The sequence below is a fragment of the Gopherus evgoodei genome, unplaced genomic scaffold, assembly GCF_007399415.2.
Source record: "Gopherus evgoodei ecotype Sinaloan lineage unplaced genomic scaffold, rGopEvg1_v1.p scaffold_37_arrow_ctg1, whole genome shotgun sequence".
NCBI classification, from domain to species: domain Eukaryota; kingdom Metazoa; phylum Chordata; order Testudines; family Testudinidae; genus Gopherus; species Gopherus evgoodei.
The window spans coordinates 4,348,134-4,473,633 of record NW_022060049.1 but is presented as its reverse complement, the minus strand read 5'-3'; the positions used below and the strand labels follow the sequence as shown (position 1 = coordinate 4,473,633).

The 125,500-nt window shown below is 51.4% G+C and overlaps 5 protein-coding genes and 2 long non-coding RNA genes across 7 annotated transcripts; 2 read left to right on the top strand and 5 right to left on the bottom strand.

Annotated features, from left to right (window-relative positions):
* Positions 1 to 8,758: 8,758 nt before the first annotated feature.
* Positions 8,759 to 14,680, top strand: LOC115642037 (adhesion G protein-coupled receptor E3-like). Its single transcript, XM_030545373.1, is given in 10 exon segments — positions 8,759 to 8,819; positions 8,822 to 8,929; positions 9,471 to 9,590; positions 10,096 to 10,220; positions 10,950 to 11,120; positions 11,291 to 11,485; positions 12,117 to 12,379; positions 13,125 to 13,191; positions 13,956 to 14,047; positions 14,299 to 14,680. Coding segments are annotated over 10 exon segments (1,584 nt in total).
* A 23,491-nt stretch (positions 14,681 to 38,171) lies between these two features.
* On the bottom strand, positions 38,172 to 42,950 carry LOC115642111 (cAMP-dependent protein kinase catalytic subunit alpha-like). Its single transcript, XM_030545555.1, has 6 exons — positions 42,728 to 42,950; positions 41,948 to 42,074; positions 41,611 to 41,706; positions 41,370 to 41,492; positions 40,086 to 40,250; positions 38,172 to 39,353 (listed from the first exon to the last, which is right to left on the bottom strand). Exons 1-6 carry the CDS (start codon positions 42,790 to 42,792, stop codon positions 39,228 to 39,230), a joined length of 702 nt encoding a protein of 233 aa, XP_030401415.1. The 5' UTR covers positions 42,793 to 42,950; the 3' UTR covers positions 38,172 to 39,227.
* Positions 42,951 to 45,751: 2,801 nt separating this feature from the next.
* LOC115642116 lies at positions 45,752 to 66,611 on the top strand. The gene is made up of 3 exons (XR_003998157.1): positions 45,752 to 45,764; positions 46,449 to 46,450; positions 66,471 to 66,611. It is a non-coding gene; the product is annotated as an uncharacterized LOC115642116 (long non-coding RNA).
* A 655-nt stretch (positions 66,612 to 67,266) lies between these two features.
* On the bottom strand, positions 67,267 to 68,506 carry LOC115642115. The gene is made up of 3 exons (XR_003998156.1): positions 68,445 to 68,506; positions 67,871 to 67,960; positions 67,267 to 67,423 (listed from the first exon to the last, which is right to left on the bottom strand). It is a non-coding gene; the product is annotated as an uncharacterized LOC115642115 (long non-coding RNA).
* A 1,524-nt stretch (positions 68,507 to 70,030) lies between these two features.
* Positions 70,031 to 73,593, bottom strand: LOC115642036 (syntaxin-binding protein 2-like). The gene is made up of 7 exons (XM_030545372.1): positions 73,473 to 73,593; positions 72,967 to 73,142; positions 72,758 to 72,865; positions 71,801 to 71,921; positions 71,230 to 71,292; positions 70,617 to 70,697; positions 70,031 to 70,290 (listed from the first exon to the last, which is right to left on the bottom strand). The coding sequence occupies exons 1-7, from the start codon at positions 73,554 to 73,556 to the stop codon at positions 70,054 to 70,056; spliced, it is 870 nt and encodes a 289-aa protein (XP_030401232.1). The 5' UTR covers positions 73,557 to 73,593; the 3' UTR covers positions 70,031 to 70,053.
* A 1,862-nt stretch (positions 73,594 to 75,455) lies between these two features.
* Positions 75,456 to 80,731, bottom strand: LOC115642112 (cAMP-dependent protein kinase catalytic subunit alpha-like). The gene is made up of 8 exons (XM_030545556.1): positions 80,692 to 80,731; positions 79,078 to 79,206; positions 78,802 to 78,900; positions 77,685 to 77,767; positions 76,907 to 77,033; positions 76,570 to 76,665; positions 76,329 to 76,451; positions 75,456 to 75,473 (listed from the first exon to the last, which is right to left on the bottom strand). Exons 2-8 carry the CDS (start codon positions 79,138 to 79,140, stop codon positions 75,471 to 75,473), a joined length of 594 nt encoding a protein of 197 aa, XP_030401416.1. The 5' UTR covers positions 79,141 to 79,206; positions 80,692 to 80,731; the 3' UTR covers positions 75,456 to 75,470.
* A 30,826-nt stretch (positions 80,732 to 111,557) lies between these two features.
* LOC115642114 (cAMP-dependent protein kinase catalytic subunit alpha-like) lies at positions 111,558 to 113,841 on the bottom strand. The gene is made up of 4 exons (XM_030545561.1): positions 113,712 to 113,841; positions 113,436 to 113,534; positions 112,339 to 112,421; positions 111,558 to 111,686 (listed from the first exon to the last, which is right to left on the bottom strand). Exons 1-4 carry the CDS (start codon positions 113,799 to 113,801, stop codon positions 111,608 to 111,610), a joined length of 351 nt encoding a protein of 116 aa, XP_030401421.1. The 5' UTR covers positions 113,802 to 113,841; the 3' UTR covers positions 111,558 to 111,607.
* Positions 113,842 to 125,500: the final 11,659 nt, after the last annotated feature.

Genomic DNA, 125,500 nt, shown 5'->3' with positions numbered 1-125,500 from the left:
AACACCGAGCCAGGGGAGATCCTGGCCCCCATGTGCTGGGGCAGCAGTTGAGGGTCACAGCTGATTACAGCCCCAGTGAGTGGATCGGGTGCCTTTGCCGCAGATGGCAGCAGCCTCGGCTGCAGCACCAGGCCTGGAATGAACCCAGGGCTGTGGGGGACTGAGCAGGGAGTAGTGGCAGCAAGGGGAGAGTTCACCCTGGCAGTTGTTCTCACTCACGTGCGGGAATTTGGCTTTCCCAGGCCTGGACTCGTATCCATCGATGCAGCTGCAGGAGTAATTCCCAGTCACATTGGTGCAGTTGATGTTGGGTCCGCAGTTTACTCCACTGAGCCCCAGACACTCGTTAATATCTGCTTCCCAGTCTTTATTCAGGCCATGTACATTGGCCCATCCGGACAGTCTCTACGCAAAAAACTAAATGGACACAAATCTGACATCAGGAATTATAACATTCAAAAACCGATAGGAGAACACTTCAATCTCCCTGGTCACTCAGTAACAGTCCTAAAAGTGGCAGTTTTTCAACAAAAAATCTTCAAAAACAGACTCCAACGTGAAACTGCAAAACTAGAATTAATTTGCAAACTGGACACCATCAAATTAGGCTTGAATAAAGACTGGGAGTGGTTGGGTAATTACAAAACCTAATTTCCCACATACTAATTTGACCCTACTGTTACTTACACCTTCTTGTCAATAGTTTGAAGTGGTCACTCTCATTACCACTACAAAAGTGATTTTTCCTCCCTTGGTATCCTATTGTTAATTGAATTGACTGACCTCCCACTTGGTAAGGCAACTCCCATCTTTTCATATGTTGTGTATTTATACCTGCTATTGTATTTTCCACTCCATGCATCTGATGTAGTGGGTTCTAGCCTACAAAAGCTTATGCTTTTCAAGAAAGATGTGGAGAAATTGGAGAGGATCCAGAGAAGAGCAACAAGAATGATTAAAGGTCTTGAGAACATGACCTATGAAGGAAGGCTGAAAGAATTGGGTTTATTTAGTTTGGAAAAGAGAAGACCGAGAGGGGACATGATAGCAGTTTTCAGGTATCTAAAAGGATGTCATCAGGAGGAGGGAGAAAACTTGTTCACCTTAGCCTCTAATGATAGAACAAGAAGCAATGGGCTTAAACTGCAGCAAGGGAGATTTAGGTTGGACAATAGGAAAAAGTTCCTAACTGTCAGGTAGTTAACACTGGAATAAATTGCCTAGGGAGGTTGTGGAATCTCCATCTCTGGAGATATTTAAGAGTAGGTTAGATAAATGTCTATCAGGGATGGTCTAGACAGTATTTGGTCCGCCATGAGGGCAGGGGACTGGACTCGATGACCTCTCGAGGTCCCTTCCAGTCCTAGAGTCTATGAATCTATGCCCAAATCAATTTGTTAGTCTCTAAGCTGCCACAAGGACTCCTCGTTATTTTTTGCTGATACAGACTAACACAGCTACCACTCTGAAACTTTTCCAGTTCTGAAGATTCTGGGTTTCCTTTCTGTTTGTAAACCCTATGGTCAATTGCTTGACCACACCTTGGTTCGTTATGCAATATGCCCAAGAGACCAAATAACCAATATCGGTCTGGTTTATTGCTAAAAGTCAGTAACAGCATATTACAGGAACAAAGGTTCAATACAACTCCAATTTTCAGGAACCTGTCTCCTGCAGCAGTGCTGAATTCACCTTACAAAGAAGGCTTGCATCCACATACACACCCCTAAAGCTGTCCTTTCTATACTCAACCTGTTTACAAGGAAAGAGGTACTGTATGCACCCTGTGAGGCTATCCTTAACCAATAACCTTTCTACCTTGTTTTTCCTGGTACCACACGGTACCCCTTAGCTCTTTGTCCTGGACTCAGGAATTCCAGGTACCAAGAGTGTGATGCAGCTCCTAGACTTGTCCCGTATATATTGTCCTTATCTTTGGGACATTCCAATGAAAGTAACTCCCTGCCTGCTACTACAGTAGAACACCCATATGTGCTGATCCTGACAGTTTTCCTGGCTAATGCAAGGTGTTATGAGGTACTTAGCATAGTTGAATAAGATTATAGGAAGATACAGGCCACTATTCCAGGCTACCTAACTGCTAGAGGTGTATATACAATGGGATGTTATTTGTGTTGTTAGACGGTTTATTATTTCACTCTCACCCTTCCGTGGTCCTTCTCGCATGACCAGAGAGCAACAATACCCGAAGTCCGAAGGTGCAAACAATTCAATGTTTATCGGGGTGAACTTCCAGCAAGCTTAAATTCAAGTTCGTTTTTCCTTATTTTCGAATCCCAACTTACTTTCTATTTGCCCCTAAATTTATATAGAAATATTCATAGTCATACCTTAACCAATCATTGCCGCTACTAAAATTTACCTAACCAATCCTAACAAATTGTAACATGATTAGCTAACCAATTATATCCCACCACCTTAATTAGTTTACACCCAGCAAAATTAATTATACAGCAGACAGAAACAATCACAGAACCAGACAGAGACCATGCAAATAAACATACAAAACAATACAGAAGTGAGGATTTCACAACTACATTTATACAGACATAAGGGTTTCTCAGCTGTGTCTATTAATAAGTAAGTTCTTACCAGACAGAAAACTATCAAACTAAATTTCCTTTCATATCTTCTAGGCTCTTCCCTTTCTCTGGAGGTGATAGATCGGATCACCTTCCTAACAGCTTCTGATTGCCTTATTTCTATATGACTAAACAGGGACTCAGACTGTCCCAGTGAGAGAAGGCCCTTACATAGATAGACAATGATTTTGATTCTTTCTTTTATACCTCTGTAAGTAGCTAAGGGATAAGAACACACCTAAATTCTTAAAGTATAGGCCTTTGCAGACAGGCTTGAATATCTATATCCTAACATGTGTTAAGCACATACTATCCATATTAATATATGTAATTTGAATCATACCTATTGATCATGTAATACATTAGCCCAGCATATATGGGTGAACACTTCAGAAATAGATTTTAACCAGATCGATCCATAGTTATTCCCTGTGATTCAGTAGCTGTGAAAGGAGTGAAAAGCCATCTGGGACCCCTCCATGCTCTGGTCTCAAAGTGAGCCCATCTCAGCCAGCCCCAGGAATCTGGCCCAGTAAATCTAAGAGTGTTTCAGAGAATCTGCATTGAGTCTCAGCTGGTGCAACGTGAGCACTGGAGTTAGCAGAGGAAATTGCATGTTACACCAATGTAGCGTATGCCTAGGGGTAAACTCTAGCTCGAGGAGACAGACCCAGGCTTGCTCTGCAAAAACTTGAAGTGTGGCCACACATGGGCAAGCAACAGGACAGTCTCCCTGCCCTGACTACAATCCTGTCCAATCCACAGGTACACACTCAGGGTGGCCAGCCTCTCCCACCACCACGGTAACACGTCTATTTCTAGCTAGATGAGAGCTAGTGTGACTATGTCTTCTTGAGCTGGAACACTCACCTTCCAGCCCCGGTGCAGACAGACCCGTAGGCCCCTCTGCACTCTCCTGGCCCCACTCGAATTCAGCCCATGGACTTTGTTCCACTCACCCAATGGATACGCGTCACCTCGGGTTCCCACGGTGGCTCAGATGCTATCAGGGCAGGAGGGCAAATTCTGAGGATTTTAAGCATTGCAGCCTCCTAATCTTCGATAACTTAGACAGGAAGCCAAGCTGACTCATGTCCTGTTACATTATATCGTGTCAACCGACAGCACTGCACACAGGAAAGCACTGTTTTCTCAGCATGCCCTGCTCTTCTTCCTTCTGCCCTACCACTTCTCCCAGTCCGAAAAGCATTTACCTTGCTGAGTACCTGATACCCTAAGGCGGAAAATGACCACAGTGCAGAGGGCCTATCACTTCACAGAATCACAGAAATGTGGAGTTGAAGGGACCTCAGGAGATCAAACAATCACCCCCATGCGCTGAGGCAGGACCAAGTGCATCTAGACCATCTCTGGCAGATGTTTGTCCAATCTGTTCTTAACTCCCCGCAATAACAGGGATTCCACAGCCTTCCTAGATCACTTGTTCCTGTGCTGAACCATCCTTAGAGTTAGAAAGTTTTTCCTAATATCTAACCTAAATCTCCCTTGCTGCTAACTAAGCCAATTCCTTCTTGTCCTACCCTTGATGGACATGGGCACCAATTGATCACAGTCCTCTTTATAACAACCTTTTGTATATTTGCAGATTGTTATCATGTCTCCCATCAGCCATCTTGTCTCTGGACAAAATATGCCCAGTTCTTTCAACCTTTCCCCAGATATCTGCAGCCCCAAGGCCACTTGTATCAACACCATCGGGAGCTACTGGTGTAAGTGCTGGGCCGGCTACGTCCTCTCCACCAGGAACTCAACCGTGTGCGAAGGTGGGTCCTGCCACGAGATGTATGGAGGGGGCAGCTGGTAGAGCTGGGAAGGGCCTGGGTTACACAGGCAGAGGTCTTGGCCGAGGGGGCAGCGAGCTGGGAACTGGTATGGGACAGTGCGCCAGCCCCCTACGCCCCATGGACGGCGTCCCTCTGGGTCTCAGCCTTAGCTGGTGAGGGCTCAGCCTCCAGGCTCCCACCTCCCTCCAGCCCAGCCTGTCCGTCCACTGGGGTGTTTCTGTTTGTCTCAGAGCCACAGCCACCAATGTGCCTGGGTCTGGCTTTGGGAGCGGAGCAGGGGCTGTGCCAGGGCCAGGCCAGGATTACACCAGAGGCAGGACAGAGAGGGGTCAGCAGGGCTGCCAGGAGCCAGGCATCTCTTCCCTGGGGTTGCCAACTGTCTAATCACACAAACCCAAACACCCTTCTCCGAGGCCCCTGCACTGCCTACTCCATCCCTCTCCCTCCGCCGCTCGCTGCCCCCCACCCTCACTCACTTTCCCCAGGCTGGGGCAAGGGGTTGGGGTGTGAAAGGGGGTGCAGGCTCCAGGTCAAGCCTGGGGAATGGGGTTGGCATGCAGGTGGGGATGTGGGGTTCAGGCTCAGGGATGGGGCTCGGAGCTCAGGCAGGGGATTGGGGTGCAGGAGGGGGAGCAGGATACAGGCCCTGGAAGGGAGTTTGGGTGCCAGAGGGGGCTCAGGTGGCGCTTACCTTGGGCAGCTCCTGGTCGGCAGCACAGCAGGGCTAAGGCAAATGTAAAGGTGGGTTCTCCCCAATGGGCAGAGGCGTCTGTACCCAGCAGGTCTCTCTGCAGAGCAGATGGAAACACTTCAGGAAGCCTCAGAGATGGGAGCAGGAGGGACAGGCAAAGCCGAGTGTAAATGGACGAGAGAGAGAGACAGAGTGAGATGGGGAGGAAGGAAGGGATTTTGGAGCAGCCACACATTAAACTGTTGGCAGCGCAGGACTGGCATGTGCACAGAGATCAGCCAATACAGAACTTCCCAGACAAAAACCTTTGCTGTTGGTATTACGGTGACCCCTGTAAACCTCATTCAAGATCAGGAAAATTCTATGTTGGTTTCTTTCATCGCTAGGACTCGATCCTCCTTATCCCTCTAGCAGAGCGGAAGAATTACTTCTTGTGTCTTGCTTACAACACTCCCGCTAGTACAGGGGTTCTGAAACTGGGGTTCAGGACCCCTCAGGAGGGAATGAGGGTATTACATGGGGGGGTCATGAGCTGTCACCCTCCACCCCAAACCCCGCTTTGCCTCCAGCATTTATAATGGTGTTAAATGTCAAAGAAGTGTTTTTAATTTATAAGGGGGGTTGCACTCAGAGGCTTCCTATGTGAAAGGGGTCACCAGTAGGAAAGTTTGAGAACTGCTGTGCAAATACATCCCAGAATGAGGTTTGGATTTTTTTGCAACAGCATTACACTGTTGACTCTTATTTAGCTTGTGATCCTTGGCTTCATGGTCTGGGATACCGCCTTGGGAGGGTTGGGAGGGTACTTCAGTCAGGCTGAGAAAAAGATCCTGGCTGTTGGGGAGAACGGAGAGCTGTGTGCTCTCCTCAAGCTCGTCATCCTCCTCCTCCTCCTCATCTTCTCTGTCCGCAGAATCCTCAGGCATGGCAGAGATTACCCCGTCCTCGGAATCCACAGTCAGGGGTGGGGTAACGGCGGCGGCCCCACCTAGAATTGCATGCAGCTCAGCATAAAAGTGACATGTCTGTGGCTCTGCCCCGGACCTTCCATTTGCTTCATTGGTTTTCTGGTAGGTTTGTCTGAGCTCCTTAACTTTCACATGGCACTATAGTGAGTCCCTATTGTGGCCTCTCTCTATCATGCCCCTTGAGATTTTTTCAAATGTTTTGGCATTTCGTCTTTTGGAACGTAGTTCTGCTAGCACGGAATCCTCTCCCCATACAGTGATCAGATCCAGTACCTCCCGTGCCATCCATGCTGGAGCTCTTTTTCGATTCTCAGACTGCATGGTTAGCTGTGCTGATGAGCTCTCCATGGTCACCTGTGCTGATCACCTCTCCGTACTGGGCAAACAGGAAATGAGATTCAAAAATTTGCAGGGCTTTTCCTGTCTACCTGGTCAGTGCATCTGAGTTCAGACTGCTGTCCAGAGGGGTCACAATGGTGCACTGTGGGATAGCTCCCTGAGGCCAATATCACTGAATTGCAGCCACACTAACCCTAATCCGAAATGGCAATACCGATTTCAACACTACTCTCCTTCTCGAGGAGGAGTACAGATATTGATATTAAGAGCCCTTTATATCGAAATAAAGAGCTTCATTGTGTGGACGGGTTTAGCGTTAATTCCGTTTAATGCTGCTAAATTTGAAATAAACGCGTAGTGTAGACCAGGTCTTATTTAGCTTGTGATCCACTATGACCCCCAGAGCCCCTTCCGCAGTGCCCCTTCCTAGGCAGTCATTTCTCATTCGGTATGTGGGCAACTGATTGTTCTTTCCTAAATGGAGAACTTTGCATTTGTCCTTCTTGAACTTCATCCTATTTACTTCAGACCATTTCTCCAGTGTGTCCAGATCATTTGGAATTTTAGTCCGATCCTCCACAGCACTTACAAGCCCTCCCAGCTTGGGATCGTCCGTAAAACTTTATAAGTGTTCTCTGTGTGCCATGATCTAAATCACTGATGAAAATATTGAACAGAACCGGACCCAGCACTGATCCCTGCGGGACCCCACTTGTTATGCCCTTCCAGCTTGACTGTGCACCACTGATAACTGCTTGCTGGGAACAGTTTTCCAACTAGTTATGCACCTACCTTAGAGTGGCTGCATATAGATTGTATTTCTCTAGTTTGTTTATGTCACGTGAGACAGTGTCAAAAACCTCACTAACGTCAAGATATACCACATCTACCGCTTCCCCCAGCCACAAGGCTTGTTACCCTGCCAAAGGAAGCTGTCAGGTTGATTTCACAGGATTTATTCTTGACAAATCCATGCTGATTGTTATTTATCACCTTATTATCTTCTAGGTGTTTGCAAATCGATATCAAACCTTCTAAAACTTCTGTAGTTTTGCTAGTGGCTGGTCCCCAGACTTACACACCCCTTGTCTTCCTGCAGGAGAGCACTGAATCTACAGACCATATACTCTGATTTCTTCTGCTGATTTTCATGTCGTTTCTTTCCAATATGCACTTCCGTGTCTCTCTGCATCTTCCTTCACTTCCTTTTTCCTCTCCCAACACGAGCACTACAACATCTGTAAAAGACATGTGCCAGGGGACTCCTCTCTGGCTGCTTTCTGTCAATGCATCCAGCACCAATATGAACAAAAAGGGCTTAGTCCCAAGCCTTGATGTATTCCAGCTGTTACTAGAAACTGTTTCCTTTCTCCACACGAACCTTTCGCTGTGGCAACAGAACCATTGCACATGTCCTGGACACATCCGATATAAAAGCTTTATTCACTCAATGTGGGGTGTCAGGATCAGGTCCCTGCATAAGGCAAACACCAATGTCGATCGCCCTTCTGCAGCTGCAGAACTCACTTCTGCCCTGGGTCTCTCTGCAGGGAAAGCGGAGCAGCAGGAGCAGCAGTTTTTGCTCTTTCTTTATTTCAACATTAGACAGTTTCATGTCCACGTCTGGAGATGGGAGTGCGGCGTTATCACTGGAGATGAGAGGCTCCGCCCCTTAAATGTGCCCTGCAGGCTAGTGCCCCTGGGTGTGCCCCAGAGCCCTGCGTGCTGCTGTGCCAGGTTAGGAGTCTCACTGGAGGGGAGGGAGACATATAGATACTCCTCAGAAAAGATCTGTGCCCTCCACTGCTGTGGGGAGGGGGGGTGCACCCACTAGTGGTGTTTGTGTGAGTGCACATTTGTGTTATCCACCCACATGTGCCGTCTAGTGTTCAGAACTGTTGTTGTTCAGAGGTGCTATACTGCTAACAGTTAATGGGGATCCTCCTTCAACTCATCTGTCAGTGACCTGAGTGTTTCAGGCAGCAGGATCTGTGCCCTATCCCTGCCCTGCCAGACATTTCTGAGCAGCTGCCTGATGCAGCATAGCGACAGCGTAGAAAACCATGGGCTTGTGACAATGTTGTTCCCTGACATCTGTAATGGGGGGATGGGGGAGCAGGAGCGAAGAAGGAAGGACAAAGGTTTCTAGCCCCAGTTAGTTTCAAGTCCCAGTAGGGCCCTGAGTCAGCCTCAGTGAACCTGCCTTGTATAGGGCTCCCCCCTCTGAGAGCACTGCAGCCCCTGAACTGGCATTGGCTGTGATGCTCGACACCCCCTGGGAACACGTGGGACGTGGCACCTGAACCCCTGGACTCCTCGCTCCCAGGGCTTTTCCTTTCCTGTCCCCAGAACATGACTCTCCATTTCAATGCCCTCCTGAACAGCACCTCCCTCTGGGACAGCAGAGACACGGACAGGGGTCGGCCGTGACCATCCTGCTGCAGAGCGTGGAACTGGCTGCACTGGCCACTGCTCTCCGATCTCTGGAGAGGACAACACAGAACGTGACGACAGAGTCTCTGGGTGAGGGGGGACGTGTGGCTCTCAGCGCCACCTGCTGGCTGATGTGAGATATGGGGTTACACTCTGTGCCCCAAATCCATTGGAAGTTAGAGCCTATATATCATTGTGATGTGAGCCTGTGTTCAGTACAGACAGAGAACAGCACTGCCCCTGCACCAGGAAATATCACCCAGCCCCGCCAGTGCCCCCAGGAGCAACAGCAATGCCCGAGAAGGGTTTAAATGTGATATTTGGCATTTCACCACTAGGGGCTGCCACGCTGAGCCAGGCGCCTCCCCCCACCCACACTACTCCCCCTGCTGGGGACGCAGCATCCCCAGGGAGACACAGCCAGAATGGGGGGAGGGGATATGGGAGGGGTGATCAGGCAACTCGGGGGGGAGGGCACCAAACTTCCCCCTCCCCTAGTGCAGAAGAGCTCTGAAGCCTCTCCAGCTCCAAGCGGAGTTGGAGGGGGGTGGATCTGACCCAGAATGGAGAGATTCCCAGGGAAGCGGTTTCACAGCTAGGGGCTCTGTAATTCCTGCCCCACCCCCCGCAGCTATCCAGAAGTGGCTCGTCACAGGGAACTGCAGCCAGCACAGCGAAGTCTTCAAGCTGAGAGCTCACGAGGAGATGATGGACGTGCACTGTGATGCAGTCACTGGGGTAGCCACACAAGGTACCATCCTGGGGATGGCGACACCCAGGGCCTAAACCACGGCACAGAGCGGTTCCCTGGCACCGAACCCCAGTCTGGATTCCCCCGTTCCTCCCTCTCTCCCTCCCTATGGATCTCCAGGCCGGCCCCGGCCTCTGTCTCTAGCCCTGGAGTGCTCCTTGCTGGCTGAGCCAGTGGTTCTCAGGCTTTGGGCCATGGAGCTGGCACCTTCGTTCCTGTCTGTCCCACAGCTTGAGCCCCGAGCAGTGAGGATTTGGGGGTGCAGAGGGGAAACGGCTCATTAGAGGGTCTCTGGTATGAAGTGAGCCCAGAGAATGGAAAGGGCAAGAACACCCTAGTCTAGATAGAACCCCAAATGGAGATGTAGGGGACCAGAGTAACGTGGACCCTCAGCTGCCTATTCAGGGCCCTGAATCCTCATTGTGACCCCTGGGCACCTGGCCGGCTCATTCTTTGCCATAGCGACTCCATCTCCCTAACGAGGGATCACCTCATCTCACAGCAGGTTTGGAGATTGCTGCTTTTATTTCCTACTCCATCCTGGACTGCATCATCAGTGCAAGACATCTCAGCGAGGGAAATCAACCAGGTGGTGGGAAGCTGGAGAAGAGTCACCTCAACTCCAGGATGGTGAGTGGGGCTGTCGGAGATGGGAGACCCATTCCCCTCTCCAGATCCGCAGACTTCACCCTGTGCCACAGACAGGTGCGCGGAGGGAGATCCCCTCACTTTGCTCCATAGCTGGGGCTCCAGAGGGGTATAGAGAAGGCACCATCTCCTTCTGGGCGTTTGGACCGTGCTGCCTTTCTGGCTCCTGGTGGTCCTGAGAAGAGGAGGCCTCCTTATTCCTGATGCACTGGGGCTGTGTTACTGGAGGAGGTTACCGAGGGTCACACCACGACACAGGGCTGTGCAAAGTGCTCTAGGGTAAGAGCTCCGCCTAGCTCACCCCTAAGCCGGAATAACTGGAAAGCCGATTTGTGTGGATAGTGGGGTTCAGGGAGTCAGCATGAAACTCTTTGATATGGTAATGAAGTGGTTAGGGTGCGTATGTGTATGTGTGCACGCAGCACTGCCCTCTGCTGGACGCTGTCGGAACTGCTCAGCTCACATTCCTTATGGTGCTATTGGCTGGCAAGGATTTATTACCCTTTTTTCCAATAGCAGGGTCTGGGCTTTTGCAGCAGCAGGATCTGTGTTCTCTCTCCGCTGCCACTGGGATGGCCCTAGTGGGCACTAGGGGCTGCGTGGGGAGAGCCGTGGAGCTGTAGGTGACCTTGAGTTTACTATAGCCATGGAATAATAGAACCGACGTACTGTGGTCCCGTGAGGATGAGGATGATTCTGTGGTGTTTCCAGGCCAAAAAAGAGGAGGAAGAGGCTCTCTGCATCTACTGGAAAGTAGTGGCCGAGAGAGGCAGCTGGTCTCCGGACGGCTGCACCGCCGTGCACACGAACAGCACTCACACCACCTGCAGCTGTGACCATCTCTCCAGCTTCGCCGTCCTAATGGCTCCCATCGCAGTGACAGTATCTCACCGTGAGACTCGGGTCACAGGACAGGACCCTGAGCTCCTCACTCAGCCGTGGGCAAAGCTCTCCCTGGAGTGACTGGAGGCTTTGCTGGGGAAAAGGCTGAATCAGAGCTGAGGGGGCTCGGCTGGGGGTCCACTGGTGATTTCCCCTTTGCTGTGTTACAGGAGAGTTCCCCACTGACCATCATCGCCTACGTGGGACTGACCCTCTCCCTGCTGTGCCTCTTCCTCGCCATCCTCACCTTCCTCCTGTGCCGCTCCATCCGCAACGTCAGCACCTCCCTCCACCTGCAGCTCTGCCTCTGCCTCTTCCTGGCCGACCTTCTCTTCCTCACCCAGGTGACCCGCATCCGCACTCAGGTACTGCCTGATTCTCCCCTGCTCTGTTCCTCCACTCGCAGCAGGGCTGGGGTGTGTGGCTTTGAACCTCTTTGTTCTCCCTAGATTCTGGGCTGTGCAGGACACAGGGAGCGTTCCTGGGGGGATGTTTCCATCCCATTAGGCCCCTTCACACTGGTCTGAGTGGTCTGAGTGTCCTCAATCCCTGGAGTTCAGACAGTTCTATCCCTATGTCACACTCTCCCTGTGCCTCGATTCCTCTCCTACGTGACTTGCCTATGGTCACCCAGGGACTCTGTGGCAGGACTGGGAACAGAATCTGGATCCCCTGAGCCCTGCTCCCCTCCTTTAACCACTAACTGGGATAGGGGTTGTTATAAAATTGGATGGGTGGGGTTCTGTGGCCTGCCTTGTGCAGGAGGTCAGACTAGATGATCAGATTGGTCCCTTCTGACCTATGAGTCTATGAGTAATCTCCGCTCCCTTCCTGCATCAGCAATGTGCACCCACGGGACTCTCCAGTATCCAAGGTACCTTCCATCTCTGGGTCGCGGAGCGCTATACCTGGAGAGCTGTGCTAACAAGAATCCCGGTGTCACTCCCCCCCCCCCGGAAGGTCTCCCTCATACTCAGCATTTCTCTTCCCCACCAGAGTGTCCCGGGGCTCTCTCTCTCCCAGGTGGCATGTGCTGTCATTGCTGGCCTCCTACACAACCTCTTCCTGGCCTGCTTCACCTGGATGTTCCTGAAGGGGCTGCACCTCTTCCTCACCGTCAGGAAGCTGAAGGTCGTGAATTACACCAGCGCCAGCCGGTTCAAGAAGAGATTCATGTACCCGGTCGGCTATGGATTCCCAGCCCTGGTGGTGGCTATTTCTACAGGGGTGAATCCTGAAGGCTACGGAGCTTCCACACAGTACGTTCAGCGCCCATCCCGAAGGGGAGCTGGGATGGGGCTTCCATGTGCTTGTCTGGCTCACCCCAGGTCTGACTTGAACCTAGATTTCCCTGCTCACCCTGCCTGGGAGCTGAATGTCCCCCCGGGACCCTTCCCATCCCCAGGGACACTAAGCTGCCCTGAGCGCTGTAGTTGAGGTGCCCCCTGTCAGACATCTGCACTCCTCACCCCACTGATGATATGGAAGAACAAGCCAGAAAGATCCCACTGGACTCCCAGCTCCCAGGCTGGGTTTGTGGGGCTGGTGGGTAGGAAACAAACGCACCTTCTTACTATGAGCAAATCCCTGAGCATCCCCTCTCTAAAGTGAGAGACTCCACTAAAACGGGGCGTGGTCTGTTCTAGACACCCCAGGCTAGATCCTCAGCTGGTGTAAATCAGGGCAGCTCCACTTCTTTCAGTGCAGCTAGGCCAAGGTCCCTCCGCTGCATGTCTGGCCCTCCATCAATACTGCGCTCATCCACCAGAAAGGGTCATTTGAGGGGGTGGAAGAGGAAGTGGTGGCTGGAAGCAGGACATGCTGAGGTACATGGGGAGGGCTGTTTTCCTGCTGCCCACAAGAGAGTCGGCCATGTCACAGGCAGGCTGAGATCCATCTCGCTTTTGAGAGCCAGCTGCCCTGTGACACCTCCTCTCTGCCCCCGGGGCTGAAAAAAGGCAGTAATCCCATTAAAGTCACTTTCTTCTTCCTCCCTGTCTGTAGCTGCTGGCTCAGCCTGGAGAGAGGCTTTCATTGGAGCTTCCTGGGTCCAGTCTGTGCCATAATCCTGGTGGGTACCTCACAGAACCACATTCTCCTCTCACCTCTGCGACCCCATTGATTTCAGTGAAGCAGGGAGGGGAAGTTGGCCCATAAAACATAAGGAAAGACCCAGTTAGGTCCCACCTGGCTCATCGGCTGTGGTCTATCCCTGAATGAGTCCCTGTGCTGTATCCCCAGGCCTGCAGCCGTTACTCGGGCGCAGCTCCCAGGGACGTCAGCAGGAGATTTGCCAAGTGAAGACAGAAGAGTTTGGTCTAGTTGAGTTAATGACCCAAGGAACAAGGAAGGGAGAGGGCTCCACTCTGCAATGTTTTTTGTAGAGGAGGAAACAAGTGTCCCTACATATTCCTCCCTACTCCTGGGGAAGTTGGGGGGGGGCGTGGAATTTGTTACAGTCTGAAAATGGCAAGGAGTATTCTACAGGCAGGATCTGGGATCTCTGAGCCAGATCCTGCTCTCAGTTACACCAATGTAAGCCCCAAATAACTCCTGACTGCACTGGAGAGGCTCCATATTGAACTCTGAGCAGCATCTGGCCTCTGTGATCCCATTGATCCATCTCAGCCCTGGCTGTGCTGCCAGCTCTATGCAAGGGGACAGACTGAGAGTTTCCAGGGGATATTACGGGGAGGGGATAATTCCCACCGGAAATGAGCAGTCCCCGGTTGTGCAGTGTTTGGCTCGGTCCTCTGGGATCGTTCTCTGCCTCAGCTGAAGTCACCGGCCCCAGATGGGATGTTTTACAGGAAATATTTCCCACTGTTCCCACAGATAAATATAATGTTCTTTGTGCTGACCCTGTGGATCCTGAGAAACAGACTCTTCTCCCTCAATGCAGATGTGTCCACTGTCAGAGACCACAGGTGAGAGGGCAACAAAACAGCCCTGGAGGGTCAGATGTCTTGGCACCGGAAGGGGTGGGGGATTGCAGGAGGGGAACAGCATATCTAGGATCCATAGGAATGAATTCCCAGTGTGTTTGCATTGACAGTAAGCCTGTCCCACATAAGAAAGCTGGGGATAGAAGCTCCACCCCACTCTGCCCGGATCCTCCTGACCCAATTGCTCTCCATAGAGTTATTGTAATGGGATCTCTCCATCTGCCTTTATCCAGGTTACTGACCTTTAAAGCCATCGCCCAACTCTTCCTTCTGGGCTGCACATGGAGTCTTGGTCTCCTCCAAGTCGGCCCAGCAGCCATGGTCATGGCCTATTTATTCACAATCGTCAGCAGCCTGCAGGGAGCCTTCATCTTCCTGGTGCACTGTCTGCTCAATGGCCAGGTAATGCCCACGGCCCATCAGTGCCCACCCAGCGCCTTCACCGGCCTGGCAGGGACTGGAGTCGGCGCTCGCTCTCACCCCAAGAGGCGGGATCGGAGGCGTTCAGATTTCCAGCCAAGGCTGCTGATCTGGTGGATTTGTAGGCAGCCCGCACTGCCTTCCCCACACAGCTCCTGGGAGCAGCCAGGGGCATTAGACACAGCGCAGCATTAAGCACAGGCTGGGAGGCTGGGGCTTGTTTCCCTCTGTCAGCGGGAGCCCTGTGCCAAGGGAGCCTTTGAGGATGTCATGGTATAAATCCCCACTCTGAACCTTAGCGTCCAAAAGATGGGTACTAGCATGAATTCCTCTGAGCTCAACTACCAGCTTAGTACCCGTAGCGCTGCCACGTACCAGGAATTACAGTGCCTGGTACACTCTGGTCCCCCCAAGACCTTGCCTGGGGAACCCCAAGACCCAGTCCCTCTGGATCTTAACACAAGGAAAGTAAACCCTTTCCCTCACCGTTGCCTCTCCCAGGCTTCCCCTCCCTGGGTTACCCTGGAAGATCACTGTGATTCAAACTCCTTGAATCTTAAAACAGAGAGGAAACGGCACCTTCCCCCTCCTTCTCTCTCCCCCTCCCAGACTCTTCCTGAGAGAGACAGTAATTCTAACACAGAGAGAAATTAACCTTTCTCTCACCCCCTTCCCTCCTTTCTCCCCACCAATTCCCTGGTGGATCCAGACCCAGTCCCCTGGGATCTCACACCAGAATAAAAAAACAATCAGGTTCTTAAACAGGAAAAGCTTTTAATTAAAGAAAGAAAAAACAGTAAAAATTATCTTTGTAAATTTAAAGTGGAATATGTTACAGGGTCTTTCAGCTATAGACACTGGGAATACCCTCCCAGCCTAAGTATACAAGTACAAATTAAAATCCTTCCAGCCAAATACACATTTGAACTCCTCCCAGCCAAACACACATTTGAACTCCTCCCAGCCAAATACTCACTATTTTAAATCTATAAGAACCTGTATCAGGGAGATTGGAGAGAAACCTGATTGCACGTCTGGTCACTCTCAGCACCCAGAGAGAACAACAACCAAAAACTAACAGCACACACAAAGACTTCCCTCCCTCAAGATTTGAAAGTATCCTGTCCCCTGATTGGTCTTCTGGTCAGGTGACAGCCAGGCTTACTGAACTTGTTAACCCTTTACAGTCAAAAGAGATATAAAGTACTTCTGTTCTATTAACTCCTATTATCTGTTTATGACAGAGGAGCTCTCAGAGTTTCGCTTTTTCAAATACGGTGAATGTGGCTCACTCCGAACAAGGACGAACTCGGACTTTCATCCGCCTCCAGTGTCAGAGCAGCCGCCCCAGAACAGCTCTGGCTGCCAATGTCTGCTTGAAACATACTGCCGGCTCCCAGGGAGGCTGAGCAAAGAGAAGGACATCTGTCTCTTGTGCCTTCTGGAGACCAGAGCAATGGCTCAGCCCACAAATTAGTGGTAGCGAAGTGAGAACCAGTGCAAAGGGACTCTTTAAACATGCAAGGCCAGGCGCACCAATGCTACCCAGCCCTGTTGTGCTTCGATGGGGCAGAGGAGCCACAATCAGGTGGCAGATCATTCCCGTGGCAGAGCGTATCTCCCTAGCAGAGCCAACTACTGCACCAGCCACACACTCCATCTGCCATAGGGGAAGACACAATGCTACAGGGTCTTTCAGGGATCTTAGACCAGTGGCGTAGGTTGGAGCAGTCCCATGGATGTTCTAGTTTACACTAGGGCCAGCAGAGACCAGAATCCAAGATAAGGGGCCCATAGTCAGCTCCGTTAGGCACACACGCCTGTTCCCCATACACACATGCTGCCTTCCGCCAGGCAATGCTTGGAGAGAATCTAGGCCGTAATAGTATTAACTTGTGGAACTCACTGTCTCAAGGTATTACCGAAGCCAAGAGCTTGGCATGATGCTTAAAAAGGACTGGACATTTATGGCTCCAATTCACCCGGCCACTTGAATAGCCACTCACACTAGTGCAAAGCACTTTTACATGCCCACATTGCACTGGTGGGACGTGGACCTGGGGCCCTCTCTCTGGGCATCACATCCGTGTCCTTGCTGTGTGGAAGCAGCAGCTGCATTATCTGACAGCTCAGCAGCAAAGGGCAGAGGCAAACTCGATGTGAGCCCTGGGGAGTATTTCCCATTCTTAATGCTATGAACCTTATTTAACATGAGCAAAGTCCCTCACAGTTGATACCACAAGTACCACTGCAACCACCCCCAACAGGGCCCCAGCCTTGGAAACACCCCATGGCCAATTGAGACCCATCCCCAAATACCACAGGCTGACAAGTCAAGGGGGATGAATTAAACAAGCAGTTCAGATATACCCAGCCACACCATAACCAAGGGGGAATGGTACCAGGCTACCACCAAGAACCCATGGGTTCTAATCCCATCTCTTCTACCTACTGACCTTAATATTTCTGTGCCCTTCACAGCCATTACTAACCAAGGCCTCAGACCCCAGTCTGAGGGCAGGCCACAATTGTTCACCCATCTTGCAGCAGTTGGGCAAGGTCACTGCAACCAGAGCTGGCGATAGAACACAAGTGCCCAATACTGCGCAGCCAAGTCTTGTCCATTTCCCCACTCTGCCTTTCAGAAGAAATGAGTCAAATTATGTGCCTGTATAACCCACACCAGCACAGGATGAGACTTTCTCCCTTTCTAGTGGCTAGATCACACAGACAGGTTTATGAAGCTGCTACTGCTTCCTTACTAATGTGTGTTCTTTAGCTACAGTGGTAGGTGATCCATGACTTGTTTTATAATGTGTAAACAGAATAAAGTCCAGACCGGCAATTTATATACTTGGTGCTTTAAAAGAGATAATTTCACAAAGCTGAGAACAATTATGAGCCAAATCAGCTAGGAGGAAAAATGTAATCAGAAAAATGAGAATGATCATTGGGAATTGGTTAAGAACACTTTACTAGATGCCCCAAAAGCCTTAGGGCTAGTCTACACCGGCAATGCTAAAGCGCTGCCGTGGCAGTCCTGCTGCAGCAGCACTTTAACTTGCCTTGTGTGGTCGTGGTGCAGCGCTGGGAGAGAGCTCTCCCAGTGCTCTACAAAACCACCTCCACGAAAGACGCTGCTCCCAGCGTTCATAACCTGTCTACACTGGTGCTTTACAGAGCTGAAACTTGCTGAGATCGGGGGGTGTTTTTTCACACCCTTGAGCAAGAAAATTGCAGTGCTGTAAATTGCCAGTGTAGACAAGCCCTTAGACTCACAATTAAGGAAGAAGGATGCACTGGTTAAAAAAAAACACAGTTTAAAGGAGAAGTGAATGCAGCTATAAAAAAAATTAAATAATAGTAATCTATAACAAATGGAAAAAAGGAAGATGACAGCATAAATCAGACATTAGGAATTGTAGAAAATTGATAAGGGAAGCAAAGGTACACAAGGAGCACTCTATGGCCAGCAGAGTTAAGGACAATAAGGAGTTTTTTAAAGTATATTGGGAACAAAAAGAATCCTAATAATGGTATTTGTCCATTACTAGATGAAATGGCAGAATTAGCAATAATAATGAAAAAGGCAGAAGTAGTCAATAAACATTTTCCATTCAACTAGTATCTTAGGAGGATGTTAAACAACAGCTACTGACGTTAGACATTTTTAAATCAGCAGGCCCAGATAACCTGGACCCAGGAGTTTGAAGAGAGCTGGCTGAGTAACTCGTTGGACAATTAATGTTGATTTTCAATAACTGTTGGGATGTTGGCGAAGTTCCAGAAAACTGGAAGAAAGCTAATGTGCCGATATTTAAAAAGAACAAACAGGCTGACCTGTCACTCTGATATCGATCCCAGGCAAGGTAATGGAGCAGCCATTATGGACTCAATTCATAGAGAATTAAAAGAGGGCAATGTAATTAATGCCAATCAAGATGGATTTATAGAAAATAAATCCTGTCGAATTAGTTTGATAACCTTTTTCATGAGATTACGAGTTTGGTTGATAAAAATGTTGATGGACTAGACTTCTGGAAGGTGTCTGAGTGGGTACTGCACATCATTCTGATTAAAAAGCTAGAATAATATAAAATTAACATGGCATATATTAAAAGGATTAAATGCTGGCTAACTGATAGGTCTCCAAATGTAATTGTAAACCATCCAGCAAGTGTGTTTCTAGTGCAGGGCCACCCAGACAGGGGGGCAAGTGGGGCAATTTGCCCCGGGCCCCGCAGGGGCCCCCACAAGAGTATAGTATTCTATAGTATTGCAACTTTTTTTAATGGAAGGAGCCCTTGAAATTGTTTTGCCCTAGGCCCCCTGAATCCTCTGGGCAGCGCTGTTCTACTGGGGTCTTGCAGAGATCAGATCTGGGCCCAACCCTATTTAACATTTTTATCTAAGCCTGGAAATCTAACAATTTTATTAAAGCCCCAAATCATCACTGATCAGGTTTGCTGGTGACAAATAATTGGGGGGTAGTGAATAATAAAGGGGACAGGTCACTTGTACAGTGCGATCCAGATCGCTTGATTAGCTGGGTACAAGCAAACAATGTGTGTTTTTAAATGGTTACATGTAAATGTATATATCTAAGAACAGAGACCGTCGGCCTGATTTACAGGATGGGGGACCATCCTGGGAAGCAGTGACTCTGAAAAAGATTCGGGGGTTGTAGTGGATAATCAGTTGAACATAAGCTCCCACTGCAATGCTGTGAGCAAAAGGGCTAATGCAATGAACAGGGGAATCTAGAGTAGTAGAGAGGTTATTTTATTTGGCACCGGTGCCACCGCTGCTGGAATCCTGTGTCCAGTTCTGGTGCTCACAAGTCAAAAAGGATGGTGATAAAGTGGAGGGTTCAGAAAAGAGCCACAAAAATTATTAGAAGATTAGAAAACCTGCCTTCTCGTGATAGACTCAAGGAGTTCAGTTTATTCAGCTTAATAAAGAGAAGGTTAAGGGGTGACTGGATTGTAGTCTGTACGTACCTACATGAGGAACAAATATTTGCTAATGGGCTCTTCAATCTAGCAGAGAAATGTATGACACCATCCAACGGCTGGAAGTTGAAGCTAGACAATTTCAGACTGGAAATAAGGCATAAAGTTTTTAACAGTGAGGGTAATTATAGGCTATATATTATATTCACTCCAGAATGATATTAGCCTTTTCCACAATTGCATCACATTGTTGATCATAACATGAATATGAGTCAAAATGGGATGTGATTGAGAAAAAGGCCAATATCATTCTGGGATGTATTAATGGGAGTGTCGTATGTAAGACGCAAGAGATAATTGTGAGGCCTCAGCTGGAGTCTTGTATCCAATTCTGGGCCCACACTTCAGAAAAGATGTGGAGAAACTGGAGAGAGTCCAGAGGAAAGCAACAAAAGATATAAAAGGGTTAGAAAACCTGACCTATTAAAGAAATGCTTAAAAAACCTGGGCTTGTTAAGTCTTGAGAAAAGATGCCGGGGCGCGGGGGGGAGGCTGTTAAGTCTTCAGCTAAGGTAAGGGCTATTATAAAGAGGATGGAGAGCAATTGTTCTTCATGTTCACTGAAGGTGGACAAGAAGTCTGCAGGAGGGAGATTTAAGTTAGATATTGGGGAAAACTCTAAGGGGAGTTGCGCTCTGGACTAGGTTCCCAGGGCAGTTGTGGAATCGCACCACTGGAGGTTTTTAAGAACAGGTTGGACAAACACCTGTCAGGATGGTCCATGTTTGCTTGCTCCTCCATCAGTGCAGGGGGCTGGGCTGATGACCTCTCAAGGTCCCTTCCAGTCCCACAGTTCTATGATTAATCACTGGCACAAATTACCAAGGTCATGGCAATTTTTCAATCCAGACAGGGTGTTTTTCAGAAAGCTCAGCTCTAGGAATCATTTGGGGGCAGGTCTCTGGCTTGTGCAGTGCAGGAGGGCAGACCAGATTATCACAGTGCCCCCTTTTGTCCTTGAAGCCCATGAACCTATAAAACCAGCTCCATGAAGGTGGGAACATCAGCACCAACAGGGACTAGCTGCCTCAGGGCATCACTAGTGAGTGACAGAGCCACAGCTATGAGTCACTGGTCTGAACCAGCGCAACTCTGCAGGGGTTATAGACTGCTTCCATCTAAGACCTGTTCAGTGGCTCTAATGATGAGTTGAGGGGGCAGTTTCAGCTCCAGCTCCCCCATCACAAACTCTCTCCCCGCAACTAAGCAGAGAGGCAAAAAGCTGCATGGCTGAAATGACACTGAGACGAGGGTCCCCTGGATTAGGGTCAGCTGTGCTGGCCGGGCAGTGCAGAGAGTAAGCTGACCCTGCTCCTGCCTCAGAGATAAATGGAGGGTTTCGGTCACCAACATCTTGCACCTGCACTAAATCCACCCTGTATCTTTAAACCAGAGTTCATGGCTACATGCAAATTAGTTACAAATATGTAAATCCTTGCATTAAATCTGCATAAAGTGTCATATGGGCTGTGCAGAACAGGGCAGCTCTGCCCACCCCTCCGTCATTGAAATCACTGCTGCTTTTGCTAGCACAGAGGCAGCCCATGCTGAGCCTTAGGGTTGGAGTGGTGGGTGTGAACCCACGGCAGGCTGCAGAATGTATGACTTGGATTGGAGCAGCGCTGAGAGGTCCCTTCCAGGATTGGGGCCGCATTGGGCTGGGTGCCTGGAGCCAGGGTTTACAATCCAACTAGACAAGGCAGACAGGCAGGGCGAGCATCACGCCGAGACATAGAGACTCAGTGACTCACCCAAGGTCACCCAGAGAGTATGCAGCAGAGCAGGGAATTGAAGGCAGATTTCCTGAGTGCCAGTGCCCTCTTCAACCACAAAGCCACCCTCTGAGCCCTGGACAGCCCTGTTCCTGCAACAGCAACCTCCTCCCTCACCTCTGTCTTCTCATGCAGGGGTGCACAAGTCTCTCCACAGGCTGCTGCTGAACTCACTTGCCCTGGTTGCAGTTGTAGGCCAGCTGGAATTGAGTGGGGGTGAGCAGAAGAGACAAAGGCGAACTGAGGGAAGGGGGCCTGAGTGGGCCCAAGGCGAATCGTGGGCAGGGGGCTGCAGTGGGCCCAAGGAGGGCCGTGGGCAGGGGAGTTGAAGGCTGACCATGGGCAGAGAGCTGTGGTGGGCCCAAGGCGGGCTGTGGGCAGGGGCTCCAGTGGGCCCAAGGTGGGCCGTGGGCAGGGGAGTTGAAGGCTGGCAATGGGCAGAGAGCTGTGGTGGGCCCAAGGCGGGCCATGGGCAGGGGCTGAAGGGGGCCCAAGGCAGACTGTGGGTAGGGGAGGTGAAGGCTGGCCGTGAGCAGAGAGCTGTGGTGGGTCCAAGGAGGGCAATGGGCAGCGGCTGCAGGGGGCCCAAGGCAGGCCGTGGGCAGAGGAAGTGAAGGCTGACCATGGGCAGAGAGCTGTGGTGGGCCCAAGGAGGGCCATGGGCTCTCTCAGGATTTGGCCTGGACCCAAACAGAAAGGGATTCAGCGGAGTCTGAAGATGGAGTTGCTGGTTGCACTCCACAGCATTTTCAATGGAGTCTACAAATCCCAACCAGGCTCATCATCGACTCCAGCCCTCACAGCTCCACCACGCACAGGCACACAGGGCTGCTTCTGTCATAGCCAGAACCTCGCGCAGCAGCAGCTCCTGGATTCGTTACAGCAGCCTGTCAAAGGTTGCCAGAGCCCATATCATTCAGCACCAACTGCCCCATATGCACCTTCCCGCCTCCTGACCCAAGCGGCAGATTAGCCACAGCAGAACCAGCACCATGCAGAAACGGGATCTGTCACAGCACCACACAGCACGCTCCTGGGAGCCAGGGGCTGTAACATTAGACAAAAGGGAAAACTGAGCCACAAAACAGTAAAGGCCACAGCAAGTCATCAGCACAATCAGGAACAGAACCCAAGAGTCCGGCCTCCCAGTTGCATGATCTAACTGGTAGATCAATGAATAAGCTAATTAAAATAATGGATGAATTTCTTTCCCTATTAGTTTCCACGTTCTAATAAATCTGTAAATTGGAAGACCTGGCTTCCCCATGGAGCACATGCATGCATCCGACGAAGTGGGGATTCACCCACGAAAGCTCATGCTCCAAAACTTCTGTTAGTCTATAAGGTGCCACAGGACTCTTTGCTGCTTTCACGTGCCAACTGGCTCTCGGAGCCTTTTCATGGAGCTAAAAGGGGTGAATGAGAGTCAAGACCAGCACTGTGGTCTTGATTCACGGACACCACTCACACAACAGACTCAGGGAGGAGTCCTGCCTCAGTAGCTCTTCCAGAGAGGAGTCCAACCTCGGTAGCTCTTGGGTGAGTGGTCTGGCCTCTCCATCAAACACCCTGATTGACAGCTGATGGTTGAAACAATCTTCAAACAGACCCTCCTACTGTATCAAGAAGTCAGCCAATGCAGGGGCATCGGCATCAGAAGCTGACCAATCACGGCCCAAGTGGGAGTCAGAGCCAGGAGTGCTGGTTGGGGTAGCGTGAGCTGGGGGTACTGGGTTTGGATGGAAGCAGCTGTGAAGGGGCAGGACAGTGTCTCTGGAGAGCTGCAATGCCTATGACATCTCAGGAGAAAAGTAGCCTTTAAATGGACTCCCTGAAGCCAGGGAAGCTACAGTAAATTCTCATAGAGACTGAACCTAAGAAGAAAGTGAGCAGCGAAGTGGCAGTGATACTAAGAGGGTAATAGGGGTCTCCCTGAATCCACATGGCCTTAGAGCACAGAGAACAGCACTGCTGCGTCCAGAGAGGTGGCTCAGAAATAGCCCAGGTTAAGTGCCAGCCATGTGACAGCCTCAGCTTCCATCATCTGGTGAAATGAGTCATCCTGCACCTAGGAAACCCGAGTCTGTAACAAATCTGTGGCCAAGCAGGACTTCACAGTTGTCATTTTGCTGCTCACCATGAACAATCAGAACTTTGCAGTGACAGAGCTAAGATCTTCCAGGTTCAAAAGCCCAGCCCCTCACCACTCAGGCTACAGGAGAATCCCCATCAGCTGTCAACAGTACTGGGGTCATGACACATGGCTGAACAGTTCTAATGCCATCCAGAAGAAGGCAGCAGTGTCCCCCACATACACATGCCTGCCCACTGCAATGCTAAACTTCTGTCCCCAAATCCAGCTGCATTGGAGCCATTATAGCTTTGAGAGAAATCAGCCCAAGCATTTATAAACCCTATAGCCTGAAGTCCTTGATAGTAGGGAGCTCGCTACTGACCCCTATTGATGAACAGGGAGAAGAGCAACCTAGAGCAGCTTTGGAATGCAAGATGGATGGACGGAGGTATCATAGGGAAGGGAGCTCTCTGCTGACATCTGTCCAAGGGGCCAGGACTCATTTCCATTTCTGGTATGTGATTGTTCCGGTCATTCTGGGCAAAAGTTCGGTACAGTTTTAAGTTTGGGGCTGATGAAGCTTTATTGGCCCCATGGGGAAAATAAAGGATCAGAGAACTGCATCCAGTGTGCGTGGGGTGGCAGCCTGGCACACTAGGGTGCAGGAGCCCGGTAACAACTCCCGCAGGAAAGGATCTGCTTGGTAGTGAGGGTTGTTTTAGGTTCCTATAGGCCAATGATTTCTTTGTGAAGATTTAGTACAGGGCTGGGGGATCTTTCAAGAGAGTAGATAGCCTACAGGCAGCAGGCCATGCAGAGGCGGACTGGGCTGAAGCTGCAGACAGCAGAGGGATTCCAGTGAGGGTGTCTCTACCCAGCACGTCAGCTCTTACGAGCTACCCAGCCAGCCTTTCGCAGCGGGTTGGAGCTTGCCTTGACAAACTGAATGGAGAGCTGGGAAGGAGCTGATGCTAGAACATATTGCCTCATTAGCCACTCAGGCATGAGGGAAACACTGAGAATCACAGTCACACGACTGCTAAGATACCCGGAGGCAGGGTGTCTGACCTAACGGATGGCATCGGTTCATTAGTCACTCACTCTCCCAAGTTTATTCTACGTTCCCTCCTCCACCCCCGTAGAATCACCCATTTTGTTTTGAGATTTTAAGAGGAACCCCAAGATTTTGAACCTGGCCCTTTGTGCTGCGCACAGCACCTGGCCTGAAGAGTTCCACTTCCCAGTCCCTATCTGGAACCACCCTGCGGTCCCTGAATCTGCTCCTTCCCTAGGCCCCGTCGGGGGCCAGCATTCCCTGCAGCCCCTCACCCCGGCAGCCGGGGACTGAGGCAGAAACATGCAGGGGATTGTACTCCAGGGCCAAGGAGAAGATGAGGCTGTTTGCAAATTTGCCTGAAGCTGTGATTCTCCTCTGGAGGGCTGAGGTTTCCAGGAAATAAGCAGGAACCCTGTACAATAGGGCTTAGGGCTGCCTGCAAGGCTCACACACACCGGATACTGCCCGATCTACAGGAACCGAGCTCTTTCCAGTGCGTTGTCGCTATGTAATATCTTTGCAGCTCAGTAAGATGCTGCTCAGCTCACCCTCCTCCCCCACCCCCATCAGCTCCCCACCCCTCCCCCAAGTGCCACCATTTCTCTTCCCATTTATTTCACGCCTGTTTTAATATCCCTCACTTCTCTTTCCAAGGTTCTGTTTCATTGCTGCTGTTGTGCCAGAGCCCCTCGTCTGCAGGGGTCGGCGCCCTGGGGGATACGGGGAGAGAAGTGGGACATTCTGAGCCAGTCACCATTGAGCCTAACGGGAATATTAAATGAGGGCCAGAAAGCACTGAGAAAATCCCAGTGCCTGGTGAACGAGTTCAGATTAGGGAGAACCAAAAGAAGTGATGAAGGGTCCCCAAGGTGAGAGCAGAGCTCCTTTGCAGGATGGATTACACAGGTGCCCCAGTGTCGTTAATTTCAATGTCTCCTTTCAGTGCTCCACTTCCCCTCCCCAGCCCAGTAGGTAACTCACTGGAGATGGGGCCCTGGCCTCATTCACCTCCCTTCTTGTCCACAGCTCTCACATTACCCTTATGCACATACACTGCCCGGCACTGCAGCAGGCTCGCTGGGTGGAAAACAAAACAAAGATCAAAAGAGGAACTCAGGAGCCACAAACGATAAGGCTCCAGCGGTAACATTAACTCAGCCACACCTGATGCATGCCAGGAACAGCAAGGCATTAGCAGCTACACATTTAAACCAAGCTCCAAATGCTACCTACCTGCAGGATAGCCTGACAAACAGTTCTGTTTGAACCTTTGCTTCTGTTCCCCCGACTCCATCATTTTAACAGTGCAGACTGAAAGTGTCCGTGACAATTTTGGCAACTAACTAACTTCCATGTTTGTTTTTTAATTAAACAGAAATAAGTCACTCATGACAAACAAACATTACTCTGCCTTTGCTGCTACACCAACAAAGCAATAGTTCTGCTCTTGTCCAAGGAGACCAGAACCTCCTTCACCCATGTTGAAGTTCAGGTCTCATTTTTCATGAAAAGCTCGACAGGTGATAAGACACATCAGAAAAAACCCTGGTATTTCAGAGAACAGATTTTATTATTTTATTCTCTTTATAAATCTTTGGATCAGGGTTTGGTTGCGGGTTATTATTATTAATTTAATTCAAATGGCTGAGAAATATTTAGGAGAAAAGAGGTCTTTGTTAAAGATTAAACCCACCCTCCCCTTCCTTTACACAGCTCACAATACACAGCGATGAGACTTCCAATGGATCCTCTAGTAAATCCAGGATCGACCAGCACCTTGTATTTCTAAAGAAAGAAGAACAAGCAGAAAACACCCACATGTCAATGTGTACTTCATATACTTACTTACTGCTTCAGGATGGAGAAACGTGACAGGCAAGTTCTATATTATTATTTATTTGTAGAACTGTAGCTGCTAGAAGCCCCACTCATGGTCCAGGCCCCAGATGGTGCCAGGTGCTGCACAAATGCAGAACACAAGAGTTGCTCCCTGCGCCAGAGAGCTCACACCTATATAAACTGACCTGTCACTTTTCTCCATCATGAAGTAGCCAATCAGGAGCATATGTTCTATTTCCAACCAGCCCCCACTCTCCCCCTTCGCCAGTCCCTTTGCTCAGGGTGGGCATTTTGTTAATACAATCTAAGCAGGTGCCTTGCGATCTGACACAGAGACTTTGCAACCATTCTACTTCCTCCATCGCAGTGACAGTTACTCAGGAGGTGGCAGCTCTGATTCTGTAGCCCCCTGCACCTGCATGGAGCCCCAAGCAGGGCCAGCGCTTCCATTTAGGTGGCCAAGGCGGTCGCCTAGAGCACTAGGATTTGGAGGGGGTGGCATTTTGTCACTCTTGGCGGCAATTCGGTGGCGGGGGGTCCTTCCGCGCTCCAGGTCTTTGGTGGCAATTCTGCGGCGGGTCCTTCACCCACTCTAGGACCCACCGCAGAATTGCCACCAAAGACCTAGAGCGTGGAAGGACCCCCCCGCCACAGAATTGCCGCTGAAGACCCAGAGCGCAGAAGGATCCCTGCCTAGGGAGCCAAAAACCCTGGCGCTGCTTCTGGCCCCAAGGGAATTCTGCAGACAGGTGCACCTCGCTGGACATGTGTCCTAGTCCTGGAGGAGCCTTCAGCGTGCAGGGGAGATCTCCCACGGACTCTGCAGGGGAGTTGGCCTAACAAGGAGGGTGCATTGGTCAGAAGCGTTGCCTTGGCTTATTATTTGTTCCCTCTCCAGCCTGCATGGGAGTTCTCATCCAGGATCTATTGTTGTACACGCATCTCTCTCCAAGCAGGGGGAATCTCCGATGAACAGGCAGGTGGAACATGTCCCCTCAGCCTTTCCCCAGCACTTCACAGGTATTGGGGGGGGAGGGGTGTCAAGAGCCCCATTTTACAGATTGGGAAGGGACCTGCTCAAAACTCCATCCCTGACTCCTCCAGCTCCCTGTGGGCTCCGTGGGAGCCATATCAGGCCCATCACTAAATCGGTGGCAGAGATGAGCATGGAACCCAGGCTGCCTGTGTCGCACTCCAACTCCTCGTGAGGTTATGCACTTATGGGGAAGGGTGGGGCAGGTTTGTCTCCAGTTAGTGCCCTTGCTAGAAACACCAGAGAGATGGTCCTGGATGCTCTGAACATGCAGAAACCTAGGGCTGAACTGCTTGGGAGGGGCATCTGACCTGCCAAGGCTCCACCAAGCCAGAGAATCAGCTGAATACCCATGGGAGCAGCACGATAGGCTCAGTACGATAGGCTCAGCCAGGTTAAAGGCAGCCAGGCAGGTCCAGCGGTCCAAAGGACGGCCTGCTAGTACCATTGCTAAGGAAGGTGATGTGACTAAATGGAAAGAGCACTGGACTGGGACTCAGGAGACCTGCCTTCTAGTCCCAGCTCTGCCACTAGTCTGCTTGGCAAACTTGGGCAAGTCCCTTTGCCTCCCTGTGCCTCAGTTTCTCTATCCATCCCTGGGGGCTAACCATTCCCTCCTTCTTTGTAGAGCCCAAGGATGGAGAGCCGATATTGTCCAGGTAGCAGCTCAGCACCAGCCTAGAACCTGCCACATCCCCACCCATATATTCACTTAGAGTGTCATTTCCAAGGTGCAAGCACCCACTGTTCCCGCTGGCCCTGCTGGAGCTGGGGGCACTTGGCCAATCAAGCCTTGGGGTTCTGATGGATGTAGCTAGGAGGCAGCACACCCAGTGTGACAACTGCAGGCTTTGGAATCCCCAGACCCTTTCTCTGGACCACATCCAGGCCCTATAAGGCCTCTGGCCACAACATGTGTCGCATTCCCAATTCTCCTTTCTCCTTGTTTGTTCCCAATTGCAAGCAGTGATACAAGAGACGAGTGAGACAGGCGGGACGGGGCCGGCGAGGAAATGGAGATGCCGATTTCAAAGCTCCGGGAAGCTTCTGAGTGCGGCTCTGCTCTGCAGACTGCACGACTGTGAAAATGACCCTGGGAGGTGGCTCCGTCTCCTTGTGGGCACACGCGCTTCCCTTGCCAGAGAGAAGGGGGGGTTCCACCTACCAGCCCTGCAAACCCGGCCAGGGAGCTGAGAGGCACTGGGCTCTCTCCCCACCAGGAATAACAGCTCCACAGGCCAAATCCCGCCCTAGACACCAGTTCAGGCCCATCACTTTCAGGGGACGATGCAAAAGGAGGAAAAGACGATGGCTGCCCACCCGCCTCCCGCCCCTGGGCTGGGCTGCTCTGGCTGGGCTAACAGGAGGAAAAAGCCAGGGAAAAGCACCACACATTTGTTTTCATGACCTCAGGAAGCAGCACCACCTCTGACACACTCTGGGCGCCAAGCTGGGCAAGAGGGCTCTGCATAAAGTGAATGGCCTTTCGCAGCACAACTCATGTCAGCCAGAATGTGCCCACCAGCTCTTCCAGTGAATCTTTTCTGTTTGCAATGCATCCAGGTCCTCTCCCTCGTCCCCACCCCAGGTCACCAGCAGTGGCTTCAGCCCAGCCATTTCACCAGCAGCTCTGTCCTGCCAAGACAATGGGAGCGTAGGGGTCCCACTCCACAGGCTCGCTGCTAGAGCTGCATGTGAATTTTGAAGTCAAAAATTTTTAATTTAAAATGGTGATTGGTTGGTTGAAACCAAAACCGTTGGTGAAACATGGTCAGATCTGATTAACCTCCCTCCTCAGAGAGATGGGAAAAGAGTTTTGACGTTGTTAAAATGTTTCAATTTGACATTTTCTAAACAGAAAATCTGAGCTTTCCTGATTCAAAATGACATTTTGTTCTGAAATTTAGGCTTATTAGACAAAAAAGATTGAAATCAAAACAAAACATTTCCATTCACCCAAATGGGAATTCTTTTGGGTGAATGGGAGTTTGGTTTGCAAATATTTTCAAGATTTGTACATTTTGTCCCAGTTTGAGACAGGGAGAAACACTGAACTCTCAAAAATATCCCAGGGTGGAAAGCAGCCCCCGTCGCTGGTGCCGGCCCAGGGGTGGATCTGATATCAGCCGGGGCACAAGGCCACCAAACAGCCAAGCCCACTTGACAGGGGCAAGTTTGCCCCGGGAAGGTAACTTGTGACTGGAAAGCCTGCAGGGATGCAGGAGAGCAGCCCCATGGGCAGGCAGTCCCAGGCAGTGCGGTCTCTAGCACAGATTTCAGTGACCCTCTTGCTGATACCAGGCCAGCCAGCAGGTAGCAGGTGTCAATCCATTCCCAAACCCTCATGTGGGAGAAGTTGGTATCTCAGTGTGGGGCTGGCTATTGTTTTACGTAATCTCTCAGCACTTAGCAAATCGCATAAAACCAGACAGCTTCACACAGACAGACAGACAGACACACATGCCCCTCCCCCCATCATACATGCTGCCATCTGCTGTGGGTCACTCCCTCCTCCAGCCCTCATTTAGATCCAAACTCAGCAAGAGACAGTTTCAAAATGTGCATCTCAGTACATAGCCACACCCCTCTGCCAGCAGTGCCCAGCTCCTCCCCAGAGCAGCCAGCAATGGAGTGACCGGGACAGGGTGCAGGCCAGGAATCACCTGCCCCAGCTCCTCCAGGGAGTGTTTGCTAAGACGGGTCAGTGGACCCCAGAGCTGCCTCCCTAGACATGGGGGTGCACCGGGTGTGGGGGGCTGTGGGCAAGGAAGCACCCCAGATGGCCAGTCCCCCTGGCAGCATGGGCCAGCAGACTGCTGGGCACTCAGTGAGCATGGTTTAAACTGGAGTTCTCATCCCAACAGCCGCACGGAGAAGAGAGAAAGTAGAGACAGAGCAGCGGCACTGGGTCTAGCACTCTGCTGGCCCAGCTGCGCAGAATCCCCTCCATCTCACCCCCAGCTCCTCACCCCGGCAGCCCAGCCAGCCCACCGTGGGAAGACGGCACCGGGAAGGGGTTTCAGAGAAGTTGGGAGCCATGATGCCATCGCCAGGCGAGAGGTGGGGAGGCAGCATGGGTCTGGCAGAGAAGCGACTGCCCAGTGGATCAGCAAAGCAGCCCACAGATGGTCAGGGCGTCTGAGAGCTGAGGGGGTCATGCCACGCTGACGCCCAGAGACAGGCCGGTTGGGATGGAAGATCCCTCACATGTTCCCTCCCCCTCCCATTGCTGGCACCTGAATATTCACAGCACACTCACGTGGAGAACTCCTCCCCCGCCATTCAGAACAATGGAGAACACTTCCTCCCCCATTCGAACAATGGAGAACTCCCCCTCCCCCATCTCCCAGTTCAGAACAATAGGAGCTGAGCACTTTTGAAAGTCTGGTCCAGTCCAGCTTCTTTCCCCCTCTGATCTCAAAGCTCTTCCCAAGGGGGCAATAACAGCCATTCGGAGGACAGGGAGAGAGGTCACATGCACAGCAAAGTGGGGCATGGCCCCAAAGAGAAGGATCCAGGAGACCTTGCGCCAGCCATGCCCTGGCCTGCCTCCAGGAAAAGGGGAAAGGTCCATGGGAACAGAGGTCTCAAGCCTTTAGCTCTTAGGCATGGACCACCCAGGCATACAGCCCCCTATGCAGTCCCCCAGCTGCAGATGCAGAGGAAATATTCGTCACTGTCGGGATTGCTGGGGGAAGTTCTGAGGCCTTCTGCTCGTAATGGGCCCTTCTGGGGGCTGTGATGTGGGGGTGCAAACCCAAATGCCTGGGACTCCTGAGTGGGTGAGGGGCACCACCCTCCCATTGGCGTGTCCCATTCCGGTCTGTGCCTGCAAACTCTGCCCCCAGAGAAGGGAGGCCGGACCCACAGCCCTGATGAAAATTCAGTCCTTGGGGAGGGGCCATTTTAATACAGCTGATGATTCCCGGTCCCAGCACCTCCCACTGCCACACTCCAGAACTCCTGTAGGGATATTAAAGAAGGTTTATATTAGACGTGGTTTATATGAAAAATCATTTATTGTTAGAAATGATTTATTGCTAACTGATACTTTATAACTAAAGGTTTATATTAGAAATAAATGTGGTTCCCGAGATTTAGCTTCTAACCTGCAAGCCAAGCAGCTGTGCCTGTGTGAAGCCTGCTCAAAGAGATACTTTGTATAAAACTTGTTAAACATTAATTGACTCTAAGCCCCTGTTCTCTAAGTGACACTTTATAGTCACTACTTTACTTTGTAACTGCCCCTGTAAGCTGCTAATTGGTTAATTGACTAGGCGCAAGCCGTCAATTGACTCTGTGCCTCAGGCAAAGCGGTGTAATTGCTACTTTGTAATCACTGCGGTAAGCCAAAACAGTAGCTGTTAGAGACCCCTACCCTTTGTAACTTTTCTTCTCACTTTATTTTTAAATAATAAAAGACAGGGAGTCACATAAATTGGTAACACCCCAAAAGGTAAAGAGACAGTAAAATAGATGGAATTAAGATAGAGAATGTATGTGAACGAGTGCCTAGTTTAAATGATGAATGAATGGTTAGGGAGTTGCCAGGCTGAAGAATTCAGTGTCTGCCGAAGAAGGTGTCAAGTGGAATCAACCAGATGACCCCCGGAGGGCAAACTGGAATCCACCCCAGCACCTCAAAGGAAGGAAAAACAAACATCTGACAACATGGAGCCAGCCACCTGCTGATTGATTTAACAGCAGCAGAATGAAGCAACTCTCATGAACTAACATAGGGAAAAATTCCTATAAAACTGGATTCTGAAGAATAAGGACTTTGAGTCTCTGGTTCTGCTACCACCCTCCAGGAGCATCAGGTGCGCACCTGACCCAGACTCGGCTCCACCCTTGTGTACAGGATACCTGGCCAGTATTCTGTCACAAGCACCTTTTAGGCTGGTAACTATAACATCTACACAGAACTTGTATGAGTGATTGTGCGAATGAGTACACACACACACACACACACACACACTGGCCTAGGTCTGTCACTATATATATATATATATATATAGGTGACATAGCTTCATGGTTAAGAGCGCTGCCCTTTCATAGGGGAGACTAGGGTTCAAATCCCAGTTGGTACCCCTAACGTGTCACCTGCCTACCTCAAATATGAGAGCAACATGAACTAGGAGAGTCATACCAGCTTGGACATCGCCCGGATTAACAAGGTCTGTGCCAGATGTTGAGGAACCAGGACAATCTGACAATAAGTGGGCTACTGGAACAAACCATTCATAGACGAGACAAGAGAATCTGGAATGGATGGAATGCTACTATAACAGTAGACCTAATGAGAGGGGATCTATGAAATGTATGAGGGGACTATGGATAGACAAAAGACCTACATCCACACTTACTGAGAAACAGCTAGTTACCCAACGCTTCAACATAGTAAAGAGGAAGCTGCTCTCACAGCTTAAGACAGACCAACTCCACATTACATCCCAGACTCAAGAAGGCCTGGAAGAACAAGTGGATGTGCAACCCACTGCTGAAGCTGAAACTTCACTGCCACCCCCTCCATTGCAGAGCGCAGCAGCTGATATGAGGCATAAGATCATGGAGAAACTAGCTACAGTCAATCCTCAAGACCAATTACCAAGGCTCAGTAGAGAAGTACCACCAGATAGTATGTTAGAAGATGCCAATAGAGCCCTCATAACAATCCCTACTACCACCATAACTCAAACCAATGAACTGGTATACACTACAGCCTCTGTAATCCTGGAGATGCTTGGCTATACGATCAAGAAGAACAACAGTATGTACCCACCCTGGAAAATGAGGTTGGAGGATAAGACCAAGGCGACTCGGAGAGGAGTTAGTCAGCTGGTGGAACTACAGAAGGGTGTAGAGATTAAGGATAAGACACGGCTACTGAAAAAATACAAGGGGCCTGACTCCATTTGAAGCCCTAGAGACTGCTAAACAAAGGCTCACAACACTGGCTACCAGGCTCAGGAGATACACTAGGGAAGCAGAGGCCAAAAAAGTAAATGCCCTGTTCTCTAAAGAACCATCTAAGGTGTTGTACTCCCAGTTACAGTGCAACAGCAGAGCCACCAGCAGCAGAAACTGAACAGTACTGGAAGAACATAGGGGAGAAAGAGAAGACTCATAACACCAGTGCAAAGTGGCTACAGGACCTGAGAACAGAGCACAGCAATCTCCCAGAACAGAAACCAGTTATCATCACAGCAGAAGACATCCAGCAGCGGGACAAGAACATGAAGAGCTAGACAGCACCTGGACCTGGACCAGACATGATTCACACCTACTGGCTAAAGAAACTAACAGCAGTGCCTGAATGCCTAACAGCACAGATGAACCGGCTGCTGGCAGCAGGCTCCCATCCAAACTGGCTAACACAAGGAAGGACAGTGCTGATCATGAAAGACCCCTGCAAGGGAATAGAACCATCCAACTAGCGGCCAATAACCTGTCTCCCCACAACATGGAAAATCCTATCAGGTATCACAGCCGCCAAGCTACAGGACCATATGGGCCTGTACATGAGCACAGCTCAGAAGGGCATTGGGAACAACACCAGAGGCTCAAAACACCAGTTGCTCATAGATAGAGCAGTCACCCAAGACTCAAGGTCTAGACAGACCAATCTGAGCACAGCCTGGATTGACTACAGGAAAGCCTACGACTCAATGCCGCACACGTGGATCTGTGAATGTCTGCCACTATACAAAGTCAATAGGATACTAAGGACCTTCCTCAAGAACTCAATGTGACTATGGAAGACAACACTGGAAATCAACTCAAGGCAGCTTGCACAAGTGGCCATCAAGTGCGGCATATACCAAGGTGATGCACTGTCTCCACTGCTGTTCTGCATAGGCTTAAACCCCCTCAGCCAGATAATTACAAAGACTGGATACGGATATGGGTTTAGGAGTGGAACTACCATCAGCCACCTCCTCTACGTGGATGACATCAAGCTGTATGCTAAGAATGAACGAGATATCGACTCGCTAATCCACCTGACGTGGATTTACAGTGAGGATATCGGGATGTCATTCGGACTGGAGAAGTGTGGCCGGATGATAGTGAAGAGAGGGAAGGTAGTCAAGACTGATGGGGTGGAGCTCCCAGCGGGCCACATAGCAGACATACAGACCAGCTACAAGTACCTTGGCGTCCTACAGTCGCATGGAAACCACGATGAGGAGGCAAGGAAGACAGCAACATCCAAATATCATCAAAGGATAAGACAGGTCCTGAAGAGCCAGCGCAGTGGGAAAAACAAGATCCACGCCATTAACAGATACGCCCTGCTGGTTATCAGATACCCTGCTGGTATAGTGAGCTGGCCAAAGGAGGACGTGGAGGCTGCCGATGTGAAGACCCGGAAGCTCCTCACAATGCACAGAGGTTTCCACCCCAAGTCCAACACCCAGAGACTGTATACCAGCCGGAAAGAAGGTGGGCGGGGCTTGGTGAGCATCAAAGCCACTGTCCTGGATGAAACCTGAAGCATCCAGGAGTACATCAGTAAGAGGCCCCCAAAGACGAGCTGCTGAGAGAATGCCTGAGGCAGCAGCAGACATGGGAGGAAGACCAAGCAGAAGAAGTGCCATGGCAAGACAAGATCCTGCATGGGATGTACCATCGACAGATAGCTGAGGTGGCTGACACTGGGAAATCCTACCAGTGGCCGGAAAGGGTTGGATAAAAGACAGCACTGAGGCACTGATCGTAGCAGCACAGGAACAGGCACTGAGCACCAGATCCATTGAAGCAGGGATCTACCACACTAGAGAGGACCCAAGGTGCAGACTGTGCAGAGAGGCCTCAGAGACAGTCCAACACATAGTGGCAGGATGTAAGATGCAGGCTGGAACAGCATACACTGTGAACGGCACAACCAAAGTGTCTGGCATTGTGTACAGGAACATCTGCACAGCGTATGGGCTAGATCCTCCCAAGACCAGATGGGAGATTCCACAGAAGGTTGTGGAGAATAGCAGGGCTAAGATTCTGTGGGACTTCCAGATCCAAACACACAAGCAGGTACTGGCCAATCAACCAGATATCGTGGTAATAGATAAGGACCAGAAGACAGCGATGGTGATAGATATAGCAGTGCCAAGTGACAGCAACATCAGGAAGAAGGAATATGAGAAAAGTACCAGGGCCTGAAAGAGGAACTAGAGAGGATGTGGAAAGAAGGCCAAAGTGGTCCCAGTGGTGGTAGGAGCACTCGGGGTTGTGACTCCTAAGCTGGGTGAGTGGCTCCAACAGATCCCAGGAACAACATCAGAGCTCTCTGTCCAGAAGAGCGCAGTGCTAGGAACAGCTAAGATACTGCACAGAACCCTCAAACTCCCAGGCCTCTGGTAGAGGACCTGAGTTTGAGGAAGACACATACAGGCTGTGGCGGCAGGAGGCAGAAGGCTGCAGGAGGCAGAGCTGGGCGGGAGTTTTATCACCAGAAAATGGGGATTTATAGACAACAAAACCTCTCAAGGACAGATTGGTTTCAGGGAAGGTTTCTCAGGTCAAAAGGGGACACCCCTGCCCCCCACCCCCAGTAACTCAGTGGTTTGGGCACTCACCTCTGCTGTGGAAGACCCAGGTTCAAGGTCCTGCTCTGATTCCCTCCAATGTAGAATGGGAACAAATTTGAAACCCTCCAATTCTTTCACAAAACACAATCGGTTTCCAGCCTGATCACACTTGGAACCCCCTTGTGCAAGGGGCTGTACAGAAGGGCTCATCACTTACAGTACTCCTTTTCATTCAGAGGGACTTAGCTGGCGTCTCATTACCTGATCCCCTTTGGAAGCAGATTCACACCCATGGAAGGAGTTTCCCTGCAATAAGGAAGGGACGCACATATCCACATTTAGATGGAAGTATTCTGCTTCTGGCAATCCCTCCTGCTGCTAGCGCACTGCATTCCTGCACATCGGGGGTGGCCTGGCTGTTCACCTCTCTGCCCCGGCCTCATAAGTAACTAGATTATCGATTCCGATAGGACCACTGTGAGCACCTCGTCTGACCTGCGTAACACAGGCCACAGGACTTCCCTGAATTAACTCCTGTTGGAATTGGAGCAAATCATTTAGAAAAACCTCCCACCTCAATTTAAACAGCGTCAGTGATGAAGAATCCACCATGATGCTTGGTGAATTGTTCCAATGGCTAATTACACCCCCAGTTAAAAACCTGCCCTTTTTCCCCAGTCTGAATGTATCTAGTTTCAGCTTCCAGCCACTGGCTCTCCTTAGACCCTTGTCTGCTAGCGGGACTAGCTCATTATTCCCCAAGGTACTTCGAGACAGGGATCACGGCACCCCTTAACCTTCGCTTTAAGAAGCTCCTTGCACCTCAACATAAGGCAGGTTCTTCCCCCCCATTGAATCATTCTCACGGCAACTCTCTGCTCCTCTCCAATTTTTCACCTTCCTTCTCAAACTGTGGACACCAGACCTGGCCCTGGCATTCCAGCAGCTGTCACCCCCCGTCCACCAGCCACAGGGATAAAATAACCTCTCCATTGCTGCTCAGGATGCCCGTTTATCCATCGACTACACGCCACCTCCCCATTTCAGCGCCGACACTCGTCCCTTTGGGCTTTCACCTCCAGGCGAGTTCAGGTACCGTTTATGGCAGTCGCCAACCCCCCTAAGCCACATCCCTGAACTCCTTGGGCCTCCGGGGAGAGGAACAGCTCCCAGCTCATCACAGCAACGACAACTGTCCCCTAGAGCTGAACAGCCCACATGCCAGTCTGATTTTTTTTTTAAACAAAACTTTATTGGTAATTGTTTCAAATATGTTTACAACAAAGCACACTGTTAAATAGGAAGTGAGGGTGGTGATGGGGGGGTTGTTTTGTTTTTTCCAGTGAAACAAGTGTTGTCGGAGGACACAGACGTGTTTCCCAGGGCGGGGCGGATGATATCCTCACCCTCTAGATGGGACTCTCAGCTTCGTTGTGGAAAAGGGGGATTTGGGGGGGGAGGCCTAGCCACAGGGCTCCCCCTCTCTGCTCTGGACAGCGCTCATGTATTTATAATATATATAATTTATCTATGAAACCAAAAGAAGCTCACACCTCCGCCCCCGAGAGAAACAAGAAATTCAACCGGCTGGTGAATACACACAGTGGGAAACAGGCTGCGGGTGTTAGAACAGGAGCACCACAGGGATGCACTGCATTGGGGCAGGGAGGATGTGTTAAAAATCAGACAGGAGGAAGAGTAAATGAAAAGAACAAGCCCCCCCCCGCCCCCCTTCAATAAAGCAGGATCATAGCTAGGTATCAGCCCCCCCCAACTGATCTCTCATTGGAGGGGCTAATCATGGCTTAGAACCTCTCCAACCTCACCCCAGATCTAATGGGGTCACTCCCTGGGGGGGGCAGTTAGGAGTGTGAGTAGGGGGGAGATCAGGGCCTAATTCGGATCCTGTGTTCCTACCCATCCTCCCGCTCCCCCACTTTCTGGTTTCTCCTCCTGCCTTGTTATCTTAAAATGTAAATCGAGAGCATAAAATCAGAGGTGCAGAATGGAGCCCCAGGAGGACTGTGGGTAAGGGGAACCCTCCCCCCCCCCCACCAGAAAATCCTTTAAGGCTATTTCTGCAGGGCACCATTTGGCTTACGGGGGGAGGGAGGGAGAATAGTGTATAAGCTTCCACTGATCTAGGGGAAAATAACCAAGTGCCCCAGAACCAGAGGACAGGCCAAAGAAGAGGTGGGGGTGGGGGATTGCTCACATTCACAGTCCAGATTCAAAAGGCAGCATTTTATTTCCAACGGGAGCTAAAAATCCAGAACCCACAGGGCAGATTCCCTCTCCCAGCACCTCCATTCCAGCCTGTAACCGACCCTCAGATCTCCCCCTGCCGGTGTGATACCCCCAAAATAGACACCCCGCAGAGAACCGTGGAGGTGGGGAAATACTGTCAGTTTCTACCTGAAAAAAACAGTTCTTTTTTTCCTTGCTAAAACCTGGACACATTCAAAGCTTGGAGAGTTAAAATTCCTGGCACCGTGGAGGAGGGGAAGGGAGGTGTCACTGGGGATGGCGGGGACTGATGTAGGGCAAGTTAGCTCAGCCCAGCCCCACGCCTGGATCTTTAAAACCTCTTACCACTCCCCCTCCGCGTTCCCTAACAGAAAATAAACTTTATTTTACTTATTTATTTTTAATTTTTAAAAAAGGGAGCCCCACCCCCAAGTTTATAAAATGAGACAAGATTTCCCTCCTTCTTCCTCTTTCCAGAATGGTGGGCAGGGGGCTAGGATTTTGTCTCCCCGGTTGGGGGGTGGGGGGGGAAGGGGAATTCAAAGCTATTCTGGATGCCAGGATATTGATCTGCCATGTCGTTGGATGTTGGGGCATCTTTGCTCCATACCCTGCTCCCAGAAGCCTTTGCAAATAGCCATGAAGATTTGGGGGGAATTTGATGGCAAAATACGCCCCCCGCCCCCTTCTTCAAAAACTAAAAGCCACCAATAAAGCCGGCCAGGATGGTGGAGGTGCAGCATGTGTGGACTGAGAGGCAGTGTGGGGGTAACCGGATCAGTGTGTGTGTGTGTGTGGGGGGGAAGTAACCAGTGGGAGCTGAGTGTGTGTAAGTGTGGGGAAATCTGTTTAAACCCCAGGTGAGGAGGGGGATGAGGAGAGCTGCTGGGGTGGGCTGCAGGCTTGTGACGGCCGTGGGGGAAGCATGTGCAAGTGGGGGGATTAGAGATGCGTATAGGAGAATTTAGACTCCTGCGCTTCTCTACTATTGTTTACTTAGTACAGGTTTAGAATAAGGGGTCTCCTGTTCCCCCCCCTCAAAGCAGATCCAGGCAACTCCCTACCCCCCCGCCACAAAAATAAAACACACAGGCAAGGAACTCTGGTCTTTCTGCTGATCAAATCCAACCCCGCCCCCACCTGCTCTGCACATGCTCTCCCAGCGGGGGGGCCGCTGGCCCTAGAACTCAGCAAACTCCTTGGCGAATTTCTCAGTGATCGAGACCCGGACCTCCTCTTCCTCGTAGTCGTCAAAGTTACTCGTGTTGCCAGGGCCTTTGCACTTTGGTATAAAGGGAGCTTCCACCTGCAAAGGGAGGGGAGGTCAGGGATCAACATTTGTATACCCCCCTCACTCCCGGGTCTGCTAGGGTGCACGATCAGGCCCCAATGCTGTAACAAGGCAGGCAAGGATCAGATCCCCCACCCCGCATCCAGCCAGAAACCCTCACACTTTGCAATTATGGAAGGGGGAGCCCATGACCCTGCTTAGGAGCCCAGAATCAGGGCTCCCAGCACTCTTAAGGGATACAGGATCGGGCCCCTCAGCAACCAGGTGAGGGATGCAGGATCAGTGCCTCCTCAAGCCCCCGTTTATCTACCCAGAACTCCCTCCTCTCACTTTGCAATCAGGGAAGGTCAGGGGGTCATGATCCCCTTGGATCCCCCACTTGCATCACCAGTAGGGTTTTAATCAGGACCTTCAGCACAGCCCTCTCCCACTTGAGCTAGAGGAATAACGCCATCAGCTGGCAGCAGCAGTAGTAGGCTGTTATCCTCAGGGGGTGGGGACAGGACCATGCTTTTGCCACCATGTTACAAACAGGTGACTGGGTGCTCCCTACTTTAAACAAATGCTGGGTGAGCCTATCTCCCCATGGTGGTTGGAGCCAGCCACAATACCCTGCTATAGAGTCCAGTAATCAATGCGCTCCTAGAGGCCTGGGCACTGATGATCCCAGGTTCAATTTCTGCTGACAGAGGCTACACGCATGTGGAAATTACCCAGGCTTTCCTCTGCCTGCCGCCGCCCTCCTACCTTCCTCTGGCGGACGGCGATCCAGTCGGTGGTAGCAAACCACTTGTGGTTCTTAATGTCGTTGACCCCGTTCTTGAGGTTGCCAAAGCGTTTGGTGAGGTCCACCTGCAGCAGGTTCCGGAGCAGGTCCTTCAGGTCTGAGCTGAAGTGAGACGGGAACCGGACCTGGGGTGTGGAGGAGAGACAGAGCTCTGGCTTTTACCTGCCCTGCCCTCGTGGCTAGATTCATAGATACACCTAATACTGTACAGGCCCTAGCACAGAGGCATCCTGGGCTACGCCTGGCTGCTGAGGCACTACTGTAATACATCTAGTAAAGAACAGCCCCTAGCACAGGGGGTCCTAGGCTACACCTGGGGCGCCTAGGCACTACCATAATACATCTACTATGTACATCACCTAGCACAATGGGGTCCTGATCCATGACTGGGGCTTCTGGCACTATCGTAATACACCTAATAACAAATAACAAGCCCTTTAAAAACACTCCAGGACAATGAGTGGATGAGAGTGGGGGTGCTGCTGAGGACTGACACAGGAATTGAAATGGTTAATTAGCAGCTGCCCCCCAGCTCTTATTAAGCATTTTTCCTCCACAGATCTCAAAGCAGGGCTGCCGCATCACTAGCCTCATTTTACATAACGGGAAACTGAGGCACAGGGAGACATGACTTGCCCCAAGTCACTCAGCAGGTAGGAGAGCCGGGAACAGAACCCAGGCCTGTTGAGTTCCCCACTAGGTTTAAAGCTGACCGTGTCCAACATGAGTGCTTGGAGATCCTTGGCGAAAAGGCGTTGGGCTGGGCAGAGGAATATTATGGGCTCTTGGTTACTATGGCGATGAGTGCTCTACCAGTGCCTGGACATGACTGATGTGTTTAAGGAATGTTTAATCTTGTAACGTAGCAGAGTTGTGGAGGGTTTTGCAACTCAACAACAGTGTCTAAGAAAACTGTTCCAGGAGTCCGCATGAGACGGGAAATAGGGTTACGTGGTGAGGGAGGGTCCATGTGTGGGGGACACAATGGGGGCAATGTTCATGCATTGGAGAACAGGGGTACGTGGCAAGGGAGAGTCTATATGTTGGGGTGCAGGGTGAATGGGGTACATGACAGGGAGGATACCCACGTGTTTGGAATTGGGGGAGCATGGGAGGGCATGAGCATGTCAGGGACACAGCATGTAAGCATCACTCTGATGAGTCGCTGAGACTTGGCAACCCCCTTTAGCTGGGGAACCCCCCCAAAACTATCACACAAGCGTCCCCTTCCCCAGCCCATATACCTTGCCAGAAACAATCTTCTCGTAGATCTGAATGGGCTGGTCTGCGAAGAACGGGGGGTAACCAGCCGCCATCTCGTAGATGAGGACACCCAGGGCCCACCAGTCCACAGCCTTGTTATAACCCTGCCCGTGGAAAGCAGGCCCCAAGGTTACACACCAAATATTTGGGGGGTGGGGGGAACCACCTCGTGGCCAGGGATCAGCTAGCGATCAGGCAGCGGACAGGCCCTTCCCAGCTCACCTTGCTGAGGATGATCTCGGGGGCCAGGTATTCTGGGGTCCCACACAGAGTCCAGGTTCGGCCTTTCACCCGCTTGGCAAAACCAATATCTGTTACCTGGAGCCAAAACACAGAGAGGGGAGAAGCTGGATCAGCCTGGAGGCTGTGACAGCAGGAGGGGAAGTGGGGGAGCAGATGGATGTATTCTGGCTGTGTTACATTTCTGGGGGTGTCTTGGCTTTGGGAAGGGGATGGCAGCAGAGAGAGATTTGGGAAGGGAGGAGATCACTGCAGGGAGCCGGGAGCCAGCGCTGGGATGGGGAAGGGAAGGAGTGTGGGGGAGGGGTGGCAGCCTCACCTCTATGTAGCCCTGCTGGTCTATCAAGAGATTCTCTGGCTTCAGGTCTCGGTAGATGAGATCCAGCGAGTGCAGATACTCAAAGGTCAGGACGATCTGAGCAGTGTAGAACCGGGTGTGAGGTTCACTGCAATGAGGTGGGAGGAGAACATGGGCATCCCGGGCCAGATCTGCCCTCTCTCAACCAGCCCAGCACCCTCGGCCCCCTGCCACCCCCACCTTCACCTTCCTTATAGATCCCTGACTCCATCCAGCCTGGCAACCCGGGGCAAGTCCCTTCCAGACCAGCATCTCCCCCTTAGCCCTAACACACACACCCATGGACCCCAAGCTCCAACCAGCCTGGCCCCATCTAGCCCTGGCATCCCTGGCCACTGACTGTGGCTAGTGCTGGCAGAAGAGCTCAGCAACCCTCCCCATGGGGAATCCCTTCCTGACCAGCCCAGCTGGGGATCAGGTCACGCCCTGCAGCATGAGGATCAAAGCCAGCGTCGCTGCAGATGCTGCTAGTGCATAAAAGGTCTAGTTCTCTACTGAACTAAATCACAAGTTTACAGCTGTGAAAACTGTGGCACAGAGTGATTCTCCCCCCTTCCCACATGGAGTGAATGGCAGAGGCAGGAATAGGACGCAGGAGTCTCGACTCTCAGTCCCTCTGCTCTAAAGGCTAGATCCAACTGTCCTGCCTGAGCCAGGGATACATCCCAGGAGTCTAACCATCACCCAGCTCTAACCATTAGGGACACTGGCCCAAAGATTGGCTGCTGTGGCAATGCTCACCTGAACCTCCCGATCCGCCGTAGGTGAGAGAACATCTCCCTGCCTGGGATGTATTCCATCACCATGTACAGATTGGAGTTATCCTAGAAGGAATTGCAGCAGCAACGGAGTGCAAAGGGGCCCCCTGTCAACGCCTGCAACACAAGAATAAAACTGCTCCCCACACCCCTGCTCCGTTATTAGCCCCTCCCTTTCAGGGCATGAACACATCTCCAGGGAGACTGATCCATTGGTCTGGCTTCCACACAGCACACAATGCAGTGCACTCACTATCTGGGAGATAACAGCCTACTACTGCTGCCAGCTGCTGCTGTTACTCCTTTAGCTCACGGGCCAGAGGGGCTGCGCTGTGCTGCCCAAGGTCCCAGGCACACACCTGCAGTGGGAGTTGCTGCACAGACATGCCTGGGGAACGGACTAACTAATGAGAGGGCACAAGCTTTATTTGCTTGGAGTATTTAGTGCTAGAGACCTAGAAGATCCAACACCTCCCCACACCTCTGGTCTAGGGGCAGGGATGGGCAGGCCCAAGAGGGATTTCCCCACCGCGATGTCTATGATCAAAGGGGAAACCCAACCTGCCGCCAGGTCGGACACCCCAAAGGAGCAGAAGCAGGAAGTGAAACTTCTCAAAAGCGGAGTGTGAAATTGACCAGGCTGGCTTCATCCTCTCTTGCGGCTGCAAAGTCAAAGAGCAGCCTCCAAACTGCGTTGAGCCCAACAAAGCCATTGCACTAGGGAGACCCTACCCAGCTCAGTGGTGAGAACATGAGTACTAAGCACCCGCACACTCGCCACTCGAGCCCAGGGTCAATTTCCAGCTAGCCCTGGAGAGAGGGTCCAGGGAGGGCATGGGCTGAGCACCCCATGCTGTATGGTCGGAGGCCTTTTTCTGCAGCCAGATTAGGAGAGCAGGAGCCAAGAAGCAGAACGTCACATCCAAACATTCCATCTAAATGATATCAGAACAGGGTAATACCAGGCTGGTAAGAAGGCTCCTGCCCTAATAGTGCCCAGCATCACCTGGCAAAGAAACAGATCTTAGGATGCTCCAAGGAATCACTTAGCAGCAGTGTGGGTGTGAAATCTCTACTTCTTGATTGTTTTCCTTTGCTGGTCCCCATTTCTCTATTGTTTATCTGTCTGGGTCTTTGATTGTTTCCGTTACATAACTAATTTTGCCAGGTGCACATCAACACAGGTCATGGTGTACGACTGGGTAAAGAATTGTTTCACACTCTGCTCCGATTGGTCGGAGAATTATTTTGTAAGACGTCTGTAAAATGATGGGTTAAGGTAGAGCTAAGCAGGACTCAAGTTTCACTATATAAACTGGGGTTCTGTTATAACCTTATTCCCAGATTTGGACCTTAGCGTCCAAAATATGGGGGTTAGCATGAAAACCTCCAAGCTTAGTTACCAGCTTGGACCTGGTACCTGCTGCCACCACCCAAAAAATTAGAGTGTTTTGGGGCACTCTGGTCCCCCTGAAAAACCTTCCCTGGGGACCCCAAGACCCAAATCCCTTGAGTCTCACAACAAAGGGAAATAATCCTGATTCCCTTCCCCCCTCCAGGTGCTCCTGGAGAGATACACAGACACAAGCTCTGTGAAACTACGCAGAGTGATTCCCCCTCTCCGTTCCCAATCCTGGAACGAAAGCACTTTCCTCTTCACCCAGAGGAAATGCAAAATCAGGCTAGCAATCCAACACACAGCTCTCCCCTTGATTTCTTCCTCCCACCAATTCCCTGGTGAGTACAGACTTAATTTCCCTGAAGTAAAGAAAAACTCCAACAGGTCTTAAAAGAAAGCTTTATATAAAAAAGAAAGAAAAATACATACAAATGTTCTCTCTGTATAAGATGATACAACACAGGGTCAATTGCTTAAAAGAATATTGAATAAACAGCCTTATTCAAAAAGAATACAAATCAAAGCACTCCAGCACTTATATTCATGCAAATACCAAAGAAAAGAAACCATAGAACTTACTATCTGATCTCTTTGTCCTTACACTTAGAAACAGAAGACTAGAAAGTAGAAAGTACTTCTCCAAAGCTCAGAGAAAGCAGGCAGACAGACAAAAGACTCAGACACACAATTCCCTCCACCCAAAGTTGAAAAAATCCAGTTTCCTGATTGGTTCGCTGGTCAGGTGTTTCAGGTGAAAGAGACATTAACCCTTAGCTATCTGTTTATGACACGCCCCCCAAATTGCAGACAGTGGGGAAGCTCACTGGCGGCAATTTCCTTTTAGAACTTGAAAATAAACAGATTAATACAACACATGCACCTTTACATATACTACTAAGTATATAACTAACAGACTTTTACATTTTAAGAACACTTTTTAACTACTGGATTCTGGGAAACTCTCACGGGAGAGTGCATCAGCAACTTTGTTAGAAGCTCCTGTGATGTGTTGAATGTCAAAATCAAAATCTTGGAGAGCTAAACTCCAACCAAGAAGTTTCTTGTTGTTCCCCTTGGCAGTATGAAGCCACTTTAGTGCAGCATGGTCAGTTTGTAGTTTGAACCGCCGTCCCCAAACATATGGGCGTAGCTTTTCCAGGGCGTACACAATGGCATAGCATTCCTTTTCACTGACTGACCAGTGACTTTCCCTCTCAGACAGTTTTTTGCTGAGAAACACGACAAGATGGAAGTTGTGATCCAGTCCTTCCTGCATGAGAACTGCTCCTATACCACGCTCAGATGCATCTGTGGTTACCAGGAATGGTTTGTCAAAGTCCGGGGACGTTAGCACAGGGTCAGACATGAGCGTCGCCTTAAGTTGGGTAAAGGCCTTTTGACACTCATCAGTCCACTGAACTGCATTCGGCTGGGTCTTTTTGGTCAGGTCGGTCAGTGGGGCAGCGATTTGGCTGTAGTGTGGTACAAATCGCCTGTAATACCCGCCCAAGCCTAAGAACGATTGGACATGTTTCTTTGGCTTTGGGACAGGCCACTTTTGGATAGCATCCACCTTGGTCTGTAGGGGGTTTATGGTTCCTCGACCCACTTGGTGTCCCAGGTAATTCACACTTTTTGGCCTTAACAGTTAGTCCTGCCTGCCTGATTCGCTCAAAGATCTTTTCCAAGTGTTCTAGGTGTTCGGGCCAGGAGTCGAAAAAATGGCCACATCATCAAGGTAGGCAACTGCATATTCACCCAGTCCTGCTAGTAGACCATCTACCAGCCTCTGGAAGGTGGCGGATGCATTTCGCAGCCCGAAAGGAAGTACATTAAATTCATACACTCCCACATGGGTGATGAATGCTGACCTTTCCTTGGCAGGTTCATCTAGCGGTACTTGCCAGTACCCCTTGGTTAAGTCTATTGTAGATATGAATTGGGCACGTCCCAACTTCTCCAATAGCTCATCGGTCCGTGGCATTGGATAGTTGTCTGGATGAGTTACCGCATTTAGCTTACAGTAGTCCACGCAAAAGCGTATTTCCCCATCTGGTTTGGGTACCAGAACGACTGGAGATGCCCATGCACTGGTAGATGAGCGGATTATACCCATCCATAGCATGTTTTGGATCTCCCATTCTATAGCAGCTTGGGCATGAAGAGACATCTGGTAAGGTGGGTTTCTAATTGGGTGAGCATTACCTGTGTCAATGGAGTGGTATGTCCGTTCAGTCCGTCCTGGGGTGGCTGAGAACAAAGGGGCGAAGCTAGTGCACAGCTCCTTGATTTGTTGCCGCTGGAGATGTTCCAGGGTTGTGGAGAGGTTCATCTCTTCCACGCCACTGTCACTTTTTCCTTCGTAGTAGACACCTTCATGCCACTCAGCGTCATCTCCTCCCTGGGCTGTAAACTGACAAACCTGTCAGACTCTGGAATAAAAGGGCTTGAGAGAATTAACACGGTACACTCTGGGCTTTAGGGAGGAATGGGGAAATGCTATGAGGTAGTTAACGGCTCCTAGGCGCTCCTGGACCGTGAATGGCCCTTCCCATGATGCTTCCATCTTACGGCCCTGTTGCGCCTTCAAGACCATAACCTGGTCTCCTACCTTGAAGGAACACTCCCTGGTATGTTTATCATACCAGGCCTTTTTCTCTTTCTGAGCATCCTTTAGGTTTTCTTTAGCAAGGGCTAAAGAGTGTCGGAGGGTGCTTTGTAGGTTGCTTACAAAGTCCAGAATATTAGTCCCTGGAGAAAGCGTAAACCCCTCCCACTGCTGCTTCACCAACTGTAATGGCCCCTTAACCTCGTGGCCATACACAAGTTCAAATGGTGAAAACTCTAAACTGGGATGTGGTACAGCTCTGTAGGCAAAAAGCAACTGCTGCAACACTAGGTCCCAGTCATTGAAGTGTTCATTGACGAATTTACGTATCATGGCCCCCAACGTTCCATTAAACCTTTCGACCAGGCCATTGGCTTGATGGTCGTAAGAGGTGGCAACCAAGTGATTCACCCCATGAGTTTCCCACAGTTCTTTCATGGTTCCTGCTTTCTTGTGTTGGGGTGCCCTCTGGTGTTTACTGCCTGAACTGCTGCTGATTTGTTGTCTTCGTAGGGTCGCCTAGCAACAGTGCCTTTCTAACTTTTTTCACTAGCCTTTCACGAAAAGTAAAAAGAAATAAAAGACCCTTTGATTTGCAGATGTGTTTTGCTGGAGTCTGTTGCTGACCATTTAAGCCTGCTTTGTTTAACAAAAGACCCTCATTAAACATAATGGCCTTGCCTTAGGCAGTCTCTCTGCACAACCAGAAAGGAGCAAGGAAAAAAAATTTCTGGCTGTAGTTTAAAAAACCCCCTTCTCTCTGCTTACAAGCAGCTAGCAGAGAAAAAGAATATTCCTACTTGCTTTTGGATTCCATCTATCCTAACGCTGCTCACCATGTTATAGTATTCTTCCCCAATCTGAACTTTAGGGTCCAAAGATGGGGTACTAGCATGAATTCCTCTAAACTTAATTACTAGCTTAGCTCTGATATGCTGCCACCAATCAGGACTTTGAGTGCCTGATAAACTCTGGATTCCCCACAACCTTCCCTGGGGACCCCCAAGATCCAGACCCCCTGGATCTTAACACAAGGAAAGTAAACTCTTTCCCTCACCAGTGCCTCTCCTAGGCTTTCCCTCCCTGGGTTACCCTGGAAGATACTGTGATTCAGACTCCTTGAATCATAAAACAGAGGCTTTCCACCTCTACCCCTCCTCTCTTCCCCTCACCCAGAGGCAATACAGATTCAAGCTCCGTGAATCTAAAACAAAGAGGAAATTTACCTTTCCCTTCTTCCCACCAATTCCCTGGTGAGTACAGACTCAATTCCCTTGAGCCTCAACTAGGGGGAAAAAATTAAACAGGTCTTAAAAAGCAAAACTTTTAATAAAAAGAAAGGAAAAAAAGTAAAAGTTGTCTCTTTAATCTAGATGGTAAATATTACAGGGTCTTTCAGCTTATAGACACCAGAGAGAAAAGCCTCCCCCAGCAAAAATACAATTTAAAATACTTCCAGCAAACTACACATTTGCAAATACAGAAAAGGATTAAAAGACTATAACCGCCTTTCTACTTAATACTCACTATTCTGAATATATAAGAGACTGTAGCAGGGAGATTGGCAAGAAACCTGGTTGCACGTCTAGTCCTTTTCAGGACTCAGAGAGAACAAAGCAAAACCCCAAGAGCACAAACAAAGGCTTCTCTCCACTGAGATTTGAAAGTATCTTGTTTCCTGATTGGTCCTCTGGTCAGGTGTTTGGTTTCCTCTTTGTTAACCCTTTACAGGTAAAAGAGACATTAACCCTTAACTATCTGTTTATGACACATGCACACACATTTTAGTGGTGAGCGGCTCTGGAGAGAGAGGAGACCCCAGTGAGTGGTCAGCTGGGTAAAAAGACTAAAGTTGTGAGGAGAAACACTGATGTGTCCAAGGTCACCCAGGCTGTCCATGATGGAGCTAGAAATATATCCCAGTTCTGGTGCCACCGTACTGCTGTTTTGGGTACTAAAGGTCTCTGCCACACTTGTGTTTTAGGCACTGGTGCAAACCCTTAGTATACACAGAATTTACACTAGTGCACTCTGATTGGCGCTGGTGCACCATGTCCCAGTTTGAAGGTTTGAGGTGGAGTGGGAGGGGCAGTGACCTCTCTGGGGCCTGAGGCTGGCTGAACAGTGCAGCTGGTAAGGGAGGGGCAGCAGTGAGTGCTGGAGGTATGAGCCAGGAGCACAGCCCCACAGGACTGGACACTCACTTCTTCTGACTCATGACACATACCCCCAGCTATGTGCAGGGATTGCAGCTGAGCTTACCTGCCAAGACAGCCTGTGCATCCATGGATAAACCACCTCTTCCTGTAGCCTAATACAATGGGGTCTGGGGACCTTTTCAAGTTGTGTGTGACGGGGCTCTGGAGTTACTGGGTCTGTTCGTGGCTCTGTCACTGACCTGCTTGGTGACCTTGGGGAAGGCACAGCCCTTCTCTGTTTTCCTCCTACCCATTGCGTACTTGGATTGTGATCTTTTGGGGGCAAGGACTGTCCCTCTCTCCTGGGCGGGGTGTCCACCCATCAACAACCATTGTCCAGAAAGAGAGCAACAATCAATGACTCACATGCATGAGGCCACACCAGGGAAATTGCTCAACCTTGCCAGGAGACTCAGCAATGCCCCCCAGGCATGCCTGGAATTGTGTTTTCCAAACACATGGACTGAGGGTATAAAACCGAACACAGGGGGCCCATGCTTAGCCTTTCTCCTTCAGCCACCTATGCTGCAAGCAACAAGGACACTCTGAAGACTGCAACTGGGGACTGGCCCAGGTTTGAGGGACAAATCTGTGTATGAAGGACTGCAGTATCCAGTGGGGTGAGAAAACCTGCTTCATCTAGATGTTGCCCAGTCTAATAGCAATGAGAGTTTAGACTCTGTGCTTATGTTTTATTTTGGTAACTAACTCTGACTTTTTGCCTATCACTTCATATCACTTAAAACGTATCTTTTGTAGTCAATACGCTTGTTTTACTGTTTATCTTTACCAGTGTGTTTGTAATAAGTGTGTGGCAAATCTGCTCAGGTTTTGCAAAGGCTGATGTATATCTACTTTCCACTGATGAAGTGGTGAACCAATTAATAAATCTGCATTGCTTGTCTGGAGCAGTGCAAGACAGTATATTCCTGAGGTACAGTGCTGGGAGCTGGGGTGATTTGGCTCTGGTGCCTCTCTCTGTGTGATTCGTGAGTGGCTTTGGGAGTATTCATGCAATCTAGGTAGGTGTGAGGCTCCACATACAGTTGTGCTGAATGATAACAGCACCTGGAGGGGTTTGCTGCTGGTCACTAGCAAGACATTGTGAGAGACAGCCCTGGTTGGAGAGAGTTAAGGGGATACTGTGATCCCTCAGCCCCTGGCTGCACGCTGGGGATCCTGTCACAATTTGATGTTAGCTATTCTCCAGGCATATAGGACTACCCCCAAAAAGATTTATTAAAAGATCTTCGCTCCTGGGCTAGCAATCTTATGCTCCAGTTCTTTCAACATTCTGAGGTAAAAGTTAATCTGGTACCCCCAATTTTGAGCACATTAGGCTCTTTAAGTTTTTTCCACCTCCGCTGTGGTAATTTCCATTCCATCAGCCATACTGCCTACATGCACATGTTTCATAGTATCATTGTTACTGAAAACCAAGGCAAACTATTCATTTAGTTTTAGAGACATATCTACATTAGGTTTAACCTCCTTCCCATCCACACTGTATACTGGCTCAACTTCATCCTTCTGTATTCTTCTTTTGTTTATATAACTAAAAAACCCTCGTTATTAATTCATTTTCATTGACAGGAGCTCATTCAGCTTGATTTTTAATTTTTCTCACTTTATTCCAACATTTTCTAACCTCCACAATGTAGCTGTCTTTGCTGATCAACTCCTAATAACCTTTTTGAGGTGGTTATTCATCCACATGGGTCTTATGCCTTTCCCTGCTTGTTTGTTCCCTTTTCTTAGTATGCAAATTTCAGATCATTTTTGTATAGCTGATCTGAAAAAATTCCAAGCCTCTTCTGCATTGAAGTTCTTGAGCTTGTCAGGACACATGCTTCGCTGCATCAGCTGACCAGTTAACACCTGGTAACTGAGCACCCCTGGAAAGAGTATGTCATAGTGCTAGTGTCAGCTCACCTGGAGCTGATATTACTTAGTGCAACTAGTTTAAGTGAGTGAGAGCAAAGGCTTTCTTGGTTCAAGCTGTGGTTTCAGCAGCTGATAACACTCAGCATCCCAGAGTCAGGTGTGCAGTTCTTGAGAGACCACACAGGGCTGCTGAGGTGATGAAGAGACAAGGGAGAGAGTGAAGATCCAGGTATTCATCTGTGAAGAAAGGAGCTTCCAACCAAGGTGCAGCCTGCGTGATGAGCTTGTGGCTAAAGTGCTCACCCCACCTTGTCTAGCCTGTGAAAGCAGCAAACTCAGCCTTACATTGCTAGTTCTACACCTGCTTGGTTTTGTCTCTGAAGAACAAGACTACTTTTTAGATGAACCGTTCTTTTGTGTACTGAAACTCAGACAACAAAATAGGATGAATACAAAAAGCCAACATCTAAGGATTAGATATGTCTTGCCAAAGGATCCCCAGGAAGACCAGTTGTGCCCAGGAAGGATGTATACATGAAACAGTGAGACACCACAACCACAGCAGCTGGAAAAAACTCTATTGTCCTATCTAACCCATCCCCAGGTGCATGGTTGTTACAGTTTCAGGGTAACTGCACCTGTTTCTGTCTGCTCCCTTTGTGGTACACTCCAGGAATGTTCAGTCAGGTTTCAGCTCTTCTGCAGTCACTTGCCTCTTGGCAGGGACCCGTGTCCAACTTCTTTTTCACCAGGGAATTTAAGGCTACCCTACACTGTGATAGTCCCAGCAAGCCAGTCTGCCTAACGGCCCGTGCTTTGCTTTCTCTCAAGGGCTAGGAACTGTGTACTGCCAGCAGTTACACATTAACACAAAGCTCCTTCTAAACAAGCACATTTATTTTTAAGATAAAAGTGTTACAGAGAAACCATAATAAAAACAACAAACAGATTTAAACACTCGAAACACACCAGAAATCGCCAATTAGTCTTATGGAGCCCTAATAGCCAAAGTCTTTCCAAACTTTCCACAAGAGTTGAGGCCCCTCTTGGGCAGAAGACAGCCCTGAGTCGGTTTAAACCCAGCTTTTTTATATAAAACCCTTTTTCTTTGTCTGTTGATTTCTGGGAAACCCAGTTCAAACCAGTATATACAACCGTCCCTGGGGTGGCACCTCTTTGGAGGTGTTGACAAACTGAGTGATTCACCTTAAATGCCCCCACTATTTTTGGTTCTTGGAGGAGCTGTGATAATCTTTCCCCTTGGAGCTGCATGCAGTTTCTGGCCCAGAGTGATAAATAAGATTAATACAAGGAAAAGTAAAATATCTCTAGGTTTTTCCAGAAGGAAGCACCTGGGCTAAATTGGCCAAACAATGAACTGTCTGAAGGCAAAAAACAAGAGAAGGACTGAATCCATCCCCTGTATCAGCCCAGTGAGATGTGGGATCTCCCCTCAGAGGGTCTCGGTTTGCCTCCCTGAGGTTGTAAATATCACAAAGTGGGAATTTTGGTAATACGTTTATGATTCCTACGCATGCCTCGTTTTCCCTCTTTGCTTGCATTGCTATGCCTGGAACATAAAGGGTTAAAAATCTGCTCTTGAGGCAGGAGGGGACTTGAAGCATTGTGTCACATATCTGTCTGGGATGGTATAGGTAGTTAAGCATTGGCTGAAACAGTGGAGAGAGAAGGATGTGCAATTGGTGTTCCAGGCCCTCAAAAGGCCCATACCATCACATACACACACCAGTCCCCCACCTCTCTCCCCTCACTGGGTTTTGGAACCCATGTCCCTTGTCTAGCAAGTATCATTTAATTTATATTGAGACAGTAGAGCTAATTTTGATTCCATTAGGAGTCCGTCTAGAGACTGCTGAGCTGAATTCATGTTGGACCAATGGTGCACCAGCACCAGGGCTCTCCTACTAAGAGCTGAAATCACCGAAGGAGCTGAACTGAGATCACCGAGTACTGTGTTAACTAGTGGGGGAGCCTGAAGACCTATCGTTAAGCGGCCGGCAGAGCAGAGCAGTTGCAGCGTGTTGGAGCACCCCATGGAACAGTGAGCAGAGTAAAGCGGTTTGCAGGGGTAGCTGGAGGAGCAGCACAACTGGTGTAGTGGAGCTGGTCGTGGTGAAGGCTGCAGCAGAACTTCACGGAGAGGTGGAGCAGTTGGCCCTGGCCCACGTAAGGTGCCCCTTAACACCCTGTGTGGACTTCCCCCCCACCTATTTCCACCCAGGCTGGGGAGGTAACACCCTACAGATAAACTCTTGAATTCTGGGGTGGCACTGACCAGAGACTTTTAGGTTGTTGGACTTTGGGGTGATTGGACTTGTTAGGCCTGAATAAAGATATAGCAGACAAAACCATCGGGCAGCTCCTTCGAAAAACTAATAAGAGTCCTAGTTTCCCAGCCTCCTTGTTTTCACTCCCTGGTTTTGTTCTTTGTTTGTTTTTAACTCCCCTACATTTCTAACTTTAGGCATGCATGTATACTAAAGGTGTCTAGTTTCTAGTTGTTAAAAGAAGGGGGTGAATTGCTCCAGTGAATAATTTATAACGCGACAGAACTGTCTATAGAGGCTTATACTAAGAAGTAAAGAGCAGGCTGGTTCTCTCGGGAGACGAGCTGCTCTCTATTGATGTGTGCACTTGTCAATAAAAAGCTTTTAATCGGACCTTGCTGGTGTTGCCTGTCTCTCTAGCGGTCAAACAACAAACTTTGCCGTCTGGGTTAGAGTCCCTGACAGACTTAAGACCCTAAGGGGAAAAGGACATTGCCAAACGTACTTGGAGGTGGGCTTTTGTTTATGGTTTGTGTTATAACCCTGTTTGTGGTGTTTCTCCAGTGGGATGCCGCATTGATTCCTTCCTTTATTAAAAAGATTTTGCTACACTCAGACTCCGTGCTTGCGAGAGGGGAAGTATTGCCTCCTAGAGGCGCCCAGGGGTGTGTGGTATGTGAGTGTCCCAGGTCACTGGGTGGGGGCTCGAGCCGCTTATGCATTGTGTTACTGAAATGGAACCCCTGGATACTGAACCCGGCCCTTGTTGCTGCCAACTCAGAGGGGCAGAAGGGTTACATCCATAATCCCCTCCAGCCAGCACAAACCCTAGGAGATGGTATCACTGGCCCCAGTAAGAGCTCCCTCCAACCAGGGCTATCACTGGAATGCACGTATTCGGCAGGTAGATCACTTCACTACTTTGCATTTCTATTTATAGCTCTGTGTTCATGCTGGCTAAGCAGGAAAGAGATTAACTGCATACTCAGTCTCCCAGGGAAAAACCTCCAACCACAATGTTTATCAACATGGGTCAGATTTCCCAGACAGGACTGATTCACTTTCTGGACTGTACCAGCTCCTTCCCACTTGACTAGCTGACCTGACACAGCTCACAATTCCTCCTTTGTTGGCTAGTGTCAAAGTTAGAATCAGGACTCACAATTTGTCAGTTGAGTGGGATAGCGAGGACAGGAACACCAGTTTGAGAGTGGGCTGGGATGTGGCTGCAGACCCAGCATTTAGAAATAATAAGGGTCTGAGCTATCCACACTTGCTGCTGGATAAAAGAATTATCATTGTGGACTCCCCAGACCTTAAGACACCAGCAGCCGAAGAACTGGCACCACCAGAGGCGCATGTTGGAGGCAGGGCCCTTCTGGTTCTGACAACCTCAACTGAGGGAAGTGCAGTCACAGTTTTATGTCCACCAGGCAGCAGGCGCTAGGGTCACTACTGCTTCTTCTTGGGCCTTGCTTTATGTAGTCATCTGCTTCTGGCAACCCTTACGAGAGCGTAGATTGTAAGGTATTGCAGGATGTTCCTCTACGTCTTCTTCTGGAGTCAAAAAATTGACTCTGCATGGTCCTGAGGTGATGATTGGTTCACTGGGGTTGGTGCATTCTTACATGTATCCACTCTGAGATGCCAGACAGTTTAACAGCCGTCCCTTGACTCTGGCTGTAACAATGGCCTTTACACCTTATCTTTTCCTGATGCATACATTCCTCATTCACACAAATAGATTGAGAATACAAACAGTAGTATTTTATATAGAACAAAAAAGCATTGCAAATTAAACCTTGCTAGGTTTTACAATTGATAACCAAGACAATTTACATTGAGACCCAGGCCTTCAATGTTTCTCTAATTTACTTAACATAGACACAATAGAGAATCCTGTCTCTTACTACCTAAATCTTAAAACAAAGAGTTAGAGAGGGCCCAATTTGTAATGCATATGGGAAAACAGAATCTTTTAGTCCCAGGGGGTCAGTTCTTTCTGCTATTTAAAAAAGGTGGCTAGCAGGATGAAATCAAATTATACTTCAATTCTTATGGGACATTATAAAATCCTGCTCCTACATATCCCCCTTTTGACACTAAGATTATTAATCGCCAGTGTCACTTCTTATTTAGTCCATGTAATAGAAAATACTGGGAGGTGATTTGGGCCTTTGGCTTTAGCTTTACATACGTTTGTTTTATCCACCAGCACATTTTAAACATTTCAATTAAACACATACAATTTAAAACCAAAAACAATTAGGGGTAGTAACATTAGCATGCCAGTAGTTGTGGGAGACCATCCAGAAAACGTTATACCAATGGTAAGCTGTTATGCTTTTCTGCAGTGGCAATTCTTAACATGTTCCCATTTGCGTGTATAATATGAATAGTCCAGTTTTCCACATTTTTTTTTTTTTTTTAGGAACCATGTTACCTTTTTACCTTTTAACAGATGATTGGTAACTGTTTGCCATTTAATGCCAAGATTGATAGAGAACTCAGCTAAATCAGTGCTTACAGTAAGCTGAGACTCTTTTGGTGGTGGTGTTGTTGTTACTCAGTGCTGGTATAAGTCAAGCCATTTATTTGGGGACCTAGATATGAACTCGACAGCCTAACCTGAGGCAATCCTTTTTTTTTTTTAATCATACTTGGCTTGTAACCATGTGTTACCTATTTCCATGGTGGCATGAGCAAGAGGAACATATGCAACAAAATCCATTGTATAAAAAGTTGCCATAAGAGCCTAAAGCTAATGCTTGTTGCTTCACTGCACTTCGGGAGGAGAGCTGATCAGTGAAACAGAACTCCTGCTTTTCCAGACATAATCCATTGTCCAAAATTCCTCTTCATCCAAATGAATGTCACCTCCTCTTTCTTCTCCAGGTCCATATACATGACCCAGGACATCACAAGACCCATCAAATGGGAAAAAAGTCTCCAGGCTCTGGAAAAGTACATAAAGGTTTTAGCTGACAGTGGATGGAACCAAGCAATCAACTCAACTTCAAACGACCATAATTTGAGCAAAGATAAAAACATGGTCCTCAAACTTTCCATCTCACTTAACTTCTCTTTGTTGCTAATGTTTCAAACCACACCAACATGTGTTAGGTCAACAACTCATAGAGCTGGACTCCCAGATTTTCCAGAGCTCTGCTTCATGTTCTGGATCACACGTAGGTTCAAGTCATCTTTCTACTGACCCAGCCAATCTCTTAAACTGCCTGGGGCCAAGTTCTCACTTTCTGTGTCAGGTAGCTACTCCCATGATGCTGCTGCCCAAGATTGCAAGAGCGCATCATGCTCCAGTCCTACCTCTCATACCTTTGCCATGCCGCCTCCTGGTCCTTACCCTGCCCCAGAATGCCTCCTAGTATTTACAGGGGAACTTCAGCTGCCACTTTAAAGCAATATTTAATTCCCTTTTTGCCCTCTGAGCCAATGCAGTGGCTCAAAGGGGACACACAAGGAATTAAGGATCTGGGCTATCCAGATTTCAACATTCTGAATATTTCTTTCACATCTGTCCTGCACATATGTATTACTAAATATTAAAAACTGTTTCTGTGTGAGTTCCCAGATTTTTTCTTAACAAATTTAAATGGATCCCTATTAAAGTAATCAATTTTATGGAGAGACTGGTATCTTCCTTACATAGATTTACACTATGGCCCTAGTCCTGAAATCTTTTGAGTAGTAATTCCTTTTAAAGCCTGAATTCTGCCCTCTGTTACAACCATGCTATTTCCATTGCATTTAATGAAAGTTTAACGTGTATGTGAGCACAGAATCAGGCCTTATACTCAGTCTCCAATCTATGCTTTCTGCTCAGCTGCACTCTGTGCAGGATGTGACAGGAATGGAGAAAAGTATCTGTATGCCACCTTTATATTCTCCCCATCCCCTGGGCTGCCATAAAGTAGAGCAGCCTTAAGGCAGTTCAGCTTACTGTGGCTTGTAATAGTCACCAGATAGGAAGGATGGGGGCCAGATACTGTACATCAATAGGAGAGGTAGCCTGACTTGATATGAGAAGATAGGCAGCACTAGGGTGACCAGATAGCAAATGTGAAAAATCGGGACAGGGTGTGGGGGGTAATAGGAGCCTATATAAGAAAAAGCCTCAAATATCGGGACTGTCCCTATAAAATCAGGACATCGGGTCACCCTAGGCAGCACTGAAATTCATGTTGTTTACTTTCCTCAAAAGGAAACCTTAGCTCTTCAAAATGTCTTTTGGAAATACTCTTTAAGGAAGCACCACTAAAGAAACCAGGCAGCTTTTAGAAGCAAATGTAATCATGGTATTAGCATTGCCATTGTTTATTGTCACAAAATTTTGTAGTGTGATATCACCCAGACATTTACAGTCATCTCTACTGCTTGGTCCACTTCCTCATGCCTCAGTTTCTTGGTATAATTCACCATCCTACATGCAAGAAAAGTGCAGGACATAAATGTTCATATGCAATGTTGTAATAGCCGAGTTGGTCCCAGGATATTAGAAAGATAAGGTGTGTAAGGTAATATTTTTTTAATTTGACTAACTTTCAAGTTGCTTCCAACTTCCCATTTCCAAGTTGGTCCAATAAAAACTATGATCTCACCCACCTTGTCTCTTTAATAAAATGTTACTAGACAGCTACTCAGAGTTGTGGCTTGTGAGCTCAGACGGCTGTATTGTCTGGCCCATGTCTAAGTAGCACTCAGTGAACTTATTTTATTGTGAACTCATTATTTTAGTGCTGTGTTGTAAATTAGCCATTCTCAACTGCGGGCCCACGGCCCACTGGACCCCAATCCCCCTGCTTTGCGGAGCAAGCCTTGAGCCCCCCACATGCCATGGAGCTCCCAAGGCCCCCACTTCTAGCCCCATAGGGCAGAATCCTGCCCGTGGCTGAAGCCCAGAGGTCCCCCACACACACACATCTGAATTCTGGAGGGCTCTCCCTTGCTGGATCATGGAGTTTTTATAGCATGTGGGGGGGCCTTCAACAGAAAAAGATTGAGAACCCTCATTGTAAACAACACTCTAAAAAGTCCATCTGGGCACCACAAAATAGTTACTAGCCCTTCTGTGATGTGCAGCAGCCAATCTCTATCTGTAACATCAATCAACATCTTGCCCCACAGAGGTTAGATTTGGGATTTAGTTTAATAGCATCTCTGATGAAATATGGCATTCCATGATCACGTCAGTAGGCATTGTCCAGTGCATGCCACCTTCACCACAAGACCAGCCCTCAGAGATGTATTACTGCTGTGACTCGCTCTCCTTTTTCCTCACAAAGCCACGTACTGCAGCCCTCTCTGGGCTCAGGCTGTTTCTGACACAACAAAATGCCAACTGGAGCCAGAGCAAGTTTTGAGGATACCAAGGGACAGACCCTTCAATCCTCATTCAGGTAAATTCCTTCTGACTTCTATTCTGCCTAACTAAGGGCTGCAGACATTAGTGCATAGACTGGGTCCCTCTGCCCTTACTCAGTCTGAGCGGTTATCCTGGAAGTTTTAAACAAGTTCCAGTCAGAACCAGTTTTCCTAAGGGGTTTCCCAGCAGGGGCTGCCTGTCTTTTCTAAGGGGTTTCCCAGCAGGGGCTGCCTGCCTTTTCTAAGGGGTTTCCTGGGCAAGCTTATAAAGACTCCCCTGGACACAGCATCAGCACTGTCCATCTGAGTGGCAGCCAGGGATGGTCGTGGGTCACAGGTCTTAGCTGCAGCCTGATCGCCTGATCTGTAAAGAGAAGAGAGAGAAGAAGAAACAACACTTACTTTTGTCACCATCCATCACGGTTGTGCTGTGTGTTCAGACAGCATGTACTGAGTAGAAAGAACACTCAATGCAGGAGATGAGGGGATTGAGTTAAACTGCAGATGTCAAGTTCTCATACTTCCATTTTCGGTGACTAATCTCTTAAACCAGTGGGAACGGTATTTCTGTAGATCAGTATTGCAGTACTGCCTCATAGTCCAGTCACAGATCAGGATCCCATTGTGCTAGGGCCTGTACAAACATAGAACAAGATGGTCCTTAACTGTCATTAATTAACACATATTAGCAGCACAACAGACAGATAAGAGGATAATAAAGCAAGCAAAAAAGTCCCCTTTGACCAGGTACCACCATATAACTAATATAATGCTGAGAGCCCAGTACTGGAGTGCGGGGCAGCCAAAAATGTTTTTGCTTGGGGTGGCAAAAAACCTAGAGCTGGCCTTGGACTTTATTATTTCACAGAAATGAGAAATATCTTAAAAACATAGAGCTTTCCTTTTGGGTACTATCATAGGGATCCACTCACCTCTTGAGAGCTTCTTAGTGGCTGGGTCTGGTACCACAGTCTTTTTCTCACCCCTGGTGCACCCTGTCAGCTAACTTCAGTGAATCTTCTGTGGCTCAGGCGTCTGGCTAAGACCCAAAGGCCAAATGAACCTCTCCTGGGATAGTCAAGAACACTCCCATTGCCCTCACTAGGGTCTCCAGCCCCAACTCAGGGTCCTTTAATTTGTGCCCTTTGTTCAATTTCTCCATAAGCATTGTTCCCTTCGTGGGGCTTATGCCACTGTAGACGGTAGTGGAACCTGGGCTTGCCTATAACTCTGTCTTCCATACCATGGACCCTATAAACAGTAGCTAGACACTGCTTGATTTCAGTTCATCGTTGCTTCTTCCTACCAGCCACTTTTAGCTTTACCCTCACCTCAGGGTTAAAGTTCTTAGGGACTCTCTTCCTATAAACCCAACTTAAGCAAATGCTGCCAGAATCAAACTGGCTATCTCCCGAATTTCTGTGGCCAGAGAGCAGCATCCTTTCTTGCCCCTCCAGTTCCTGGCAGGATCTGACCTGCTAAGGCCCTGCAGCTCCTTTTAGCTGAGCCTGACTGGCTGCTTTCCTGAGGCCTCTCTAGACAGACCCAGATTTGTGGCTCTTTTCCTGGGGCAGGGTGTAATAGGACCACAGGGCCTCTCGTAAGAAGCCTCAAAGCCCGGGTACAGCCCATCACAGGCACAGATCGATTGCTTTTCTTAGAACCAGATGAACCCCTAAAATAGTTGCTTAGCATAAGTGGGAAATATGATGCAGATGTTAGAGGAAGGCTGTGGAACGGGAGGATGGTGCAGCAGTTATCACACTAGCCTAGAACTTCCTGTGTGACCTTGGGCAAGTCACTTAGCCCTTCTGTGCATCAATTCCCTGCCTGTAAAACAGGAATGATAGTGCTTCCCTACCTCCCAGAAGTGTTGTGGAGATACGTACGTACATACACACATATCTGAGTACTTAAACTCTGTAACTACAGTAATGGGAACCTAAAATAGATGTGAATGTATTTGTATGGTTTTTGTTTTATACCATTAGGACACTAGGTTCATTCAGAAGATCTGCTGAGCGAAACCAAAATCAGGAGCTGTTGGTTAGTATCAGCACTAGGACTTGGCAGAAGAGGTCCAGGAATTCAAACTCTGTCTGTATCTCTCTCAGCCAGCCCCTGTGGTTATGTAGCTAGTATAGGCAATGACAGCAATACAAATATCAGAGAGAGAATGACTCTGAAAGGTAGAATGAAGTTCCTTGTCAGGTTTCCATATAAAGGAGGACCCAGTCTACTATCTAAAATGACAATTACTCCTATGAACTGAACTGTACAACTCCCAAAAGAAAGGCAAACAGACAATGCTCTAATGATGAAACTGCTCTTCAGAGCCCTGTGTCTTACCTGGTCAAAGAAAGCTGTGCGGTGACTCGGTGGTTTTCTGTTGGGGAATTCACCCGGGGAGGAGGCTCTGGATGATCTCAGATGTTACTAGTCCAGATCTTAGCAGAACTCTGGAAGGCAAAAGAAACTGCTTATAGGGTCAATTGCACACTTCAAGAACTCAGCTGCTCTGAGCAGACAGCTCTGATATCTATGAGTGGGAGCTGTGTGTTTCCACCCAGGGCACCCCCCATAAAGCTATAAACTGGAGGTTCCCACTCAGCCACTCTATTTGCTCCTGATTCCCAAGGATAAAATGATGCCTTCTAGATCTCTTACCTCACCAGCAGACACACTTCCTCAAGGTGATTCTGGGGTTTTCAAGGGGATTCCATGTTCTCTGCTTCCTGAGCACTCTCACCAGTCTCTTATTCCCACCCTTGAAAGGCACAGACTCTAATGCTTCAATAGAAAGCCTGGGGCTGCAGCAATCAGTCCGGTTGAGAACTTTTGATGTAGAAGAGCCTATCGACCTTCCAACAATCCCACCATGCAGAAAAAACAGCCCTTGCTTGCCTGATAGGTTTAACAGCAAAAGAGCCTTCAAGAATTGATATGGGAGCAAGCCCAGGTCTGGCAGCAACTCCCCCCAAAGTCTGGCAAGTCCTGTGACAGGAAATGGAAACCAGGCACAGGAGATCAGACTCTGTAAAATGGGACCTGCGAACAACCCTGATGTGGTTTTGGTTATTCTTAAAGACGCAGCAGTGAGATCTCATAGGGACATAACAATGTGGGCCTTTCAACTGACACTCTATTTAACCTGGGAAGCACATATATGGCTCTTAGTGATTAGCGGGCAAGAGATTATGACATGATTAAGGCAGCCATGCTGGATGAGGTGAGGCCTCTCCACAGAAAAGTACTGCCAGAAATGTGGAGTTGAGATGGATTGAGGGATTAGGTCTGTGTGCATTTGAACAGAAATTAAAAGATTGGGCCGCTCATTGGTAAAGCCAGATACTCAAACTGTGGGGGAAATCATGGACTGCATGATTCTGGAAGTTTTTTCAGAGTCTCCCTGAGCATACCCGAGTATGGGTTACGTGGCACTAGCCAGTTAATCTGGACCCCACAGTTAAAGTTATAGAGGAATTTGCAGAGGCAGACATTCCCAGAGTGAGTCAGTGGTTTAAGGGACTAGATTTGAGAAGGGTCAGAGTGTCTATAGCTGGGAAGGACAGCAAGAAGAGGGAGGAGCCTCAAGGAACTGTAGTGGGAGCTTGGTCAACAGTGTGCTTCCGACATGGATGTGAAGGACAGCTAAAAAGAGACTGTCCTAAAATGGGCTGTGGGTTTGCAAAATTTTGTGGCTGGGACAAGACTCTCAGGCAGGGGAAAAAAAGAAAGTAGCTACCATATTGGTATGCATAGAGAGGAGCCACCAAAGGGACTAATGGATATAGCTTCATCCTGTTTGCTAGTCAGGCAGGAGTTAGTGAAACCCCACTGGATACTTCCCAGACGTAGGATCAAAACTGAATATGGGGACAATAAATCCTGCCCAGTGGCAGAGGTGACTCTGGAAATCAAGGGGAAGTCTAGGCCGAAACATGTAGGGGTAGTGGGTGGAGTGCAGAAAAGCTATCAGAGAGGAACGGGCTAAGAGAGGAACGGGCTGCAAGGCAATAAATCACATCCTCACTGACAACAGAACTCTTATTCTTACCATACCTTACAAAGGAAGTTACAAGGAAACCACTGTGTAACTCAGAATCTCTTCCCCTTACCTAGCAGAACTATACAATAGACCAGCTCTGTGTGATTTTCCATGCTGAGTGACTTAGGAAGGGATACTCTGTTCTCAAGCTCTCACTGTGGAGGCGTTCGGGCCCAGAGGTGGGTGGCCAGAAGGTAGGCCCCCACGGAGGCTTCCGCGACCAGGGAGTCCTCCATAAGCGAGACGGCCGCAGCCAATGTCGCCGGCCAGTGGCGGAGCACCCAGGCCCTTCCCCGAGCAGGCAGAGTCTGGACGAACTGCTCCAAGACGACCTGCTTGGTTACCTCCTCGGCCGTCCTGGCCTCCAGCTGCAGTCATTGGCGACACGCCTCCTTCAAGGTCTGGGCCACCAGCTGTGGGTGGGCGCCCGCAGGGTAGGCCTGCTCTGGAACTGCCGCCTAAAGGTGTCGGGGCTGACGTCCAAGGCGTCCAGGACCGCAGCTTTCACGCGGTCATAGTCCCTGGCCTCCTCCGCCACCAGTCTGCGGTAGGCCGTCCGAGCCCGTCCCGGTCAAATACGGTGCCAGAAGAGTGGCCTATTGTTCTCAGGCCCACCCCGCGACAAGGGCCACGCATTCAAAGGTGACCAAGAAGGCCTTGGGTCACTGGGTCACGAGGTTTGGCTGACCCCCCTTGAAATCAAGATACCCTGGTCACCGGGTTTCCCCTCGCAGGAGTCTTGGGGTGGCTGGAGTCAGCTTAAGTCTCAGACCTGGTCAGCGGCACTCATTCACCTTTCACACAAGAACCTTAGTTAGTTACAATTTCAGTTCTGAATACATCATTAAAAGGAAAAACAAGATTACCCCCCCTAGGAACAAGAGCAATCCCTGAGGTTGCTCCAAGTCCCAATAATTATCAAGGATGGCCCATGAACTAGTGGAGTTAGTGACGTTACTCATTGGCCGTTACTTACTTATTCCTTAACCAGTAACACAACAAAGAGACATTTACAAAACCACAATAATGTTAATATACCCTCCTGTATATGGGGCTGCCTAGAGGGTTTCCACCATCCAACCCACAATTCGGGGGCGTTATTCCTCAAACCCAGGAGGTAAACGCACTTTCCGCCCGAAGTCGTCGCGTCCAGCAGTCGAACTTCCCCTTCTTCTGGAGCCGTCTCGCTTCCATGTCCTTTGGAGTTCTCTTTAGAGAGGACGCAGCCGCCCCGGCCGATTGTGACAATCCGGAGCCCGAGCTATTCAGGAATCGCTCTCGGCAGCCGGTCAGCGCCTCTCTACAGGGAAAGAAGTCCCATCTGGGGTGCCATTGTTAGCCAAATGGGCTTGTTTCCCCCTGGAGCTTGCTCAATTACCCCAAGGAGGCACGGAAGACCAAAAGACGGTTACCAAGTTCTTTATTTATCAGTCAGCTGAGCGGGTGCTCCCCTCGACTCATGCCAGAGGGAGAAGCACACCTTACAAGCGCAGAGCAAACCTTTTACACCCTGTAACAAACAACTTGGCGTGCGTAAATTCTACTAGCCCATGCATTTTTGAAGTCCCCTTTGGGGATATCTATAGGGGTAAACAGGACACATCTGTTCAACTTCCTTTACAGAGTAGCCTGAGTACGTGCGCAGACAGCAGCTACGTGTGGGAAGGGAGCAGCTTAGATGATAAGCAAATATTCAAATAGTTGATCTTTTGCTCTAAGAGGATGATCTAGTTGGGGATTGGTCCTGCTTTGAGCAGGGGGTTGGACTAGATGATATTCTATGATTCTGTCATTTTTCTCCCTCTGCCTCTCTCCCAGCCAGAGCAGCCGCCTGCCCTCCCCTCCCCTGCCCTCCTCCCGTGAACCAGCCAGGGGCACTGGGTTTGAAGGGGTGCTAGCCAAACATGGCCTAGGCCAGGCTCAGATGATCACAAACAAGACGCGCCCAGCCAGCCCATCCCTGCGCCAAACCTGGCCCAGCCCAGGGCCCAACCCATGGCTGCATGGCCAAGTCAGTGCCCCCCAGCCCTGCCCTCCCCAGCTACCTGCAATAGCAATGCTGCCCTCCCTGGCCTGGCACAGGGAATAAAAGCCACTCAGTGACTCTGTGCATCACCAAAATCTCCCAGGACCGGGGTAAGGCGGGTTTGGTCCTTGGCACAGCACAGCTCACAGGCCTTGAGCCTCCCACCCACGTCGAGGGGTGAGCAACAATGTGTGGCTTGCTGAGTGCCCCCTGGGCACTAAGGGCACTGGAAATGGGCTGGGAGAGGGCAGGAGGGGCCATGGCCCATGAGCAGTTGGAGAGAAGTTAGACAACCCCCAACCCTAATGAGTGCTGGGTCTGATCCCTTGCTGCGGTCACCCCTGGTCTGAGCCCTGATCCCCCATATTCCTCTGGGACCTGGGGCAGGTCCTTGACCTGGCACTGGTCTCTCACTGTCTCCAGCTGGTGGGGGTGGGGCGGGGTTGCTGATGGCACTAACCCCCATGCTCAGTGAGTACAGAGGCAGGGTGAGTCTCCGAGCTGAGCTGGAGGACCAGGGTGCGGGAAGGATAGGAGAATGGGTCTCTCTCTCAGCCCCTCCTTGTCTCCTTTCACCCTCCAACGGGGGTGTGTGTGTTTGTGTGTGGTGGGGGGACACAGCCACTGCACCCCCAGCTGCTGGCACAGGCTAGAGGGTCTCAGAGAGGAGGCCTGGCCTGGCTAGTGGGACGAGCCTACAGCAGCTGCTCACACAATGCAGGTGCCAGCGCAGGAACAGGGCCCCAAGGGCTGGGGGCCAGCAGCAGCTGGGGTGGCGGGACCCTGGAGCAGCTCTAGGCACAGGAGGATGGAGGAGGTGGGGGTTGGGGCAAAGGCCGGGCCCTAGAGGGGGAGCAAGGAGGCAGGTGTTCTGTCCCAGATCTGAGCGGGAAGCGGGGGCTAGTGGTTAGAGCAGGGGCTGCGACGCAGGGGGCTGGGTTCCAGCGCTGATTCCAGGAGGGGCAGAGGCTGGGTGGGTATGGTTCCCTGTGGGGACCAGCCCAGGGGCTGGGACGCAGGGGGCTGGGTTCCAGCACTGATTCCAGGAGGGGCAGGGGCTGGGTGGGTATGGTTCCCTGTGGGGGCCAGCTCAGGGGCTGGGACGCAGGGGGCTGGGTTCCAGCACTGATTCCAGGAGGGGCAGGGGCTGGGTGGGTATGGTTCAGTGTCTCCGCCAACCGCACACTTGATGTGGACCCTATAACTGGCTTGTGGGGACTCCTGGGGCTCCCTGCTGGTCCCTCTGGCACACGGATCAGAGAGGCAGAACAAGGGCGTTGGGGCAGCGAGACACGGGGAACTGTGGGGGCACGGCTGGCTGAGCCAGCACTGCACCAGCAGGGGGCATCCACAGGCCAGAGCAGAGCTGCCCCCAGGCCCTGGTCCAACAGTGAAAGGAGCAGCCACTGCCCCACCCTGCTCCCGGGTGCGCGGGAGGCAGCGCTGGCCGCGTGACTTAGAGCCAGGACGCCTGGGACCTGCAGCGGGGCCGGAGGGGGAGCTGGGGGGATCCCGCTCCCTGGGCCCTCAGCCACACACCCCTCCCTGTCCCTCCCTTCTCCTGCCTGTGAACAGCAGCAGAGACCTCGGCCAGCCTTTGGGTCACAGCTCATTGGCCCAGGCACACGCCCACAGGGCCAGCAGTGACTGAGTGATAATGGGTGGGGGGAGGCCTCAGAGCAGCAAACACACAAACTCTCCCCCCCCAAGAGGTCACTCCCAGTAAAGGAGGTCACTGCCTTTACCTGGGGTCACTCCTGCCAGTGCTTGCCCCAGCACAGCACAGCCGGCGGGCAAGAGGGAGGGGACCACTAGGGCCCGTGGGATGCAGGGGGTGAGGCTTGGCTCAGGGCTTGATCAGACCCAAGGGGGCTGGAGCTGGCTGCCTCATAGGGAGCTGGGGCTCCAGGGGCCCAGGGGGTGGCTCTGATACCTAGGGAAAGGCACTGAGGAGGTGTCTGCCACTGGGCAGGGGCGTGTGATCCAGGTCCGTTGGGGCAACGAGCCCAGCCTGAGTCCTGCGGGGCCCTAGGTGCAGCCCGGCTCTGCCCTGCTGCGGACCAACCCTGGACGCGCCTCCTATGCAGTCCTGGCTCCACCCCCACTTACTTAGGCACTTTGACTGCAACCCCTCCTAGGACCCCTCCCCGCTTCCGGAGCCGAGGTCCCCACCGGGAGACGGGGCCGAGAGGCCAGGGTGCCAGGCTGTGGTGGGAGGGGTGCAGGGAGCCAGGCCTGGGCCAGCTCCCCAAGGTGGTGAAGGGGAATGATATGGGGGCAGAAGGTGGGGGGGTTCTCTTTAACCCTTTGCAGACTGGACAGACACAGCCTGGGGCTCAGTGGCTGGATCAGATCCCCCCTCAAAGTCAGACGCTGGTAGCAACCTCTGTGCGCCCTCCATGGCTGACAGAGGGGTGACAGGAGAGGGAGGGGGAAGGGCTGTATTTTGGGTCCCAGGCAGGGGAGATTGGAATGGCCGAAGCTGGTAGATAACAGCGCCTGACTGTCCCCTTACCCCATCGGGGGCAGGGTGGCCATGGGGCACAGAGGGCCACAACTCTAGATGCTGTGCCAGAGGGAGGAAGCCTGGCCTGCCCCCTGCCCGAACAGCCAAGCACCCTGGGGGTCCCAGCCCCTCTCCCGTCCCTCCCCCCAAAACTGACACCGCAGCCAGGTGTAGGGGGGGAGATGCCTTGTTGAGAAAATCAGGTGTAGCTGGAGCAGCGAGCTGTGGGGGGCAAAGTCTCTGGGAGGAGGGGGCTGCTTCTAGGCCTCCTTGGGGGGCAGCTGGTGGAAGGTTTGGACGTCATCCAGGAAGAACTTGGGGATCAGGATGTTACTGGAACCTGGGGGGGAGAGAGGTGGTTGGCAGTGGTTAGCACAGTGGGGGAGGCATGAAAAAGTCCTGAATATTGTGACTGTCCCTGTAAAATCGGGACATCTGGTCACCCTTGGCGCCAGGGCCCCGCCTGCTCCAATCCCAAATCCTGCTGCCCAGGAGCTGGTGGGGATGCTAGTGCTGCTCGACCTGCAGGACAGGAAGCAGTGCAGTGGGGCAAATGGGTGCCGGACAGCCACTGGCTGCTGGCTGGCGGCCCCGAACGTGCTGCGCCCCCCGGGCTGCACGAACCAGACACCGCGGGCCAGGCACTGCTGGGGAGTAGAGACTGACCTGGTTGTATCTGCAGCCAATGCACTATCTGCAGAAATGGTGCATGGATATGCAGGGCTCTACACATGGCTGACCCCAAACCAACCCCCACCCCAAGGCCAGGAAGCAGATGGCCGGGTACCTCCATGATGTCCTTGAGCCTGGGGGTCCAGCAGGAGAGCTGGTAGGTGGACTCCAGCCGTACCTTCCTCTCAGGTTGCAGCTGCTTGCTCTGGGGGAGGAAGGGAGAGGGGGTGAGAGGCAGCAGGGAGGGGGTGTGGGATGGGAATGGAGGGAGAGCGCGGCCTACCTGAGTCGCTCCAGGGGAGAGGCAGAGAAAAGAACAGAATGGATCACTGAGCAAGAGAGAGAGGAGGGGAGAGAGACTGATGGGAGGACAGAGCCGCTTCCCCCAATTCACCGCATGGCCACCCCATGCAGTGGTCACCAGCTCCAGCTCCCTGGCGATCTGAGGTCCTGACCCCCAGGGTCCTCTGCAGGGGCAGAAGAGGTCACCTCAGATGGGGAGTAACTCAGGGGTCCTCCTCGTATGGGGAGGGCATCACCCCACTGTACAGGGACAGAGGCCACCTCTGTGCTGGGAGTAGGTCACTGCTATAGAGTGGCACCCCCAGGATGGCCTGGGCTCCCCTGTGCAGCACAGATCTCCCCCCTGGCATGGGTACAGCTACCGGCCCCTGGCCCCAGTCCCTTACCCCAAACATGAGGGAGGTGCCCAGGAGCGCCATGTTGCAGATGATGTTTGCGCTGGCTGCTGATGCTGGCTCCTGGATCAGCTTGGCGGAAGGTCTCCTTGCTACACAACCTGCAGGGGGAAGACAGGTCAGTGCTAGCACCCCTGCGATGCACCCCAGCCCAGGCTCATTCAGTCCCATGGCTGATCAATCGATATCCTGCTCTTCCCACCCCTCTCAGAGCTGGGGTAGAACCCAGGAGTCCTGGCTTCCCAAGCCCCCCCTATCCCCCTGGACCCAACTCCCCCGCTCAGAGCTGGGGGGTAGAAAACCCGGATCCTGGCTCCCAGAACCCCTACCACTGGCCCCCCACTCCTGCTCATACTGGGGGTAGACCCTGAGTCCTTGGCTCCAGCCCCCCTCTAGCCCACTGGCCCCAAAAAACCCCCCCCCCTTCCCCCGCTCAAGCTGGGGGGAAGAACCCAGGAGTCCTGGCTCCCCAAGGCCCCCCTCTAGCACACCTAGACCCCACTCCCCTCTCACAGCTGGGGGTAGAACCCAGGGGTCCTGGCTCCCAGCACCACTCGCTCTAACCCACTGGACCCCATGCAGTTAATGTTTGAATTCAGGTTCTTGCTGCTTCTGCCTCCACAGGTTCTCTCGGGCGCTGGGGGCAGGGGTCTCTCTAGCTCCCCCCGGCAGTGCAGTGGGAGCCCCCCCTGATCTGGGCTCCCCCTCCTGCGGCCAGCCAGGTGCAGTGCCAGAGCTGAGGCCTGGCTCTTTAAGGCTGTGAGGACTTGAGCTGGAGGGAAGGCAACTCCCCCCAAACCATTTACTGCTGCTTAGTGCAGAGGGGGAGGCCTGGCAACTCCACACGCCCCCTGGCCAGGAAACTGGGCAGCCAGAGGAGCCACATGAGGGTACCTGGCCTGAGCAACGGGCGCAGGAGCGGTGCCTGAGCAGGGTTACAGGAAGGGCCTTGGAGCAGGGCCCTGCCCCACCGAGCCAGCATGGGGCAGGAACCGATGGGGGAAGAGGGACTGTGCCAATGTCAGGGTCAGGGAGGTTCCCCAGGCCCTGGTGAGCTGGGGGAAGGGGCTGGATGCAGCAAGAAGCAGGGAGCTGGTCCAGGGAGGATACAAGGGGTGGGCAGGGAACTGGTCTCAGGGGGCTCAGAGGCAGAACATGGCATCTGAACATCCTGCAGAAAGGGAGGGATGTTCCCCCTCCCTGCAGAGAATGGGCTGGGGAGCCGCTCCGGGTGTGTGTCTCCATTTCCCCTCCCTGCAGAGAATGGGCCGGGGGCCACTCCAGGTGTGTGTCTCCATTTCCCCTCCCTGCAGAGAACAGGCCAGGGGGGCTGCTCTGGGTGTGTGTCTCCATTTCCTCTCCCTGCAGAGAACGGGCCGGGGGGCCGCTCCAGGTGTGTGTCTCCATTTCCCCTCCCTGCAGAGAACGGGCTGGGGGGAGTGTGGAGGGCAGACACTGCTGGGAAGGCAGCAGCAGGGAGCAAAGGCTGCACCGTCCAGCTCGCAGGCACCGAGAGGTGGGCAGAGGAGAGACAGGGCCCAGGAAGCGGTTGGCCGGGAGGTGCCCTGCATGGCTGGGGGGCGTGCCAGTCTAAGCAGTGCTATTCCCCCACAGCCCCACAGGCCTGGGCACCGCCTCCAGGGGCGCCCCCTGCAGCAGCAGGCCCCCCCAGTGCTGCCCCCTGCAGGCCTGTGGCGTTACCGTTCTTCAAGATGTAGAGCAGGATGATGCGGATCTTGTCATAGGCCTGCACGCTGGGGTCCAGCAGGATGGGTATGATGATCTTCATGGGGTCCTTGATCTTCTCCCCGTCCACGTCCGTCCCCATGGCCAGGTCCTGGGGGATGAAAGGGGCAAACACACATGGTCCAGGTCAGGCCACTCCGCTTCCTCCTGCCCCCGCAGCAGGATGGGAGACGTGACAGCCCCATGACCCACAGCTCGCCTACCCCCTGTGCCCCCTCCCTGGGGTCAGCTCCACCTGGGGTGAGCAATGGGCCTCCAGGGAGTAACCCGAGTCCCATGTCCCCCTTCTACACCCCTGGTGCTGCATGTGGGGGCTGGCCCTGGCTCCAGTGAGCCTGTGGGTCTGAGACCCCTCTCTCCAGGCTGAGTCCATGAGCCAAATTCTGCCCCCCAGCCAGGCTCTGCCCACAGACCCACCTGCTCCACGCTGCATAGCTTCTCCACCGATCCTTTGAAGTGCCGCATGCAGTGCTCAGCCAGGTTCAGGTGTGTGGAGTACTGCGGGGAGAGACCAGGGCATGGGGGAGTTTATCGCATCACTGGCTGGTCCAGAGCACCTGCACCCCCCAACCCCCAAGGAAGGCCCCTCGGCCAGAGGGGCAGCCACAACTGACTGTATAAGACTAGTACATAAGGACTGTTTTGTCCAGCACTGATGTGCAGCCACCTCTGGGGTGGAGCGGGGCAGCTGGAGGGGAGGATCAGGAGGAGGGAGCTGCATCCTCCCGAGAGCTGCAGCAGCAAGGCACAGGCATTACCCAAGGGCTGCCATTGCTGGGGCTAACATGGCAGCTCTGGGCACTGACGGGCAGGCTGCTGCCCATGGTGCCACACAGCACCTAGGGGGGAAATGGCTCTGCCCGACGGAACAGGTCAGCAGCTCTCAGCAGGCAGTAAAGCGGAGTGCCCCAGAGTGCCCTGCCCCCCAGAGAGTCCCTACTGTCCCTCACCAGCCCCACAGACACCCTGCCCCCCCATCACCCCACTGAATGCCCTGCCCCCCGCCCACTAACAGCCCCAGCCCCGTTACCTTGTTCAGCTCTTTCAGGTACTGGGGAAAGTTCATCATCTGGGACAGGTCCTCGATGTTGGCCTGGAGGGAGGAGGTGGTGAGATCCCGGCCCCTCCCAACGCATGGAACCCCCTGCAGGGCAGAAGCCTTCCCTGCGCCAGGGTGGGTCACTCAGGCCACACATGGCTGTGGCTTGGGTTAGACCTGCTCTTCCCAGGCCAGCTGGAACGAGACAGGAGCCTCACAACCCTAGCGCCTCCTGAGGTGTAAAGCGGCAGCAGGCTGGGGAGATGCCAGCGTTGGCTCCCAGCAGCTCTCCCTGCGTGGCCCCGATCCTGCCATCTGACCCCGCCCCATGGGCCTCTGCCCTCCCGCATAGTCGGGAGTTTCACAGCTCTGGCTGGGGGGCAGGGGGCTCCACATACACTTCTTAGCCCTTTACAGGCAAACTCTGGGAGCAATGGGATACCCCCCCCCCCGCCAAAGCCTCCTGGGGCAGCAGAGCAGCCTCCCCTCCCCATCAGTGGCAGAGGGATGGATCCCCCCATCCCAGACTCCTCAATCGCTCCCCCCGCAGCCCCTGCCGCACCTTGTCCGTGGTCAGCTTCTTGCTCTCAGAGAAGGTGTGCAGCAGCTCCGTCACCTTCCTGCAGCAGAGAGAGGGGTCACACTGGAGCCAGGCACTGCCTTCAAGATAGGGGCACCCTGTCCTATGCCCTCACCCCATGGGCACCAGGGTTTTTTGCCTCGAGAGCCTCAGATGGGGCCGAGGGAGTGTGTGGGGCTCTTCCCAAGTTACCCCAAGGCAGAGAGTTCAGTGCACCTCTGGGGGCTCCTGCCGCCTTGCTGAGTGGGTCTGGGGGCAGAAGCAGACCCAGCAGGAGGTCGGTGAAGGACTCCCTCAAGGGGGCTTTGAGGTGCATGGGGAGATCCTGGGATCGGGGGAAGACAGTGTCCAGCGGGATCCCCGAGAGGAGATGAAGACAGTGGCTCTGGAAGGGAGCGCTCAGGGGTCCTTTGGGGAGAAGGGCTGGGTCCAGGAGGTCTCAGCACTCAAAAAGGAGCAGGTCTGAGGGACGGGCCCCAGCACTGGGTGGGAGTGGGAGGGGGAGTCCTGGCAGTGAACAGGAGAAGGGTGTATTGCGTGTGGGGGGGTGTCCCTGCACTGGGTGGGAGAGGAGTGTATCCAAGCAGGAGTGGGGTTCCAACACTTGATGGGAAGGGGAGGGGAGGGGTGTGTCTGAAGGGGCAGATGGGGGAAGTCCCAGCACTGGAAAATCGGGGAGGGGTGTGTCAAGGGGGTGGGCTGTCCTGGCACTGGGTGGGAGAGGTGTGTCCAAGGGGAGAGGTCCTGGCTGTGGGTGGGGAGGGGAGGGGTGTGCTGAAGTAGGGGGGTGGGTAGCAGGTCCCGGCACTAGGCATTGGGTGGGACACGGAGTGGTGTGTCCGGGGGGGTCCCGGCCCTGGGTGGGGCACAGAGGGGCATGTCCGGGGGATGGACGGAGGCACGGAGGGACGTGTCAGGGGCGAGGCTGAGCACGCTCACATGGAGACATCAGCGAAGTGCATGTGGCGTAGCTGCACCCAGAGTTCGTCGTCTTCATCCAGCAGTGCCTCCTTCTCCCGCGAGTCACTGGTCCCCGTCGTCTCGTACCTACGGGGGAGGGGAGACGGGGTCAGGCTGCAGCACCCTTCCCCCAAAAGTGGGGGCTGCAGAGCGGTGCAGGTGCCTGGGTCACATCCCCCCAAGCCTGCCTGAGGAGGAGTGCGGGGTGCCCCTTGCTGGCAGCCAGGTCCTTCTTGTAGGCGTCGTTCTCGATGCTGAGCAGATCATAGGCCATGGCCTGGTAAGTGAGCTCGTGCAGCAGTGGGGACACCAGGTCGAAGCTCCGGTCCACGATCAGCAGCTGAGAGCGGGCGTTGTCGGGTCCCTGGAGCAAAAGAGAGAGAGACCCGTCACCCACTGCTCCGGCGGAGGGGTCCTGGCCTGGCTCACAAGGCACAATCCAATGGGCCCTGGTGGCCTGACTTCACCACTGGCCCTCTCTGCAGCCCAGCCCCCAACCTCAGGGGGAAGCCAAGAAACACTGCCCAAGCTAGCTGGGATGTGTCTTGGGTCCCGCCCTGACTGGCAGGGAGAGCTCCCCACCCAGCTGTGCTGCAATGCACCCTGCAGGGACAGGCCACCTGCCTCTTGTGCAAATAGCAATGCCAGAGCACCTCATCGGTAGCCTCTGACAACACCTCTGACAACAACTCACAGTTTGGGAACACACGGCAGAGGGAGAATTATTCGGATGATGGTTTGGAATCCCGATTGGCTTTCCGTGCTCTAGCTCAATCATCAGATATGGGCCGGGGAGGCAGGACTAGCTGGGCCGATTCTCTGATGTGTAGTGGGGTCAGCCTGGAAGGCCTGAAAATCTATTCTAGGAATCAATGAAGTTGCAAACAGAAAGAGAAGGGAAATTCCTCCAGGACATTATTTGTTGCAAATTTTTGGCCCCGTTCTAGCAAGGACACTCTTACCTCCTTCCCCCCAACCGCCCCATTTCTGTGAGCAGGGTATCAGCTTTACAATGCATATAGAAGGCAGCACTGCTATTCCATGTTAGGGCATTGGGGTCAGCGCTGAGGGGGGAGAGGGCCCCCTGCTGAGCCCACACCCTGCTCCCTGCAGCACAGCGCCCCCTAGTGCTGCACTGGGGCATTGGGGTCAGTGCTAACGGAGAGAGCACCCCCTGCTGACCCCTCACCTCACAGCATAGCAGCCCCCCAATTCTTTTCCCTCTCTATGCATCCCCTGTGAAATGGCCAATCACGTGGTGCCAGTGGCTTGGTTTGTTTGGTTCCCCTCCTCCCTGCTCACTCTGTCTCATTTTCCCTCTATTTATTCTTCTTTTTTCCCCCTTGAGAGAAAAAACGTTGCTCTCAGCACGAGAAAAAATAAATAGCAGTGAGCAGCATCTGAGATGGATGCAGGGAGCGGGGTGGCTGCAGAACATCCAGTGGAAGAGCTTAATGATCTGATGCTTCCTCACTAATGAATCTTCTCTTTGTGTTCACACGCAGCCTGCTGTTCTAGCTCCCCCTCCAGCCCGCCCCCCAGCAAACAGCCAGCCCTGCCAAGGGGCTGAGCTAGGCCCCATCACCCCACTTCCCGCATGGGGGAGCTGGGCCCATCTCCCCGCTTGCAGCTGGCTTTGTTGGCGCTGTAGAGCAACAGTGGTGGAGGCTTGGTTGCCCCTTTAAGGGATGGGGGAGATCATTGGCTGCTTCCATCCCCCACACCCAACAACCCGGGGCTCAGGGTCTGGGCGGAGTAAATCTGGGTCCATCCAGAGGGGGCGCTGCTAAGCAAGGCTGGCTCAGAGGTGTGGGGAAAAGAGCACAGGGCCTTTCTGCTCTAGGGGGCGCCCGTCTGGCAGGGGGCTGCAATGGGACAAAGGAGCCTTTCTCCGCTAGGGGGTGCTGCTGGTAGCAATTGAACTCTTACCCGCTGCCCCCCATTCTGCTGCCTCAGGGGCCCCCTTGCTGCAGTTCATTCCGGCTCACAGCAGATGGGCCACCATAGCCTCGGATGCAAGCAAGTCACATTAGCCCTCTTGGCTGCGGCCTGGTTAGTCACACACAGGCTCAAATGAGCCAGGGAACCTGAACTCCTAAGTGGCGGTGTGGTGCACCCTTCTGGTGAGACACAGGACCACAGGGCCCAAGTCCCAGACAGCTGCCAGGGCCCAGGACTGTGGCAGCAAAAGCCTGAAAGCCCTTGCAGGGCCCTTGCTGCTTGCCTGCTCCCCTGGTGGCAGGATTTGCAGCACAGCTGGCACACTGGCATCACCTGCTTTGCCTCTCTGCACAGCTGGTTGGCGCCAGCTGAAAACGCCACTGAGCCGTTCACCCTGAGTGTGCAGCCCCATGGCTCTTGGGTTGGATTTGCAGATCTGTAGCTACCTGGCGGTCAGACCTGGCTCTCAGATAGCCCTGGCCCAGATTCCCAATTGACATCATGCCATTGGCATCACCTGGTATCAAACGGCACCACTCCCTTAGAGTCAACAGAGATGAAAGACTGATGCCAGCTGAGGATCTAGTTTCTTATCTGGCTACCAGCATCAATCAACAGCCCCTGGCCTGAGGGATGGTGCCAGGCACAGCTCCATGTAGGTCATCTTGGGGTATGAGGCTCCAGCCAGGCATGATGAAGAAAGTGGGGGTCAATGGGGGGGCTGGGGTGAGAACAGCAGCCTTGGTTATCATCACTTTATAGATGGGAAAATGAGGGAGAGAGAAGGGCTCAGGTCACACAGTTGGTGGCACAGAACCCAGGAGTCCTGACTTCTAAGCCCCATCTGACCCTGACTCCCAGAGCCCACTCCCCTCCCAGAGCCAGGACTTGAACCTAGAAGTCCTGACTCCCAGCTCCAATTGCCCTGGCCTTACTCAGTAGATCCCATCCCAGAGCTGGGAATAGAACCCAGGAGTCCCAGCACACAACCCCACCCCCACACTCATGCACCCACTTTAACCACTAGAACATGGTCCCTTAGCACTGCTGGAAATAGTAGCCATTCACATGATCAGTCCTATGCCCTCTGACATGTCCAACATGAGTGCTTGGAGAACCTTGGCGAAAAAGCATTGGGGTGGGCAGAGGAATATTATGGGCTCTTGGTTACTATGGCGATGAGTGCTCTACCAGTGCCTGGAGATGACTGGTGTGTTTAAGGAATGTTTAATCTTGCAACGTAGCAGGGTTGTGGAGAGTTTTGCAACTCACAACAGTGTCTAAGAAAACTGTTCCAGGAGTCCGCATGAGACGGGAAATAGGGTTACGTAGTGAGGGAGGGTCCATGTGTGGGGGACACAATGGGGGCAATGTTCATGCATTGGAGAACAGGGGAACGTGGCAAGGGAGGGTCTATGTTGGGGTGCAGGGGGAATGGGGTACATGACAGGGAGGATGCCCACGTGTTCAGAATTGGGGGAGCATGAGCATGTCAGGGACACAGCATGCAAGCATCACTCTGATGAGTTGCTGAGACTTGGCACCCCCCTTTAGCTGGGAAACCCCTCAAAAACTATCACACAAGCGTCCCCTCCCCCAGCCCATATACCTTGCCAGAAACAATCTTCTTGTAGATCTGAATGGGCTGGTCTGCGAAGAACGGGGGGTAACCAGCCGCCATCTCGTAGATGAGGACGCCCAGGGCCCACCAGTCCACAGCCTTGTTATAACCCTGCCCGTGGAAAGCAGGCCCCAAGGTTACGCACCAAATATTTGGGGGGTGGGGGGAACCACCTGGTGGCCAGGGATCAGCTAGAGATCATGCAGCGGACAGGCCCTTCCCAGCTCACCTTGCTGAGGATGATCTCGGGGGCCAGGTATTCCGGGGTCCCACACAGAGTCCAGGTTCGGCCTTTCACCCGTTTGGCAAAACCAAAATCTGTTACTTGGAGCCAAAACACAGAGAGGGGAGAAGCTGGATCAGCCTGGAGGCTGTGACAGCAGGAGGGGAAGTGGGGGAGCAGATGGATGTATTCTGGCTGTGTTACATTTCTGGGGGTGTCTTGGCTTTGGGAAGGGGATGGCAGCAGAGAGAGATTTGGGAAGGGAGGAGATCACTGCAGGGAGCCAGGAGCCAGCGCTGGGATGGGGAAAGGAAGGAGTGTGGGGGAGGGGCAGCAGCCTCACCTCTATGTAGCCCTGCTGGTCTATCAAGAGATTCTCTGGCTTCAGGTCTGGGTAGATGAGATCCAGCGAGTGCAGATACTCAAAGGTCAGGACGATCTGAGCAACGTAGAGCCGGGCGTGAGGTTCACTGCAATGAGGTGGGAGGAGAACATGGGCATCCCGGGCCAGATCTGCCCTCTCTCAACCAGCCCAGCACCCTCGGCCCCCTGCCACCCCCACCTTCACCTTCCTTATAGATCCCTGACTCCATCCAGCCTGGCAACCCGGGGCAAGTCCCTTCCAGACCAGCATCTCCCCCTTAGCCCTAACACACACCACATGGACCCCAGCTCCAACCAGCCTGGCCCCATCTAGCCCTGGCATCCCTGGCCACTGACTGTGGCTAGTGCTGGCAGAAGAGCTCAGCAACCCTCCCCATGGGGAATCCCTTCCTGACCAGCCCAGCTGGGGATCAGGTCACGCCCTGCAGCATGAGGATCAAAGCCAGCGTCACTGCAGATGCTGCTAGTGCATAAAAGGTCTAGTTCTCTACTGAACTAAATCACAAGTTTACAGCTGTGAAAACTGTGGCACAGAGTGATTCTCCCCCCTTCCCACATGGAGTGAATGGCAGAGGCAGGAATAGGACGCAGGAGTCCCGACTCTCTGTCCCTCTGCTCTAAGGGCTAGATCCAACTGTCCTGCCTGAGCCAGGGATACATCCCAGGAGTCTAACCATCACCCAGCTCTAACCATTAGGGACACTGGCCCCAACATTGGCTCCTGTGGCTATGCTCACCTGAACCTCCCGATCCGCCGTAGGTGAGAGAACATCTCCCCGCCCGGGATGTATTCCATCACCATGTACAGATTGGAGTTATCCTAGAAGGAAATGCAGCAACAACGGAGTGTAAGGGGGCTCCCTGTCAGAGCCTGCAACACAAGAATGAAACTGCTCCCCACACCCCTGCTCTGTTATTATCCCCTCCCTTTCAGGGCATGAACACATCTCCAGGGAGCCTGATCCACTGGTCTGGCTTCCACACAGCACACAATGCAGTGCACTCGCTATCTGGGAGATAACAGCCTACTACTGCTGCCAGCTGCTGCTGTTACTCCTTTAGCTCAAGGGCCAGAGGGGCTGCCCTGTGCTGCCCAAGGTCCCAGGCACACACCTGCAGTGGGAGTTGCTGCACAGACATGCCTGGGGAACGGACTAATTAATGAGAGTGCACGAGCTTTATTTGCTTGGAGTATTTAGTGCTAGAGACCTAGAAGATCCAACACCTCCCCACACCTCTGGTCTAGGGGCAGGGATGGGCAGGCCCAAGAGGGATTTCCCAGCTGCGATGGCTACGATCAAAGGTGCCCTCTACACACAGGGTGTAGCTCACAGGCCACAAAATCCGGGTTCAGAGAAGAGGGTCCAAGCCCCATTCCTGGGTCTGATTTATAGCTTTCGCAGAAACTCCGATCAGGAGAAAATGATCCCACGTGGTGGTTTCAAAGTCTCCACAAAGTCAATTGTGTGTGAAGTTAGGACTTCCTCTGAGACTTCCCTGCAAGCCAGGCCTCATGCCCTAGGGTCAGCGCAAGGGAGCTGAAAACTGAAACTGACTAGGAACGAAAGCAAAACTGCCCGGGGGGGGGAGAACCACTGTTCAAAACCTGGAGTCAAAAGCAGAACAGAAGAGACTGAAAAGGGGGAATGATCCAAACAGATTTTTCTTAGCTCCAAGCCTGATCCCAGATGTCACACCAGGAATGTTTGCTCTCAGCATATAAGAGACACAGACTGTGCCCTTCCGCCCCTTCAGCACAGCTTTAGTTTTAAATAGGAAAGAAAACTGAGGGGATTGTGGGAGTCAGGGGGGAGACACAGCCCAGGGCCGAGCTGGCAAGCGAAGGACACCTACCTTGAAAGAATACTCTAGTTTGATGAGTAATGGAAAGTTGACGGCCTGGAGGATCCGTTTCTCGTTGAGGGTGTGCTCAATTTGTTTGAGCTTCACTACCTGGGAGAGAAAAGGAAAAGCAACATCAGATCTTCCTCTGCTGTGCAGCACCCCCTGTGCCTCCCACACACTCCCCTCTCCTGCATCCCCACGCAGGATTCAGCTCCAAATCCCTCCCCCGCATTGGGGATTCCACGGCCCCAGGCCAGATCTCCATGGCAGCCCCCGGCATCTCACCTTCTGTTTCTCCAGGATCTTCATGGCATAGGGATTCCCGGTCTCCTTGTGCTTCACCAGCATCACTCTCCCAAATGAGCCTGTGCCCAGGGTCTTGATTCGCTCAAACTGATCCAAACTGGCCGTGTTCTGGAAGGGGGAAAACAAATCTGATGGAAGGGCAGACTGGTCCTGGGGGTATCAGGAAGGAACCTGTCCGGACAGTAGGATTTGCACTGCACGACTGGAGGAGTCTTTAATGACCATGAAGGGGTCAGAGCTTCAGTTTTTATAGCTCACCAGAAAGGCAGCCCCTCCAGGGTCAACACTGACTGTGATGGGAGAGCGCCCCCTACTGAGCCCCCCACTCCCTGCAGCGCAGCACAGCACCCCCTAGCACCGCACTGGAGTTCTTCTTGAGAAAATTGATATGACAAATTGGCCCTGTCAACACTGGTTCTCCACTTCGGAGGTACTCCCTTCTCTTCATGTGTCATTGTAGAATGCCTGCATCTGTAACTTTTACTCCATGCGTCTGAAGAAGTGAGTTTTTTTTTTTTAACCCACAAAGCTTATGCCCAAATAAATCTGTTAGTCTTTAAGGTGCCACCGGACTCCTTGTGTTTATGGATACCGACTAACACGGCTACCCCTCCCCCCCCGATAATTGATAGGAAGAAGTATTTCACATTTCACCACCAGAGGGCACCAAAGGACCATTACCTTTAGAATGAGACACAGACAAGGGATTCCCTGCTCCTTGGGCAGAACCAAACTCCAGTTCGACAGGTGACCCGCCCAGCTCCATTCAGTGGGGGCTGGTGGGTTAGAGGCAGGGCAGGGGCTAGGCATCAGGACTGCTGGGTTCTAGCCCTTGGTCAGTGAGGAGAGGGAGTGAAGTGTAGTGGTCAGAGGCCAGGAGACTAGGAGTCAAAAGATCGCTTCCTAGTTCCACCACCAACTTCCTATACCCTTGCCCAAGTCCCTTTCCCTTCTGGGCCTCAGTTTCCCCATCTGTGTCATGGCGTTAATGGCACAGGGTGTGCGGGAGGCCTAGCAAAGTGACAGTGCTGCAGAGGGACCAGCAGCTCTGCCTCAGGAATTACCCAGAACCACCCCAGAGGGGATTTCCAGTGGGGACAGACCCAGGGCTGACCCCAAAAGCTTTTCTGGCACCTCCAAACTGAGGCACTGCACCCAAGCACAGGGCAGCAAATGGAGGCCCTTTGATCACGGTCCCTGTTAGCTCAATCCCCCCCGGGAGCCAATCTGAGGCTGGGCTGGACGACCAAGCTGGAGCCTTGGGAGAAGGATGCGGGAGGAGGAGACAGGCTGGCTCAGCAGGAGTCGCACATGGTTAGTGCCCCCCTCCCCCAGCAAAGAGAAGTTGAACCTCCAGTGTTCTTGGCCCTCCAGTTATCAGAGGGCAGATGGCAGGGGGGAGAAGAGTACTCAGTCCCCGTCCCCCCCCCCGGAGCAAAAATAACTCCACATCTCAGTGGAGGCTGTTGGGAAGAGGGCTCAGTGATGGGAAAGAGATCCAGGGGGTGGTTGTAGAGTAATCAGCCTGGGGCTGCAGAGGCCTTGATTGTGGGGTGGAGGTGCGGGGGGAGATCTAGGATGGGGACACAGTACCTGGGAGGGGTTCTCCCATTTCTTCAGGAAGTCTTCTTTGGCTTTGGCTTTGGCTAGTGTTGACAGGGCCAATTTGTCCTTCACTGTAAGGGGAACAGAAAGGGAGCAGCATGAGGAGCCAGGCGGGGTGGGGCACCCAGGCTGGTGGACAGAGCTCCGCTTTCAGCCCCTCCCCAGTGAAGAGGCATGCAGTCACACAAGGGGGCAGGGATTTTAAGCGTATCAACAGGTTGCCGGTGAATGATTGGCCACAAACGGTGGCTCAGCTGGGGATTGGTTAGAGAGAGGTCCACGCGGCAGCGCTCCTGCCACACACGCACCCCCGGGCCTGCCCCTGGACTCACTGAACAGCCCCTTCAGGGAGGACTGATGCAGCTCCCAGTGCCTACCAAAGGGGGGGCACTTGTGCCTCTACCCTCCCGCTGAACATGCCACTCAGGGGTGCCTGTTCCACGACCTTCGACACACAACCTGCACCCCACAAGGAGACACTCATACAACCCTCCAGTCAAATGACGTTAAGAGACATGGATCACGTTGCCCTAATGGGAGGATACTGGATCTACTGCTGCCAGCAAAGCGGGTGAAGGGGGAGGAGATTCCCCTTAGCTCAAAGGGCAGAGGCCTGTGTGTAGCCTTCTCTCAACCATGCAGGCAGCACGCACCAATGACACCAACAGCCCACAAGGGGGTGCTACACACACACACGAGAGAGAGAGAGAGAGAGCTGCAGAAAGCTGCAAACCCCAGTTGGGCTTTGCCCAAAAAGGGGTTAAAACAACCAGCCGCAGCCTCCACAACAGCAGCCTGGAAACAGCAAGTGCCCTGCTCTCTGGCACCCAACTAGGTGATCCTTCCTTCGCCAGCCGGGCTCCCGCTCCTTGCTGCCAGATCCCAGAATCATGGGGGGGGGACGGGGACTGGAGCAATCTGCAGCATCTGGAGGGATATTTGGTACCGAGAGCCCCTTGTATCTTTGCTGCCTCCCGCTGCTCCCAACAAGGACAAGTCCTGCAGCTCTTAATAGCGCAAGAGATGCCCACAGGATTTGAATGGCTGCAGCAGCGAGGCCAAGCACAGAGCAGCAGCAGGGGGTGGCTTTGAACTCAGAGCTCACCCCACCTTCACCATCACAGGCAAGTCTCCCCCCACACAGAGGGTGTATAAAGTTAATTGCCTCCCCGGGGATCACTGGTGCTCATATGCCAGGAAGGGGACAAGCTAAAAGCCTAGATCCAGATCTGGGTGCTGCAGTTCTTGGGGTCACGGATGCACAACCCAGGGATCAGCTTCCCTGCCACCCCCACTCTCACCACTACAACCCAGTCCCCTTCCCAGGAGCCCTAGCTCCCAGCCCCCCACTTGAATCCTAAAATAGCAACATTTCTGTGGAAACCCAGCACCACAACGCTCCAGTTCCTGTCCCTGCCCGAAGGAAAGGGCTGAGAAATATGCCAGGCGAGGGCCCGAAATGCAACCAGCGAAGCAGCACAACATCCTACAGGATGGGACTGATTCACTGCTGGAGGGAAGGAGACCAAGATTATGGGATTCCCTGATCCCATAGGATAGGGCAGGGCAGCCCTGAAACAGTTCCAGGGACCAGCTATTTGCTGGCTAACTACTCCGGCCGATACCGCCTTCACCCTCTCGTCCCACACCCCATTTCCTGTGGAGCCCCACAGAAGGGGGCTGAATTCACATCTGCTTCCCCCAAGTCGTGCGCAGGAGCCGCGGCTCAGTCTGTCTGACCTACTTTCACTTTGTCTCCCCTTCTCTCTGGATTATTTATAGAAACAGGCTTGGCTCACCAGCCACTGTCTCCCGCCATCGATCTCAGCCCCGGGTGGGGTGAAGCGGGATCCTTGCATGGACACAGGACAGATAAGACAATTTCCTGCACTGTCGTGGCCAGACCTTACAGAACTAAGTTTAAGTAGCTTAGGAGTTCATTGCATTACAAAGGCAGGCGGTTATGTTTTATTGTGGGACTGTATGTGATGATTACAACGGAAACCCAGGGAAGGGTTATGGGCTTTGAGGGACCATCTGAAACTACGGGGCCTTTTAATATTAAGTACGTTTCCTAGAAAATCTCTAGGGGAAGGGGTGTGCAAATGTAACGCCTCTGGTTACGCAAAACCACAGCTGCTGGAAGCTGCTCCCTGAGGAGAAACCCTCTGACTGTGAGTTACGTGACTGGAAGCGGGATAATCTTTGGAAAGCTTATTAGCAGGTGCGTTGGTTCTTTGCTGGGTTTTAAGAGGGTTTCCCTGCGATGCTTTTACCTTAAGACTCCATGTGCTTCCTAACAGCTGTGTGGCACTGTCGACGGATTCCGCCGGGGCTCGACTCTCCCTGAGGGGGAGGGGAGCCACACCAGCCTCGATGTCTTCTCTGCAATTACAGTCTGCTATGGCCCTTTCGGCAGGTCAGAGCAGTGACAAAGTCAAAGGGGGCCCAGCCCTTGGTTCGGGCGGAGCACCAAACACAGTTCTAAACAGCTCTGGCCCTTTGGAGCAGGGCAGAGCAGTGGCAAAGTCAGCGGGGGCCCAGCCTTGGTTCGAGCGGGGCACCAAACACAATTTAAACAGTTACAGGCCTCTCCGACTGGGAAGAGGGGGAATCTGCCACCCGGTTATGGGTGGCAGGGGGAACACAGGCCCACTCACTCCTCTGCGTTCCAGCCCAGGGCCCTGGTAGCGGTTGTCACCGCTACTGGTGGTCATTGGGGTCCTGACTGCAACACACTGACATGGGCAACGGTGGCTCTGCAGCCTGACTGGAGTCAGTTGCCCCCGGGCTACTTCCTAACTCCCCCTCTATTCCTACCTTGTCCGGGGCCTTTGTTCCGGAGATGTCCAGGACCATCGGTTCCTCCCAATCCGGGCTGGGCGGCAGGTCCAGTAGGGTTTTGGGGAATTCGGGCCACGCCTGGTCTGGGGGCTCCTCGGGGCCATAGTAGGGGCGAGGCAGCTCTGGTGGCTCCTCATCGTAGTAGGGACGAGGCAGTTCTGGCGGCCCCTCGTCGTAGTTGGGGCGAGGCAGCTCTGGCGGCCCCTGGTCGTAGTAGGGGCGAGGCAGCTCTAGCGGCCCCTGGTCGTAGTAGGGGCGAGGCAGCTCTGGCGGCCCCTCGTCGTAGTAGGGGTGAGGCAGCTCTGGCAGCTCCTGGTCTCGACCTCTGGCTTGGGCAGCCTCCCAGTCACGAGCGGCAGCGGGCACGTCTGCTCCTGCCGGTGGCCGAGCCGCAACTGAAGGCTGGGGCCTGGCTTTTATTCTTCCAGGTCGCCGCCTGACCCTTTAAGGGGCAGGACTTCTGCCCAGCGCCCCCCCCATGGATGACTGACGGGGCTCGACCCTCCCTGAGGGGGAGGGGAGCCACACTGCCTCGCTACACCCCACCCCCTCAAGTCCGGCCCCCGCCTGTCGGGGCTGGGCTGTCCCATCTCCTCGAGGCGGGACAGAAAATCCACGTTGGCATGGTCCTTGCCTGCCCTATGCTGGATGGTGAACGCATAGGGCTGCAAGGCCAAATACCAGCGCATGATGCAGGCATTGTTGTCCTTCATTCTCATAAGCCATTGAAGGGGGGCGTGGTCCGTAACGAGGGTGAACGGCCCACCCAAGAGGAAGAAGCGGAGGGCTTCGCAGGCCCACTTGACTGCGAGGGCCTCCTTCTCAATTGTCGGGGAAATTGACCACCAGTCAGTTGAGTTGATCAGACAGCCTGAGGCTCCTTTATTGATTAATCATAGATTACAAGCATATATGCAGGGAGAGACGACAGGACCTCTAGCAAGAGGGAAGTCGCTCTACCTTACAGCAATAATACCTGGGGTTATAAAGCTTAAAACCGCAAATTACCATATGAGCTTATACATCCGAGGATACCATATTTGGTTAATACAATTACATTTTTAACCATCTGCAAAACTTTTACCATTACTATACTGGTTATGAGCTAATCTGCAAGCCTGCTTTTTGCAACTTCCCCTTTATACGGGTTTTTTGTTAGTGTCAGGACTTTGACACCTGGTTTTCGCCTACTTGCAGTGTCAGCAGCTATGTTTCTTAAGCAAATTTGAGGAACTTGGGCCCAAACTGCATGTTCAGCCAAGTTTATTAGAGGTTAATTTTCTGTGTGCCTAAGCTGCCTGATAAACTATAGTAGCCTAGCAGTTGTTAGTTTATTGGGCAGTGATGGATGGGGTTTTTAAGGGACTTTATGTCAGTTTAAACCCCTTATAGCAGCATTCTGTGATTTAGCAGCATTAAGTAACATATTAGTAGTGTATGATATAGTTAAATCAGAAAGTGAGCCTCAGGAGGTTAGTATGAAATCAATGTTTTTACTTTGCTATGTATGTTAGTGTGATTGAGGCCTAAGGCCTTGATATGATTATTAACTTGATTAAGACCGGTCTTTGGGCCTGGGGTCGGCTTTCTTTATCAATCCCCTCCTTTGTTTGCTGCTACTGGGCTCTTCTCAGCAGCAAACACTTCATCGAAATTTGAAATATTCATAAGTTCCTGCGCAATGTTTTTAATAATTGTTGATTTACTGTTTCTGGCCTGGATTACCTTCCTGGGGAGCACTGGAGGGGGTTTCAATGTACCAACAGCAAATACATACAAAGGTAACGGTACCAATGGCAAAAGAAGCCCTACATACCAAGGGTGTTTTTGGGGCGACTGAAAACTTTTTGTGCACTGACACAGAACATCACCTTTAACATAAAGGGTGGAGACCAAATGAACCGTTTGAAGAGCATTTAAAGCTTTTTGGTAAACAGTTGCTAAGTAGTGAATTTGGGTTTGCAAATGTGAAATAGATTGAATGTCCGGTAGGAGGGATAACAATGAATGGAATCGGTCAGGAACAACAGAGGTCCAATCAAAAGGAACCTGAAATTCCAAATAAACCTGATAATCCTTTTCTGCGGGCCAGTAAATGTTGTGAGTGCCTGAGCTGGTGTGGAGGTTAAAAGCCACATCGTGTATGATTGAGGAATTAACATGAACGCAACTGCTGTTAGCAGATAATAGATCATGGGAGGTTAGGTCTTGTAAAGTACCAAGACCTTCCCAACATACTCGGTGATGAACCGTCACTACCTCCCCTGGGTGTAATTTTCTAAAACATTGCAGTTGTGGGGGTTGTAAAGGCCAATAGGTCCAAAGATTACCTAGACCTATCCAAAGGTCAGGGTTATGCTGGGGCACCGATTAAGAAGCGGTTAGGACCGCCAGGGGGTTTAATTTCCCAAACATCTCGATGAATTACCCAGTCCCATAAGCAACCACCCCAAGGGCCTGGAAGGATACGGTAAGTGGGGGCCCAAAATCCTTTCACGGGTCCATAAGCCCGGAAGGAACACTGTGAGCGCCAACACCTCCATTTAGAGAATTTCCACGTAAGTCTCCAAGGCCACAAATCGAGGGGTATACCCGATGTATTAGTAAGGGCAGTGGGCCAGCGTTGCTGTTCAAGGTCCTTACGTAAGGAAAAAAGGATAGTGTTAAGATAATCCTGTACTTCTGAACACGCTTGGTCCCATTGCAATGCCTTTCCTGATGTGGCGACCTGGTGAACCATTTGCTTAAGTAGGTCCTGGGTAACAATACTTAGTGCCGAAATAGTATGGAGTGCGCCTATACCGGCCTTCTCCTCAGTTATCTGAGCCCCGGAAATAAACCCCTGAGCTTGGTCTAGTTGTCCCAGATGACTGTCATGTTCCTGCGTTTTATATAGAGTCCAGGCTGACGCTGCAGTGTTGGCACCATGCAGTAGAGTGTCAACAATATTTCTCCTTTTTCTTGTTTCTGCAAGTCTAGCCTGTTGCTCTAGTAGGCGTATAGCCGCACCCTTAGAGCAATTAGAATAAGTACTAGTAATTTGGAAGTGAGTGAGAGGTATGGAAAAATGGACAGTTCCCAAGGTAGCATTTAGTATTGTCCATCTGAACCCTGATAAATGGGGGTTTTCAGTGGGCTCATACCACAATTGTTGGCTTTGTACCTGAATGCCCTCTTTGGCCAGTGTGATGTTGATTGAGTGTGAAGGGGTGTATTGAAGTAATGTGCAAGTCAGGTTTTCAGTGATGGGAATGTCCTGAGCACAAACAAACCCTACAGCAGCTAAACATATTTTGTTAACAGTAACATTAGTTCTTGTGGCATGAGTGGCTACAAAACATTCGGGACCCTCGTCCGTGAGGGGCCAACATGTGCCTGGGATTAGCATAAGGTCTATATCATGGTCAGTGTCCCATGTGTCTATAAAATTTTTGGCTTGGTTAGATTTTCCTGTGTATGTTAAATATGAGGTTATATTACGATAACTAAGGTATACCATACCAAACGCATTCCATTTAACATACCGTTGGTATACTTGACCCTGCAAGGAGAAAATTAACTTAGTTAGACAGTAGGAAAACAAATTAGTGGAAGAGGGCCTAGGCCATTGCCTGATGGTTGAGGTTTTGGGTAAGTATGGATTTGCATGGGGCTCAAGGTGGGTACTAATAGATGGGGTTATTATGGGAGGATTACTTAGAGGAGGGACCGTGGGGGGAACAGTGGAAGTGTGGTCTAGTAATTCTGGAATGACGTAGCATGGCCAGGGGACCTGTGGTGGGTTGCAATCAGCTGTACCGGGGAGAAATCCCAAATACCAATGTACCCCACATGACCAAGCCTGTCGGCCACAAGAGCCTCCCTGATACCACATCACGTAACGTCTTTTATACCATGGCCAATTTTTAACGTCCTTTATAGTAAGAGTTTTGGGTTTAGCAGTGGAGGCTTCTCGAGACCTTCTTACTTTCTTCCTTTGTTCGGCAGCAAGGTTTTGTTCGTCACACGGAGTGGAACGGGGAGTGACTTTTCCCTTTTCTTTAACTGCTATTCCGCACATTGGGTAGGGTGGAGTGGTTGTTTTGGCTTTTGGTTTTTCTGTTGACAGGAGACGTAGCGAAGTAGTCTTTCGGGCAGCAACTGAGAGTAGGTAAGAGTCATAAATGTTCAAAAGAAACATAAAAAACATCAGAATGGTAATAATCCAGATAGAGGGCATTAGCCACTTTCGCACTCGAGCAGTTTGTTTGATCTTGGTCTGTGGATTGGTCATGATGTCTTATGTAACCTGCCGACCTCGAAGGTGATACTTGGGTTTTTGTTCAGGTTCACCTGCTGACGTTGTCAGCCGAGGTTGTAGAACAGCCGGGGTACTGATGGGATCCAAAGGAGGCGTTACCTTCTTGCAGTGAGATGCGTGTACCCAATTTGGGAGTCCTTGGCACTTACTGCAGTGTGAGTAGTCAGTAAGACCTGGAACGGACCTTTCCACCTGGGCTCCAAGGCAGACTTTCGTTGGAACACCTTACAGTAAACCCAGTCACCAGGCTCCCAGGGATGGCATGCGGTCTCAGCTGGATCTGGTAGGGCACTTTGGACCTGTGAATGAATAAATCTGACATGTCTAGTTAGCGTCTTGCAGTATTCTAGTACATTTTCATCACTGAGTTGCAAATGCTGGGAGTTTGGGGATAGGGGCGGAGACACTGGCATTCTCATTGGTCTAGCCATGAGAATTTCATGGGGAGACAACCCATGTTACGCATGGGAGTGTTCCTCATTTGCATTAGTGCCAGAGGGAGTGCGTCCGGCCATTTAAGGCCTGTCTCTGCACACAGCTTTGCTAGCTTGTTTTTTTTTTTTTTTTTTTTTTTTTTTTAGATCCCCATTTTTGCGTTCCACTGCTCCCGCACTTTGAGGATGGTGAGCACAGTGCAAGCGTTGGTCCACATGAAGGGCCTTACAGATTTGTTGAGTGATTTGACCTGTAAAATGGGTTCCTCTGTCACTGTTAATTGAGACAGGGATACCAAAGCGAGGAATAAATTCCTTGAGCAACTTCTTTGTTACAGTGGTTGAGTCTGCCTTGGCGCATGGGTAAGCTTCCACCCATCCAGAATACATGCACACACACACAAGTACATACTCATGTGAACAACACTTAGGCATGCTTATAAAGTCTATTGGATGTTTACAAACGGTCCCCAGGGCGGTGTGAGTGTGCCTGCCTGGGTGGTTCGAACCGGTCGCCCATTGTGTATGCCAGACAGATAGGGCATGTTTGGCAGTATTGCTGGGCAATGCTTGTAAACTTTGGAGCATGCCAATATTTAGCTACAGAAGCAATCATCCCCTCCTTGCCTACATGGGCTAGCCCGTGTGCTAGCCGGGCAAGGTGTGGGAGCAGAGCCAGGGTGCCACCAGGCGACCGTCTGGAGCATACCACAAGGCATCCTCTGGATGTTTGGAAAATCCAGACTGTCTCCAGCAGTTTTTCTCATCTTTGATGCTGACTCCTGTGTAAGTGCTAAGTCCTGTAACGAGTCAACTAAGAGATGGCTGGGGCATACAAAGAGCAAATATTTCAGTAGGAGCCGGAGACCCGGAAAGGGCCGCTTGCCTGGCGGAGGAGTCCGCCAGTGCATTTCCTCGAGTAACATCGCATTTTTTTTTTTTTTTTTTTTTTTTTTTTTTTTTATGGGCTGCTACATTTGGCTACAGCAATAGCAGACGGTAACTGTAAAGCAGACAAAAGAGCATTGTCATATGGGCCGTGGCTAATAGGTGCTCCGGTAGAAGTAAGAAATCCCCTATATTTCCACAATTGCCCATAATTGTGTACTACTCCAAAAGCATATCTTGAATCAGTATAAATAGTAACAGACGCTTCGGTTGCCAAACAACAGGCTCGAGTAAGAGCAAACAGTCACGCAACCTGAGCTGATTTACTGAAGGGAGAGGAGAGAATGCTTTTATAGTACTGTGTTTGATTGCATACAGCGTAGCCTGCTGCCAGCTGCCCTTCCGCATTTCTTAAACAGGAACCATCTACATAATAAATCAACTCGGATTTTGCAGGGGAATATCCTGTAGATCAGATCTGGGAGCAGATAATTCAGCAGTTATAGATAGACAATCATGGGGTTCCCCATCGGTTACCGTGGGGAGAAGAGAAAACAGGATTTAGTATCGGACATCTAGCCAAAGTAACATTTGCAGCATTTAACAGAAGCATTTCATACTTAGTGAGTCTAGAGTTTGAAAGATGCTGTGTTTTGCTTTTAGTTAAGAGAGCGGTGACAGCATGAGGAACTGCAACAGTAACGGACTGCCGAGAACTAGGGAGGCGGAGGCTTCAACTAATATTGCAGCTGCTGCAACAGACCGGAGGCAGGGGGGTAACCCAGCTGCTACCGGGTCTAATGAAGAACTACAGTAAGCTATGGGTCTGTGTTTTTCTCCGTGAGTCTGAGTAAGAACACCCTGGGCTGAGCCCTCTCTTTCATGACAGAAGAGAGTAAATGGTTTTTTATAATCGGGTAACCCCGAGAGCAGGGGGCTTTGGTTTTAAAGCAGTTTTTATTTGTTGAAACGCTTCCTCTGCTTCCGTGGGCCATGGAATAGGGTCAGAGATCTTATTAAGAGTTAAATCTTGTAAGGGCCGCACAAGAGACGCATAACCCAGAATCCATTGTTACAGTAGCCTGCCATTCCCAAGAATCCCCTGAGCTGCTTTTTGTAATTGGCCTGGGGATCTTTTGGAATGCCTGTACCCGCGAAGAAGACAAAGCGCGTTTTCCTGCAGAAATATCATGGCCCAGATAATGCACTACAGGGAGACAGAGTTGTAACTTTTCCCTTGAAGCCTTATGACCCTTTTGAGCTAAGGCTTGGAGCAAAACCAACGTATCCGCTTTTGAAGCTTCCAGAGAGTCAGAAGCAAGCAACAAATCATCTACATATTGTATTAAGACAGACCCATTTGGAAATGAGATATCATCTAGATCTTTCTTTAAGATTTGAGAAAAGATAGTAGGGGACTCAGTATAACCTTGGGGTAATCTGGTTCAAGTATACTGAGCTCCCTGATAAGTAAATGCAAAAGAAACTGACTATCCACATGAATAGGAATAGAAAGAAAGCAGAGCACAAATCTATCACAGAAAAGTACTGAGCAGTGGGAGGTATACAAGAGAGAATAGTAGCAGGATTTGGAACCACCGGAAAAGTTGGGAGGACAGCAGCATTAATAGCACGTAGATCCTGTACGAATCGCCAGGTGTTTTTCCCGGGTTTTCGGACGGGTAGAATGGGAGTATTACATTCACTTACTGTTGGAACTATGACCCCCTGTTTAAGTAGAGCAGAAAGAACTGGACGAATCCCCTCCTCAGCTTGCTGAGAGAGGGGATACTGCCGGACTCTAGGAAGAGGTTTGCTTGGATTAAGTCGAATTTTAACAGGTTGAGCAGAACAAATGCGTCCTACTTGGTTAGCATGCTCAGCCCACAGTGAAGGGGGTACCCTTGCCAGTAGTTCCTGTTGCAACAAGGAAAGACTGGGATCGGGTTCCCGATCTGGGGCTGGATTAATTTGGAGGAGACCTAAAACCTCATTATGAGCCGGATCTGGGACCTCTAAAAAGACCCCTTCTGGGGAGCAAAAGATAGTGCAATGAAGTTTGCATAATAGATCTTTTCCTAAAAGGTTTACAGGGGAGCATGGACTGAGGAGGAAGGCATGGTCAGCAGAAAGAGCCGATAGATATAGATAGAGGAGATGACACAGGGTGGGGAATAGGAGTATTTTCTACCCCCACAGCAGTTACGACTTCAGAGGAAAGGTACAGTAGGGAAATCTTGTGCTTTTAAGGTAGACCTAGAAGCTCCTGTATCAACCAAGCAAGGGGTAGGGACACCATTATTAGACAAGAAACGGTTGGGCCAGTTTGATCCACATGAACAAGGGGGGCGACGACGATGTTATTAGTCTCCTGGCTTTTCTAGTAGTTAAGAGCTGGGGCTGGTGGAGCAGGAAAGGCAATCCTTCCTGTTTTGGAAACTGTCTAGGGGGTCGTGTGGACAATCCTTAATAAGGTGTCCCTCCTTTTTACAATACCGACACTGGTTTTCCCCTAATTGGGGACAATTGGCTCTCCAATGTCCTACCTGCCCACACGAAAAGCAGGCTGTGGAACTGAGATTAGTCAGGGGGCTACTTCCAGCAAAAGGTTGATTTTTAGTTACAGCCTGTCTTGACCTTTTTCCGGGCCCTTTTCCAACAGAGTTTTGCATACTTTGGATTTGTAAAGCCATAAGTTTAGATTCGGTTTCATCTTTTTTTCTTTCTAACTGGCGGTGGAAGTGCTGTGCAGCTGCCAGAATTTCTTCTAAATTTTTACCTTCCCAATCCACTAAATTAACCCTTAACTGTTCTCCTACCTTTGGCAAGAGTCCTTGCACAAAGGCTGCCACTACTGCTTGTGTGGCCGTTTGTTCTGCATTATTGATCCCTGAATGTCTTTCAAACACTTGCTTTATACGTTCCATATAATCGGCCGGATTTTCTCCCTTACTTTGTTTACAGGCATTTATTTTGGCCCAATCCGTTTTCCTTGGGCATACATTGAGAACTTCAACAATTAGGTTATTTCTTCTTTGGACCAAATCGGCCTCTGACATCTGGCTGGGGTCATCCGGCCAATTTGCCCTCGCATAGAGGCGAGTAAGGGTCTCTTTGGGCACTATAGCCGATAATAGCTGGTGCATATCAGCATGTGAGGGGTTATAGCACTTGATTATCATTTCCAATTGTTCTTGGAATTTAACGGGATCTTCCCTGATTTTTGGAAACTTTTCAATAAGGTTATAAAGATCACCTGGTGACCAGGGAGCATGTACTGTCATTAAACCTCCCTGGCCTCCTGGCAGCTGACGGAGGGGGCAAAGGGCAACAGATTTAGGTGGTTTGGGGATTTTTTCAGCCTTTCGCAGAAACTCCTTACGGCGGGTACGATAAGCCACTGCATCAGGGTCGTCAGAGACCGGGGGGTGGCGGGGATTTAAAAGGGAGTCATATTTTGGTGATGTCACAAATTGCTTCATCTCTGCTATAGTATTGACAGCCGCCGTAGCGGCGAATCTGGAGATAATTTGTCCCAGTTAATTTCTTTGCATTCCCAATCTATATTTTCCTCACCTGATACCTGTTGCCAATCGTCTATACATTTTTCTCCTACTTCTACTATAGCTAGAGCTTCCCTTAAGTCGTCGGACATATCAGACCGGGGCGTAGACCCACCTGAAGGGGTCTTGGGAGGTGTTTGTTTATCAGAACCTGAGGGAGATGAGGGAGATGTGGTGTCTGGATGGTTACCTTGGTTGTCCTCTGCCTCACTTCTATCTCCCGGTCCAGCCCCACCCCCCGCCTGAGCATCTGGGCTATAAGCGGGCGGCCTATTAGAATTATCGGGCCACTGTCTACATTCCAAGAACAGATCAATTAGCTCATCGGAAGGGGGTGAAGGGTAGATTCTTTTTGGGGCAGTCGGTTTCGGGCGTGTTTGAGACGGGCAGAGGGGAACTACGTTTAAGGGAGGGGGACTGAGCAAATTTTGAGCACTATTTAATTTTTCCTGTGCCTCTTTAAGTTGGGTTTTTAGTTTTTCTTGGGTATCTTTTAACCCCCTAACTTGGGATTCCTGACGCCTTTTACCCATTTCATCATGCCATTCAAAATAAGCATCAAACTGTCCCTGTCCTACAGAGTTGGCAACAAGAGCACCCCTGAGGTGCACAATCCTATCAAGATCAAAACTGCCCTCCACAGGAAATTGCAGTTTTGGGTCGTCTCTAGTATACCAATTCCACTTTTGCAAATATCTACATGTCGACGGGCCACGGTGCACATACATATAAGCAGCAGGAGTGCCTTTTGGTGGGATTGGGATCCCTTTAGATTGGGTAGACCCCATTTTCACTTCAGCCCTTTGTTTCACACAAGCCTTTCACACCAGGGAAGCGCTAATCAGGATTACCACGGTTCTAACACCGGTGGTGTCTTTACCTGCCCTGGGCAGGGGAACTAGGTGGAGTAGGCTTTCTCTGACCCGCCAAACAGCAGGTACCTACATGGAAGGAGGTAAAGGATGGGACGGGCTCCTTTCCGGAGAACCCACGGTCCCCGCACGCTTGTCGTCAGCCCAGAGCACCAGCCTTAAGCCAACGATGCTTCTGAAGCTACGGACCCAGCGGTACGGTTTTCCTGGGGGCTTCCCTCCTCTCCGAGAAGGGAAGGGAGCTTATGGCTCCAGTGGGCAAAATAGGGACTCTGCGGTCCTATAAGGACAGTGCTCGAGGAGCGGTCACAGGGTCATAGGTCGTGGAAGGGAAGGGAAGAGGGACGGGGAAACACACAAGCACCCAACAGGCTAGCCACTTACCAAGGCTTGCCAGCTGGGAAGCTTTTCAATCTCTGCACATACAGAAGCTCAGCTGTGGGGCTTGCTTTCGAGACACTCCCGGTCACGAGCTTTTGCTTCGCAGGAGGCTCGGGGCGTCTTCCCACAGCTGCATTCACTCTGGCCGCTTGGCCCTCATTCACACATATATAGGCACTTTCTTGACACAGACGTCAAGGCGAAACCACGGAACACTGGAACATTAAACCCGGATCCCCATCAGACCTGGTAGGAAGGGGACCCCTGATCCACGCCTGGATCAGGACTCTCCGGACCAAAAGGAGCGTGGTCCGTGGGTTGTTAGCGGTACCTTTGAAACCACGGGAGCCTCTGGAAAGGCTAAAACCTTGGAATCTTAGAAACCTTAGAGAAAGGGCATCTGGTCTGTCTGATAGCTAAAAGTTCGAACCCAGCTTGTGACTTACCCAAACCGGAGCCTACAGACTAGTCCTCTGCCAAACCCCATAGAGATTTCAAAAGGTCTCTTACCTTTTAATTGGGCCCGGGGGTTGGAAGGAGACTGCCTGCGGTCCTCCGATCCAGGAGAAGCCCTCTTGTGGGTTCCCGGCCAATGCACCAAATTGTCGGGGAAATTGACCACCAGTCAGTTGAGTTGATCAGACAGCCTGAGGCTCCTTTATTGATTAATCATAGATTACAAGCATATATGCAGGGAGAGACGACAGGACCTCTAGCAAGAGGGAAGTCGCTCTACCTTACAGCAATAATACCTGGGGTTATAAAGCTTAAAACCGCAAATTACCATATGAGCTTATACATCCGAGGATACCATATTTGGTTAATACAATTACATTTTTTAACCATCTGCAAAAACTTTTACCATTACTATACTGGTTATGAGCTAATCTGCAAGCCTGCTTTTTGCAACTTCCCCTTTATACGGGTTTTTTGTTAGTGTCAGGACTTTGACACCTGGTTTTCGCCTACTTGCAGTGTCAGCAGCTATGTTTCTTAAGCAAATTTGAGGAACTTGGGCCCAAACTGCATGTTCAGCCAAGTTTATTAGAGGTTAATTTTCTGTGTGCCTAAGCTGCCTGATAAACTATAGTAGCCTAGCAGTTGTTAGTTTATTGGGCAGTGATGGATGGGGTTTTTAAGGGACTTTATGTCAGTTTAACCCCTTATAGCAGCATTCTGTGATTTAGCAGCATTAAGTAACATATTAGTAGTGTATGATATAGTTAAATCAGAAAGTGAGCCTCAGGAGGGTTAGTATGAAATCAATGTTTTTACTTTGCTATGTATGTTAGTGTGATTGAGGCCTAAGGCCTTGATATGATTATTAACTTGATTAAGACCCGGTCTTTGGGCCTGGGGTCGGCTTTCTTTATCACAATCGTGGCGTAATTCCGCTCTTGGGGAAACAGTTTCCAACTGATATACAGCACGGGGTGATCACCGTCGTCTCCTTCTTGGGACAAGACGGCCTCCAAGCCAACGTCAGATGCATCCATCTGGAGGATGAAGGGCTTGTCGAAGTCGGGACTGTATAGAACTGGTTCTCGACACAAGCAGCTACGGAGCTTCCTGAAGGCTGCCTCACACTCAGGGTTCCATTGTACCATCCGAGGGCTGTTCTTCTTTAGTAGCTCGTTCAGGGGGGCTGCCGTGGACACGAAATGGGGAATAAACCGCCGATGATACCCTATGAGCCCTAGGAAGCGCCGCACCTGCTGCTTTGTTGTCGGAGTGGGGCACTCCGCTAGGGCCTGCACTTTCCCCACGAGGGGCTTCACCTGCCCTGTCCAACGGTATAGTCGAGGTACGTCGTTTCTTCCCAGGCTATCCAGCATTTTGGGGGGGTTGCGGTCAACCCCGCCTGTCGAAGGGTCTGGAGAACCGCCACGACCCGGGTTAGGTGGTCGTCCCAGCAGCGGCTGTAGATCACCACGTCATCCAGGTAGGCAGCGGCATACTCCTGGTGTGGCCGCAAGAGGTGATCCATGAGCCGCTAAAAGATCGCGGGGGCCCCATGGAGACCAAAGGGCATCCTGGTGAACTGGTACAGTCCGGACGGAGTGGCAAAGGCGGTCTTCTCTTTGTATGTCTCTTCCAGCAGGATTTGCCAGTACCCCTTGCTGAGGTCCAGCGTGGTGATGTACCGGGCCTCCCCGAGGTGGCCGAGCAGCTCGTTGACTCGGGGCATTGGGTAGGCATCAAAATGGGATATGGCATTAACTTTCCGGAAATCTATGCAGAAGCGTCAAGAGCCGTCAGGCTTGGGTACCAGGACCACCAAACTGCGCCACTCGCTCCGGGACGGTTCAACGACCCCCAGGGCGACCATGGCTTGAACCTCTTCCTCCACCGCCTGGCGCATTCGGTATGGTATCGGCCGGGCAGTCTCCCGCATGACCTTCCCTGGTTCGGTCTGGATCCTATGACAGGTGACAGTCGTGCAGCCCGGTAGGGCTGTGAAGGTCTATCGGAAGGCCTGTATGAGACATTTGGCCTGTCACTGTTGCTCGACCCTCAGGGCGCTCCCCAGCGTGGGTTCCATCACCTCCTCTGTCTGGGCCACCTCTGGACCTAGTTCCAGCTCTGGCGGGCATGGGTCGATTAACAGGCCCTCTCAGTCACGCCACAATTTCAGCAGATTAACATGGTATATTTGCTTCTCCCTCCGGTGACCGGGTTGGCAGATCTCATAGTTGATGGGCCCCACTTTCCTGAGTACCTCGTAGGGGCCCTGCCACCAGGCCAACAATTTTGATTCGCTGGAGGGCAGGAGCAGTAGGACTTGGTCTCCGGGGCCAAATTCCCGCGCATGCGCGCCTTGATTATAGCTTCGCTCCTGCCTCTCCTGGGCTGCTTTTAGGTTTTCCTGCGCTAGGGACCCCGCTTGAGTTAGGCGTTCCCGTAGCCGGAGGACGTACTGGAGGAGTCCCTGGGTCGAGGAGGCCTACTGCTCCCACGTCTCCTTCATCAGGTCCAGCAGGCCCCGAGGCCTCCGCCCGTATAGGAGCTCAAAGGGGGAGTATTTGGTCGACGCCTGGGGGACCTCTCGGACAGCCAGGAGCAGCGGCGGGAGGAGTTGGTCCCAATGGCGTAGCTCATCTGGCGGGAACCTTCTTATCATGTCCTTGAGGGTCCGGTTGAACCGCTCTACCAATCCATCGGTTATGGGGGGTAGACAGAGGTCCGCAGTTGTTTTACCCCCAGGAGTCGGCAGACTTGGTTTAGCAACTGGGATGTAAAATTAGTGCCCTGGTCCGTCAGGATCTCCTTAGGCAGCCCCACGCGAGCGAAGACCTTCACTAATTCGCCCGCGATGGTCCAGGCCGTGATGCTCCGCAAGGGGATGGCCTCTGGAAACTGGGTGACCCAGGACCAGGACGTATTGAAAGCCGGCTGCGCTCCGGGGAAGCGGGCTGACCAAGTCCATTGCGACGCGCTCAAACGGGGTGTCAATCAATGGCATGGGAACCAAGGGCACTTTGGGTGTTCGGGCTGGTGCAGCCAACTGACACTCCGGGCAGGAGTTGCAGTATTGTTTTACCTCTCCGTCCAGCCCCGGTCGGTAGAACCGAGCCCAAATTCGTACCAGGATCTTTTCATACCCCAGGTGGCCCGCGGCTGGTACATCATGGGCCAAGCTCATGACGGCCCACCGATGGCATCGGGGCACGAGGAGCTGCGTCCGCAGTTCTTGTGTGCGGGGGTCCCGCTCCGCCCGACAAAGCTGGTCCCAGCAAAGCTCAAAGTGGGGCCACTGCGTAGCCCGGCCAGGGTCGATAATGGACCCATCAATTGCGGCCAGCTGTTCGTAGGCCCGTCGGAAAGTGGGGTCAGCCTGCTGGTCCCGGCAGAAGTCCGTGTCAAAATGGGGTGCAGGGGCGCTCTCTCGATTAACTCCTCGGCCTCTGGGGTTTCTAGTCCGGCCCCCTCGGCGTCTGTCTAGGCTTCCACTGGGGTTTCCCGGGACTCGGCCGCTAGGGCTATTATAGACCGAAGGAGCCCGTCAAAGGCGGGCTAGTCACATCCCAGGATGACAGGATAGGCCAGTCGAGGAGCCACGCCGACGATCAGCGATCGAGTGAGGCCATTAACAGTCAGGTGAGCCCGAGCACTGGGATAGGGCCAAACATCCCCGTGGATACATTGTAGGTGAATGGGCCCCAGACTAGGATTGATTGGGGGCCCCAGAGCCTGACGGACCAGCGTTTGACCACAGCCTGAGTCGACCAGGGCCGTGGTGGCTTGGTCCCCCATAAGTACCGGGACTGTGAGTTTCGGGGGCTGAGGCCGCTGGGCCCGGCCCTCTCCTGCAGTTAATGGGGTGAGAGGTGGGCTGAGCCTGCCCACAGGATGAGAGGAAAGGGAACACCAACACATAGAAGTCCGACTTGGAGATCTTGAGGAAGGTGCAGTCACGGCTGGTCGGGGAGTCCCTCATCTTCACCATCAAGGCCCTCTCCTGCAGTTAATGATTCAGGTTCTTGCTGTTCCTGCCTCCACAGGTTCTCTCGGGCGCTGGTTCCTTCCCCAGTTCTGTCTCCAAATCAATGTGAGTCACTCCCACTCTGGGTGCCTGTTATTGAGGTCAGGCTAACAGCATTTTGGGTTCTATAAGTAGGGGCATTGCCAGCACATCCCCTGTATTCGACATCTAGACGATGGTGAGGTCTCATCTGGAGGACTGTGTCCAGTTTTGGGCCCTACACTAGAAGGAGGATGTGGAAAAATTGGAAAGAGTCCAGCGGAGGGCAACAAAAATGATTAGAGGGCAGAGGCACATGACTTATGAGGAGAGGCTGAGGGGACCGGGATTGTTTAGTCTGCAGAAGAGAAGAATGAGAGGGGATTTGATAGCTGCTTTCGACTACCGGAAAGGGGGTTCCAAAGAGGATGGATCTAGACTGTTGTCAGTGGTAGCAGATGACAGAACAAGGAGTAATGGTCTCAAGTTGCAGTGGGGGGGTTTAGGTTGGATATAGGAAAAACTTTTCTCTAGGAGGGTGGTGAAGAACTGGAATGGGTTACCTAGAGAGGTGGTGAAATTCCCTTCCTTAGCGGTTTTTAAGGTCAGGCTTGACAAAGCCCTGGCTGGGATTGTTAGCCAAATGGGCTCGTTTCCCCCTGGAGCTTGCTCAATTACTCCAAGGAGGCACGGAAGATTGAGAGACGGTTACCAAGTTCTTTATTTTGTCAGTCAGCTGAGCGGGTGCTCTTCCTCGACTCATGCCAGAGGGAGAAGCACACCTTACAAGTGCAGAGCAGCCCTTTTATACCCTGTAACAAACAACTTAGCGTGCGTAAATTCTACTAGCCCATGCATTTTTAAGACCCCTTTGGGGATATCTATAGGGGTAAACAGGACACATCTGTTCAACTTCCTTTACAGAGTATCCTGGGATATCTATAGGGGTAAACAGGACACATCACTCACTCACTCATGCCCGTCACCCCAATCCGGGGTATGGGTCACCAACCACAGATCTCCAGAGTCCTCTATCCTGGGCCATTCGCTCTTGCTGGTTCCAGGTATAGCCTATTTTTTTGCTATCAGCCTGAAGGTCGCGTCGCCAGGTGTTTCTTGGATGGCCTCTTTTCCGCTTGCCTTGGGAGTTCCAATGCAGTGCCTGTCTGGTGATGTTAGTTGGGTGCTTACATAGTGTATGTCCTATCCAACCCCACCTTCTCCTTCTGATTTCTTCCTCTGCTGGGAGTTGACAGGTCCTCTCCAAGAGGTGGATGTTACTGATGGTGTCTGGCCAGCGGATTGATGATCCTGGGATCATGTGCCTCCCAACCAATCAGTGCTCTCTGTGCCTGCTTGGACAACATGAAGCCTACTCCCTGTGTGTGGGATGCGTTGCTCTCTTCATGTCCTGAATACAGCAACAGCTCTCCTTCAACAGTCGTCTCTGTCCCGCTTGCGTCCATCTTGTCTCGCTAATGCCTAATAGGGTCAGGTTGTTGCTCCTCATCTCTGCTGCAACCTGCGCCATCTTTCCTGACTCGTACATGGTCCTCACGTTCCATGTGCCTATGGTAATCCTCCTGGTTGCAAGAAGGGTAACCGGCTTAGTGGCTTTCTCACTGCTTTTACCACCCAGATCATGAATCTTCGAGTTGAAGACCGTTCTTTTTCCAGGGTAAAAGTCTCTGTTGTCTCTATTGTTGGCATTTCTGTAGCAGGTTGATTTTTTACAAGGTGGAGTTGCTAGCCCCACGCCCAACCCTCCTCCTTTATCCTGACTTGGGACAGGAGATGGCCCCAAAGGACCTCTCTGGTGGAGTTAGGACACATCTGTTCAACTTCCTTTACAGAGTAGCCTGAGTACGTGCGCAGACAGCAGCTACGTGTGGGAAGGGAGCAGCTTAGATGATAAGCAAATAGTTGACCTTTTGCTCTAACAAGGTTCTCCCCCCTTAAAAGCATTTTGAGAGCCCTATGGCCCCCAATCTTCAGTTTTTATCGGCTGGTATAATGCCATCATTCATTGATATACAACCTGACTAGCCATTCGTCGGATTAATGCAACTAAACAGGGAGCAAAGCAGGTTAGGCTTAATAGGGCTGTAATAAAGAATGCAAAGAATAGGAAACCTTTTTGGAGCCATCCTAATTGTGGTAACCAGGAAGTAAACCAACTCACATTCCACCCTCCCCAGGTCTGGACTGGGACATGGGCTAACTTTCTCATTTCCTTTGTTAGCTGTTTTACTACCTTTCCATTATCATCAATTTGCATACAGCAATTAGACTCATTTAATTTTGCAGACCCCGCCTTCTTCTACCAGCAAATAGTCAAGGACTGTATGGTGCTGATAGATCGCATTCCTCATTTGAGTTGATTGATCAGCTAGAAGGTCAAGAGCCGCGGCTGTTTGATTGGTTATTATTTCCAAGACAGCCTGCAGTCTAATTATCCGATTTAGATTATAGATAGGTTCCCTGGCCCCTGATATTAATTCATTCGGATTCCAGGTGGCCGGTCCATAGTGGTTTATGATTCTTTCGGGAGGCCACTCCTGAGCTCCCCATGTTTGGGAGCTCCCGGCGGCCAATGTGGAGTCCACGAACCGCCTTTCTCTAATCAAATCATCATATACTTTAATTCCTAACTTGTTTCCCTGTGTTTGGGGTAATAGAAAGAACGAGGGCCTAATATATCCAACATAACATATTCCGGACCAGTTTGGAGGCAATATGCGATATGCATGATGTCCACAAATCCAGTAATGGCCCTTCAGGGCCCATACTCCATTAGCAAAGGGACCATCCCAGGTTTCAGAGTCCAACGGTTGTTCATAGTATAAATAATTTCCTGGCCCTAAAGGTCCCCCCACAATGGTCGGTTCACCGTCAGAATTACAGTAGGTACATTTCCATGCCCCGGCTCCCGCTTTCCAAAAACAGTTACAGCCCCATTCCGGCCGATTGGTACCAGACCAAAATTATTTTAAATAGGTCCGGGTTTCATTATAGTGCTGCCATGCCCACCGATGGACTCGTACTATGTGGTCCTCACTAGTGGTATTGTCTCACTGGCAAGTTAAAAACAGGGCATCAAAGAGCCCATCCTGTCCCACCGCCTTGCAACCTTCACCTGTGTGTTGCTGGTAGGAACATTTTACCCAGCTAGTGTTAGTAAGACACACATGGGTGTGGTTCCATCGTCCTCGATATTTGGAACAGTCGTACGAGTGGCAGTTGGGGTCATAACAATCAAATCCTGGGGATATAATCCAGTCACATCTACTTTCTCCTACGTGCATTCCCTCTCGTCTCGTCTGATTAAGGCAGAGAATACCCATTCCAGAGGAATAAAGTCACCAGGGACTACTATCCTCAGTCCAAACCTCAGTTCCATTGTGGACTATGCTTAAATTACTGATCCACCACTTGGGTTGCACTGGCTGGGCTACCCAGGGCCATTCATTTAAATCTCCTGAGCCCCCACACACCCAACAATTACTCAGATTAAAGAAATTTGCTATTGTCTCTCCCAGTTGCAAAAACCTATTTTCCCAACCATAGTAATGATGGAAGTACATAAGCAGAAAGATTAACAATAAGTTCATGATCTTTTCTTAAACAGTCCTTTTAGTCCGTCCAGCTGCTGATATTCCCAGGTGGAGTCTTCACCTGTGCCACCCCGGGCTTCTGGAGCCGGGGCGGGCAGAGGGCTGATGACCTCTTCCGCTGACTTGGTCTCCAAGTTAGGGTTCAGGAACCGTTTCACCCGAGTATGGTGTTCCATTTGTCACTTCCAAGAATTTTAACCGCAGCTTGGCTGATGAGCGAAACAGTGTGGGGACCATCCCACCGTGGTGTGAGGGGGTCACGCTTCCACTTCTTGACAAGGAACCGGTCCCCGATCTGGAACGGATGCACGGGCTGATCCAAGGGAAGAGCCTGGAAAGGCACCGCGTATCAGCCGTAACAAAACAGATTGCAGCCCAGAGACCTGTTTCCATAAAGAGTCATTTCCCATTTCCCAGGTTCACATCCTCCCGGAGCCCCGGGATCAGTATTCGGGGAGGAAACCCAAAGACCAGTTCAAAGGGTGAAAGTTTAAGACCTTTACGCGGGGCCCTTCGAATGCGGGTAAGGGCGAGTGGTAAAGCATCAAGCCACTTCAAACTAGATTCTGTGCATATTTTAGTAAGGGTATCCTTGAGAGTTCTATTCATTCTTTCTACCTGACCCGAACTCTGTGGCCTCCAGGGTGTATGCAATTTCCATTGTATACTGAGGGCCTGGGAAACCTGTTGAACCACTCATGAGGTAAAGTGGCTTCCCTGATCAGACTCAATTACCTCAGGGAGATGAAAATGAGGAAGTATTTCATGTGACAAAGCCTTGGTGACAGCCCGGGCCTGACAATGCTGGGTGGGATAACACTCCACCCATCCAGTAAGCTGATCCACAAATACAAGTAGATATTTATAGCCCCTGCAAGGGGGCATTTCTGAAAAGTCAACTTGCCACCTTTAGAAGGCGAAGGTGGCCCATGGCTGACCTCCCATTGGGGCAGGAGGACCAGACCCCTTTGGTTAGTTCGTTGACAAACAGGACAATTACTAACAATTCTCTGGGCTTCCATGTGCATGCCCAGCCCCTTAAGGGATCGGGCGGCCAAATCAACCAATGCTCCCGACCGCATATGTCCCTCTTTATGTAGGAGTTGGAGAATTTCCTGAAGCACTGGCCAAGGAACAAAAATCTCCCCTCCAGGCAATTTCCACCTCCTAGAGGAAACCTGCCGGGCCCCCACAGCCTGCGCATGGCATACTTCCTCAGCTGTGTATTGGGGAGGAGGGGTTTTAGCTTCTGTATCTTGAACCAAGAGGAGCCATGAGGCCCCTTCTCGTGCAGCCTGCTTTGCGGCCTGATCAGCCAACTGATTATATCTACGCTGTTCGGCCTCAGGGGCCCTTCCATGGGAACGCACATGTATCACGGCAACCCGGAGGGGAAGCATCAGAGCCTCAAGAAGTGCTTTGATGAGGTTCCCGTGTGCAATCTTTTGGCCTGAGGCTGTAATGAATCCTCTTTCCCTCCACAGGGTCCCGTGAGCATGCACCACCATGTAGGCATAACGACTGTCAGTATATAAGTTAAGAGTTTTCCCAGTCCCCAACCGGAGAGCCTCAATAAGGGCCACTAACTCCGCCGCTTGGGCGGACAAATTAGGGCTAAGTTTAAACTTGTATATTCCTTCACCCTTAACTATTACTGCCGCTCCAGTAAACCGCTTGCCATTCACCACATAACTGGACCCGTCAACATAGCCCTCAATATCTGGGTTAGGCCAGGGCAGGTCCGAAAGGTCAGGGTGGGGTTTAGTTTCCTACTGCAAAACTTCAATGCAGTCATGAGTGGGGCCAGTCTCATGGGAAACCCAAGGATCAGGCACTAGAGTAGCCGGGTTGAGGGAGCTAACTGTCTTAAGGTCAAATTGGGGGCTAGCAAGAGCCCCACCTCATGTCTAGTATGTAGGCTGGGATTTAGGTATTTTTTTCCCCGGCTCCTGTCCCCAGTATTTGAGCTACCCCATAGGGGACCACAACCTCGGTGTCCCCATCCAGGGTTAACTTTTCAGCTTCTTGGACGAGGAGAGCGGTTGCTGCAACGGCCCGTAAACAAGCAGGCCACCTTTTGGCGACATGGTCCAGAACCTTTGAATAATATCAAATGGGTCGCCAAGTTGGTCCTGACCTCTGGCACAGGACTCTAGATGCCATCCCTCCCCTTTCATGGACGTATAGAGTGAATGGCTTCCGGGGATCTGGGAGGGCTAAAGCGGGAGGCTGAACCAAGCTTCTTTGAGCTCTCAAAATGCTTTTTTTATTTCTTTGGTCCATGTCCAATGGAGCAAGCCTTCCTTGGTAGGGATTCATATAAAGGTCTGGCTTTTCCCCGTAGTCAGGAATCCAAAGCCGACAAAAGCCATCAGTCCCAGAAAAGCCCTCAATTTTTGAGGGTTCCGGGATTAAGGGCTATCAGTATAACCTGGATTCTTTCTTTACCCAAGCTACGACTCCTTGACAAAGATGATATCCAAGGAAAGTGACCTGCTGCTTAACCAATTGGACCTTTTCCTTTGAGACTTTATACCTCTGTGCCCAAGGTAATTGAGGAGCTCTATAGTTTGCTCTTTACAGGATGTCTCTGTTTCAGTACTCAGGAGTAGATCATCACAATACTGAACTATATTGCATGAGGATGCCTAGCCAAGAATGGGGCAAGTCTCTTTTTAGCTGGCTACCAAAATCTCGGGCGCACAGGTAAGCCCCTGTGGGACAACGTCCAAAGATATTGAGCCTTGTAGCGTGTATCCGGATCCTCCCATTCAAAGGCAAACAGTCTTTGAGATTCCGAATCAAGGGAATGGAAAAGAAGGCATCTTTTAATCTATTACAGACAACCAGCTGTGGTCCTTGCGAATTTGACCCAGGATAGTATGAGCATTCGGGACAACAGGGTCTGGGGCCTCTATTAATTTGTTAATTTGCCTCAGGTCCTGGACCAATCGATGCTGTCCATTAGGCTTAGGCATCCCCATTATCGGAGTATTATATGGGGATGTACCTTCCCTGAGCCACCCGCACTGCAGAAACTTTTGGATCAGGGGTTTTAACCCGATCCGAGTAGTCAGCTTAAGGGAGTATTGTCGAATTCGGACTGGGCTGCTTCCCTCCTTAAGGGTAATATGCACTGGAGAGGCATTCCGGGCCCGAGCGACACCTCCCTCCTCTGCCCAAACCTCAAGGTTAACCCCCCAGTAGCTGGCCTTCTTTACTCCCCTGGCATTCCGGGGGAAGATTTCTAGCGCTCATGAGGGCCATCTGGTAGTTAGAGGTTTGCTGTTTAGGGAGTCTAACCTCCATGGTCCGATTGTCGAACGAGGTTTCCGCCTGCAATTTAGTAAGGAGGTCTCGTCTAAGCAGCGCAGTGGGGCAGGAGGGGCTGCAAACAAACTGGTGTGAGATCTGATGATCCCCTATTTTCACTAGGAGAGGCAGAGTTTTTTTCCAGAGCTGTAGTTTGTCCCTCAATCCCTTGTACTATGGCATGTCCCTGAGCTCTACCTCGGGGAGCTTTGTTAAGGGGGCGCAAACTAAGGGTGGCCCCGGTATCAATAAGGGCTTCAATTGGGCGGCCCTCCACTTTAATTTTTACCGTGGGATCCAGGCTGGCAGCTTGTGCTGCTAGGAGGTGCTGCTGGGTCCCCCGGCCCCCCTATGGGGAAGATCCCTCCCACAAGAGTCCTGTACTGTTGTAGAGAATGGGAAGGAGCGGGGTTCTATCTTTATGTTCCCTTCCCATGGCCTGTCGCTGGGGGCATTCATTCTTCCACTGTCCCTCCTCTCTACAAATAGCTCACTGATTCTGACCCAAGTGGGGGCCCTGTCCCTTCCCCGGTGGCCCTGGCCATCCCTTAACTTTATCCCTCCTTTCTTCATATCCTTCTCTCAGGGCCATAGCTAAAACGCGGGCCCCTTTCTTTCGCTCCTCATCATCCCTTCGATCATAAACCGTCATGGCAATTTTTAAAAGCTCCTCTATGTTCTTGCCCGACGCCCCTTCCAGCTTCTGTAACTTTTTCCTAATATCCTCATAGGATTGCCCAATGAACAGGGGAATTAATACCCGCTTCCCGTTGGTGTCCTCAGGATCAAGGTAGGTGTATCTTTTACAAGTATTACAAAGCCGCTCATAAAAGGTGGCTGGATTTTCATTCTTTTCCTGTCTTATCGCTTGGCCCAATTTGGGGTTTTTCTAATGCAGCGTTTCATCCCCTGTACTATGGCCGTGGCGTACTGGCCATGGGGGGCCCGGCCTTCATCATCATGTGACCAGGTGGGAGGGTTTTCAGGCAGCTGCGCAGCAACCTCGTCTGGGTTTCTTACTGTTTCAGCTAGCCACTCGCAGGCCCTTGAGAGGACTAAACGCCTCTCTTCCACAGTTAATAGAGTGTTAAGAGCGACTCCATGTCCCCCCACGTAGGGTTATGAGCTGTAATTAAGGTCTCAAATACGGCTGTTAGTGGGCCAGGGGCTTCCGAAAACTGGGGATTCTGCTGTTTCCAATTATATAAATCACTGGTGGTAAAGGGGACATACACCATAGTGAGCCCACCGCCGGGGGCTATAGTTTCCCTTAGGGGCATTTGGCGTACCGTGCCACCCTTGCCCGATGGGCTAATAAGGGTAAACTTAGTATCCCCAGGATTATAGTCAGGTGACATGCTCCACCACTGTGTTTCAGAGCTCTGGACTATCGAGGGGCCAGTCTTCTTGCTCCTTAGGTTGTAAGGTGGCCCGTCCTCCCGAGCCGGGAAGGTTGGAGAGACCTGAGGGGGCTCCTGTTCGGAAGAGTCCCGGTCACTTGACTCACCCCTTGTTTCCTTAATTGAGGTGTTATCCTCAGAAAGGGGGGGGGGGTTCATTCGGGGGTGCCAGAACAGGGAGGCCTGTATACAAAGGGGGAGGGGGCATAGGATCAGGGGCAGATGGAATCACAGCTGGCAGACAAGATTTCTTAACAGGGGGACTGGGTTTCCTAACAGGGGAACGGGCCATTAAGGTTTTAATTGTTCGTGATCTACATTTTTGCAACCACGGGGGAGGATGGGCCACAAGGTCCTGCCAGATATCTATATAGGGATACTGGTCCCAATGCCCATCCCGGGTCACAATGCTATGTACAGCCTGTACAATTTCTGGTTTCAGTGTCCCCCCCTCGGGCCACTCTACTCCGAGAGTTGTCCATTCAAGACTACAGAATTTTACAAGTTTGTTTTTATATAATACAATTCCATAATCAGCCTGACACCTAAATGCCTTCCAATTATCTAGTATACATCCCAAGGGTGTCTCAGGGAAGGTACTTTGTCCGGACCCCATTATGCTTTACCTAATTTTTATCAAGACAGAGGTATCGAGACAGAGGAAAGGGTAGGGATCTAGCCCCAACTCAGATATCTACTGGGTCACGAGGTTCGGCTGACCCCCCTTGCAATCAAGATATCCTGGTCACCAGGTTTCCCCTCGCAGGAGTCTTGGGGTGGCTTGAGTCAGCTTAAGTCTCAGACCTGGTCAGCGGCACTCATTCACCTTTCACACAAGAACCTTAGTTAGTTACAATTTCGGTTTCCAATACATCATTAAAAGGAAAAACAAGATTACTCCCCCTTTGGAACAAGAGCAATCCCTGAGGTTGCTCCAAGTCCCAATAATTGTCAAGGACGGCCCATGAACTAGTGGAGTTAGTGATGTTACTCATTGGCCGTTACTTACTTATTCCTTAACCAGTAACACAACAAGACATTTACAAAACCACAATAATGTTAATATACCCTCCCATATATGGGGCTGCCTAGAGGGTTTCCACCATCCAACCCACACTTCGGGGGCGTTATTCCTCAAACCCGGGAGGTAAACGCACTTACCGGCCGAAGTGGTCGCGTCCAGCGGTTGGACTTCCCCTTCTTCTGGAGCTGTCTCGCTTCTGTGTCCTTCGGAGTTCTCTTTAGAGAGGATGCAGCCGCCCCGGCCGATTGTGACGATCTGGAGCCTGAGCAAACCAACAGCTCGAGGTGGCCACTCCTCGGAATCGCCCTCGGCTGCCGGTCAGCGCCCTCTACAGGGAGAGATGTCCCATCTGGGGTGCCATTGTTAGCCAAATGGGTTCGTTTCCCCCTGGAGCTTGCTCAATTACCCCAAGGAGGCACGGAAGACCAAAAGACGGTTACCAAGTTCTTTATTTATCAGTCAGCTGAGCGGGTGCTCCCCTCGACTCATGCCAGAGGGAGAAGCACACCTTACAAGCGCAGAGCAGCCCTTTTACACCCTGTAACAAACAACTTAGAGTGCGTAAATTCTATTAGCCCATGCATTTTTGAAGTCCCCTTTGGGGATATCTATAGGGGTAAACAGGACACATCTGTTCAACTTCTTTTACAGAGTAGCCTGAGTACGTGCGCAGACAGCAGCTACGTGTGGGAAGGTAGCAGCTTCGATGATAAGCAAATAGTTCAAATAGTTGACCTTTTGCTCTAAGAGGATGATCTAGTTGGGGATTGGTCCTGCTTTGAGCAGGGGGTTGGACTAGATGATATTCTATGATTCTGTCATTTTTCTCCCTCTGCCTCTCTCCCAGTCAGAGCAGCCGCCTGCCCTCCCCTCCCCTGCCCTCCTCCCGTGAACCAGCCAGGGGCACTGGGTTTGAAGGGGTGCTAGCCAAACGTGGCCTAGGCCAGGCCCAGATGATCACAAACAGGACGCGCCCAGCCAGCCCATCCCTGTGCCAAACTGGCCCAGCCCAGGGCCCAACCCATGGCTGCATGGCCAAGTCAGTGCCCTCCAGCCCTCGCCCTCCCCAGCTACCTGCAGTAGCAATGCTGCCCTCCCCTACACGCTGGTCTGGCACAGGGAACAAAAGCCACTCAGTGACTCTGTGCATCACCAAAATCTCACAGAATCGGGGTAAGGCGGGTTTGGTCCTTGGCATAGCAAAGCTCAAAGGCCTGGAGCCTCCCTCCCACGTCGTGGAGAGCGCAACCATGTGTGGCTTGCTGAGTGCCCCCTGGGCGCTATGGGCACTGGGAGTGGGCTGGGAGAGGGCAGGAGGGGCCATGGCCCATGAGCAGTTGGAGAGAAGTTAGACAACCCTCAACCCTAATGAGTGTTGGGTCTGATCCCTTGCTGTGGTCACCCCTGGTCTGGGCCCTGATCCCTCATATCCCTCTGGGACCTGGGGCAGGTCCTTGACCTGGCACTGGTCTCTCACTGTCTCCAGCTGGTGGGGGTGGGGTGGGGTTGCTGATGGCACTAGCCCCCATGCTCAGTGAGTACAGAGGCAGGGTGAGTCTCTGAGCTGAGCTGGAGGACCAGGGTGCGGGAAGGATAGGAGAATGGGGCTTTCTCTCAGCCCCTCCTTGTCTCCTTTCACCCTCCAACGGGGGTGTGTTTTTGTGTGTGGTGGGGGGACACAGCCACTGCACCTCCAGCTGCTGGCACAGGCTAGAGGGTGCCAGAGAGGAGACCTGGCCTGGCTGGTGGGACGAGCCTACAGCAGCTGCTCACACAATGCAGGTGCCAGTGCAGGAACAGGGCCCCAAGGGCTGGGGGCCAGCAGCAGCCGGGGTGGCGGGACCCTGGGGCAGCTCTAGGCACAGGAGGATGGAGGAGGTGGGGGTTGGGGCAAAGGCCGGGCCCTAGAGAGGGAGCAAGGAGGCAAGTGTTCTGTCCCAGATCTGAGCGGGAAGCGGGGGCTAGTGGTTAGAGCAGGGGCTGGGACTCAGGGAGCTGGGTTCCAGCACTGATTCCAGGAGGGGCAGGGGCTGGGTGGGTATGGTTCCCTGTGGGGGCCAGCCCAGGGGCTGGGACGCAGGGGGCTGGGTTCCAGCACTGATTCCAGGAGGGGCAGGGGCTGGGTGGGTATGGTTCCCTTTGGGGGCCAGCCCAGGGGCTCGGATGCAGGGGGCTGGGTTCCAGCACTGATTCCAGGAGGGGCAGGGGCTGGGTGGGTATGGTTCCCTGTGGGGGCCAGCCCAGGGGCTGGGACGCAGGGGGCTGGGTTCCAGCACTGATTCCAGGAGGGGCAGGGGCTGGGTGGGTATGGTTCCCTGTGGGGTCCAGCCCAGGGGCTGGGCCCTGGTGCTCACTCAGTGTCTCTGCCAACCCCACACTTGATGGGGACCCTATAACTGGCTTGGGGGGACTCCTGGGGCTCCCTGCTGGTCCCTCTGGCACACGGATCAGAGAGGCAGAACAAGGGCGTTGGGGCAGCGAGACACGGGGAACTGTGGGGGCACGGCTGGCTGAGCCAGCACTGCACCAGCAGGGGGCATCCACAGGCCAGAGCAGAGCTGCCCCCAGGCCCTGGTCCAACAGTGAAAGGAGCAGCCACTGCCCCACCCTGCTCCCGGGTGCGCGGGAGGCAGCGCTGGCCGCGTGACTTAGAGCCAGGACGCCTGGGACCTGCAGCGGGGCCGGAGGGGGAGCTGGGGGGATCCCGCTCCCTGGGCCCTCAGCCACACGCCCCGCCGTGTCCCTCCCTTCCCCGCTGTGAACAGCAGCAGAGACCTCGGCCAGCCTTTGGGTCACAGCTCATTGGCCCAGGCACACGCCCACAGGACCAGCAGTGACTGAGTGATAATGGGCGGGGGGAGGCCTCAGAGCAGCAAACACACAAACTCTCCCCCCCCAAGAGGTCACTCCCAGTAAAGGAGGTCACTGCCTTTACCGGGGGTCACTCCTGCCAGCACTTGCCCCAGCACAGCCCTGCCGGTGGACAAGAGGGAGGGTACCACTAGGGCCCGTGGGATGCAGGGGGTGAGGCTTGGCTCAGGGCTTGATCAGACCCAAGGGGGCTGGAGCTGGCTGCCTCATAGGGAGCTGGGGCTCCAGGGGCCCAGGGGGTGGCTCTGATACCTAGGGAAAGGCACTGAGGAGGTGTCTGCCACTGGGCAGGGGCGTGTGATCCAGGCTGGTTGGGGCAACGAGCCCAGCCTGAGTCCTGCGGGCCCCTAGGTGCAGCCTGGCTCTGCCCTGCTGCGGACCAACCCTGGACGCGCCTCCTATGCAGTCCTGGCTCCACCCCCACTTACTTGGGCACTTTGACTGCAACCCCTCCTAGGACCCCTCCTTGCTTCTGGAGCCGAGATCCCCACCGGGAGACGGGGCCGAGAGGCCAGGGTGCCAGGCTGCGGTGGGAGGGGTGCAGGGAGCCAGGTTAATGGTTAATTAGCAGCTGCCCCCCTGTTCTTATTGAGCATTTTTCCTCCACAGATCTCAAAGCAGGGCTGCCGCATCACTAGCCTCATTTTATATAACGGGAAACTGAGGCACAGGGAGACATGACTTGCCCCAGGTCACTCAGCAGGTAGGAGAGCCGGGAACAGAACCCAGACATGTTGAGTTCCCCACTAGGTTTAAAGCTGACCGTGTCCAACATGAGTGCTTGGAGATCCTTGGCGAAAAGGCATTGGGGTGGGCAGAGCAATATTATGGGCTCTTGGTTACTATGGCAATGGGGAAGGGAAGGAGTTTGGGGAGGGGCGGCAGCCTCACCTCTGTGTATCCCTGCTGGTCTATCAAGAGATTCTCTGGCTTCAGGTCTCAGTAGATGAGATCCAGCGAGTGCAGATACTCAAAGGTCAGGACGATCTGAGCAGCGTAGAACCGGGCGTGAGGTTCACTGCAATGAGGTGGGAGGAGAACACGGGCATCCCGGGCCAGATCTGCCCTCTCTCAACCAGCCCAGCACCCTCGGCCCCCTGCCACCCCCACCTTCACCTTCCTTATAGATCCCTGACTCCATCCAGCCTGGCAACCCAGGGCAAGTCCCTCCCAGACCAGCATCTCCCCCTTAGCCCTAACACACACACCCATGGACCCCAGCTCCAACCAGCCTGGCCCCATCTAGCCCTGGCATCCCTGGCCACTGACTGTGGCTAGTGCTGGCAGAAGACCACAGCAGCCCTCCCCATGGGGAATCCCTTCCTGACCAGCCCAGCTGGGGATCAGGTCACACCCTGCAGCATGAGGATCAAAGCCAGCGTCGCTGCAGATGCTGCTAGTGCATAAAAGGTCTAGTTCTCTACTGAACTAAATCACAAGTTTACAGCTATGAAAACTGTGGCACAGAGTGATTCTCCCCCCTTCCCACATGGAGTGAATGGCAGAGGCAGGAATAGGACGCAGTAGTCCTGACTCCCAGTCCCTCTGCTCTAAGGGCTAGATCCAACTGTCCTGCCTGAGCCAGGGATACATCCCAGGAGTCTAACCATCACCCAGCTCTAATTATTAGAGACACTGGCCCCAACATTGGCTCCTGTGGCAATGCTCACCTGAACCTCCCGATCCGCCGTAGGTGAGAGAACATCTCCCCGCCCAGGATGTATTCCATCACCATGTACAGATTGGAGTTATCCTAGAAGGAAATGCAGCAGCAACAGAGTCAGCGCCTGCAACACAAGAATGAAACTGCTCCCCACACCCCGGCTCCGTTATTAGCCCCTCCCTTTCAGGGCGTGAACACATCTCTATCGAGCCTGATCCACTGGTCTGGCTTCCACACAGCACACTATGCAGTGCACTCGCTATCTGGGAGATAACAGCCTTCTACTGCTGCCAGCTGCTGCTGTTACTCCTTTAGCTCAAGGGCCAGAGGGGCTGCCCTGTGCTGCCCAAGGTCCCAGGCACACACCTGCAGTGGGAGTTGCTGCACAGACATGCCTGGGGAACGGACTAACTAATGAGAGGGCACGACCTTTATTTGCTTGGAGTATTTAGTGCTAGAGACCTAGAAGATCCAACAGCTCCCCACACCTCTGGTCTAGGGGCAGGGATGGGCAGGCCCAAGAGGGATTTCCCAGCTGCGATGGCTACGATCAAAGGTGCCCTCTACACACAGGGTGTAGCTCACAGGCCACAAAATCCGGGTTCAGAGAAGAGGATCCAAGCCTCATTCCTGGGGCCTGACTTTTAGCTTTCGCAGAAACTCCGATCAGGAGAAAATGATCCCACGTGGTGGTTTCAAAGTCTCCACAAAGTCAATTGTGTGTGAAGTTAGGACTTCCTCTGAGACTTCCCTGCAAGCCAGGCCTCATGCCCTAGGGTCAGCGCAAGGGGGCTGAAAACTGAAACTGACTAGGAACGAAAGTAAAACTGACCAGGGGGGAGAACCACTGTTCAAAACCTGGAGTCAAAAGCAGAACAGAAGAGACTGAAAAGGGGGAATGATCCAAACAGATTTTCCTTAGCTCCAAGCCTGATCCCAGATGTCACACCAGGAATGTTTGCTCTCAGCATATAAGAGACACAGACTGTGCCCTTCCGCCCCTTCAGCACAGCTTTAGTTTTAAATAGGAAAGAAAACTGAGGGGATTGTGGGAGTCGGGGGAGACACAGCCCAGGGCCGAGCTGGCAAGCGAAGGACACCTACCTTGAAAGAATACTCTAGTTTGACGAGGAATGGAAAGTTGATGGCCTGGAGGATCCATTTCTCATTGAGGGTGTGCTCAATTTGTTTGAGCTTCACTACCTGGGAGAGAAAAGGAAAAGCAACATCAGATCTTCCTCTGCTGTGCAGCACCCCCTGTGCCTCCCACACACTCCCCTCTCCTGCATCCCCACACAGGATTCAGCTCCAAATCCCTCCCCCGCATTGGGGATTCCACGGCCCCAGGCCAGATCTCCATGGCAGCCCCCGGCATCTCACCTTCTGTTTCTCCAGGATCTTCATGGCATAGTGATTCCCGGTCTCCTTGTGTTTCACCAGCATCACCCTCCCAAATGAGCCCGTGCCCATGGTCTTGATTCGCTCAAACTGATCCAAACTGGCCGTGTTCTGGAAGGGGGAAAACAAATCTGATGGAAGGGCAGACTGGTCCTGGGGGCATCAGGAAGGAACCTGTCTGGGACAGTAGGATTTGCACTGCACGACTGGAGGAGGAGAAAGTTACTCACCTTGCAGTAACTGAAGTTCTTCGAGATGTGTGTCCCTGTGGGTGCTCCACTCTAGGTGATGGTGCATCCCGGCACCATTGATCAGAGATTTTCGGTAGCAGTGCCTGGTTGGGGCGCACGCACCCAGATGGTATCTCCCGTCTAGTTGGAATCTTCCTGAGTGCGTGCGCCCCACACCCTCTTCAGTTCCTTCTCTACCGTGGAGCATCAAACTAGTACTCCAAAGCAGAGGGGAGGAGGGCGGGGAGTGGAGCACCCACAGGGATACACATCTCGAAGAACTTCAGTTACTGCAAGGTGAGTAACTTTCTCTTCTTCTTCGAGTGCTGTCCCTGTGGGTGCTCCACTCTAGGTGAATGTGTAGCAGTACCCACTAAGGTTGGTGGGACTTTGGAGATGCGACAGGGAGTACTGAAGATAGTACTGTATGGCCTAATATTGCATCTGCCGTGGTGTCTTGCGTGAGAGCATAGTGTTTTGCAAACGTGTGTTCAGATGACCATGTAGCCGCCTTGCAGATATCAGGAATGGGAACGTTGTGTAAGAAAGCAACGGATGCCGACATGGCTCTAGTGGAATGAGTTCTAATGTTATCAGGCGGTTGAAGGTTCTTCTCACGGTAGCAGGATCTGATGCAGTCAGAGATCCACTTGGATAGACGTTGTTTAGAGATAGCCGTGCCCCTTGATCTTTCGGCAATGGAAACGAAGAGTCGTGGAGACTTGCGAAATGGTTTAGTTGGTTCTAAATAAAAGGCAATTGCTCTCCTCACATCGAGAGTATGCAGGGTTGCTTCCTGTGGAGTTTTGTGAGGTTTGGGATAGAAAGTAGGTAAGTATATAGGTTGGTTGAGGTGGAAGGTTGACACCACCTTAGGAAGAAATTTAGGATGTGGTCTCAAAGTGACTTTATCTTTGGAGAAGATTGTGTAGGGGGGGTGGGCCATGAGGGCACTCATTTCATCAACTCTCCTCACTGATGTTATGGCAACTAGGAAAACCACCTTCATGGACATATGGAGGTGAGAGGAGGTAGCCAACGGCTCAAATGGAGGTTTCATGAGGGCATGAAGTATGAGGTTAAGATTCCATGTAGCCACTGTTGGATGAATTTCAGGGTAAAGATTTTGCAGACCAGCGAGAAAGCTTTTAATGGTGGGGTGTGTAAAGAGTGAGTACCCATCCAATAGGTCGTAGAAGGTGGTAAACGCCACCAGGTGCGCCTTGATGGAGCTGATCGAGAGTTCGTCTTGTTTTAGTTTCAGGAGATAGTCTAGAATGTTAGGGAGGGTCACATTATTGGGTGCTAAATGGTTATGTGAGCACCAAAGAGTGAAACGTCTCCACTTCTGAAGGTAGGTTTTACGAGTTGAGTCTCTCCTACTGTGCAAGAGGACATGTTGGACCTGCTCGGAACAGGCTAGTTCATGGGTCTGGAACCATGAAGGAACCAGGCTGTGAGGTGTAACTTCTGGAGCTGGGGGTGAAGGACTTGTCCGTTGTCCTGATAAAGGAGGTCTGGTCTGTTGGGGAGAGCCCATGGGTGACGAGAAGACATGCGGAGAAGGTAAGGGTACCATGTCTGTCTTGGCCAGGCTGGGGCAATAAGGATGACCTGGGCCTTATCGTCCGCGATCTTCCGAAGGACCCTGTGTAGTAGAGGGATAGGTGGGAAGGCGTACAGGAGATAGTTGTTCCATGGGATGAGGAATGCATCCCCTAAGGATGCAATCCCGAGCCCCGCTCTGGAGCAAAACAGAGGGCATTTCCGATTTCGAGTCGTGGCAAAGAGATCTATGGACGACATGCCCCAGTGGGAGAAGAGCTGTTGGAGTACTGCGGGGTGCAGTTCCCATTCGTGTTCCATCGAGAAGTGTCTGCTGAGTGCGTCAGCAGTTGTGTTGTGACAGCCTGGTAGAAAGGAAGCGATGATCTGTATTCGGTGTCGTATGCACCAATTCCATAGTCGAATAGCTTCCATGCAGAGGGAATGTGATCGTGCTCCCCCTTGTCTGTTTATGTAATACATACATGCTATGTTGTCTGTTAAGACTCGCAAGTATTTGTTCTTTATGAGGGGAAGAAAGTGAAGGCACGCTCTCCTCACTGCTCTGAGCTCTAAGAGATTTATGTGTAGATGTGTCTCTGATGCAGACCACCAGCCTTGTGCCCTGTGTTGCCCTAGATGTGCTCCCCAACCAATCAGGCAAGCGTCCGTGGTGAGCATGAGCGTTGGGGATCGTTGCTGGAAGGAAACCCCTGTGCAGAGATTTTCTGGACTTGTCCACCATTGTAGGGAAGTTATAACATGAGGTGGAGGAGTTAGCAGCATCCCTAAGGAATGTCTGCTGGGTTTGAAACTGGAATTGAGCCAGCCCTGGAGGCATCGCATATGTAGCCTGGCGTGTTGAACCACAAAGGTGGTAGCTGCCATGTGACCAAGGAGTTGTAAGCAGATTCTCGCTTGCGTCCTGGGACGAATAGAGAGCGTACGTATGAGCTGCGTGATAGCGAGGAATCTGTTGTATGGGAGTGAGGCCCTGCTCCGGATTGAGTCGAGATGGGCTCCAATGAATTCGATCTGTTGCGTAGGTATCAGGGTAGATTTTTGAATGTTTATTTGGAGACCTAGGCTGTGAAAAATGGAAGTGGCAAAGCGCGTGGCTTGAAGTGTCTCTCCATAGGAGTCGCCCCGATGAGGCAATTGTCCAGGTAGGGGAAAAGTGTGACCCCGTGTTTGCGGAGGTGAGCCACAACCATGGCTAGGGTCTTGGAAAAAACTCTTGGAGCTGTGGAGAGTCCAAAAGGGAGAACCCTGTATTAGAAGTGATCGTGACCGATTGTGAATTGTAGGAAGCGACTGTGAGCTGGATGTATTGATATATGGAAGTAAGCATCTTGTAGGTCGAGGGCTGTGAACCAGTCCCCTTGATCCAATGTAGGAATTATTGTGCCCAATGTGACCATCTTGAATCTTTGTGTCCTTATAAATCTGTTCAGTTGGTGTAGGTCTAGTATAGGCCTCCATCCCCCGGTTTTCTTCTACATTAGCAAGTAATGGGAGTAGAACCCTGTCCCTTGGTGTTGCGTCGGCACAGGTTCCACTGCGCCTAGTTGCAGAAGGTGTGACACTTCTGTGCGAAGTAACTGTTCGTGAGAGGGGTCCCTGAAGAGGGACAGGGAAGGGGAAAGGGTAGGAGGGTAGGATATGAACGGGATGGAGTAACCAGTCCGAACTATTTCGAGGACCCAATGGTCCTGTGTAATCCGCTGCCGAGCATGTTGGAAATACTGGAGGCGGTGGCCAAATGGACAAGTAAGTGGTGGAATCAAGGGGTGGTCGTGCAGACCCTCGACCAAAGCTTCAAAACTATTGTTTATTGCCTGGTGGACGGAAGGTGGTGGCTTGATTTTGATTTTGTCTGCGTTTGGGAGGTCTAGTACGATTCCTAGTTGCGTCATATGGTCTGGATTGAGGTCGATAATACTGATGTGTGCGTGGTCTTTGGTATGGTTGGTATCGTTGTCTCCTGGGAAGTGATGGGTGAATGCCCAGGGTGCGCAGTGTCGCTCTCGAATCTTTCACGGTGTGGAGGAGTTCGTCATTTTTTTGCGAAAAGAGTTTGTCCTTATCAAAGGGGAGGTCCTCCACTTTGGTCTGGAGTTCTTTAGGAATGCCTGATGCAGAGAACCATGAGAATCTGCGCATAACCACAGCAGTTGCAGTGGTACGGGCTGCTGTGTCTGCTATGTCTAGGGATGCTTGTAGGGCCGTTCTGGAGATCAGTTTTCCCTCAGACAGGATTGATTTGAAGTCTGCTCTTCTGTCCTCTGGGACATATGAGGCAAATTCGAGAAGCTTATTATAATTGTCAAAATCATAGCTGGCGAGGAGAGCAGAATAGTTTGCAATCCTGAATTGTAGTGTAGAGGATGTATAAACCTTGCGGCCCAGGACTTCAAGGTGTCTAAGGTCCTTGTCTTGTGGGGTCGGTCGATATTGTGACTGTTTAGTTCGCTGTGTAACTGCATCAATGACAAGAGAGTTCGGTGGTGGATGAGAAAATAGGAAGTCTGCGTCCTTTGCAGGAATGTAATATTTACATTTGATCTTCATACCAGTTGGTACTAGAGAAGCTGGGGTTTGCCAGAGGGTGTCAGCTGGCTCCATGAGTGCTTCATTTATAGGGAGCGCGATTTTCGAGGGCGCAGATGGTTGAAGAATTTGGAGGAGTTTGTGCTGCTTCTCCTGAACCTCTTCTAAGGGGATGTCCTGACTGATTGCAACTCTCCTGAAAAGTTCTTGAAATTATTTGCAGTCGTCCATGGACTGTGGAGGTGGAGGGAGGATGGCTTCATCTGAGGCTAATGGAGAGTTAGGTATAGGCGAATCAGGATATGGTGCATAGGTCCCGGACTCTGGAGGGGCTCAGGCGCCCTGGAAGTGGATGGATCAGGAGATTGAGGCACAGAAGGAAGATGATTGGTCAGAGGATTCTACCACTGAGGCCAAGGCACAGAGTAGGAGAACCCAGGCATCGCTCACGGGGGGGCAACATAGGGAAACTGAGGCTGCTGGGCTTGAACCGTGACCTGAGGTGGTAAAGGTGCCTGTGGAGGAGAAGCAGGAGGGGAGAACTCCGCTTGCTGTTGTAGCTCAAGGTCTCCGTCGGTGAAAGCCAGTTCAGATGGAGAAAGTGGCAGGTCAAGAAAGGAGTCCTCTGTGTCTAGGAGCGGAGAGTGAGGCTCAGGTGGCACTAGAAGGTCACTTTGAGTGAGAAGCTGTTGTTCCTGCTCTCTAGGCTGATCTAAGCTTGCTCTCTGCCCTAGTTCTTTCGTAGGAGAGAGTGGCAGAGAGTGTCCTGCTGTGTTGAGCCTGGACATGTCCTGCAGGCGGTCTGCTCTTGGTGCGTGGGCAGAAGAATGGCTGGGTGCCGACCCTCTTCGCGGTGCCGAGGCTGATTGCGGTGTCGGCACCGCAGCTATTTTCGTCGTTGAAGCAGAGCGCGCTGGCGGCACCGCAGCCGCTTTTAGCGCTGAAACTGACCAGGCTGTCAGTGCTGCGGCCGTTCTGGGTGTCAGAGCCGAATGCGCTGCCGGCACCGCGGCCAGTGCAGGTGCAGAGGAGGAATGTGGTGCCGGTGCCGTAGCCTTCCTCGGTGCCGAAGAGGAGTGAGGAGTCAGTGCCGCAGTCGTTTGCGGCGCTGAGGGGACTGAGTCGGTAGGTGCCTTCCTTGCGTGGGAGGTCTGGTCCCTGCCTCTAAACTCTGTCAGAGCAGTTCCTGAGGCATTAGGAGAGGCTGAAACAGCTGTTTTTCGGGCTGTCAGCACAGGGGATAGGGATCTCGCTGGAGACCCCTTACCCTTGTTAGAGACTTGTCTGTGAGACTGTTGAGCTTCTTGCCTCCGCTCCAGGGAGGGTGAAGCAACGCTCCACACTGGTTCCCATCTGGCTGGGAAGCATGTGGGAGCAGGTTCTACCTTTCCCGTCTCCGACAGTGGCTGCAGGGATTTCTCCATCATGATGATCTTGAGGCGCAGATCCCTGTCACCACGAGCTCTTGACTTGAGGCTCACACAATGGAGGCACTTTGCGGGGATGTGGGTGTCCCCGAGGCACTTCACACAATGAGAGTGGCCATCTGAGCGTGGCATGGAGTCCTGACAGGAGATACATCTTTTGAAACCTGAAGGTCCTGGCATTATGAGTGAGAGAAGAGAGTCTCAATGGGAGACAAGCCTGAGGGTTGTTTTTTGTTTTTTAAACAAAATAACCTATGTAACTATACTAAAGGAAGGGAAACAATTGGGAAGTAATTAATAATTATTTCTATGTTCTTTGTTAGAGTTTCCTATAGATATCAGGGAAGAGAAGATAGCACTGCCCCGAGTCCCGTCTTCAGCCGAGGACGGTTGAGAAGGAACTGAGAAGGGTGTGGGGCGCACGCACTCAGGAAGATTCCAACTAGACGGGAGATACCATCTGGGTGCGTGCGCCCCAACCAGGCACTGCTACCGAAAATCTCCGATCAACGGCGCCGGGACGCACCGTCACCTAGAGTGGAGCACCCACAGGGACAGCACTCGAAGAAGAGGAAGTTATTACCTGCCTGTGAGCACTCCAGACAGCTGACAAAATCTAATCATAGAAATGTAGGGCTGGAAGGACTCAGGAGGTCATCTAGTCCTCTCCAGTAGAGGCAGGATTACATCACCTAAATCATCCCTGAGAGGTGATTGTCTAACCTGTTTTTTTTAAAACCCTCCAATGATCATTTCCCCTAGGTAACCTGTTTCAGTGCTTAACTAGCCTTATGGTCAGAGTTTTTTCCAACCTCAGTTTCCCCTATTGCAAACTAAGCTCATACATCTTGTCTTGCCCTCAGGGGACATGGAGAATCATTGATCACCATCAAACCTTTTACATATTGAAGACGTATCATGTGCCACCTCAGTGTTCTCTTTGCCTTGTTCATACCTTTCCTCCAAGGATCGAACATTCTTCAGACTCTTGTGAATGGCCCACCGTTCTCCCAGAGTGGTACAGGAGACTTAGTGTCCCATTTGACAGAAGGGGAGACATACAGAAATCCAGGTGTGTTTTTAACACAAACGCCTCATGAGGCAGTAGTCGTGCTGAGCGGCCTGGCACTGTGCTGTCATCACTGGACAAACACTCCCACCATGTGGCAGAAAGAAAAGTCTTGATGATGTACTAAATTTGAGCAGAGTCCTGGTTCCATATTTAAACATGAATCTTCTTGAAAGTCTTAGCACTTGTTTATCATTTGAATTTTGAAATTACTGGAGCAGCAGGTGTCATGGAGCGAGATTGAATATTTTGAAACCCACTGATGCAAAAGAGGAAGATTACCATGCATAGGGCAGCGGGCCCTGTAATTTTATTTTGACACAAAACTGTCAGGTTTCTTTTCTCCAGCTTTAGGTTTTATTGAATTGCAATATGTATCAGAGTCTAAATGCAGAACAGCAGAGAGCAAATCTCTTTATGTCAAGGCCAGTTCTTTATTCATTGTATTTGTCTAGCTCTTGAGGTGTGATGCATTTGGAAGGTCAAATCAAGGTCAGAAACCAACCAGGATAACCAATTTCACTTGTGTTAGACTGGCAATTGCAAAACAAATGCATGATTAGCTGTTTTAAACTGGCAATTTTTTTTTAAAGCTCTACCAATATTTGTTTCATTGTTTCCTTGTCCTCCACTGTCAGCATCCATCTGTTGTCTTGTCCTTAGATTGGAAGCTTTTTAGGGCATGGACTGTCTTTCTGTTCTGGCTTTGTACAGGGGCTAGCACAGTGGGGTCCTGCTGTGACGAAGTGGGACTGTTCTTAATGTTTCCTCTGAATACTGTGTTGGTGCCTCCGTTTCCCCTATGCATTTCTTAAGTCTCCAGCATGCATAAATGGCTGACACTCTGTCTCCTGGCAACAAATGGCCTGGGCCCTTCCCCTCTGCAAGGGGATGCTAAAGGTTTGGGAGAACAAAGAGGTCAGGTGACCTCCTGGCCCGGGAAAGGAACTCAGCAGAGAAGGAGGGGCTGGAGAGGGTTTCAGTTTGGAGCTGGCTGGGGATGGGAAGTGAGGGCAGACGGGGTTGTCTGGCTTGCTGGGCCTCAGAATGGACCCGGCTGAGGGGTCCTGTTCTCAGTACCTACAAGCTCTGTTTTAGACCATGTTCCTGTCATCTAATAAACCTCTGTTTTACTGGTTGGCTGAGAGTCACGTCTGACTGCGAAGTGAGTGTGTGTGCAGGACCCTCTGGCTTCCTCAGGATCCTGCCTGGGTGGACTTGCTGTGGAAAGCGCATGGAGGGGCATATGCTGAGTGCTCCAAGGAGAGACCCAGGAGGTGGAGCCGTGTGAGCTTCTTGCCCTGAAGAGAGTCTGCTCCAAGGGAGAGGAGGTTCTTCAAAGTCCTGCCTGGCTTTGTGGGGAGCAGTTCCAGAGCATCACTCGGGGACTCCGTGATACCTGCTTCCAGCCTAACACTCCTGGACACTAGTGCAATAGACTTAAATACTAATATGATTCATTGTATTGCTGTAGTGCTTAGGAGCTCCAGTCTTGGATCAGGAGCCCATAGTGCTAGGCGCTGTACAAACACAGAACAAAAAGATGGCCCCTGCCCCAGAGAACTTCCAGTCTGGGAAGTTGGCAGTTCTAGGTCCTAAGCATTTTGGCAGGTGTTAATGGCCACTGTGTGGACTAATTCACCTGGCCCCTGTGCATATGAGGCACCTTATGAATAGGGTTCACCTGGCAGCTATCTAGTATAAGCAAATACAAGTAGTAGGAAGGCTTCTTATTTGTACTGTGGTAGCAAGGAGGAGTCTCAGTCATAGATTTTAAGGTCCAAGGGACCATTGTGACCATTTGGTCTGACCTCCTAGCACAGGTCAGAGAGAACCTCACCCAGTGATTCCTGCATCACACCCATCACTTTTAGAAAGATACTTTCTTAGTCTTGATTTAAAGGCTTCAGGGGATGAAGAATTCACTATGACCCTAGGTGAGTTGTTCCAGTAGTTAATTACTCTCACTGTTTAGAAATTGCACCTTATTTCTAGTCTGAATCTCTCTAATTTCTGCTTCCAACCATTGGCTCTCATTCTGCCTTTGTCAGCTCCATTGAGGAATATTCTGCCAATTGGAAATCTCCTCCCTGTGTAGGTACTTGAGTTCAAGTCACCTTTCAACCTTCCCTTCAATGGTGACCACTTCCTCTCAGCCAGGAGCCCAATGGTTCTCAGCCAGGGAGACGCGAACCCCTAGGGGTACACAGAGGTCTTTCAGCGGATACATTAACTCATCTAGATATTTGCCCAGTTTTACAACAGGCTACGTAAAAAGCACTAGCAAAGTTAGTATAAAACTAAAATTCATAGAGGCAATGACGTGTTTATACTGCTCTATAGACTCTACACTGAAATGTAAGTACAATAGGTATATTCCAATTGATTTAGGCTGTCCTTATGCATAGAATGTCCTCCAAGAACTCATCCATAAAGCCAATCGACTTTCCTTCACATCCTTCTTCCAGGCCCCCCCCAACAAGGCATTATCCCTGGCCAAGTAGGGACCCCAAGTGGAAGAGCCGAGACACACTTGACTCTATATTTTATCCCTCTCACTCCACTCTTGGTCTTTTCCACAGAATTAAACTCTTTGGGGCAGGGACCTCATCTCTATACGTGCAGGCAGTGCTAAGCACAGCAAGGGTGCTAACAGAGTGCAAATCACACAGCCCGCAGAACACTGAACCACTTTTCCAGGGTTTTTGTCCTTTGCTGCCAGTCCAATGGTCTGTGACCACTTCATCCATTGTGATCGCCAGCTTGTTCCATGCTAAAGGGAATCCTGCCCCAACTACCTGCGCTTAGTGTTTGGGAGCCATCCAGCTGCCTGTGCTGTACATGAATTGGTGCTCTAAACCCGAATCCCCAGTGGACATATAAGAAAGGGGGCTGACGCGGCCAGACCCACTAGCCAAAACCCAGCATTGGGGTGAAAAACTATGGCTAAAAGCTTTCAAAGAATCTAACGTCCAGTATCCTAAAGCCAGATCTAGGCACCTTGAGAAGCAGCTTGATTATTTGGAGATACTGGACCCTGCTGATTTCAGCAACTCTGAAAAATCAGCCCACTTATTAAGTGCCTAAATAGGGGATGTAGGTACCAAACTTGAAAGCACCCAAATGGGAACAGATGGTCCAATACCGTCCCTTGGTCAAATTCTAATGAATGGCCATGACCTTCAAAATGCTGGACCTCTCTGGCTTCAGTTGGGGCTGATGCAAATGCTCAGCAATCCCTTGCAATTTGGGTGCTGTGATTACAGCTGTGGACGATTCCCAAGACATGACCCTGGCTGAGCCAATGCTTCATAGGGGCCAGGCCTTGAATTTCTTATCTTATTAAAGGCAACTAGAAATAATTTAATTTAAATTAATTAGGTCCATTAGGTCCATCAATGGCTATTAGGATGGGCAAGGATGGTGTCCCTAGCCTCTGTTTGCCAGAAGCTGGGAATGTGCCAGCAGATGGATCACTTGGTGATTACCTGTTCTGTTTATTCCCTCTGGGGCACCTGGCATTGGCCACTGTCCGAAGACAGGATACTGGGCTAGGTGGACCTCTGGTCTGACCCAGTATGGCCGTTCTTATATTAAAAATTAAGTGGGGAACTCAATGAAAATGGGACACTGCATCTAGCTCAAAGGTGCTAAACTTGGTCATGCCAGTACAAGTGTGATCAGAATCAGGTCCAATATTTTAACCTCTGCTGAAAGTCAAAGATAACATCACTCGTTTCTGGGCTGTTGAACACTCATCAGGCTTGTTTGCCGAGTGCACAAAGGAGCAGATTTGTCAGGCACCAGCGCTTTGAGACAGCCATTACTGAATGTAATGAAGCCTGACATTGGTCAGACCAGTATCCTGTCTTCTGACAGGGGCTAATACCCAGTGCTTCAGAGGGACTGAACAGAACGGATAATCATCAAGTGATCCACCCCGTCACCCATTCCCAGCTTCTGACAAAAGAGACTAGGGACACTTCAGAGCATGGTTTTGCATCCCTGCTCATCCTGACTAATAGCCATTCATGAATGTATCCAGTTCTTTTTTAAACCCTGTTATAGTCTTGGCCTTCACAACATCTCCTGGCAAGAAATTCCACAGGTTGACTGCATTGTGTGAAGAAATACTTCCTTTTGTTGTTTTAAACCTGCTGTCCATTAATTTCATTTGGTGACCCCTAGTTCTTGTGTTATGAGAAGGTGTAGCAGAGTGATTCCTGCTCCTGCCCTGTGGGGCTTAAAACAGCCCAGAAGAGGGCTGTGGCTGGGGCAAGAAGCCTGGGCTGATTGGAGGAAAGTAGGCTCAGCTGGGGCCATGCCCCAATCAGGTCCAGCTGGTCCCTATAAAAGGCTGTGAGCCAGCATCCCAGACAGTCTTCTTTGCCTGTAGAGTGAGAAGGGCTTGTCTGCAAGGTGTCAAGAAGGGACCCTAGAGTGGAGCAGGGCTGGGAAAAGGCCCTGAGAGCTCCAGGCTAGGAAAGCTCCAGGCTGAAGCCTGGTAAGGCCCCTCAGGTATTGGATTGCAGGGGGCAGCCCATGGGTAGGCAGAGGCAGCAGGTCTGAACCCCCTTTGCCTATGATGAGTGGCTTACACTGCAGTCTGCCCCAGTGAGTGGGGAGCTAGATGAGGACTGGCAGTAGCCAAACATTGAGGTGAAGTGGGGAGAGTGGGTGTGGGCCCCCTTGGGAGGGGGAGACCCTGAGGCTGTGAGGGGTTAATGCCAGGGGGCAGCACCTGAGGTAAAAGGGGCACTGGTGTCCTGGGAGGGCCACAGCTAAGGTGGATGGAACACTGGCCTGCAGAGGGCACTCTGGAGCTGGAATGAGCTAATTCTCAGAAGTCACCAGCAGGAGGTGCTGTGGTGGTATGTCCAGGGGCTTACAGAAGGATTAAATAACACTTATTTACTTTCTTCACATCAGTCATGATTTTATAGACTTCTA

Excerpts from the sequence above, each read along its gene's own strand:
- LOC115642114 (XM_030545561.1), bottom strand. The coding sequence starts at position 113,801 with ATGGGCACGGGCTCATTTGGGAGGGTGATGCTGGTGAAACACAAGGAG. Across the intron at positions 113,535-113,711 it reads AGATCCTGGAGAAACAGAAG|GTAGTGAAGCTCAAACAAAT; the intron begins GTGAGATGCCGG and ends TTTCTCTCCCAG. Across the intron at positions 111,687-112,338 it reads CGGCGGATCGGGAGGTTCAG|TGAACCTCACGCCCGGTTCT; the intron begins GTGAGCATTGCC and ends ACCTCATTGCAG.
- LOC115642111 (XM_030545555.1), bottom strand. The coding sequence starts at position 42,792 with ATGGTGATGGAATACATCCCAGGCAGGGAGATGTTCTCTCACCTACGG. Across the intron at positions 41,493-41,610 it reads CCGAGATCATCCTCAGCAAG|GGTTATAACAAGGCTGTGGA; the intron begins GTGAGCTGGGAA and ends TTCCACGGGCAG. Across the intron at positions 40,251-41,369 it reads AGAAGATTGTTTCTGGCAAG|GTCCGGTTCCCGTCTCACTT; the intron begins GTATATGGGCTG and ends TCCACACCCCAG.
- LOC115642036 (XM_030545372.1), bottom strand. The coding sequence starts at position 73,556 with ATGATTGAGCTAGAGCACGGAAAGCCAATCGGGATTCCAAACCATCAT. Across the intron at positions 71,922-72,757 it reads CACTTCGCTGATGTCTCCAT|GACAGGGTGCCCCTATCTTG; the intron begins GTGAGCGTGCTC and ends GTGAGGGCATAG. Across the intron at positions 71,293-71,800 it reads AGAAGCTGACCACGGACAAG|GCCAACATCGAGGACCTGTC; the intron begins GTGCGGCAGGGG and ends TCCTCCCTCCAG.
- LOC115642112 (XM_030545556.1), bottom strand. The coding sequence starts at position 79,140 with ATGCTGGTGAAGCACAAGGAGACCGGGAATCCCTATGCCATGAAGATC. Across the intron at positions 76,666-76,906 it reads ACCAGCAGGGCTACATAGAG|GTAACAGATTTTGGTTTTGC; the intron begins GTGAGGCTGCTG and ends TTTTGGCTCCAA. Across the intron at positions 76,452-76,569 it reads CCGAGATCATCCTCAGCAAG|GGTTATAACAAGGCTGTGGA; the intron begins GTGAGCTGGGAA and ends TTCCACGGGCAG.